The 144,179-nt window shown below is 47.9% G+C and overlaps 2 protein-coding genes and 2 long non-coding RNA genes across 7 annotated transcripts; 3 read left to right on the forward strand and 1 right to left on the reverse strand.

Moving 5' to 3' along the window:
- Positions 1 to 12,010: 12,010 nt before the first annotated feature.
- TMEM271 (transmembrane protein 271) lies at positions 12,011 to 13,129 on the forward strand (the record flags this gene model as incomplete). Its single annotated transcript, XM_081239892.1, has 1 exon — positions 12,011 to 13,129. One exon carries the CDS (start codon positions 12,011 to 12,013, stop codon positions 13,127 to 13,129), a length of 1,119 nt encoding a protein of 372 aa, XP_081096018.1.
- A 20,331-nt stretch (positions 13,130 to 33,460) lies between these two features.
- Positions 33,461 to 73,852, reverse strand: PIGG (phosphatidylinositol glycan anchor biosynthesis class G (EMM blood group)). 4 transcript variants are annotated; one of them, XM_081241039.1, is made up of 13 exons: positions 73,638 to 73,852; positions 72,422 to 72,627; positions 64,857 to 65,066; positions 63,360 to 63,548; positions 62,305 to 62,446; positions 55,173 to 55,385; positions 51,185 to 51,402; positions 50,738 to 51,019; positions 49,019 to 49,476; positions 46,514 to 46,705; positions 40,991 to 41,300; positions 37,243 to 37,406; positions 33,461 to 33,706 (listed from the first exon to the last, which is right to left on the reverse strand). In XM_081241039.1, exons 2-13 carry the CDS (start codon positions 72,569 to 72,571, stop codon positions 33,493 to 33,495), a joined length of 2,742 nt encoding a protein of 913 aa, XP_081097165.1. In that variant the 5' UTR covers positions 72,572 to 72,627; positions 73,638 to 73,852; the 3' UTR covers positions 33,461 to 33,492. The 4 variants fall into 4 exon arrangements, with proteins under 4 accessions (XP_081097165.1, XP_081097162.1, XP_081097163.1 ...); XM_081241036.1 differs by having other exon boundaries at positions 73,532 to 73,811; XM_081241037.1 differs by lacking the exons at positions 33,461 to 33,706; positions 37,243 to 37,406 and adding an exon at positions 37,416 to 39,976 and having other exon boundaries at positions 73,532 to 73,811.
- LOC308621021 lies at positions 73,851 to 106,528 on the forward strand. Its single transcript, XR_014016372.1, has 5 exons — positions 73,851 to 74,181; positions 76,190 to 76,246; positions 98,066 to 98,184; positions 104,651 to 104,785; positions 105,179 to 106,528. It is a non-coding gene; the product is annotated as an uncharacterized lncRNA (long non-coding RNA).
- Positions 76,739 to 77,981, forward strand: LOC308620391. The gene is made up of 2 exons (XR_014016315.1): positions 76,739 to 77,368; positions 77,474 to 77,981. It is a non-coding gene; the product is annotated as an uncharacterized lncRNA (long non-coding RNA).
- Positions 106,529 to 144,179: the final 37,651 nt, after the last annotated feature.

Below are 144,179 nucleotides of genomic sequence, written 5' to 3' on the forward strand. Positions count from 1 at the left end.
ACATCCCCTCCGAAGGTTGGGACATCCCTGGTCCCATCCCAGCAGGCTCTGCGGTGCCCCCAGGGAGGCTCGGGGTGACTGAGGTCCCTGTGAGCCGGTCCCCCGCGGCAGGCAGGGGCGGAGGCGTGCGGAGAGGCCCCGACCCCCAGCCAGGGGCCGGCCCTACTGCCAGACGTATGAGTGTGGCCGTCTTAGACCATCCCACCTCAGGCCAGCTGCCAGCTGACCACAGCCCCAGGGTGACCTCAGGCGAGACTGGCAGAGCTGCCCAGCTGAGCCCCGCCCAAATGAGTGACCCACAGATCATGAGACAGGAAGTTGCTTAAGCCATTAAGATTTGGGGCGTCTTGTCTTGTTGTGCATGGCTGATTCCCTGAAAACAGAGCCAGGGGCAAATACTTCACAGGAGAGGTGCGATCCCGGGGGTAGTGGGGGTGGACGGAGAGTGAACCCTGGTTCCCAAGGAGCCACAGACACAGTTGGCCGAGCAGCATGTGTGACCATTTGGTCATGTGCCCCAGGACAGCTGAGGAAGGAGGAAGGAGGGGACTTGATCTCCTCTTTTCCTCCAGTCTCCCGCTTCCCGTTGGCCAAGGCTTGCCCGTGGGGAGTGAGCTTCCACACCCTCAGGGGCACCCCAGCCCTGTGGGCAGCCATTCAGAAACCCTGGCGCCCTGCCATGGGGTGGCGGTCCACCCTCGGCCAGAAGTGGCAGGAGAAGCAGCCAAGGGGGACTGTGCCCTCCCCGAGCCCCAGGCGGTAGGTCAGAAGGGGTGAGGTGGACCAGAGGGAGGGCCTGGGGCACTGTGACAACCCCAGGGGCCACAGTGGGAGTCTCACGCAATGTTCCCCGTGGGTCACCACCCAACAGAAGGCAGTTCTCCAACCGAAATCGGACATGTTAGAAGTAACATAAGAAAACACGTGTCGTCAGAGAGCTAGCAATGCAAAGAATCGCCCTGCCAACTCCCACGAGGGGGCTGTGTCGGGCCCAGCGGGCAGATGCAGCCACGCTCACTGGTGCTGTTTCCCTGCCAGGAGCTTTGCTGGCGATGTTGGTCCCTCCTCTCTGCACACAAGTCCAAGCCAGCGATTCTGTACTGGGACCCAGGGCACCGGCCTTTTCTGGCCTGCTCATCACCATTTTTAGTGGCTGCACAGAATTCCATTTTGGGGAGGTTCCACACTTATTTAATTAGTCTCCTATTCATGGACATTTAGGATGTTCCTGTTTGAGTTTTGATGGGAATTAAATGTTGCCTTGTTCTCTACCCCAGTTCTGGAACAGCTGAGATGGTGGATGGAGGGGACCATCACCTTTGTTGCTGCCAGCCCTCCAGAGAAGGCGTGGCCTCGGGTGCTGCCAGGTGGCCTTGCTAATGCTGCCTGCCTCCCAGGTAAGGACCTCCCAGGCCATTACCTACATGGATCCAGGGGCAGAAGAGATGGAATCCCTCAAGCTTACAGAATTTTAATAGCTTCGCTTAGCTCAGCCAAAAAAGGACCTATGGCTGTGACTGCCAACCAAGTAGCATTCCGCCTCCATGGGGTGGGTTGAGAGGGGCACATGGAGAGCTCAGGGGAGCAGGGGCGTAAGAGCAGGCATCCCCTTGGTACCATGGGGCTTTGTCTTTTCTGTTTAAAACTGTAAAGAAGGCCGTGGTGAATTAACTTCTGCTTTTGGGGGGTTTTTTGTTTGTTTTTGTTTGTTTGTTTTTTGCGGTACGCGGGCCTCTCACTGTTATGGCCTCTCCCGTTGTGGAGCACAGGCTCTGGACACGCAGGCTCAGAGGCCATAGCTCACGGGCCCAGCTGCTCCGTGGCACGTGGGATCTTTCTGGACCGGGGCGCGAACCTGTGTCCCCTGCATCAGCAGGCGGACTCTCAACCACTGCGCCACCAGGGAAGCCCCTGCCTTTTGTTTTTTTAACCTGGAATATGTGAATGGGAATCTATTTGGAAATAAAGTCTTTGCTGGTGCAACTCATTTAAGACAAGCCCTACTGGACTAGGGTGGGTGGTGTCTCTATAAGAAAAGGCACAGAGGAGAAGGCCACTCGTGGATGGAGCCAGAGACTGCAGTGTTGTGTCTGCAAACCAAGGGATGCAAGGACAGGCAGCCCACACCAGAGCTGGAGAGAAGCCTGGACTTCTGGCCTCCAGAACTGAGAGATAATAAACTGTTCAAGCCCCTACTTGGTGTACTAGGTTAGGGCAGCCCCAGGAGGCTAACACAGGTGGTGGGCTCGGTTTGGCTGTGGACTGTAGTTTGCCTGGTCTAAGCCAGCCTCATCTTGGGGCCAGAGACTGGCTGGGGGCCAGCTGGGAGCTGCCTCCAATGTTTCCTGACCACTGCCACCGGTGCAGAGGGAAGCACCCAGGCCATGCTGGCCAGTCATGATTCTTTGCTCTGGGACATGCACAGTGGTTGCCCAGTTGTGGCTGTACTGGGGAAGGCAAGTCTGAGGGCAGGGCCAAGACCAGAGGAGGGAAGTGCCGAGAACTTGAGAACTTGAGGGGACTGACCTGGAACCCACCCTCCTCAGCAGGTGTTCATTCAGCCCTGTGAGCAGCTTTTCTCAACCTGTGGGGGAAATTCAGCTGTTATTGTGTGAGCCCGGGCTCCCCAGAGAAACAGACCAGTAGGCTCTGTGGCCCGAGCGTGAATCTCAGAGTGAGACTCACCATGGGAAGTGTCTGAATGCACAGAAAACAAGCTGAAAGGGATGGGCCCTCACCTCAGACGGGATGTATGCTTGACTGAGACAGAAAACTCAGGTGATGATCACAGACCCAAGGGCCAAGAGGAACGTTGAAAAGCCCTGTGACAGAATATTCTTGTTCAAAGGATCAGTCTCCTCAGAAGAAGCCGTGGCTGCACATAAGGTGACAAGTAAGGAGTTGGGATAAAATACTACTGCCCAGTGGGGATCGTAAAAGCAGTGGCTGACAGTCTGGTAAGAGGATTAAGCTCCACCCACCCCATCCCTGCAACTGACCTCAGGCAACTGACCTGTGGCTTTGGCTAATGGAATGTGGAAGGAAGCAAGAATGGCACTTCTCAGCAGCCGTGGGGGCCTCCAGGGCCCTTTATCCCTCTTCTATGAACGCGTCACATCCCCAAAGGGGCTATTTGGGGTCCTAGAATGAAGAAGACAGACCACAGCCTCCTGCAACCATGAAATATGAGTGAGGGATACTTTGATGGTTGTAAGCCACACTCACCTGAGGCTGATTACTACCCCAGCACAACACAAGAAGTTAACTTCTTCTTTAACCACAGATCGGAGTTGAGTTAATCCTGTTCCCCAGTTTATGGCACATTGTCACCACTGGTCTTAGTCCATCTTGCATTTTATTTTATCCACTTATCCTATTTATTTATTTATTTGGCTGTGTCGGGATCTTCGTTGCAGCACGTGGGCTTCTCTCTGGTTGTGGTTCGTGGGCTCGGTAGTTGCGGTGCACAGGCTTAGCTGCCTTGCGGCATGTGGGATCTTAATTCCCCAACCAGGGATCGAACCCGTGTCCCCTGCACTGGAAGGTGGATTCTTAACCGCTGGACTACCAGTGAAGTCCCCCACCTATCCTATTTATCCATCTATCCCTCCACCCACCATCCATCCGTTCTCCCAGCTCCTGTCTTTCAGTTTGTGTACTACCTTCTAGTATCTTCCATCAGGTACCACCTTAAAAAGTTATGGGGGCATGTAAAGAAAAAGTGAATTTTCTTTTATGAATTCAAGTTCAAACTAAGGGATTCAATTCACTCAGTGTTGATGTAAGTAAACCACTAAGCAATGTTTAAAGGGAAATTTATAGCATTAAAAGATTACCTAAGAAATGAAGAAAGGTCTCAAATCAGAACCAGAAAAAAAAAAAAAAGAGCAAACTAAAGCCAAAGTAAGCAGAAAAAAAAGGGGAAAATAAAAGAGCAGAATCAACGAAATATAAAACAAAAAATAAAGAAAATAATGAAACCGGAAACTAGTTTTTGCAAACGGTCAAAAACTGACAAACCTCTAGCCAAACTGATCAAGCAAAAAGCACACAGATTATCAATATCAGGAATGAAAGAGGGAATTTCACTGCAGATCCTACAGATACAACTTTTTTAAAAAAATTTTTTAAACATTTTATTCTTTCAGCTTTATTGAGATATATTTTACATATAATAAAGATTACAACTTAAAAGGGAATATTGTGGACAACTTTATGCCAACAAATCTGAAAACTTAAATGTAATAGACAAATTCTTCAAAAGACACAAACTACTAACGCTTATTCAAGAAAAACATACAACCTCAGCAGCCCTATAACTGTTTTAAAAAATTGAATGTATAGTTAAAATCATCCCAGAAAGAAAAATTTAACCCCAGATGGTTTCACAAGTGAATTCTACCAAACACTTAAGGAAGAAATAATACCAATTCTACACAGATTCTTCAGAAAAGAGAAAATAAGGGAGTGCTTCGCAACTCATTTATGACTTAGCACCACTGTGACACTAAAACAAGACAGAAACATTACAAGAAAACTAAAACTAGTAAAACCCTCATTAACCTAGACACAAAAATCCTCAACATCACTTTGTTACAAAGCAGAAACTAACACACCATTGTAAAGCAATTAGACCCCAATAAAGATGTTAAAAAAAAATCCTCAACAAAATAATAGCAAATCACATCCGCCCCAGGATAAAAAGGACAACACATTATGACTGTTGAGAAAGGCACACAGTCTTTTAATCCCCCACTTGGCCCATAACAATGGGCCTTGGGCCTGGAGCAATTCCTCACCAAGAGGTAAAGAGTCCTCAAGCCTGTACTGGGCTTGTCACCTTGTGTGGGAATATTTTCCCGTTTTAGGCTCAATATGTGTTCCTTTGTTCTGCTTAAGAGTGTGTGCCATAGGGCACCTGACCAACCCCACATCTACACCTTGTAAGGAGGAGACGGGGTCCTTCTGCTGCAGCACAAGCAGGGTGCATGCAGGCTAATGGCCACATATCAGCTGCTGGGAAGGACCCGCTGGCCACGGGAGACCAGCGCTCACTTGTGAAGCTGTTATTTTGCTCTGTCACTTCTTTGTGTGCGTAAAGCTTGTTCCATCGAGTGTTTGACTGTATTGTGTTTTCCTTGGTGACTCCTAAAGCAAGATGTGGTGGGCAGAAGTATCTGTACCTCTCTTCCTGATAATAGGCGATAGATGCTACTTGCTTGAGAACGACTGAGTGGGATTTAGGTTAGGAACGCCACAAGTGTTATTCACTGTACTAACAGACTGAGAAAGGAAAGCCATGTAATAATCTCAACAAATACAACAGCAGCAACAACAAATTGACAAAACTCATCACCTGTTCATGATTAAACAAACTCTCAGAAAACTCGAAGTAGATTTCAACCTGATGAAAATTTTCTGCAGAAAAGCATCATACTTAAGGATGAAAAATCAAATGATTTCCCACTGAAATCAGGAACAATGGAGAATTCCCTGGCGGGCCAGTGATTAGGCCTCTGCGCTTCCCCAGTCAGGGAGCTGAGACCCCGCCTGCTGCGGTGCAGCCGAAATAAACGAATAAACAAATAAATAAACAATAAAAGGCATGCAGGTAGGGAAAGAAGCATTAAAACTGTTTCTACTTACCTGTGATATGATTGTCTATATAGAAAATGTTGAGGAATCTACAAAAATAGCTGCTAGCATAAGTCAATTTAGCAAGGTTACAGAATTAAAAGGCAACTTAAAAAATCAAATGTATCTCCACATACTAGTAACAAACAATTGGACAAGAAAGTATTATTTAAAGTAGTATTTAGGGCTTCCCTGGGGGCGCAGTGGTTGAGAGTCCGCCTGCCGATGCAGGGGACACGGGTTCGTGCCCCAGTCCAGGAAGATCCCACATGCCACGGAGTGGCTAGGCCCATGACCCATGGCCGCTGGGCCTGCGCGTCCAGAGCCTGTGCTCCGCAACGGGAGAAGGCCACAACAGTGAGAGGCCCGCGTACAGCAAAAAAAATAAATAAATAAAATAAAGTAGTATTTACAGAAGGGTTAGATATACAAAATACTTAAAGGTAAATTTAACAAAATGTGTGCAAGTCCTGTATACTGAAAACTATAAAATATTGAGAGAAATTAATGAAGATCTAAATAAATGTAGAGATAAACCTTGTTCATGGATCAGAAGATTCAACATTGCTAACATAACAGTTATGCTCAAATTAATCTATAGGCTCAATATAATTCCAATCAAAATCATCTGGTCAGCATTACTAAGAAGACTGCTGATAACACCGAGGTTTGGTGAGGGGATGGAGTGCTGGGAACTTTCATTCTGCTGAGGGGAGTGCAGAATGGTACAGCCACTCTGGAAAACAATTAGTCAGTTTCTTATAAAGTTAAATGTAAACGTAAGACACAACCTAGCAATTCCACTGCTAAGTATATACCCAAGAAAAATTAAAACATACATTCACAAAAGACTTGCACGTGAATGTTAACTCATAGTAACTCCACATGGACAAACTATGTCCATCATCTTGTGAATGGATAGTCAAATTTTGGTGGAATTCTACTCAACAATAAAAACAAAGCATTGTCAAGTGAAAGAAGCCAAACATGAAAGACTACATACTTTATGATTGTAGGAGCATGAAAGTTTTTACTAAAACTACAGCAACAGAAATCAGATGAGCAGTTCTGTAGGGCCTGGGGTGGAGGAGAGCATGACTGAAAAGGGGAACTTTGGTGGAGGGTTTGGACTAGTCCTGTATTGTCTCTGTGTCTCTGGTATGTGACTCATACCAATGTGTACAGTTGTCCAAACTCATTGAATAAAACACTTAAAATCAGTGATTGTTATTGCACATAAATTGCGTCTCAATAAAAACGTGCACAAAAATCTGAACATATACATTACTCATGATCCAACAAAATGCAGGCTCAAGTGCATCAGTGCACAAGCATAAGAAAGTTCACAACAGCTGTATTCATAATATCCCTAAACTAGAAACAATCAAATGCTCATCATCAGTAAAATGGATAAATAAATTGTGGCACATTCACACAATGGCTTAGTACCAGCATTAAAAGGGATAAACTACAGACACAACAACAGGCATTCAGTTGGATGAAAGAAACCAGATGTGCAACAATCATGCTCTATGAGTCCATTTGTATAAAGTTCAAAAAACAGGCAAAGCCAAACTAAAATGTTTAGGGGTGCATGCTTAGGTGATCAAAGTACAAATAAACACAAATAAGTGGTTTCAGTGATGTCAGCAGAAACTTTGGAGGAGGGCAGGGCGAGCTGCATCTTTGGATCTTCAGTGTTCTGTTTCCTGATGTGGTGGCAAGGACGCAGATGCTCATATATAAGTCATTAAACTGTTACATGCACATTTTATGGATTTTTCTGTGGCTCTATTATATTGCACAAGACAAAAGCTTATAAAATAGTAAAGTGCACGCTGTATCTCCAATAATTCACTGGCTCTGCATTTGTGAGACTGAGTGCTTTACATTAACCATCACTTGTGCAGCTTTGGCACAGAGATGCACACACTGCACCTGTACGTGAAGATCAATATTGATTGTTCCTGGGGGAAAAAGGGGCTTAGAATTAATAATAAAAGAAAAATTTGAGCATTTAACCAGTTAAAAAGATAAAGGATAAAAATGCTGGAAAGTTAAATGAAAAACAAATTAGAAAAAATAATTAGAATCAGGCAAATTAATTGAAGTAAACACTGTAGGAGATTGGATTTTAAATGCTAATAAATATGTAAGATTAAAATGCAATTTAAAGTTAATAGGGAAAATATTCTTCACTTGACACATGATTACCTCTGTAATTAGAAAAAAACACGTGACAGTTTAAAAACATCGTCATCTCTGCTCTCTGGGCCCTGTTTTTAAAATGTGGCAGTGATGTGTCCCATGCGTTGGAGACTCAAGGGTCCCTGTGAATTTGCTTGGCATGTGGTAGGGTCTGTGATTTTAAAACTTACTCCTTCCCACCTGCCCATCACCACCTAGAGAGGCATTTCTCACAAGGGCGGTGCTTCTTTCTGGAGTGAGCTCCCTGCCTCAGAATTCACTGTGGGGGCCCCCAAGTCACTCCCTGGACCGCAGCTGTGCCAGGGTCCCCTCTGGCCGCTGCCGGGTGGCTGGGAGGGGAGCTTCACAGGTGAGCCCGTCAGGGGTTGGGGAAAAGGATTCTGTCAAAAAGCAATGGAATTAGCTTTCAAAATGTGCATGGATTGTTTTAATTTACACCCCTGGTCGTAGGTGTCAGAAACCAGCTCAGGTGCAGAGGCGCTCACTGTGAAAGTGGGCGGTTACAGGGTCCCTGTGAGCTTTGTATGGCAGGGACCCCAGACTTCTGCCCCTCCGTTCTGCGGACACAGAGGGGAGACAGACACACACTCGGCAAGATAGCTGACCATCTGCTGAGCGCCAGGCGATGGGGAGGCTGGGCGGGGGGTGGGGGGAACCCGAGATGGACACTGTGATGGGGGCAGGACTGTCCACCTGCACGAGACACCCCACATGCCGCCATTTCCCCAGCCCAGCCTCGCAGCAGTGCTTCTAAAACACAGCACAGCATCCTTGGGCCTTTCTAGGGTCTCCTCATCCTCAGGATGAAGTCCGAACTTGCACAGCTCAAGACCCTTTATGACAGTATACCCGCTGGTCGCTCTCTGCCCGCAGAGCTCCACAAGTTCTCCGCGACAGGGAGGTGGGTCCTCTCCCACCTGCTGGCCTGGCCTGTGTCACCTGGCCCTGCTCTCCTTGTGAGCAAAACTAGACTGACATTAGATGCTATCAGAGGACAGAGCAACCCCAGGTTGGCTGCCATCAACCCATTCATCCACCTGCTCACTCGTCCATTCTGCTCGGCTAGGGCAGGGCCGCGTCCTGATGGGGAGAAGGTGGGGACAAGTCGGACATGGACCCTGCCTGCACTGAGCTCCCAGTCTGGTCGGGAGGACAGACATTGAGACCACTGGGAGATCCTGCTTGTTATGGGAGACTCTTTGTTAGGAGCTGGAGGGCAGGGAGGTGGGGTGCAGGGAGGTGGGGTGAAGGGTGGCGGGGTGAAGGGAGGTGGGGTGCAGGGTGGTGGGGTGCAGGGAGGTGGGGTGCAGGGTGGTGGGGTGAAGGGAGGTGGGGTGAAGGGAGGTGGGGTGCAGGGTGTTTGGGGGCAGGGAGGTGGGGTGCAGGGTGGTGGGGTGAAGGGAGGTGGGTGCAGGGAGGTGGGGTGCAGGGTGGTGGGGGGCAGGGGGAGGGCACAGAGTCTGGTTTTGAGTTCTGTCTCCACAGGTCACCCGATTTTGGGTGGGAAGACTCTGTTAGGATCACAGTGCCAGGTGCCTCAGGGTTTGTTGCAAGGACTGAACAAGAAAGCCCTGGGGAGCACTCTTTACATTGCCGGCAGGACAGAGGGCACCCAACAAAAGTTAGGTCCAATTAAGGGAGCTGAAGCTAAGGTCTAAGAAATGAAAAGGCTGAGGATGTGGCATGGGGAACATAAAGTAGAAAAAGGCAACAGCACATGCCAAGGCCCTGCTTGTGGAAGAGTCACGGCTCATTTAAGGAACATAGAGGTGTTCATGGGGAGGGAAGTGTCTAGTGAGGGGGGGCGTGGCGGGCTCGAGAGGAGAGAGGAGGCCAGATCCCGGAGAAACACTAAACCACAGACCTGCCTAGTTCAGGTCGTTCGATTTGAGAGGCTGCTGCACGACCCCGACCCCCAGCCCGCCCAGGCCGACTCAGGTCTCCTTTCGAGGCCCGGCGCAGGACCAGGCGACGTCAGCTCCCTTCTCCCCGCAAAGCCTAATCAATCGGGCTGCTGCGGCACCGCATTGGGAATGGAGAAGCAGCTCCATCCTTCACGGAGGTGGCTGCAAACCTCGTCTCCCTGGAAACCGAAATAATCATTGGAAGTCAGCTCATGGCAACTCCGCTTACGCGCGTGGGTGCCACGATTATTATACAAGCTGATTTACACACTGTCCTTTTAAAACCTATACACCATAAATGTGAAAGAAGGCTCACTACCCCTACTTTTCTGGCAAGTCGTTATGCATGCGGAGCAGGACGGAATCAGGAGGTTCAGCCGATGTGCTAAAATCTGCGCCCCCCGCTAAAAATACAGCGAAACCCGCTCCTTCTCCGCACAGCTACTGACGTTCAAGTCGATCCCACGCAAATGTCCAGAGAGCCGCATGAAGGGCGCTCACATATATTCACTGGGCAGATGGCTTCCGTGAAACGTGGGCGAGGGACCCCTGCGCGCGGGCTTCCTGGCGAATGCGGGTGAGGCTTTCTCCAGACGCAAGGGGCCTCTGGGGGCCTGTGCCCCTGCTCACCGGGCACCATGACACTCTGTGAAGGAAGGGGCACGACGCTGTGAGTTCTGGGGGACGTCTTCACAGGCCTGAACTTGCCAAACGGGCGGCAGGAACGCGGGTGTGTTCTCAAGCACCCCTGCACCTCCCCCGTCCCCTCCTCCCCCAGCGCATTCCCTAGCCGCTGCCACTCCCGCCTCCCCCTGGATCCAGCGCAAAGTTATTTAACGCTGCAATTAGCCGGCAGGGTGAGTCATCGGCTCCCCGTGCCTCGCTGCAGCAGCGGCAGCGACAGTGTGGAAAGAGCCGAGGGCGCGGGCCCAGCCGCTCGGCCCGGTGGGACCTCAGAGGGCTTTCCAGAGACGCCCCTCCCAGGTCTGGTTCCGGGAGGAGGATGGGGGCCCAGAGAGGCCTGGGGGAAGGTCATCTCCACGCCCCACCCATCCCCAAGCCTTCCTCTCCCTCATCGAGAGTTCTTCTCGGCCCGCGTCGGTCGGAAGGAGGCGATTTTACCCTCCCCCGCGCTGCACCCCCTCCGCCGCGTTGCTCTCAGGCCATGAACCGCTTCTGATGAGTTAACTCACTCGCACCCGCATCTGGGGGAAATTCCTGCATGATCCCTGAGAAGGGCTTTTGAGACTAAAGCGCAACGAGACTCCTCCGAGGTTCTGCCTGAGGCTTCACCTCTAGTTCCGCAACACTTCCACCCCCTCCCCCGCGCGCTCGAGCCAGAACTAGCCGGGCGGCGCCGGAGGGTCGCAGCACCTGAGCTCCTCCTCCAATCCCTCCCCCCCCACCCAGCATCCAGACTCCCGCCCTCATCCCGCCAGCAGCCCGGCTCACCCTCCCCCGAGCTCCCCTCTCCCCGTCCCTTCCCGCCCCCCCGCGCTCAAACCTCCTTCCCACCCGGGCTCTTCCTTCTTCCGCTCTCCCCCAGACTCGCCTCTTCCCCTGTCCCACAGTCAGGCTCTCCCCCGTAGCCCCTCAGCGCCGGGGCTCCCCTATTCCTGCCCCCAAGCTGACCTCCCAGGCTTCCTGATTTCTAGCGGGCCGGTGGGCATGGAGTGAGACCCCAGCCCTGTGACCAGGGGAGCGCAAACGCAGGGTCTCGAGAGGTGGGAGGTGCCGGAGGTGGGGCCTGGGGGCATCAGGGGAGGGAGGCAGGGGTGGGGGGTGTTCCCAGAGAGGCCAGGGGCGCTGATAGGGGGGAGGAAGGCGGAGAGACGCGGCGCGCGGGCACCTCTCCTTGGGGAGGCAGCAGAGGGGTATCCTAGGGGCTACGAGGGTTGGGGGTTGGGGGGAAGGGGGAAGGGGGGAGGGCGGCGCCTGGGCCTGGCGCACCGGGCCGCGGCTGGGTGGGGGGGGAGCTGAACGTCCTGGGAGGGGCGCCGCGGGCTGGGGAGTGGGCGCGCGCGTCCTGCGGTCCTCCGCGTCGCATCGGTTCCCTGCGCGGGGCCGCGGCGGCGGCGGGAGGTGGAGGATGCGGGCTCCGGCGGCGGCGGCGGCGGCGGCGGCGGCGCGGGCCCGGGAGGACGCGGGAGGATGAGGAGGAGGCCGGCGGTCCGGCCGCGCGGCGCCGGGAGGAGGCGCAGGCGGCGGGGGCGGCGGCGGGCGGCGGCGGGCGCGCGGGGTGCGGGCCGGCTCGGGCGCGGAGGATGAAGTGCAGCATCCGCGGGGCCTGCGCCGCGCTCTCCTCCTGCCTCCTGCTCGCCTGCGCGCTCAGTGCCGCCGCCGTCGGCCTCAAGTGCTTCTCGCTGGGCTCGGAGCTGCGCGGGGAGCCGTTCCGGCTGGGGGCGGCCGCCGGCGCCTTCTACTCGGGGCTGCTGCTGGCCGCCGGCCTCTCGCTGCTCGGCGCCGCCCTGCTCTGCTGCGGGCCCCGGGACGCCCCCCTCGCGGGGCCGGGGCCGGGCCCGGGGCTCGGGGTCCCCGCGGCCCCAGCAGGGGCTCCGGAGGCTGCGCCGGGCGAGCCGGGGAGCGCAGCCGGGTCCTCGGGGCGGGTGAACAGCCAGAACCTGCTCCTGCTCGGCGTTCTCGTCTTCATGCTTGGGGTCCTCAGCGCCTTCGCGGGCGCCGTGATCGACGGCGACACCGTGTCCCTAGTGGAACGCAAGTACTCCCACTACTGCCTGCCCCCGCGGGCGCCGGCTGCGGCCCCCGGCCCGGCCCCGGGCACTGCGGCCGCGGCCCCCGGCGCGCCGCGCGGCCGCAGCACCCTGGACAGCGCCACGTCCGCCAAGTGCCGCCAGCTGAAGGACTACCAGCGCGGCCTGGTGCTTTCCACCGTCTTCAACTCGCTCGAGTGCCTCCTGGGCCTGCTCAGCCTCCTGCTGGTCAAGAACTACAAGTCTTCGCAGGCCCGGCGCGGCCGGCGCGGCCGGCGGAAGGGAGGCCGGGCCCTGGCGCGGCCCCGCGGCGGCCCGGGGTTCCGTGCGCAGCCGCCAGCCTCCCGGGCGCGGCGGGGCCGACGGGGCCGGCGGGGGCGGAGGCTGCAGCAGCGGCCGAGCGAGGCTTCCATCCTGTCCCCGGAGGAGTCGGACTTCGCCGCCCCGGGGGACTGCGCGGGCTTCGCGGCGCGCCATTCGGTCTCCTACATCAACGTGGGCGTCTTCCACGCGTTTGACGAGGCGGGCGTGGAGGTGTGCTGCGGGGGGCACCCGTCTGTGGAGCTGCCGGGGTACGCGCCCTCGGACCCCGACCTCAACGCCTCCTACCCCTACTGCTGCCGGCCGCCCTGCGAGGCGGCGCGCCCCTGGGAGCCGAGCCGGGCCTGCTGAGCCCCCGGGCCGATCCGGATGTACTGCGGCCGCCTTCCTTCCCGCCACCGCAGCGAGGGAGGTCGGGGGCTGGCGGGGCGCAAAGCCAGGCCTCTCCGTGGCGACGCATCTTCAGGGGCGGTCTGGCCCAGCGCCTCTTGAGGTCCCCCGCCACGAGACTGGCCCTCCAGTATGATTATTTCTGTGTCTGGGAGGTTTCTCTTCTTTTCTGTGTCTGTTCGTATCCGGACTCCATTTTAAAGTTTACAATAAATGTTTTGGGGTTGGCTCGCCCCACCGCACTTATCTTTGGCAAGTCCGTTCCCTGGGCGCCCTCCGAGACCCGAGTGAGAGCTCACCCAGAGAGGGTTATTTCGCGGCGGGAAGAACGCTCGCTGAGAGGACAGAAAGACAGAGCAGCTGGTCCTTTAGGAATGGAAGAAGTGAAGAAGCACCCAACAGCAACACTTTGTACACGGATGTGCCTGCTTTTGTTGATACTTTCTTACTGTAAAGCTCTCCATGAACAGTGAAAATGTTTGGTACATTTATTGCAATTTAAAATTGGTGAGTTCCTTTATTAAATTAATTGCCATGTTATTGGAGATATTCATCAAATTGGGGTTAGAGGATGTCGACAGAAATCCGTTTTGGGGGGAAATGATTGAATTTGGTCAGACAAATGTTGAGTTTGAACAGTTGTATTATGCTAGTTGGTTGACTAAATCCAACCTCTTTCTGAGGCTAAATTTCTGTGTGTATATCAGGTCCCATACAATTTCTTTTTCTGGAAACTGGCGATGGGGTTTTTACAGCAAAGCTGAGCTTATTTTGGTTCATACATATGAACAATCCAATCCTATTCTGGAAAATCACAGTCATAGTTTTTCTGGCAAAGGTTATTATCCTGTTGATTAATTCATTAATCTGGTGATTTTGAATATTATAGCATTTCATTTGAAATATACCCCTTAAATAGCCTTAATTGATGTGAAGGTCATACTTTCAAATCATTAGGATAGGGCCTCCCTGGTGGCGCAGTGGTTGAGAGTCCGCCTGCCGATGCAGGGGATACGGGTTCGTGCCCCGGTCTGGGAGGATCCCATATGCCGCGGAGCGGCTGGGCCCGTGAGCCATGGCCGCTGGGCCTGCGCGTCCGGAGCCTGTGCTCCGCCACGGGAGAGGCCACAACAGTGAGAGGCCCGCATACCGCAAAAAGAAAAAAAAAAAAAAAAAAATCATTAGGATATGCATGTGTGTGCATGTTTACACATGCAATATGAAATGCGTTCCAAATGATGGTGAAGTGTTTCCACCCAGTCTTGTGCGCTGACTGGGAGCCAGGCAGGCTCTGAATCTTGGGAAAAGGTGATCCCACTCCCATGTGCTGGAATTGTGGTGCCAGGCAGGTGTGCTGCTAATTCTGAACGTGCTCTAAGCAGAGCCCCACCTTGACCCAAATGGTGTATGCCTCCTACAAAAGGAGTTGAGGATACACTCTGTGCTCTGCTAGGGTGAGCACAGCACAAGACACTTGAGGTGACAAAAGCTACGGAAATAATGTGTAATCTCTCTAGAGTGTATAGGGGTCCACTTCTAACTGTGAAAAAGTAGCCAGATTTAGCGTTGGAAATGTAGTTTCCAGGTGCAGGCTCTGGGGTGAGGTCTCTCCTTAGCTCCCAGGTGCGCTGCCTGCATCTCAAGTTCCTGTGTACCCAGGTGACTGAGGCCCACATCCAGCCGGGACCTGGCCAGACTGCCCAGCTGCAAAGGAAACTGCTAGAGAGAGGAGGCCCTCTTTCTACTCAGAGAAGTGCAGACCTGTCACCATTCAGTGGAGGTGGCAAAGCCGTCGTGCTGATGCTTGGACAATTACTTTGAAACCTGGGGATTCTGATCGAAGACACCATGGGCAGTGTCTTCTCCTTGTTATGCTCATGCCACCCGAGGAAAAAGAATCATTCAGAGCCAATCTACTAGGTCCTCATCCACAGACCTCTTCAGATAATGGTCCATACTGGGCCTCTGGATTCAGCCAGGCTGAGGACCCGGCCCAAGTAGTCCCACTGCCGGTCCTTATGGCCTGGTGCCCCCTGCCCCCACAGCCCCAGCCCACTGGCCATCAACGTAAGTAGAAAAAGTGATAAGTGGCAGCAAAAGTGACTTTTAAAATACTTTTCCCCATCTCCCTAAGCGGCACTCCCCAATACGGCACTGCCAGGCGTTTCCTGCCCCCTGAGCAGGGCTGCTCCTCCCTCCTGGAGCAGAGACCTCACTGGCAGCTGCAAGGCTTACCTTCCAGAACTACACAAGGAGGCAGCCTGGCCAGTGTGTGCCCCCTGGCTGGTCACATGGTGGGCTCTTGCGGAAGGCAGATGGGCAGGGACCCCCGGCACAGAGCAAATATGTGAGCAGCACAGACATCAGATGTCAGACCCTCCCATATCCTTCCTGTTTTCTGAGGTTCTGTCTTACACGGTTTGTGCAGCTGAAAATGTTAGATGCCTTATGAATCTTTCAAATTTGCAAGCAAAATCAAGCATCAAACTTTCCTTGGGATAGAGCAGAAGGCAGAACGGGGCGGGGCAGCAGAGAGCATCTGGGGGTGCAGACAGCGGCTTCTCCCCTGTCAAATGTACGTTTGACCAAGAAGCCAGATGGGCTTTTTAAAGATGTGTTTCTAACTCCATGAATATGGTTAAGTCCACGTTATAGAGGCTGATATAATGATGTGGGGATACCAGGGTTTTAATTTTTAAAGTTTACTAGAGGAAATAAAATCTCAAATGTCCCTACACTCAAATTGTTCCAAAGACCAGTACTCAGGGAAACGAGTGGAGAATCGTGAAGCTGCCCAGCTTCCTTCTAATTGGGACGAACTTCCTGTGATGGCTCCAGAGTCCTGGAAGTTTATCCACCGCGCAAGCCCTTCTCATTCACGTTTGTTCTCCTTTTTGAAAGTTTAAGTTAGTTGTTTAGAACTGATTCTTTATGCTCCTTGGAAAATAATGCCAGTTCTTGGAGCTTTCTTAAAATATGGTTCTTATTCTATTTCTCAGAATTATAATAAACTCTTGGCCTGGTGGAGGCCAGACCAAGAGTTTATTATCATGATGAAATACCAAAATTAAACACATTTTAGTGTTTTTACATCACTTAATGCTGAGTTTGTAAGTTACTATTTTAAACATAAAGGTTGTTTACATTTAAAAGAATAATTTAATTAACACTGCACATGACACAGTCACCAAACAAGCCGTGTTTTCTTAAGACTGATGAACCAGTGATCCCAGAGTGCCTGGGTTTACATGCCTCCTCAGGCAGAAGAGGTGCTCTTGGCAACACAAATCGCAACCACAAAACTGAATTTTTGACTGATATTCAATTAAACAATCATTTAATTAAAAAAATAAGGCAGATGGTGTTTGTGGTGAAGATGAAACTGCTGGTGAGCAATGTTTTTACTCTTGGCTGGTGTCATGACACCGAGCAGGTGGGAACCTCCAACGTGTACAGAGGCACACACATACGTGTGTACGCACACATATGAATACACACACATGCACACAGTTATGTGCAATGCATGCATGCACATATGAGCGTGCACACACATCACATGAGTGCACATACACATAGGAAAGCCCACAAAGGCACACGTGTGCACATGTACACATGCATGCATGTGTTCATACTCCCACACATACACTTGTTTGCAAGCACATGCACCAGTGTATGAACACACACACACACACACACACACACAGCCTCCCCGGCGATGTCTGAGGGCCAGGCCAGTGGCCCTGCCTGGGGCACCCAGGCCGCCAGGTGCAACGTGTCAGGTGGAGTGGCCTGGCCGTGGGCTGGTGCTTTTCCCTTGACAAGGCATCATAGCAGCACCGCTTGGAGGGCACCTGTGGGTGCTGAGCGGGACCACATAGACCTGCACACTCTGTCACATCCAGGTGTGGCAAGCTGGTGGGACGGCTCCTCACCCAGAAGCCAGCACAGCACAGCCAGCCACAGCAGGGATGCGCCGGGGTCCAGGAGGCTGGGGGCAGGCCGAGTTCCCAGGCTCCCAGGCGGCAGTGTTGCTGAGACACTGCTGGGCTTGGTGGGCACTGACCTCTGGGTGACCTCTGGGCCGGGGGAGGGCTGCACGCAAGCCCTCAGTGTTGTTATTGCCCCAAAGCACTGTTTTCTCACCAAGATATGAATGAAAATTAATAAATGAGAGACGAAGAAAAATGAATTCTGGCATATAAATAAGTATAAACTCTTTATATACCTGTGTACCTATTTTTATAGGAGACAGAGGCAGCAGCCTAGTGTCCGTTGGTTTATTTTCTGGATGATCCAATATCTTTGCTTAATTTGCTACTTTTCAGCCTAGTGATTGACAGGAAAAAAACCCACCAAAATGGAAAGAAAATGTAACTTTGGAAAACAGTGCCCGTACATCATTATGTCCCCAGTTTGAATTCTAAGGACTTACTGGGGAGGTGGGAGAAAGCCTGGTGGTTCCTGTCGCTGTTTATAATGGTTTTCTTAAAATCTCCATGTTTGTTTCATCTAGAGAAGCTGCGATGTGAGTTTCATGTAGAGAAGCCACGATCTCTACTTTACCTTCTTACCTACTATTGATCCTCAACAGAATGTCAATAGAAATCCTGTTACTTTAGGATCAGTGAGATCTGTGTTAAAGCACGACACATTCCACAAAATGATCATTTCCTTCCTGTCTCTGTGTGGCGCTTGTCCTGATCGAGCAGACTGCGTGGTCACGACCACTTGGGCTATACCGAGGGCAGGAGCTCCCAGCAGACCGGGGCGGGGGGGGGGCGGGGAATGGGGACGCCCCTGACACCTGGAGGAGTGCCTTTCTCCCTGACCCCAGGCTGGCTTCGGCTGCACACCTGCGATGCCCTTCCACTATTCCTACACCGCCAGCCTGAGCCCTTTCTTCAGCTCCACTCCTGATACAACTTTCTCCTAAAACGTGTGTCAGATCGTGCTGTCCTACCCAGAAACTTTCAAGAACTGCCTTTTCTGAAGTAACCCTCATGGACCTGGCCCAGCCTGACCCTTCACCCTTCTCTGTGGGCCACAGGGAGCTCCTGTTTGGTGGGGCCGAAGTAGGTGTGGCGACCGAGGCTGGTGTGCTTCCTTGGGGAAGCTAACGGAGCGGCGTCGCTGAGTCAGGGAGGAGAGAAAGGGGCACGAGGATGTGGGCCTGGACCTTCGCAGGGGTCTGTGCTGCCTCGGGCGCCTGGACGTTTTAGGAGCTTATCTTAGTTTCCTGGGGCTGCTATCACAGGCTTCACAAACTACGTGGATTAAAACAGCAAGTATTTATTCTCTCACAGTCTGGAGGCCATAAGTCTGAGGTCAGGGGGTCGACAGGGTTGGCTCCTTCTGGAAGCTCTGAGGAAGAATCCATTCTGTGCCTCCCTCCAGGCTCCTGGGGGCCGGCAGTCCTAGGCGTGCCTGGGCCTGTGGACTCACTGCTATCTCTGCCCGCCTTTGGTGGCCTCCACCTCTGTGCATCCTTCTCTGCCTCTTAAAAGGACACCATTGGCTTTAGGTCCCTCTCTAGTCCAGAGTGATCTGCAAAGACCCTATTTCCAGATAAGGCCATGTTCTGGGTGAACAAGAATTTGGGGGGGACAGTGCTGAACTATATTGAACCCAGTACAGAACTCAGTCGAGGCTGAGCGGTTTGCTCCTTGCTTCCTGCCTGGGGCCAGCTCTGAGGACCCCTGGGGACAGGCACCCCTCCCCTGAACCGGGGCACAGGCATGAAGCTGGTGGAGACCTCGTCAGCCCTCAGATGAACATTCTAAAAGAAGCTGAAAGAGTAAAATTAATCCCCTGCGGCGAAAACTTTCTGAAAATAAGTTCCATTTGGTGTATGTGCAAACACTTTCAGATAAGAGCCCCGGAGACTGCGATATTTTGTGAATCCAGCCTGGAATGTATCACTCTCCTCTTCTTGGCAGGTTGGGGAGTGGGTGGCCCTGGTGTCAGAGGCTCTCCTCCCGCTGGGAGACTCCACTCGTGTTCAGGTGAAAGGCCACGGACTGTGTGCTCCCGGCCCCAGGCTGCTCTGAAAGGGGGCTTTTCCCATCTCCAGGCCTCTCTGCCTGGGGCAGCGTGGGACCCTGCTGCGGCCTTGGTCTTGCTCATTTTAAGGGCTTCCTCCCCACCTGCCCTTTCACCTCCCAGCCTTGGTGCACACAGTCCCCTCAGCGCCTCTGCCCATTCCTGGACCCTTGTCCCCGCCCCGTGTCGTGGCCCCGCTGGAATGTAGCCTTTGCTGGGAGCGCCCCTCAGGTGCACCTGCTGGACCACCTGCTCCGCCGGCCCTTGAGGCAGTGCCCCTGCCCCTGCCCAGTGGAGCCGCCCACAACTGTGAGCTCTGCTCCCCTCCTGCCTCCCTCACCTCTTGCCATCCCCATCCCTTCCTGGAGGCTGGGAAAAGCTCCAGGGCTGCCGGAGACCATGCCCTCACCTGCCCATGCAACTAGCCTTGACGGAGCCTGCATGCCAGCCCCCGGGGTCCCACACCTGCCGCCATCTCTGTCAGCACAGGCATCACCTGATCACGGGCTAACTTGTCTTGAGGGCTCACCATGGGCCAGGCCCCATGTGGCAAGCACTTTGCAGCCACTGCCTCCCCTAATCCTGGAAATGGCACTTTACAGGTGGGAAAACTGAAGCTTAGGGAACGTGCTGTGTGCCCGGGATGGAGCTGGTGTGAGAGCAGCAGTCTGAGCCCAGTGTTGCCCGGTGCCTGGGCCCCTTGCGTGTTGCAGCCACAAGCAGGACCAAGGTTCTGTTCCCAAGTGGCATTTGTGGGAGTTTTGTGAGCCCAGGCGTGGGGTGGGCGGTGTAACAATCTCCGGCTCCCTCCAGACCTCTGTGCCTTCAGCCACTGGCCTGCTCACTGCCCCCTTCAGGGTCTGCCGCGGACCAGCCGGACGAAGAAGACCAAACCAACCAGAACCAGAAGGCAAGGGGTAAGGAATGGAAACAGCACCGACGAATGGGTTCAGAAGGACCAAGACAACTGTTGGTTGCAAGGCAAATTTTATTGCGCTACAGTTGCAGATGATATAGACTAGAGAAGGGAAGGTTCCAGATGGTGGTTTATATGATATAATGACTGTCTCGGCTCAGGGTTAGCTTCCCTGGGAGAAAACCCATAAGCCCAGAACCATCCAAAATAACCTGCACGTGCAGGGGGGAGACAGCTTTGCTTGTCTCATTTTACATTCTTTCTGATCTCTGGGCCCTGGTGATTTATCTTCCATGGAACGGAACAAGGAGGGGAACAAGTAGGGACAGTCCCTTCGAGCAGCGGCGGCAGGCCTGGCACGTCCTGCTCTCTTGGCTGACTGCTTCCCACGAGGGTCCCTCAGGACCCTAAACTCAGCTCAGCATCTCCCTCTTCTTGGTTGAGGGACTCCCTCCCTACGCCCGTCACCAAGCCCCTCAACTCAGCCTCTGCTAATTCATCTCAGTGTTCGTTCAACAGCTACCCACTGGGCCAGATGCCCGGAATTCCAGAGGGTGCTGCACGCTCCCTCCCTGCCACTTGCCCTGATGCAAGTGCATGTGCTCACTCTTGGGAGACTGGAGGGTAAAGAGACTTTCATATTCTTTTTTTTCCATACTAAGTGCACAAATCTGGTTGTATTTTACACATAAGGCACATCTCAATTTGGACCGGCCACGTTTCAAAGACTCAATAGCTGCCATGGCGAGTGGCTGCTGACCAGCCTAACTTCGGACAGCCTCCTCCCCAAATGTTTCCTTTATTTTGATCAGTAAAAATGTTAAATATAATGTACCTCATGTGATATAATGCACGCATATCCACTGTCTAGATTCAGTTTACATTGCATCAAAAACAAAACAGAAAACTCTTAACGGTCTAAAATGTCATTCCCCGTACTTGGTCCCCATTTCTCTTCTATTTTTAAATATGTAAAGTGGTACATGGACAGCCAGGGTGTCCCCCTTATCCTCTGGGTCACCACTCATCTCTCGTTGGTTGTGGGTCATGCCTGGGGTGTTTTCGTGCTTCCACAACAAAAGTGTGTATCTGTGCACATTATATAGTGTTGCTCTGAATTTTTTTTTTAATTGAACTATAGATGATTTACAATGTTGTGTTAATTTCTGCTGTACAGCAAAGTGATTCAGTTATACATATATATATGCATTCTTTTTGATACTCTTTTCCATTATGGTTTATCACAGGATATTGAATATAGTTCCCTGTGCTATACAGTGGAACCTTGTTGTTTACCCATCCTGTATATACTAGTTTGCATCTGCTAATCCCAAACTCCCACTCCATCCCTCCCCCTTGGTCACCACAAGTCTGTTCTCTATGTCTGTGAGTATGTTTCTGTTTTGTAAATGAGTTCATTTGTGTCATATTTTAGATTCCACATATAAGTGATATCATATAGTATTTGTCTTTCTCTTTCTGGTGTACTTCACTTAGTATGAGAATCTCTAGGTCCAACCGTGTTGCTGCAAATGGCATTATTTCATTCTATTTTATGGCTGAGTAGTATTCCATTGTATATAGTACCACATCTTCTTTATCCATTCCTCTGTCGATGGACACTTAGGTTGCTTCCATGTCTTGGCTACTGTAAATAGTGCTGCAGTGAACATTGGGGTGCATGTTTTTAAACTTTATGCAATGGTGTCATACTGAGAAGAGTTCCTGGACCCAATTCCAATGACTGTGTGTGGAGGCTTCTTCACACCAAGCAGTTCTTGATGCCAGCGTGGAATCTGAGAATTCCACTCAATTCTGACACTATCAGCCCAGAGATGGAATCTGATTTTGCTCCACTTCAGACTCCGAGCACAAGTCTAGGTTGTACCTCTGACCGACTGACTATAAATCAGAGGTTCCCACGAGTCCCTCCTCTGGGTCGTTCCATTAATTTGCTTGAATGGCTCAGAGAGCTCAGGAAAACCTTATGTTTACTCAGTAGTGTAGCGATTTATTATTAAAGGATATTAAAGGATATGAATCAACAACCAGATGAAGAGACACACAGGGCCAGGTCCTGAACAAAGGCGCTTCTGTCTTTGTGGAGCTGGGGGCCCAGCACGGTGGCACCAGGAACCTTCCTGGTTCCCTGACATGGAAACTCTCCAAAAAGGGTCAAAAAGAGCTCCTTTTTTTTGTTTGTTTGTTTTTATGGAGGCTTCATTAAACATAGTCATGACTGACTAAGTCATTGGCCAATAGTGATTGACTCAACCTCAGCCCCTCCCCTCCCCTCCCCAGAAATCAGGGGGTGGGACTGAAAGTTCCAGCCCCCTAATCACCTGGCTGGTTCTCCAGGCAACCAGGCCCCACCCTGGGGTGGGATACAAAAGTCACCTCATTAACATAAACCCAATTGTGATAGAAAGGGCTTGTTACGGATAACAGGACAGCCACTTCAACTTCATGATTGTGAAACACTTTCAGAAACTGAAGACAGGAGGCCAAATATTATAACAAAGGAGACTCCCATTGCTCTCATCGATACGAAAATTCCAAGGGCTTTGGGAGCTGGGAGACAGGAACTGTGGGTGAAGAGCAAAGAGATCCGAGAAACACATTTCATCACATGCGCATTTTGTAAATGATAATATCACAGGACACGTAGTGTGTTAACCTCAGCATCATGTTGTTGAGATTTGTTGGTGGTCTTACTGGAACTCTTGTTCCCGTATTCTAACTGCTGTGCTGTGTCCAATCGTGTAGCCAACCCTCAGCTCATTTGCCATTTCCCCACTGAGTCACTCCTAGGGGATTTCCTTTCTCCCGTTACAATCCTTGCTGCACAAAACCCCTCACCTGTCTCATTCCCAGGGAAGGCTTCTCTAAGCCCCAAACTCCGTTGTGTTCCTGGGGCCTGTGCCTTTCTGCTCTCCCAGGAGCTGCACTGTGGGGGCTCTGGGTAGGCGTGTGTACGGCCTGCCCCCCCTGCAGCTCAGGGCCATCTCCTGAACCTCCCTCAGAGACCCTCGCGTTTCCTCTTGTTAGTTGCTGTGAAATGGTATCTCACAGTTCTCACCTGCATTTCCACAGTTACCAGTGAGGTATTGACCGCTCTGTAACTCCTACATTCTTATTCTCTAGCATGAAAAAAAATTGCTTGTCTTTTTACTGATTGATTTCTAGACACATACCCTGGGTACTACTCCTTATCCCAGAGTTGAGTTGCCTTTTCGTTTGTTTGGGGTGTCATTTGTCAAAAAGTAAATCACATTTATTAATCCTTTCCTATATGGCTTGTGATAAATAAAGAAAACGCAGATTAAGTCATCAGCCACTGAAGTGCTGACTGACATGCACCCTGAGAGGAATTTAGGAGGAAAACAGGATGAGCGATCTGTGCTTTGGACAAGCAGGCTCCTTAGATCATTAGATGCATATCTCAGGAAGAATTTTAATGAAGCCAGGCTCTTGCATCTTCCCCTACATAGAAAAGCACTAAAAGCTTTAACTTGAGATGTCTGTTCTTTGTGAATAGCAGTAGTCTTTTACCAAGATGTAAGCTTTACTGCACATATTCCCAGGCCAAAGATTATATATAAACTAGGCTTCTCCCCTGACCTCTTCAGAGCAGTTTCTCAGAGCTACTGAGTGGCTGTCTCCCAGGCCATTGTCCTCAGTAAGGTCCCTGAATAAAATTTAAGCTCACAACACATATGTTGTGCACTTTTCTGTAAGTCGACGCTTGTCTTCTTGTTTCTCGCTTAAGAAATTCTCCCTATCCTGGTGGTTTTTTGTTTTGTTTTTTTTTTTTGGCCCCATAGACTCTTCATTGCAGGGCTCGGGCTTCTCTCTAGTTGTAGTGCGCGGGCTAATTAGTTGCGGTGCGCGGGAGTAGTTGTGGCGCGCTGTCTCAGTTGCCCCACGGCATGTGGGATCTTAGTTCCCTGACCAGGGATCAACCCGTGTCCCCTGCATTGGAAAGCGGATTCTTAACCACTGGACCGCCAGGGAAGTCCCTATCCTGATGTTTTAAAGATATTTTTCCTTTTCTTGTAAAAGTTTTACAGTTTTGCTTTTATATTTAAGTTGTTGGGGCCCAGGGTAGGCTGCCCCAAAATGTGCCTCAATGGCATATGGATTATTTAGAATTAAAGTTACTTAAGAAATGGCCAATGCAAAAGGACACTCTGAACCTCCTCTCTGTGCCCTGAAAGCAGGAAATAATTCTCCCATGTGAAGGTGCCCTCCCTGTATCTGGACGTAGAAGGACACCCTTATCTCCAGGGACAGGGAATTAGGACTGAGAAGCCTGTCTAAAGAAACCTTGTTACTTTTAAATTTTATTCCCCAAGCCCAGACTCTGCTTAGATTCTTCACTAATTGAGCACTAAAGCCTAAGTTTCTTTGTCCTCTCAATTCCTCACAAATTTATAGTTTCTTTGTCTAAAAAGTATAAAAGCTGCCTACTTCGGCCACTTCTTAGGTACTATTTTTATGAGACCTCTGTGCACATGTATTAAATTTTGTTTCTTTTTCTCCTGTTAATCTGTCTTGAGTCAGTTTTTTTTTTTTTTTTTTTTTTTTTTTTTGTGGTACGCGGGCCTCTTACTGTTGTGGCCTCTCCCGTTGCGGAGCACAGGCTCCGGACGCGCAAGGCTCAGCGGCCATGGCTCACGGACCCAGCCACTCCGCGGCATGCGGGATCTTCCCAGACCGGGACACGAACCCGTGTCCCCTGCATCGGCAGGCGGACCCTCAACCACTGCGCCACCAGGGAAGCCCTTGAGTCAGTTTTATTACTAGTCCAACCACAAGAACTCACGAGGGATAGAGAGAGAAATTTCCTCCTTCCCAATAAGGCCTTTAATCCATCTGGGAAGTTATCTTTGTTTATAATTTAAGGTAGAGATCTCACTTTATCCTTTATTATTAGGTATAAATATACGTGTTAACCAACATTTTAGCATCTGAGATGAGACCTGATTAAAATAAAAAGGTGTTTATTTGGGGTTTGTTAGGACTGTAGCCCAGGAGACACAGATTCAGGATTACTTGAATTGTGTTCTGTGGGACCTCAAAACAGGGGACGCGTATGAAGGCAAAATCAGCAAGGTTACAGTTAGTTAAATGAGTTTTTTATCAAGAATTATAACTGGAGTTGGCAAGAAGTAAGGATGCTAGTTAAGCAAGGATTGGTTGGAGTCCGAAATGTTTCCGTAGTTAGAAGGGGAGACCTTGAGATCATAAGGTTACAGCTGGCAGTGGCTAGCAGATACTGTCTTGAGAACGGCTGGTGGTGTCCTTGAGTTTAATACGGTTCAGAAAATTCAAGTTCTCAGTGGTGCAGGTAGTGTCTGAGACCAGGTCCTCAGTGGTTGCCTGACTCCATCTTTGTATGCCTTGAGGCAGGAGATAGATGGGCCCTTGGCTGAGCAGCTGGAGTTTGTCCCCTGTGGACAGATACTGCCAGATGAAGAGGAAGAGAAGCTGAGCCCTGCCCAGATAAGAGACCACATATTTCTCATTCTTGAGGTCAAAGAGACCTTCCCAACTATACATGCACAGAAAGACTCCTTGGAGGTCAAAAAGGGAGTGATGTCAACCTACCTGTAGGCCTCTTCACTAGAATCCATCTTGGCTAAGAGATGCATGCACATACATGGGAGGATCCTGAGATAAAGCAAATATGGACTCAAAATGAGGCAAAGCAAGATGATTGGCCGAAGGAAACCTGGAAGAAATGCCCCATAAAAGTGATTCAAACTACCACGAAGGGGCTTCCCTGGTGGCGCAGTGGTTGAGAGTCCGCCTGCCGATGCAGGGGATGCAGGTTTGTGCCCTGGTCCGGGAGGATCCCACATGCTGTGGAGCGGCTGGGCCCGTGAGCCATGGCCGCTGAGCCTGCACGTCCGAAGCCTGTGCTCCACACTGGGAGAGGCCACAACAGTGAGAGGCCCACGTACCGCAAAAAAACACAAAACACACACACACACAAAACTACCATGAAGACCACTCTCTCTCTGAGCCTACCTCTGTGTGCCTATTCACACGTACTCTTTTCCCTCCTAATAAACACTTCACTTATTACACTACTTTCTGTTTCTTTCTGGAAATTCATTTTCTGCAAAGCCGTACAGGCCAGGGCCTTGTCACTGGCCACTGGTCTAGTGGCTAGGATTCAGCGTTCTCACTGCCACAGCCTGACTTCAGTCTCTGGCCAGGAATCGAAATCCTGCTTCAAGCCGCTGCAGGCCAAGGCCACCCAAGATCATGCCTGAGCTATTGTTGCCGAAAACTTGGCCTCTGTGCACTGGTGCCGAATCAAATCTCAGAGACAGAGTTTTGGGTGAAGTAGAAAAGAAGAGCTTTATTGCTTTGCCAGGCAAAGGGGGCCACAGTGAGCTCATGCCCCTCAAAAACTGTGTGTCCCCACCCGGGAGGATTTGGTGAGGAGTTTTATAGCAATGGTTCAAAGGCAGGTTGCTGGTAAGGATCAGGGTGTGTGCAGGGCCTGCGCTCCTTTAATCTGGCCTCAGGTGGTCTCCTGATGAGCTTCTCTGGTTCCTTTAATCTGGCTTCAGGTGGCCTCAGGTGGTCTTCTCTGGAATGAAAAATGCTGACATCTTCCATTTGTTGGAGGTTTTGGTTCTGTAAGAAGCTCAAAGATATTGGTTTTTTAAAAAAATTATTATTTATTTTAGGCTGCATTGGGTCTTTGTTGCTGCACGCGGGCTTTCTCAGTTTGCAACAAGCGGGGACTACTCTTCATTGCGGTGGCTTCTTGTGTTGCAGAGCATGTGCTCTAGGCGCTTGGGCTTTAGTAGTTGTGGCACGTGGGCTCAGTAGTTGTGGTGCACAGGCTTGTTGCTCTGTGGCATGTGGGATCTTCCCGGGCCAGGGCTCAAACTCATGTTCCTTGCATTGGCAGGCGGATTCTTAACCACTGTGCCACCAGGGAAGCCCAAAGATATTGTTATGTGTATCCCTTGAGGCAGAACCAGGACCCTCCCCCAAGGCTGCGCTATTGTTTCTTGGCTACTCCTCCCTTGTCTCTGCATCCCCTCCCTTCCCTGATTAGCAAATGTTTGGACCTGCCATTTAGGACTCAGGGAAGGTCATGGAGGCTGGAGTCTGTAAACAAGAAACAGGGGACACAGAAAGGCTTCTGTGTCCAGGAGCCCCACAGGGTCCTCTTCAGTTTCACTGTTTACTCTATTTATAATTCTAATTTGTCATCAGATGTGTGTGTGTATCTATCTGTCATCTATCCATGTATCTCCTTTATCATTTTATCTTTATTGTATGGGTAGCTACTTTTTCTCACACCTTTTCTTTTTTATTTCAGTGCCTCTATTAAATCTATTATTTTTAAGCTGTTTGTAACATCATCTCTCACATAAGGGAACAAAATTTGCCACCCCAAAATGTGTCTTACAGCATATTATTTTAAGCTGGTTATTTTCTAAGAAACAGCAGGACATGGGGAAAACTCTGAAAACCAAGCAGGAATTTCCTTCCCTTTTGTAAGAAACATTTACACTTGTAAGGGAAATCTCCATTTGTGAGGGCGTCTTCACCTCTATACCAGGAAGAGGAGGGTGACCAAATCTCTAGAAACTCTTAACAGTGGAGAAGGCACTGACTTAAATCTGCATCACAATCTTACCCTTGTTTACTGTGCTTTTCCTGTAACCGCCCATAATTGATTCATCCCACCCTAAACATCCTGTTTTGTCTTTAGCTGAGGATGGTATTAAAGGTGAGGGCTTTGGCCATTTTGGTCAGTTTTCCTGGGTCTCTCCCACGTATACGTATTAGTAAACTTTTGTGAAATAAAATTCATATTTTATGGCAAGACAAGAAGAATTTAAACATAAAAAGTTTTCTCGGGCTTCCCTGGTGGCGCGGTGGTTGAGAGTCCGCCTGCCGATGCAGGGGACGCGGGTTCGTGCCCCGGTCTGGGAGGATCCCACGTGCCGCGGAGCGGCTGGGCCCGTGAGCCGTGGCTGCTGGGCCTGCGCGTCCGGAGCCTGTGCTCTGCGGGGGGAGAGGCCACAACAGTGAGAGGCCCGCCTACCGCAAAAAAAAAAAAAAAAAAAAAAAAAAAAAAAAGTTTTCTCTGCCCTTTGGCCTCCTATCTCCCCTCACCGTGCACTGTGTATCTGCATTATGCATCAAGCAAACCTCTCCATTGGCAGGAACACCTGCTCAACCATAAAGAGCAACATTCTCCCAGTGTCAACAAGATAACTCCTTAAAGATAACATTCCGTCTAGATCTTCTAAGGGGTCACATGACCAATCACGATGACACTTAGATCTGGATTATGTAAACTGTCAATAATACATCTTTTGATGTATAGCCCTCTGTCTCAAGAAAAGTATATAACTATGCCTTGACTTCTAACAGGCAGAAGAGTTCTCAGAGTTTTCTGAGATGCTCTTCATGGGTTATAATCCTCAAATTTGGAGCAAATAAAATTTTCCATTTCTTCCTTAGATTGACTAATTAACTTCTCATTGACAGTTTGATTTTCTCCTGTTAATTTGTCTCATGTCAATTTAATTGTTAGACCAGCGGGAAGAACCTAGAAGGGGCAGGAAAATTTCCCCCTCCCCGATACTCACATGTATTGATATTCTATATTTACACAAATTTTCTTCCATGTTATTCATTTTTTTCTATTGAACTGCATGTCCAATGTCTTCCTTCAGAATGTTGCTCTTGGCACTTTCCATGTGCACTTCAGATAAGACTGTCATGTACCCTGCATTACCTTGCCAGGGCGCAGGCTAGAATTGCATGGGGTTTACACATTACTCTGAGTAGAATGCCATCCTGTAATTTTGAGTCCTTCCGTCTTTGAATAGGTCTCTCTCACCACTTATTTGGGTCTTCTTTTATGTTTTTCAATAAAGCTTAATACTTTTCTTTGTAACTGCCTTGCCTGACTTTTGTTAGATTTTCCCTGAGATGCATTTTAGTTTTTGTGGCTATTGTAAATGTTGCCTTTTAAAAAACTTCATTTTCTATTCGGTTATTGCCGGTGTAAAGACTGTTACTGACCTGGTGTACTAATTTTGTAACCAACCACATTGCAAAAATTTCTTTTTAGTTCTAATTATTTGTCCATTTCCAATATCATCTGTGACTAATAATGTTGTCTTCCATCTGGTTCTACAAGGGCCAGGTCATTAACCACTGCAGTTGTTAACCTACTGTTACGGAACACAAGTCCATGTGCCCGACGCACAGTGAGGCCAAACAAACCAAAACGTCGGCGTTTGGAGCAGAGAAAGGTTTATTGCAGGGCCACGTGAGGAGACGGGTGGCTCAAATTCCCTGATGGGAGTATTTCCCAGCCAAAAAATGCACATATACTGACTGCTCCCCTACCTCTTCGGAGCAGTTCCTCAGAGCTACCTGAGAGGCTGTCTCCTAGGCTATTTTGATCAGTAATGTCCCTGAATAAAACTGAAACTCACAGCTCTCATGTTGTGCATTTAAAAATTTCAGTTGACATAAATGATATCCTTGGTTTCCAAACCCTCTGCAAGTGATCCAAGGGTTCTTGCTAAGACCTCTGCTGGGGCCCAAGGTAGGTAGAAAAATGTACGTCAATGGCATTTTAGTTAGTTTGAATTAAAGTTACTTAGGAAATGGCCAACACAAGAGAGACACTCTGACCTTCTTCTCTGTGCCCTGAAAGCAGGAAATGTCTCCCATGTGAAGGTGCCCTCCCTGCATCTGTACGTAGAAGGACACCCTTATCTCCAGAGACAGAGAATTCAGGGCGAGAAACCTGTCTAAACAAACCTTTACTTCTTTACTACTCACACCCAAATTTTGCTTACATTCCTTTTTATCTATTTATTTATTTAGTTGTGTTGGGTCTTAGCTGTGGCATGTGGGATCTAGTTCCCTAACCAGGGAGCGAACCCGGGCCCCCTGCATTGGGAGCACGGAGTATTAACCACTGCGCCACCAGGGAAGTCCCATAAATTCCTTACTAGTCAAGCATCCAAACCTAAATTTCTTTGTCCTGTCACTTACTCTCAAATTTATTGTTTCTTTGTCTAAAAAGTATAAAAGCTGCCTGCTTTGGCCATTTCTTAAGTCCTTTCTAAGTGACCTCTGTGCTCATGAATTAAGTTTCTGTCTGTCTCCTGTTAATCTGCCCTGTGTCAATGTTATTAGTCCAGCCACAAGAACTCAAGGTGGGTACAAGGGGAAATTTTTTCCCTCCCCAACATCTCCAACACAAAGTTGAGTAGAGGTGGAATGACAGGCCTCCTCTTCTTTTTTCTGAGTTAAGTCATTAAGTATGAGGTTTGCCTGGAATTTTGGTAGATACTTTTTAACATTAAGGAAGTTTCTTCTATTTTTAGTTTGCTAAGAGTTTATTTGGGGGGGATGGATTTGTTTTTTTGTGTGTGTGGTTTTTTTCCAATATAAATAAGCATTGAATTCTATCTATGTATTTTTCCATTGATTATCATGATCATTTGTTTTGTCAACCAAAGAGGAAAAAAAGCCACAGAAGCTTGCAACTAAGAAAAGAGTTTATTTGGGGTCTTAAGAATTATAATTCAGGAGGTACAGATTCAGATAAAACCAAAAGCGTGTTCCAGGGAATAGAAAGAGTCAGAAGCTTATAAACCAAAAGCCATGAGGCTGTGCTCTGACACAAGAAAGGAAATATTTGTCCTTAAGCGATGGCTGTCATTAGGGTGAGGGTCAGATTAGTATCTGGAGTTTCTGGCAGATGCCTTCACTGGGACATTAACTGGTCAAAAGGTCAGATTCCATTCAGGTTGGGACCATATAAGCTCCCGCAGTGGCCCCCAGCTCCATTTCAGAGCTCTCTTAGCAATACTGACTCCATTTTTTTCCTTCCACAGTTTTTTCCTGGATTAATCTGTTACTGTGGTAAATTATACTAATCCACTGTTCAATTTTAAGTCAAGCTAATACTACATCTAATTTGAAAGTCAATTGTACTATTGTTTTATCTGTCTATTCCTATTTCCACCCCTGTAAGCAACCATTTTCTTTGATAATATGCCTCCATATGTATGGAAAAAATGATTACTGTGCTCGTTATTTCCATTTTAGACTATTACTGATTTTAAAAAAAATTTTTATTGAAGTATAGCTGATTTACAATGTTGTGTTAGTTTCAGGTGTATAACAAAGTGAATCAGTTATACATATAAATATATTCACTTTTTTTAAGGTTCTTTCCCTATATAGGTTATTACAGAGTATTGAGTAGAATTCCCTGCGCTCTACAGGTTTGTTCAGGGCTCTGCTCGAAGTCGCTTCTTCAGAATAGCTGATTGTGAACACCTTCTCTAAGAACAGTATTTTGGCCACCCTTTACACACTTCCCTTCTTTATTATTTTCTTCTCAGCAGGGAACAATGGATCTGAGTTATATCTGCCTTCTTCCATTAGAATGTCAGCTCCATGAGGGCAGGGTTTTGCCTGTTTTGTTCACTAAGGTTCCCCAGAGCCCAGGATGTGCTGGCACCCAGGAAGCAAATACTTGTTCAGGAGCTGAAATCAGGCTCTAATTCCTAGTACTTCAGCGAGAACGATCAGAGGTTCATTCTTTCGAATAAACTCTACAGGCTGCCTGTGATGGGCACCAAGCACATTAAGAGCAACAGTGGGTCAAACCGCTGTGCCCGTGGTCACGGCGCTCCTCACCGCCGTAGCTCAGCAAAGGGGCACCAGGTCCCTCAGGACATGCTGGCAGAAGCGGACCGATCCCTCAAGAGCTGGGAATGTACCTGATAACACAGGATGCGCCTGGACCGTGAGGTTGTCTCCAGGAAAAGCCCCGTCACTGAATGCCATTTGTACTTGAAAGAATGACAAACTGGTTGCCAGGGTTTGGGCATGTGGCAGCCATTTCCTTGAAAACGAACCAAGTGAGACTGCCAGTTCAAGGAAAAAAACACTCAGTATTTGCTGTCGACCATAAAATTTGAGTTTTCACATGTAAGTAAAGTTTTGGAAAACTTACAGTTGCCACTGTGAGCTTCCAATATTTAGAAACTTTTCTGATGAGACTGTTGGTGACATAACAAGTGAATTTGGGTGAATGATGGACTGGGTCAACATTCGGAAGATCTATATAGCTTAAAGAATCATTTTTTTCCAAATGATAATACAGATGTTACAGAATCACAACCGTGTAAAAGATCCATTCAGGGAGCAAGACAGATCAATGGATTTTAATGAAGCAGAGCATGAAAGTTCATTGGTATGGTTTCAGATTCCACAATGCAACTGAGCTGTTCTTTTTTTAAAATAACTTTTATTTTGAAAAGTTTAAATCTCACAAGTTATAAAAATATTACTGAGAGTCCCACGTACAATTCACCCAGCTTTCCCCAACAAGAGTACCTAACATGGCCACAGTCCTTGTCAAACCTGGCAGCGGACATGGGTGCCAGTCTGTTCACTCAGGTGAGACCTGAGTAGGTCTTCACCTGTTTTACACACGCTCATTTCTTCTTTCTCCAACTAACCCTTAAGAAACTATCACAGCTCCAATTTTAGTGCAGTATCAAGAAAGAATATCCATGATGATCAGAAAAGGGTATTAAAGTACTCTTCCCTTTTCCAATGACCTATCTGTGCGACTGCTGCAACCACACACACAGACCACAACCGACAGATGCAGAATCCAACCGCCTTCAGTTAAGTCAGACATTAGATTTACAAAAATGTAAAGCAATGCCACTCTCCTCGCTCAATGTTTTTGTTTTGGAAAATATATTTTTCTTTAAAATGTTATATTAACACACAATGGGTTTATAACCTTATTTTCAAATGAATACATATTTTTCAATGTCTTAGTTTTAATTTTAAATGCCATAAATGCTGACAGACGTAGCCCACATAAACCCAAGCAGCTGGGGGCCCTGGTAGTTCCTGAGTTCTGCGAGGGGGCCCCGGCAGCAGATGAGCCCCATCCCACAGAGCCCCCAGGCCCTCCGAGGCTCCCGTGCACCGTGACAAACCTGGAAACGTTTTATTCTTCAGTTTAAACAGATAAATTTGGGTAACTTATCCAGAGGAAATTAAAAGTTCAGAAGTTTCTGGAGTGATTGTCAACAGGGGAATACAATTCATATCCAAACTAAGTATTTTAAAATGACTTTTTAAAAACACTTACTATTTAACCTAAATTCAAGTACAGTAGTCAAAGAAATGGAAACTATTCATCAACCTTATAGAATTCACACCTTGTTTTTTTAAGAATGATCTTGCATTTAAACAGATTCCTTTCATTATGCAAATCTATGAAGTAAACACTAAAGTTTAAAAAATATATATTTTTTAATAGCTTAGTCTAAGATTTCGTGTTGGTTTGGTCCATGGCTGTGAAGAATATACAGACAGCAGCTGTGATGAGTAGATGCATTCCCTCATAGAGAAGTTTTGGAGAAAACACACTCCATATAAATAAATGATAACGCAGGGATGTCACCAAAATGATATATGCAGAAACTGGAATAGAACAAATCAGTGCGTAGCAGAAGCAAGCATGACTCAGTGCCGAACCGCTGTTAATAAAAAGGGAAACATGCATTAGTACACGCCACTTCTGGATCATGTGAGGCATGAACACACACAAATAATCGATATTTGTACTTTGACTACAGTTAATTCCTGTTCCTGGGACTTAGTCTGGTGGGCACTGTGGCGCCCGAGGAGAGGACAGCTGTAGACAGGCACCTCCAGTCACTTAGGGCCACCACAATCTGCAAAATAGTTTTGAAAGATGCACCCCCAAATTCTACAGTTATTTATTTTAAAATTATACACGTTATAACATATAAACAATGAAAAGAAAATCACGCAAGGATGAGATACGTGTGGTGTCCAGTGGGGTGTCTGGTCTGTCTGGTCTGGTCTGGGGACATTGGCTCACTCCTGAAATAAGAACAGTCCCCCTCAAGGCACATGCGTGCACTGCCTTTGTTTCCAAGCCATCCCCGCACCATTATCTAAATCTAGCCTGTTCTTCAAGGCACCTTCCGGGGATTGTGACCATTTCAGGATGACAAATTCCACCACTCAGGCACCTTTCACTCCTTGTCAACCCCACAGATCCTCAGGGGCCAGGCTTTCCAGATTCCAGTCCTGGCGCCTCTCCTCACCCCCGCACCGAGTCTCCAGGTCGCCTGTCCGAGGTCATCCACGACGTGCATCGCTGCTGCTCACCCCTCCCAGAGCAAGGGCTCCATCACGCACGCAGGCGTCCTTGCCTGGCCCTAACTGGCTCCCCACTGGGGCTTCAGTGCCCATCCTTCCTGCTGGGATCTCCAGCTGCCCGTCACCCTCAGCAGGCAACACACTCTGCTTACTTCTCCTTGATGCATCACGCAGCCTTGACTCCTACCTGCAGGCCCTCTTCTGGGATGCCCTCCTGACCCCTCACACCAGCGTTGTGACTGGCTCATTTCGCCGCTGCCCCACCAGAACACACGCTCCTGGAGTGAGTCCTCACGCCCACACCTTGGGTCCCACTTGGGATCCAGTCCACCCGGCAGGGGATTCCTGGAGAGCTGGGCCCCGAAGCATCACCTCTTCCCTCCCCAGGGCCTTTCTCCCAACACCCAGCAAAGGGCACCCTAGGGAAAGGCCTAGTGGATGACGGGCCTCAGCGCGGGCTCTGCTGCCCCCTCCTGGGGCATCAGGGCGTCTGTGCTCAGCTGGGAGCCTGCTGACCCCGCTCCCCTCTTGACCAGACAGTGAGGGAGGGGAGCTCAGGACACTCACTTCCTTGTGTTTCGATTTCACACACTTGGAAGACACTGACTGGGGTTCCTTCCAGAGCGACAGCCAGTGGGGTGACAGTTCCCGTAACCTCAACAAATGACAACTTGCGACCTAGGGGATGAACGAAGGACCTGCAGCTTGGACTGCTCGGTTGTCCCCGCTGCCGAGCTCCAGACCGGAGGCCAGCCCCCAAAGCAGAGGGGCACGGGCCACCCAGGGCCTAAATTTTAAGCCATTAGAAATATATTTTCTTTTTCTACCACTTTAATCTGGTTATAGTTTCCTTATTTTCCTAGAAAAAGTAGAAACAATGAGTGAAACTTGAGTGAAAATGAAGAAGAAAAACCTTTTCTAAAATAAAGGAGAAACATTCCTTAATTAGGGAAAACATCATACAACACCTCCAACCGATTAAAATGCTTTCAACTCACTTTAAAAACATGCTTTTCATGTCTTTTTTTCTCCCCAGTAAAAGTGTAATAGGTGAGAAGTGCCAGGAAAATCAAGTTGTGATTTTAGCACCAGGAAGCTGCTCTTCACAGAAGCCCAGGCTCTCACCGTCTGGTCCTCACCCGCCTGGGTCCCCCTGCCCAGCAGCCCTGGGGTCTGCAGACGCGGTACATGCAGAGAGCCGTGCTCCAGAGCAGGCAGCCCTCTGGGGCAGTGGTGAGCGCACCTCACCGGCTCACGGCCCCTTGGTCCCCGAAATGCAAAGACACCTGTCGGTCAGTTTGGGCCTCTCGACCGCAGCAAACCCACCCCCCAGGAATCCCCCTAGAAATCCGTTAATGAAAGAACCCCCAGCTCGGCAGCGATCTTGCAGCTGACGTGGGCTCACGTCCAGCAGGAAAGACTGGCAGGGCGTCCTGGGCCCCCCGCACAGCGACCCCACGTCCCTCCGCTCCCGCCAGAGGCGCTCGGCTCGCAGGAGACCAGATCGGCAGCGGCTGATCAGAGGGGAGTCTGTCCACAGACATCCCAGAGGCCACATGCAGGCACGTCCCTCTTCCTCAGGAAGCCTGCAGCTGGGGAAAGAGAGCCTCTCGCTGGGGAAGCCAGGGCTCAGCCATGGCAGTCTGGAGAGTAGAGAGCAGGTGGTGCCCACCGGGAGCCAGCGGCCTCAGAGCAGAAGCCCACCCTCCTCACGGGGAGCCGTCCCTTGCTTTCTTGCTCCAAAATCCGACGCTGACCTTTGCCCCATCCATCGATGTGGACGTGAGCTTGGTGCAGAGGCAGAGGGTCCCGGAGGCCTGTGTCTCAGGAGCTGGTCTGGGGGTGACACGTGGGTCTGAGAAGAACCCGTGAAGGAGGCTGAGGAAGCGGGGGCAGGTTCAGTGTGGGGTCAGACACCACCACAGTGAGGCCTGCACTGGTAACTCGGGCGGAGAAGTGGGGGCCCCGAGGGGGGCGGGGGCAGGAAGCTCGCCCTCCCCTCAGGTGCAAAGTGTCCTCCTGGGGCCTCCCTAACCCGCTTGACCCCCCAGGGTGCGGAGGGGAGCGTGTTAGGAGTTCAGAGGCGCTAAGGGAGCCTCATACCCCGCGGCACCTCACATGGCGGTGACACCATCGCCCGTTTTACAGACCGGGGAGCCAGGGCCCATGTGGGAAGCACAGAATCAGGCAGCCACACACCACCTGGGCTGCACTCTGCTAGGTGGGCCCGGGCACCGAGGTTACTGTGTGGGTAGAAGCTGGAGGTCCCTTCCTCATGAAGCCCCCTTTCTGAGGGGAGCGGTGTATAAACAAGGAAGGAAGCACTGAATGTGAGGGGGTGGGAATGCTGTGGAGTAAACAGGCAGGGGAGGGGTGGACGGATGGACGTGCTGGGCAGGACAGAGCAGTGGGCTGCCCCATCAGTTCGGTGGGAAAGGCGCCTTTGGGGCTGGTGACTGTTGGACTCCATGGGGGCAGGACAGGGCAACACAGAGTCGCACCCCCATGGACAGCCCCTCAGGACTGTCCAGGCTCCTCTCTCCAGCAGGGATCCTGGAGGTGAGAACCAGCACCTCCTGTTCTCTTGCTCCAAAGGGAACCCCCCCATCCCCCCCACCCCGTGCTTCAACCAGGTCACCAGCAAGTAGAGAAAATGAAAAGAGACTTTCCTTCTTGTCCCTCTGGAGACACACCTTGGTATGAGCTGGAAAAAGGCAGCAGGGGCGTCTGAGCCGCCCCCACACAGAGCAGCCCTGCCACGCACTGTGGACTGTTCAAAGTAAAGAAAACCGATGAAAGAGACCTTTGAGCCCTTGGGGTTCAGGCACCCTGTCTCTGGAACAGGAGTTAATCTGCCATCAGATTAAAGACGAAAGAGCCTCACCTGCTGGCTTCTGAGGTCAGGAAGTTTACCAGGTGGCTGGCCCACAGCACAGGCCCCGTATATGTCGCAAACGCCGTCAGGAGCATGGCTGGGATCTCCACGTAGGCGTCCAGGCCCACGAAGCCTGCTGAGATGTCCACGGTGGCAATGCTGTTGGAGTTTCCCTGGACACGGGGAGAAACATGCTGAGCCGGCTGGTCTCATTCCATGGCCACTAGCGACCGTGAGAGCCGGTCACGGTGACCTGGACACACAGGAGCCCCAGCTGCCCGCTCACTCCTGGTTCCGGGGCTGACCCTAGATGCTGTCCCTCCACCTGCCCGCCTCACGCCCAGGCAGGAGGAGCAAGTGGAATGTCTTTTACCTTCAAGAAACTATACAAATGTAAGTCTGATGACGAACTATGGAAAATTCCGAACTTCCGCAGATCTATTTACTTCAGACAGACACACCGACCTCCCTCCTCAGGGACCCAGTCTGAGGGCTGCACGTGGCGTGGGGGGGCTGAGGGCGGTGTTGCCACATGGCTCGCTCGAGGGTGGACGCCGCTGTGAGGTGGCGGAGGGAGGGCGGGCTGGCTGCCTGGCGCACGGCTCAGGTGTCAGATGCAAGATCCGGGCCAGTAACAGGACAGCTGATCCCACACAGGGACGGTGGGGTTTTGAATCCAAGGGAAGGGTCTCAGAAGGTTCAGTCCCTCTCCACTCTCAGTCTTCGTTGACGCTGGGGGCCTTTTCTGAGACACTCATGGTGTTTACGGGTCTGACAGTACAAATGTCTGTCCCAGCCCAGCGAAGGCCCCTCCCAGGAGCTCTTGCCCCAGTGGCCTGGGACACAAGTCCGGCTAGGTGAAGCCCACCACCTTCTCCCTTGGCCGTGTGCCACTCCAGGCAGTCACTGGGTCGTGGTGCAGACCCCAAACATCTCAGAGCCGTGCTCTTCCCTCGACTATAACCTCCTTCGTGCAGCTTCCCCCCGACCCCCCGCTCTGCCCATGTCCACCTGGGCTTTCCCCTAACTGCATGACTCCCTCCCTGGAGAAGGAGACCCTAGAGCTGCTGAGAGGAGGAGGGGAGCAAGAACAAGAGTCCCAAACGCCATGCTGAGGTGGGCCAAAGATGGAAAAGCGGGTCCGACACCAGGCAGGTCGCTGGAGGTCCCGCTGAAGCCGGTTCAGCCGTCAGAGAGGGTCGGCCTAAGGCGTGGCCCGCATGCTCTGGGGCTTTCCTTGCGTTAACTCACTAGATCCTCGACAGTCCTGACACCGTGCAGGTGGGGAATCGAGGCAGGGAGAGACCCAGGGGCCCGCGGAGAGCTGTGGATGCCAGCGGGGCACCACGCTCCTGACCCCGTACCACGAGGAGTTGGTGAGCTGAAGGCTGGAAGAAGGAGCGGAGAGCCTGTGATTCTCCTGCCAGGGAGCAAAGGGAGACGCCAGAGGGAAGGGCTGTGGGAGGGGAGATGAGGACGGCCCAGGGGCGCTCTGCTCCCAAGCCCGCACAACTGCCGCGCGTCCGACTTGCTGTGGGGCCCCCGTGCAAGGGCCGACCCGCGCTGGTCTTGCTCCTGGGGCCTCTAGCACATCTGATGGCGCCCGCTGCAGGGACGCCCGTGGCCGTTGGACTCGTGCACTCTGGCTGCCCATGGGCAGCGCCGGAGATGTGCCAGCATCGCGTGCCGTCACAGAAGCTTCGTGCTCACCCCCGTGGGACGAGGCCACATGCCCCAGAGGAGCAACCCGAACGTCCGAGTCTGCCTCCTCGCTCGGGCATTACCTGTGGTCAGTCTTCCTGACACTGAGGCCTCAGCGCTGAGCCAGGCTGCCTGGCCAGCAGCTGCCTTCTCCGTCTGGGTTCAGAGGGAGACTGTGGGCACCTGCTTGATCAGGCCAGCAGGGTCTGCTGTGCCCCCAGGACACACCTGCAGCTTGTAGACTGTGTGGGCGCTGCCGGGAGGGCTCCCAGGCAGAGCTGTGGGGCTGTGCGCCCCCGGGCAGGGGTGTCCTGCGTTCATGAGACGAGCCCGCTGTTCAGCTGGGCCCTGGGGAGCCTGGAGAAGGGAGAGGGACGAGGCGACCTTCCCATGTGGCAGCGTTCCCATCCCCACCAAGCCACTTGTGCTCAGAGACAGAGTGCCCATTGTTAACTGACCTCCAGACAGGAGGCAACCCCCAGGAACAAGCCTGCAAGTGACGTCCAGGTGAAGAGAGGAAACAGACTGACATGGGCCGTCTGGACATTTCTTGAGATGTGCAGTGAAACCTACAGTCCTTCCGAGGCCACACATGAGCTACACCAACCAGCCGGCAGGACAGCTCTGACGCAGGCGCGCTCGGAACAGGCACCCGGCCGCTCTCCTCCCTCCTCCCTTGGGGCCCGCATTCACGCTGGTCCCTTCGCTGTCTTCCCACTCCCGGCTGGTACTCTGCAATTCTGGAAATGCAAGCTCTGCATTTCTCCACATCCATGACGCCTGTGACCTTCTGAATTTCTTCTGAGAGGTACGAACAGCTCTGTCCTTGGTGGTAAAACACCATGAGGCATACAAGGAACAGAATCCGTGGTCCGGCGCTTGGCTGTCAGAGGGCACCTTCCCGCGATGGGCGGCTCAGACTCCAGGAGGTGCGGTCCACGCCCTGGGTCCGCAAGGACCCCAGCTGTGACATCGCTGCGGGGTCCTGGTGACAACGGTAGGCACTGAAGTGGGGGGTCCTTGGGGCGAGGCTACAGCTGGACTGAAAGGGAGATGGAAGTAAAGTGGGGTTGGAGGACTGGGGAGGCACAGATGGGGGGAGGGTCAGGTCACATCCCTCCAGGACTTACAGGTTTCTAGCACTTTATCCCTACCCACTTCTGGGCTTCAGGGAACAAAAGGAAAAGCCATGCGACTGTGGTGAGACTGGAAGCAGCAGGAAACCAGGAGAGGAGGAGGAGGAGACGAGGAAGAGGCCCTAGGCCAAGCTGTCGGGACACAGAGAACCAGGCAAGCGCAGGGTCTAGACAGAGGAGAAGGGAGGAAACACAGATCCTCACTGTACAGACGGGAAAACACACTTAGACGTTCAGTAGGGTTGCCAAGCTCCTCGGCTGGAGAGCGCGGAGCGAGGCGGGGACGCTGGCGACTGCGCTCCACTGCGCTCCACCCTCGGGGTGACGCATGCGGTGCAGGTCGAGGGCGGGGCCGCCTGACCAGGGCAGCGGTGTGGGAAGGCTGCGGTGGAACTTGGTCCCTCCAAGGCCAGGAGCTGGATGCTCTGTTCACCTCTCCAGGTGCTTCCTAAGTACACAGCTGCATACTGAGGTCTACCCTGGCGGCGGCTGGACTTGCCTTTATGGGCCCTTCAACACTGGAGAGAAGACATGACAACCACGGGGCCCAAGAGATTAATAACCAAGTGAGGAGCCCCAGAAATGCCTAGTGCTGACAGCCAGGGGAGCAGGTGAGAGCAGTCCTCATCCACATCCGGTAAAGCCACGGGAACACGATGCGCTTCCCTAACCGCCCGCTGAAAGCAGATCCAGCGCAGCTACTACACACTGCCCCCAAGGATGTCTGTCTTAAATAAGTAAATGTACTTTATGTTATATGTGCAGTTTAAGCATAATTCACCACGCCATACTGACAGTTCTTTCACTAAACATACATGGTAACTTCCTAGCTTATGGTAAAATGTTCTCAAAGAAAAACTAAAAGATAAACGACATAAAAAGTTAATAGTCTTCTACTCATGATAATGATGAAAACCCACCTGAAAATAGAAGAACGCTTGACCGAACCAGTAATGCATCACGGTGACCTCAGCTGCGTCGTGCCTCAGGGGCCTCCAGACAAACTGAGTCAGGATGGTCTGGATCACGAGGCTCAGCAGTAAGACGGGAAGATTGTGAGGCCTGAGGAGCAGCGCCGCCAGCAGAACTAACCCACTGTATATTTCCCAGAGGCCCACGGCCTTGACTGTGCAGTCATCAGTAGTGATTTGAGATTTAAGCAAGTCTTTGGTGCCCGTGAACAGGATGCCAAGGACAAAGACATAAACAAAACGAGCTTCGGTAATGCCCCTAAAGAAAGCAAAACAAGTCAGATTTATTAGCACCAGCTAGAAAACTTCAAACACACGTTTTCCCATGAAAACCACGTGTCTACTGAGCTGACAGTACAAGCTTCAGGACCCACCCGCCAGGGGAGCTCTGAGGAGGTGAGGGCGTCTGCCTCTGCACATCAGCCCCCCAGGACCCCCGGCCCAGAGGCCGGCAGGCCTGTCCTCTCTGTGCTCACTTCTCCGATGGAGCCGGCTTACAGGAAATCTTGCTCATGTGGCCCAAGGATCACCTGGGTGTAGGACCAGAGCCATTACTTGTAGCCAAAAGAACTGTCCACCTACTTTGCATAGTTAGTTTGACAAACCGCTGCAGTAGGATAAGGTCCAGCTCTGTCAGGAAACTCCGTAAGTTCATAAGTGCTAAGACACAACCGAGCATGTTCACAACCAGGCAGATTTAAGTACGTGCTTGCATGTGTGTATAGACACACACATACAGTGGTGCAGTCCAGACTGTGGGTCTGGAGGAAGGTGGCGCCAGGTTAGTCTGGGCACTGCCGCAGACGAGCTCTGCTGTTGGGGCAAGTTAATTACAACTTCTGATGCTCAGCTTCTTATTCACAAAGTGAAGAGAAATGGTTCCTACACCTCACAAGGCTGTCCTGACAATTAAACAAGAGAACGCACGTAAAGCATTTGGTACATGGTAAATATTAAATACTACTGTGGATTAAGTATTTTAGCACAGTCATCATCTGTAAAGGATACAACTTATGGCACTTTATATTCCTAAAGCATATTTTAGATCAATTTCATAAATCAAACATTTTATATAATACTAGAAAAGCTGATTATTTAAAGTGACGCTGAGTAAACAAAATTTTAAGTGAAATGTTCACCTTAAGAATGTATCTGGGGACATCCCTGGTGGCGCAGTGGTTAAGAATCCACCTGCTAATGCAGGAGACACGGGTTCAAGCAAGCCCTGGTCTGGGAAGATCCCACATGCCGCAGAGTCACTAAGCCCGTGCGCCGCAACTACTGAGCCTGTGCTCTAGAGACCGCGAGCCACAACTACTGAAGCGCGCGTAACTAGAGTCCATGCTCCACAACAAGAGAAGCCACCGCAATGAGAAGCCCGCACACCACAACAAAGAGTGGCCCCTGCTCGCCTCAACTAAAGAAAGCTGCACACAGCAATGAAGACACAATCCAGCCAAAATTAAATAAAGTAAATAAATTTTTAAAAAAAGAATGTATCTGTGTTGAAAACTGAATTTTCCTATATCAGATTTTCTTAGGAAAAGGCTTATGCATTTCTTTAAAATAAATTTATTTATCTTATTTATTATTTATTTTTGGCTGTGTTGGGTCTTCGTTGCTGCACGCGGGGCTTCCTCTAGTTGCAGTGATAGGGGGCTACTCTTCGTTGCGGTGCGCGGGCTTCTCACTGCAGTGGCTTCTCCTGTTGCAGAGCACGGCTCTAGGCACGCAGGCTTTAGTAGTTGTGGCACGCAGGCTCAGTAGTTGTGGCTTGCGGGCTCTAGAGCGCAGGCTCAGTAGTTGTGGCGTACGGGCTCAGTTGCTCGGCGGCATGTGGGATCTTCCCGGACCGGGGATCGAACCTGTGTCCACTGCACTGGCAGGTGGATTCTCAACCACTGCACCACCAGGGAAGCCCAGTTTCTGCGTTTTTTAAAAATGCTTTTTTTTTTTTTTTAGGATGATCCGTTTAATTTAAACAGTGGAGCACTATCTACTGGCAACATGGAGACACCAGAGACTGATATGAGGCCCGCCATGGGGCCACACCCTGGTGGAGGAGCTGGGGTCAGATGCAACCACAGCCAAGGTGTGTGCTAAGCTGAGTGCTGATGACGGACCCACAGGGTCAAAGAGGGAGCAATGAGCAAAGGCCCAAGTAGAGAAGTTTCAAAGAAGAAAGGGGCTGGGTTCTGTATCAAGGAGGACGCCAGGGCAGACTGACTGTGAACAGGAGGGAGAGCACCACCGGATGCCTTTAATGGATCCACCTCTTGCCCTAACCAGTCAGCTGTGCCTGCAAATCCAGAACCACTGAAAATTGGCTTTCTGCTCCAGCCAGGTCTGGGCTTCAGAGTGGAGAAGAAAGTCAAGAGTTAAATGTAGAGGATTCTAGAATACCGATGGACAGCAGCACCTGCGGGGGTTGAAAGGAGAGAAGCAGCTTTCAGGGAGACCTAGAATTAGGGCAGCTTTAGAATTGGGGCACATCTAGAACCAAGAGGGGTCTAGAATCAGGACAGATGGGGGTGGAGGATGGAAGCATTCTACGGGACGGATGTGAACCAAGCAGTGCAGGTTAATGAAAGGGTGCACTGGCCTATATTTTGGGCACCAACAAGGTACATGCTGTTCTATCCATGAAAGGTAAGGAAGTCATCGAAGTCTTGAAGTGAGTGATGCTGAAATCAGGTGCATCCGAGAGGAAAGAGGAATTTATTCATGTGTTGCCCTCTGAGATTTAAACAAACACCCCTGGATTGGACGCCCTCACATGTGACATCCAGCCTTGACATCTGCCCAGAGTCTCAGACTTTGAAGTGAACAGTCTTTAAGATGTCTCCCCACCAGGCCCTCCCCACCTGACCTCCCTGCCTCAGGTGAAGGCCTGCCACTCTGCCGTCACCTCAGCCAGGCCCTTGGCATCACCTTGACGTCCCACACCAGTTGACAGGTCTTGTTTCCAGGTGTGGCCCTTGTGCCCCTCAACCACCCAAACAACCGGGCCATAGCACTCAGAATTCACCTTGACACCTTTTTAGAGAGGATAACACTTGTTTTTCTTTCTCTGATTAGGAAAGCAATACCAAACATCTAGAGAAGAGTTAATACCTATCCTTCTCAAACTATTCCAAAAAATTACAGAGGAAGGAATGCTTTCAAACTCATACTATGAGGCCAGCATCACCCTGCTACCAAAACCAGACAAAGATATTGCACACAAAAAAATTATAGGCCAATATCACTGATGAACACAGGTAACAAATCCTCAACAAAATATTAGCAAACCGAATTCAACAAAACATTAAATGGATCATACACCATGATGAAGTAGGATTTATCCCAAGGATGCAAAGATGGTTCAATATCTACAAATCAATCAAAGTGATACACAACATTAACAAATTGAAGAATAAAACCCATATGATCATCTCAATAGATGTAGAAAAAGCAGTTCCAAAATTCAACATCCATTTATGATAAAAAAAAAAACTCTCTAGAAAGTGGGTATAGAGGGAACATACCTCAACATAATAAAGGCCACATACGATAAGCCCACAGCTAACATCATACTCAGTGGTGAAAAGATCTAGATCAAGAACAAGACAAGGATGCCCACTCTCGCCACTTTTATTCAATATAGTATTGGAAGTCCTAGCCACAGCAATCAGATAAGAGAAAGAAATAAAAGACATCCAAATTGGAAAGGAAGAAATAAAACTGTCACTGTTTGCAGATGCCATGATACTATACATAGAAAATCCTAAAGACAATACCAAAAAACTACTAGAACTCATCAATGAATTCAGTAAAGTTGCAGGGTATAAAATTAATAAACAGAAATCTGTTGCATTTCTATAACTAACAACGAACTATCATAAAGAGAAATTAAGAAAACAATCCCACTGACAACTGCATCAAAAGAATAAAATACCTAGAAATAAATCTAACTAAGGAGGTAAAAGACCTGTATTTGGAAAACTATAAGACACTGATGAAAGAAACTGAAGACAACACAAACTGACGGAAAGATATCCCATGTTCTTGGATTGGAAGAATTAATACTGTTAAAATGACCATACTACGCAAAGCAATCTACAGATTCAATGTAATCCCTATCAAAATACCAATGGTGTTTTTCACAGAACTAGAACAAAGAATTCTAAAATTTGTAGGGAAACACAAAAGACCCCAAATAGCCAAAATAATCTTGAGAAAGAAGAACAAAGATGGAGGTATCACATGCCCTAACTTTAAACCATAGTACACAGCTACAGTAATGAAAACAGTATGGTAATGCACAAACACACACACATAGATCAATGGAACAGAATAGAGAGCCCAGATGAACCTACACTTATATGGGCAATTAATCTACAACAAAGGAGGCAACAATATACAATGGGGGAAAGACAGCCTCTTCAATAAATGTTGTTGGGAAAACTACACAGCTACATTTAAAAGAATCAAACTGGACAACTCTCCTACATCATGCACAAAAATAAATTCAAAATGGATTAAAGACTTAAATGTAAGACCTGAAACCATAACTCCAAGGCTTATCCAACTACTGTTGGCCAACTACCTTGTTTTTTACTCTGTGCAACTGTAAAGTAATGCTTCAGAGAGCATGCCCGTATCCCAGTCTCTCGCCTCACCTCTGGTTGTATTTTTGAGATAAATTCTGTAAGAGGACACCCAAGTCAGAGGGTTGGACAAAGTCAAGGTTCTTAACACGTTTTAGGAACAGCCCTCCAGAACAGGCTCTGCCCACCCCAGCCCACATCACCATTAAAAACAAAAAAGCTCCCACTTTGACATGCAAAAAGTGGTACTGACGATTCAATCACCCTGAGCCCCCACTCCAGGAGCTCACATAAGTTATGGGAAAGTTTGGTTTTCTGGCATGCTTCGCCCCCCAACTGCTAGGAAGCATCCACTTGTTATTATCCTCATTACTAGTTACTTCTTGATGGAGCAAAACTGAATCCTTTAAATTCTTTATTTTTAAAGAATCCCTTACTAAAAACAAAAATAAATCTTAGTGACCTTACTTCCAGGTTATTTGTCTCTCTCCTATCAAAAAAAGAGGCTAACAGAATTGGCTCACTGAGGCACTGTCAGTAACTGTTGACAAAATCACAATTCACAAAGACCAAACTCCAATGTTCTCAAGATTGCATGGCTTTTTTTTTTTTTTTGCGTTACGCGGGCCTCTCGCTGTTGTGGCCTCTCCCCTTGTGGAGCACAGGCTCCGGACGCACAGGCTCAGCGGCCATGGCTCACGGGCCCAGCCGCTCCGCGGCATGTGGGATCTTCCTGGACCGGGGCATGAACCCGTGTCCCCTGCATCGGCAGGCGGACTCTCAACCACTGCGCCACCAGGGAAGCCCCATGGCATTTTTTTTTAGTACATAAAACATTAGAACAGATCTAAAAACAAATGCTCGTGTCTGCCAGTACACTTACTTTGAAATGTCTTTGTTGTTTTGTTGCCATGGGAACAGCAGATTTCCAATGGCCACCCTGTAGCAATAGATGCCCAGCAGGCCAAATGCCATGGCCACTTTTGATGCCAGGGAGCACCTCTTCTGAACCAACACAAAAATCATGATGAGGGAAACTGCGGCCAGAACAGAGAGTTCAGCCTTATGATCAGAGCTGAAATGAAATGTAAAATGCCAAAAATTACTACCAAGGATAACTAGTGATATTATGGATCTACACCAAGTGGCTTTCTAAGAACTGTACTAAAAAGAGCTCATTTTCCTGAAAAGCAAAAAAGAAAATTTTTGATCTTTTAAATTCAAACAGAGGTTCTTAAAGTGGAACAAATAAAGGGCCATTAACCCAATCTCTCATTGCTCATTCACAATTGGTACCTACCATCAGCTCTGCAGTGGCCAGGGCAGTGATATATTTAACACTGTCCACTGGCTCCCCTGGTGCCCCCTTTCCGGGGCAGCCTCATTTTCCCCAACCACAGGTGAAGAGGTTGTGTGCAAACTGCATATTTACCAGTGTGCGCCCGCTCATGGGAGACGCACACATCCTGGCACTATCCTCTTCCACTCACTCGTCAGTGCAGACAGATTCACTCAGGAGTGTCTGCCCTCTCCCAGGTGGGGAGACTTAGTGAAGAGGCTGGGCACATAGCTGTCACAGGCCCTCTCTCTGCCTGGCCCTTGCCCACCACTCCCTGATACCTCTGTGAGCTGTGCCCTGGGAAGGCAGGGCTCTTTCCTGTTCTATTCACTGCAGCTCATGCTCACAAAGCCCAAATATTCGATAGCTGTTAAGCCAAGGTATATATATGCCATACGGAAAAACTAACTTGGAAAGATGCAGAGGAAAGGAGGCCAGTGTCAGGCCGTGGGTCCCGGGAATGGCAGATAGTGATGGGGGCCACACTGGGGCCTCTGTTGTTGCTCTGTAAGCTGCATGTTCCATGCAGATCCTGGATTGTTAATTGTCACAAATGGAAAATGGAGCATAGAGACGGCAACTTTGGGCATCTCTTGAAGGCTCTGCCCTGGAGGAGGAAATCACCGAAACTGCAGCCTCTTTACAAACTGACAGGGAGAATCGTGCTGCAGGAGGGGAGCACCCTTGACGGAAAGGGGTGGGGGTCCAGCGTGCTGGAGGAGGGTCTAGACCCAGGAGTGGGCACAGCTGCACCCTGGAGAGTGGGCCAGGGGTGGTGGGGGCATCCCTGCACACCATGTTAGTGCATCTGTGGGTGGAAATCAGCAAATCTTCCTGCAGCGCTGCAAGTTCCCAGGAAAATAAGAAGTGAGGTGGCTGTGCTGCCCCAGCACACGCTCTCATCCTCACATGCTCTGGCTCCGCCTGGTGCTGCCTCAGCTCCCCTCTGCTTTCACACCCCAAGCGCAGACAGGCCAGCGCCCTCTGTTCAGGGTTGCTGTGAAAATGAAATGAGTGGGCACACAGCAGGAACCTGAAAAACCTACCTGTGATTACTATGGCCGCCGAAGGTTTGCTAGTATTGTTAACACTCGGGAGAAATTTATCATGAGGATTATTTGGCCAGGGGAATAAACAATCTTATGGCCTTTGATGCATAATTCCAGGTATCTTCCAAAAGGACTGTGCCAGCGTGTGGTCCCAGGACCGTGCGGTGCTCGCCAAGCCTGGGCTTTTGGCCCCTCCCTCATCATGTATAAAACCACACATTGTTATCTAACTGAAGTTCCCGAACCACGAGCAGGAGCGAGCACTTCCTGTTCTTTCCTTTGGCACTTCCTCCTTTAGGAACGTGTCTACAACCTTCCTGAGTCCTGCTTCCTGCTGACAATTCTCACAGAAGCTGTTACCAGCGATCCGACAGTGACCCTTGTCGCTCTCGGAAATACTTTTTCATTTCACTGTTCCCATACTTTAGTTTTCTAAGCCTTCACTGACAGAGTAAAACTTTATGATATAGCCAAATGTTGGTCTTTTCTGTCCTAGTTTCTTCTCTGTACTTCAATCCTCTGTATCTGCTATACTTTCTACTACATTTCCCAGCCACTCGTAAGAGGCCTCAGAGGAGGCTGAAGACTCACCTACAGGCTCCAATCAATGCAGCTGCCCTTCCTGGGGGCGGGGAGAGAGGAAGGAGGACAGAGAAGGGCGGAAGCACAGAAGGCAAAGCCACTCTCCCAAGGGCTCCTGGACACATGCCCTGCCAGCCTGTCACCCCAGCCTTGAACCGTCGGGGACAGGGCAGCGAGTGACAAACTACATCCTGCTGCAGTGATCATTTTAAAATTCACAGGTTCTCAAACAGGAACACTTACAGTGATTCAGCAATAAAAAACCAAACTATCAAGCTAGCCTCAAATAAATTCACCTCACAATGTCAAATCATGGGTTAGTTTTCTATTTCTTCAGACCTCAAATACCATTTCTATCCTGAATATGAAAAACAGGCCTATGGAGGGTCTGGCCCGAGGCCACGGCTTATGCTCTCACCTGGTGAGCCAGTGCCCCAGGTCAGGCCGGTGGGCCCACTGCACACCTGTCTGGTTCAGTGACCGAAGCAGCCGGCAGCAGGTCAGAATCACCCACGGGCTGGTCAGCACCATCCACCTTTCAGGGCCTCTGAGCGCTTCCAGGGGAGAGGGGTGCTTGGACGCTCTGTCGAGCTCCCACACGTCAGGGCCAGTGCTCTTGCCCTGTGGGGCCGCTGAGACCCCGTCAAACTCCTCTCCCACGTGTGGGCAACGCTGAGGCGCACAGTCGTCTCCCAGAAAGCAGTTTCTGTAGATTTCGTGGCACAGAGCTAGACACAGCGTGTTGACGAGGAAGTACCATGTCTGGTGCTCCTCTTCGATGAAGCTGCTTGCGCCCAGACTCAACATGTGGCCCACGGTCCCCAGCAAGATGAGAAGATCTAACTCCGACCACCTTGAGTTGGATTGAGGTGGATTCTGTAAAAAGGAAAATGTATTTTGTAAGGGAAGAATCTGAACAGCACATCTTCTTGCTGCCCGAGCTTATAGCTTCCGCTCACAGAACCTAACCTGCTGTGACAGACACCTGCTGCTCCTCACGCCCGGCACGCACTCCTCCCTGTCCCCCCGAGCACCGCCAGGAGGACGTGGAAACAACAGGGCAGTCCTCCCCTGGACTGCAAGTCCTAAGTTGAGTGACAAGGAGACTGAAGATGTCTGGACCCAAACCATCTCGGCAGTGCCAGAGCTTGCAGCGCTCGCCCACCAGTCCCAGGCCTGTCCCTTCTTGCACCGTCCTTGCCCTCTGAGCCACTGCCTGCTACTCGAAACCAAAGAGCCCCAAGGGTATATTCCACCAAACCAGACACCTAAGTTCTCCAAGAACTTTCCAGAAATCCAGAGAGTTTCCATTACAACGGTTGGCATCACAGTACTAGCCCTTAAATACACTAATTTAAAGCATTTAAAGTAAAATGAAGACTCAATGGCCGTCATTCAATACTACTCAATATTTGTTCTACTGACTGTGTGCAGCGAGTACATGACAAGGCTTGCTACTGTGACCCTGGTCAGGCCCTGGAGAACCAGACTGCTCTAGGGAAGCCCATGCTCCAGCGGGGAGAGGTATGTGTGCTAAACGACAACACACAGGTTGCGGCGGGGTGGGGTGGGGGGGCGTCTGTGGCCCTGTGATGAGGAGCTGCACTGGGGGCCTGGAGTCACTGCACTGGGTCCCTTGGGCTCTGCACACTGTGGACCAACTGGGACTGCCCACCTCTCTCTCGCCACCCTGCCACCACAATCAGCTGATGAATGAAGGTGTCAGAGGCCAAAGGCTTGCAAGAATTCTAAAGGAAAACATCAGTCTAGAACAGGAAAGTGTATTTTATGAGGCAGGATGAGGACGGGGTCTCTCTCCTCTTGACCCCCCGTCAGCCAGCCGCCTGTCCTTCTGTGCCAGCCGCTCTGCAGAGTCCCCTGGTTACAGTCCCAGGGACCCTTTCTTTCTAACTGAGAAGGCAGGCATGAGACCTGATAGCAAGGGTCTGAGCGTGTGACGTCGGGATGCTCCGGGAGCCAGGAGACCAGCCACCGTGAGCACGTCCTGTCGGCTCCTATGAAGGGTGGGCCCTTTCCTCAGCTCCCATCGGCACCATGCCTGGTACACACCAGGGGCTTAGCCCGCGTCTCATCAGCTGGAGTGACAAGGACAGCCTATCTGGAAAGCCAGCCTTACCTTACTCAGACGCTTTCCACTGGCAAACATCCTGGTGAGAGCAGATATGACTGCGCAGAACAGTGTGGAAATCAGCACCATCACTCCGCCTGCCGTCAGCCATGGGAGGCTGCACAGGTAGCACGAACTGCCCGAGGAGGTGCACACGACGACGTGGAGCGCTGCAAGAACCAGGAGCAGCAGGTAAAAGAGCAGAGAGAACACGGGCGACAGCAGAGGAACGTCCAGCTCGGCCTTGCCCCTCAGCGCCTGGGGGACGCTGAGCAGGAGCAGGGCGAGGACCTGCAACAGGAAACAGCAGTGGTGTCCGCGACATCAACACACAGGGGGCTCTCCTTGCTCTTTTTTAGAAACACTAGTACTCTACATCCTTTAAACTACCAAATCCCGGCCGAGCTAGCTGCTCAGTTTAACAGCGGAGCCGCAACACTGCACAGGCAGCCATACCTCCAGGACCAGGACGGTCCCCACCGCCATGGAGTAGACGTCATACTGGGCTGCTTGTCTGCTCAGGGATAGGCTCAGGGTCCTCAGCGCGTCCAAGTACTGCCTGCGAACCTTGCTTCCCAGGTTGGAAAGGACTTCTGAGTTGTTCTCCTCCAAGTACAGTCTGATCCAGTTCCCGTGCAACCTTTCTGACACTTTAAACTGCTCAAATCCAGGCTCTGACAAGAAGAAAAGGCAACACACATATATCACCGACATGCACGCACATGTGTAATTGTAATCTCAGAGTCCTCAGTTATTCATGGCACATGGTAGAGCCTGACACCTAACCAAGATGAACTCCGGGGGTGGGGGTAGCCGCCAACACCTCCGGTAAAACCCCAACAGATGAAGCCAGCCTGTCCTCTGCCGTCCTTCCTGCCAGCCAGCCCTCGGTGCACGCCACGGACAGCAGCGTCTGCCCGCCGCTCGGCCCCTCCTTCTCTGCCTCCCGCTTGCCGCCTCCTCCCCCTTCTCTCTCTCCACTCTTCTTCCTCAAGGTGCAATATAAAACACCCCAGAAATGCACTGCACGAGAAGGCCCTCAGTTCTACAAAATCCTTCCGACTCTCACGCTCTGGGTGAGGACGGGGCAGGCAGTGGCCTGACGCCTGCTCCACCGCATCCCCCTCCCCGAGGCAGGCCGGCCCCTCCTGCCTTTCACCGTCAGCGCCCCTCTTTCACCTGCTTCCCTTCTTCACCAGTCTTCTTTGGGAAGGGATGGCAGTCTCCCAGCCCTCCTACCACAATGCTGAGCTATGTCTCCCATGCACCACGCCGGCTGAACGATCCACGGCCGACATAAAGCCAGGGCTGCGTGATGGCTCGTGGATGGAGCCCAGCCCCGGCTGCAGCTGGCTCCCCACTGGGGATGACAGTGGCGTGCCGCCCAAGGCCAGGGGGCTTGCCTTCCTTCCTTTCAGGGCTGGATCAGACTCACCTGTAACTCGGCTGGTCGGCAGAGCAAGAACTTCTTTTCCGAGACTCCCTGGTACTTAACATGCTCTTTCAACTTCAAGCAGAGCTGTTCCAAGGTCGTCTGGGCCATGCCTTTCAGGGGCCTTGGCCCAGCCCACCAGCAGTGCACTCACCCCGCCTTCCCTGATCATAGCCCGGCAACCTCACAGCACAATCCCTGAGCGTGGGCCCCGACGCCTGCAGCCCCACCACTGCTGCTGGAGCCAGCTGACCCGTACCAAATGCTGGTGGCAGGCACGACCCTAAGCCCTCACTCAGGTCCTCTCCCCGTGACCTATGGGACTGGAAAGGTTAGACGCCCATTTCAGAGAGGAGGCAACTCAGACACCCGCTCATGGGCAGGCAGGTGAGAGCTGGGGTCGAAGTCTGGATCCAAGCTGGTACCCGTACTTGCTACATTCCACCACCCCAAAGTCAAAGACATGGGGGCACCTGTGCACGCGTCCAAACAAAAATGGGCTGAACACTGACTACATGCTAGATGCATCAGGATAGGTCCTGCCAATGTGGGTCTGTGATCCAGCAGGGTTGTCACACATGCGTGCAACTACAAATAGTGAAAAATACTACGGAGGGAAAATATACTATAGACGGAATAGTGAGAGACCCTTGGTAACGGAAAGGGAACTGACTTAAGAATGGGGTTGAGCGTGGGGGACAAGGGAGGTCTGACAGTGAAGCTAAAATGTAAAGGATGCCCAGGAACTAACCAGTGGAACAGGTAGAACAGCATCCAATCAGCAGGAAGAGCACACGCAAAGGTCCAAAGGTGATAATAGCCCCCACTACAACCAAAAAGTGGTCAGACGAGCGAGTTGCATCAGACTGGGGTGGATATCATGGCAGGCCTTGACATCTATTTCCCTGTCAGACATGTACCCAGCTTTGCTTCAGGAAACACTGTCACTGATGGTGCAGACGACGGGCATCCTGGATGGGGGTGTGAGGCCCTGGGGGTGCTTTCTCGTTCCGGGGACTGCCCTCTGTTCATGTCACAGGCTCATTACGGCCACAGCCACTGCAGTGCTCAATCCTCCCTACCCTGCTATCCCTGAAATAAGCAAACGACCCCACTGTTTTTTGGTTTTCGTTTTTATTAGTTGTTGGTATAGGAGAAAGGACACATGCTACCAACAACAACAGATTTGCAAAAGCTACGAAACTCTGGTCTGCACTGAAATGTGCACGGTGGTCGGGCCTCACCTTTGACAGAGTTGCTGGCGGGGCTGTCTCACGATCTAAGAGCTGATCTCCCCATGCCCTCCTGCCATTCAGGACATCTGGTTCCCAACCACTCCCCGCTGGCAGGGTGTGTCTTCCGCAACCAACTCAACGTCAGTTTACATCTCCCCACAAACTCACAGGCATTCACTCCACTGGGCAGTATCCCACCACTTCAAGTAGGAAAACCTGCCAACATCCCATCAAATGTTGCCTCAAACTGGGAGGTGACCTCCTCTGCATTTCCCAACGAGCCCCAGCACCAGCGTCAAATATTAGCCTTGACGTCCCTGGATGGGTCAGAGTAAACTGATTGAAAGTATGGTCCTGGGGAGCTGTCCTACCAAGATATAAACACCCTCTAGTTTCTCGCAGCTTAAAACTAAGGACACACCCCACTTGGGCCCCATCCACCTTAGATGCCAGACCGTTGCCCTGTCCCTGGTCCTCACCTGCACCCACGCCAGCCAGGCTGTCTCCACGTGAGCCGCTCTGTCAGCAAAGTTGCTGAGACGTCACCTGCCATATGGGCGGACAGTTCTCAGTTCCTCATTTTAGTTTTGGCCACACCGCGTGGCTTGCGGGATCTTAGCTCCCGGACCAGGGATAGAACCCACGCCCCTGCAGTGGAGGTGTGGAGTCTTAACCACTGGACCGCCAGGGAAGTCCCCTCAATTCCTCATTTTATTTTACCTTGAACCCCATTCAACACATCTGCTCACTCTCTCCTTCTCGAAATTCTTTCTTTACTTGGCTTCGTGGACACTGATCCCGCCCCGGCCCCCCAGCATACACACAAGCACCCTGCCTTGCAAGCCCTCTCTTCCCACAGCCTTCCCCACCTCAGTGATGGTCACTGCATCCTTTCACTGTTCAGCTGCAAACCCCAAGTTGTTCCTTATGTCGCTGGATTGCTTCACCTCACATCCAGTGCATCAGCCAACCTGCCTGCGCTGCCTTCAAAACAGATCCAGAACCAACCATTTGTCCCGGATCCCACTGCCTGGGCCCTTGCTCCCTCCCCTTGCGCTGAAGTAGCACACCAGCCTCCTGGCTCTGCTGCAGCACAACACGGGCACCTGAGAGAGCCTCTGAAAATGCAAGTGGAAGGTTTCAGCTCTGCACAACACCCTGCAGGAGCTCCCCACTTACTCAGAATGGAAGTGAGAACCCCTTCAACGTCCAAAAGGCCCTCACCCCTCAGACCTCATCTTCTTCTGCCTTCCGCCAGTGCCAGCCACTCGGGCCCCTGGTCACTCCTTGACTGTGCAGGCACACCCCCACCACAAGACTCTGCGTCTGCCACAAGGCTCCCTCCCAGGCCAACCTGCCCCAGTGGCCCTCGCCCACCTGCATCCCCACCCTTCCCTGGTTGAGCCTTTTCCTAAGGCGCCCATCACTATCTGACATCTGTTGTTGCTTTTCTCTCTCTCCCGCTCTGGATGATAAGCTCCACGAGGGCAGAGCTCTCCTCCTGCTGTGTCTCTAGTGCTTTCAACAGCCCCTGGCCAAATAGGAACTTAGTGAAAAAAATTCAGCACTTGCTGAATAAGTAAATTTATGAAAGATTTTGACTTACATGGTTGCATCTGTGGGTGTTGCTAATGGTGATAGTCAGGGTTCTAATAAAAAGGAACACACAGTCAAAGACTGCTGTAGTGCACACCACGGGAACATCAGGAAGACATCAGGCGCAATGGAAACACACACACACAGCATAACAGATGTTAGCAGCTACTAACTGGCTTACCTTTTTTGTATGATGGAACATTCTCCTGCAACAACTTGCTAAGCTGTACTGCATTTAAATGTAAAAATCTCAGTTGTTCCCTCATTGGTTTTCCTTCTACAACTGGGAATATAAGACTGCCGATGCTGCTCTTTGGAATCGGCAGACCAAGCCCTATTGATAGTGTTGCAGCCAAATCAGTCTGTTGAATATACTTTGGATGTCTGACGTCACCTAGAAAAAAGAAAACAGTTTAAGTGACAGGCTCTAGGACACGTGTAATGGTAGTCACTCTTGAATTTGACCTTCTACAAGTAATGTAAGTCAAACCACCCATCTCTTCAAACTGTCCTGTGTAGATTCAGACAGAAACCACATCATTGGTTTTCACGTCAGTAAAAACACTGAATACTCATTTTTTGCGGAGCCTGGTGCCTCCCTAAAAAGCAGCCCACAATACACGGGAGAGGCACTAACGCAGGAAACTCAACACCACGCGAGTTTCAGAACGTGGGGTGGATGGCGAGGGATGTTCACTTTGGTGAGGTCAACGGTCACCCTGCTGAACGAGGGTGAGGGTGGATCTCTGGCGGCCCTGCCCCGCTGCAGTCAGAGCAGTCCACGCAGCCCCACAGGGAAGCTGATGCAGACTTCTCCGCGCATCCTGAGCAGCAGCAGGTGCCTCTACTGGGGAGAGCAGAACAAGGCTGGGTCCAGCTGGGCCAAGTTCCATAACCAACTCTGACAAGCGAGACACCACCTACCAACAAGTCCAAGGCCCAGCAGTGGCTGGCCAGCCTCCGAATTCCTGCCAGGAGAACGGGTGTGACGTCAGGACACTGGGCTCAGGCTCCTGCTGTGCCACCATCCAGTGGGAGGCTTTGGACAAGAAACTCAGAATTTTGTCATCTGTAAAGAGAGCATCTGGCCCACAGACCTCAGAAGCTACAATGCAGGTCTTGGGGGCTGAGGGGTCACCAGGAGAGTCTACCCGGGAGAAGCAGTGCTGGTGCAAGTCTCTTAGATACTCTAGTGTGAGTTTATAAAGGTTTTACTTTGATTGTGGCCATTTCTGGCTGTATACAATTTTTCCTTTTAATTTGATGAGATGTATTAATCTTTTCTTGACCAACCATTTACTGATGGCTTCTGGGTTCACTCAGAAGAACATTTCCACCCAACAGTATTATTTGTTTTCTTCTAGAATTTTCTTACATTAGGTGTTTTGATCTGCAACAAAACAAAACCCAAAAGGAAAACCCCACCTTAAATTGCCTTTGCTCTGATATTAGTGATGGTGCTGGTCTTGTGCTGAGGCTACCGAGGGTCTCACGTGATACTCTGTCAGATCCGAGGGTACTGACAACCATGATTCTAAGCTCGGGAGGAAGACAGTACAGGTGAAAGATCTCAGGAGGCGATTTTACAGCAGTGAAGTGAAGTGCAAGTTATCAACATGAACTCAAGATCGATTTTATTTTAAAAAGATTTCCTCCCTTTGTACAGAAATGAGTAAGCCAGTATGCATGAGCACTGCTAGCTGTGAGACGGTGGTCCTCAAAGACCCCTTTCCGCTGAAAGGAACCAGGGCATCTTGGAGAAGCAGCTGGTTTCAGGTCCAGGGAAGGGCTTGTGCACAAGTGGCTGGGACACCTTCTCAGACTAGACAGCAACAGAGCCCTCAGAGATACTAAGGCCTCTGGGACCGTAAGGTCAGAAGGACTCAGGAGGTCATGTGAAGGTGCTCCCAGTTTCCAAAGATGGGACAAACTGAATATTAAATAATATTAAAATAAATAGTATCTATAGTGAATTGAAACAAATAAAATAAGCTTCAATCCATGAGTTCAAAATGTCCCAAAAATAAAAATAAAAACTCATTGGTCATAGTTGAAGCAGCTAGTGAACTCACAGTGAGCTAATTCACTGATCTGAAACTGGGAATTAATTGGGAAGAATAAGCCATCATTTACCTCCTCTCTCTTATATAAATGGTAATGCTGGGTAACCAAAAAGTAGATGGGGGAAGATTCTCTTTACTGAATTATTTTGGCTAATTAATGGGAAAAAAAAAAGGACTTACAGAATTAAAACATCACTATTTGTAACCTCTAGTGAATTAGTGGCCCTAGGTGGTCACCAGTGGCTACTGACATCACCACACAGCAGACAAGTCGGACACTCTGTGCTTCCTGCTAGAAAGAGTCTGGTCCAAATCAACCAAACCAACAGGATCTGAATCTGCTCATGACTCCAGGTCAGGTGGGATTTACCAGATGAGCAAAGAACATGTTAGCAGACAATGCAGAAAGAGACTCCACAGGACAACTAACCAGGTTCTTCAACAGATAATCATAATAAAAGAGGATGGGGGTCTTCCCTGGTGGCGCAGTGGTTGAGAGTCCGCCTGCCGATGCAGGGGACGCGGGTTCATGCCCCTGGTCCGGGAAGATCCCACATGCCGCGGAGCGGCTGGGCCCGTGAGCTATGGCCGCTGAGCCTGCAGGTCTGGAGCCTGTGCTCCGCAACAGTGAGAGGCCCGCGTACCGCAAAAAAAAAAAAAAAAAAAAAAAAAGAGGATGGGGGTGGAGACCTATAAATTACAAGAGACTTAGAGACGTATCAACAAGAACTGACATCACTTTAAAAAGAATGTGGGGAATTCAAGCCTAAGGATGCTCTTGAAAACTGTGAAGGTTTTGGAGGTAAGCAACTAAGAGGAAGCTGGCAGCTTCATGAGAGCAACAGGCTAAACCACAGTCCGGCTGGAAGTTTACCAGAGAGGATCACGGAGAAAAGACAGCTAAGAAGGGCTCCCCCGGCATCAGAACAGACTCAAAGACTGGCCTCGAAATGACTTCTGCAAAGTGGCCCAAATAGGATGAGACCAGACTGCAAAGCACATTGATTATAAATTGTCGAAAATGAGACAGCAATCATCCTGCAATGAGGGGAGCCAACAGCCGGGTGGGTGTGGCAGCAAGAGAGGCAACAGCTTAGAGCCACCACAGAAAGTGACCGTCACAGAGCTCCGCTGGCTCCCAGGGCACGGTGCCCTCACAGGAACGACAGCAGACTTTACACACGGGGGTCAAGGCTTCCCTGGAGCAGTCCAGCCAAGGTACTCAACAAATCAACACGCAAACAATGACAACAGGCCCTTGGAGGGGAGGGGAGCAGTAGCTAGAGTTACTGCAATATAGTACTTAATGTTCAGTTTTCATCAAAAACTCCAAGCAATTATGCCAAGAAACAGGAAAGTACAATTCAAAGAGAAAAAAAAGCAGGCAACAGAACCTTCCTGGGAAGGGCCCAGATGTCAGAGTTAATAGACAAAGTCTTCCAAGCAGTCATCGTAAATTTGTTCAAAGGACTAAAGGAAACTATGCGTAAAGAAGTAAAGGAAGGTATGATGACAGTGTGCCATCCAATAGAGATTATCAACAAAGGGACAGGAATTATAAAAAAGAACCAGATGGAAACTCTGAAGTTGAGAAATATAATAACTAAAATGAAATATTCACTGTAAAGGCTCAATAGGAGATTTTCAACTGGCAGAAGAATCAGCAAATTTAAAGACAGACTGATAAAAATTATGCAACCTGAGAAACAGACAAAAAATTTTCCAAATTTGATGGGAAACATCAAATCGACAGAACCAAGAAGCTTGATGAACTCCAAGTTGGACAAACACAAACTAACAGACATAATAAAAATGTTGAAAGACAAAGAGGGAAAGAAGGGAACCTAATTAGATTAATGGTTGATTTCTCATCAGAAATCAGAGGCCAGAAGGCAGTAGGACAGCATATGCAAAGAGCTGAAAGAAAAAGACCAGTCAACCAAGAATCCTACATCCAGCAAAACTACCTTTCAAAAAATCAAGGTGAAATGAAGACATCCACAGACTAAAAAAGCAAAAAAGACAATTCATTGCTAGCAACCTGCCTTACGAGAAATACTAAAGGAAGTTCTTCAGGCTGAAAGCTAGTGACTCCAGATGGTAATCTGGATCCAGTCTTAAAAAAAAAAAAAAAAGCAAAGAGTATCAGAAATTATAGTTATAAAAGACAACATAAATACATATTTTTTCTCTTAAATTTCAAAGCAATTATATAGAACCATATATATGTATATATAAAACCATATATGTGTGTGTGTATATATATGTATATGTTGTCAGCCTACAACATATAGAAATGGAATGTATCTGACCACAACAGCACAGGGAAAGAGAAGCGAAGCTGTACTAGAGAAAGAAAATAACACCATAAGAAAATACATGTCCACACAGAAACTTGTTCATAAATATCATCAACAGCATCATTCATAATAGCCAAAAAGTAGCAATAACCCAAATATTCATCAACTGATGGATGGATGGATAAACAAATGTGGTACATCTGTACATTGGAATATTATCCAGCAATAGAAAGGAATGAAGTCCTGACACCTGCTACAATGTGGATGAACCTTGAAAACATTACCCTAGTGAAAGAAGTTGGTCACACAGACCATTTACTACATGGTCCATTTATTAAAAGACCATTTATACACTACATTTATTATATGGAATGTCCAGAAGAGGCAAATCTGTAGAGACAGGTAGATTAGTGATTGCCAGTGGCTGGGGGTGGGTGTGTTACTGGGTTGGGGGAAGTGGGGGTGACCACTAAAGAGGTGATATGTCCCAAAACTGACAATGACGATGGCTAACCAACTCTGAATGAACTAAAAGCCTCAAAAAATAAGCGTGATGAGAAGACAATATAACTATTCTTAAAGCAAACAAACAAGTAAACAAAATAAGAAAGAGCTCAGACTCACTGTTGGCACTGAGGTCAGCCATGTGAGCATCCCATGCAGGCAGCTCCTATGCACAGCCGCCCTGGCCCTTCCTATCTGAAGATGTGTCAGGCCTCCCAGGGAGGAGATCCTTAAATACCCATCTGAGCAATGAAACATCAGCACTTTAGTTAAAAATAACCCTAACAGGGCTTCCCTGGTGGCGCAGTGGTTGAGAGTCCGCCTGCCGATGCAGGGGACATGGGTTTGTGCCCCGGTCCGGGAAGATCCCACATGCCACGGAGCGGCTGGGCCCGTGAGCCATGGCCGCTGAGCCTGCGCGTCCGGAGCCTGTGCTCCGCAACGGGAGAGGCCACAACAGTGAGAGGCCTGCGTACTGCAAAAAAAATAATAATAATAACCCTAACATTCCTATAATAAAAGCACGCCAGCTTAGTTGTCTCTTTTCCCCCCAGACTATAAGCTCCCTGTCTGTAGTGCCAGCACAGTGCCTAGCCTACCGTGGGTGCTCAGTACCCCTCTGCTGAATGGGTGGACAGATGGATGGAGAGGGTGTTTCTGGCCTGGGGTTCTCAATGAGGTAGAGGAGCCCCACGGGACCCTGCTTTGGGTGTGCAGAGCGGGAAAGCTGGGTGTATGGAGGCCAGTGCTCTGATGGGCACCGTGTGCACTCACTGGAAGGCAGGCTCCAGCTGGGCACCCAGGAAAGGCTCAGGTTACAAGAGCCAAAAACTTATACCTTAGGAGGTCAGACATGCAAGAGGAGGCAGTGCTGTAAAAAGACGAAAGGAAACAGGTGGAGCTTCTTCCTCAACCAATACCCACTCAAGTGGAAGATTCATTCACTCCATAAATTTTTTCAGCGTCCATCAAATGCCAGGCAATGTTGAGGCCCAAGGCATACAGTGATGAATAAAACAGACTCTGCTCTGCCCAAGTGTAGCTCACAGCAAGGAGAGAGATGGACGCAAACCACGCGATTCAGGCTGTGATTACAAACCACGCGAAGGATGATGGTAGAATATACGAGCACTGTGAGACGACCGGAAGGAAGGCAGTTTAGTTTTTTGGTTGAGACCACGGACGAGTGTATGAGCAGGCTGAGGTGCTGAGAAGCACGGGGTCCGGCAGGTGAGGAAGAGTTACCACTTGGAGGTCCCGCGGGAGAAGCCAGGATTCAGTGAGTAATGGGGAATGTGGCTCAAGACAAAGCCGTGAAGTAGGCGAGAAGTCTCACGTAGGATTTTTACTGTATCCAAGGTTCAGCTACTGAAAGGTGGCGTGTATGGGAGCTGGGAGCCGGGACGGTCTGGCTCATGCGAGGAGCAGGGAGAGGGCAGATCAAGGTGGAAGCCCAGGTTTCCTACTTGAGGGGCCGCGTGAATGGCGCCATCTGTTGACGGGGAAATAGGGAGGGCAGATTGCAGGTGAAGTCACATTTGCTTGTTCTGTGGAAGATCCAAGTGGAGGCATCAGTAGGCAGTGGAGTAGACAGTCTGGAGGTTGGAAAAGAGGAGATAGCTGGAGGGATAAATCTGACAGGTGTGAGCCTATTCAGGGCATCTAAAACCATGGGAGTGGATGAGATCATCTCAGGAGTGGACGCAGAATGAAACAGAGGCAGTGCAGTAAAAAGGCCGGGGCAAGGAGGCTAAGCCTGCAAAGACTGGACAGCAAAGTGAGAGGTAGAGGGAAACCAGAAACGTGGAGGTCCCAGGGCTAGGAGTCAGCACTGCCGAGTGGTGCTGAAGGGTCACCTGAGGGAAGCCAGTGTCCAGGGTGGAAACAGCTGGTAAGCTGGCTGCCTGCGCGTGATGACGTGAGGGGGCAGAGGCCGTGCACAGGTCTGTGCTGGTCGAGGGCACCGGCGTGTCGGGGCTGGAGAGCTGCGGTGTGTCTGAGCGCTGAGCGTGGGCCCTCAGACAGTCCTACTCAGTCCTACTCCTGTGGTTCTCGTTGACGTTGCTGTTCAAGATATAGTCTCAAATAACGGATACTGTTTCTTAACTTTAAATTTTTATGTTTCTCTCAATTCATACATGCACTTCAGATGTCTCTAAGCCACTGGCACTTTTTATGAACAGTTCCAGATATCGAGGCAGTGACATTCATAGCACACAATTCCCAAAAAGAACATTTGTATTTTAAGAATCGGCAAGAAACGAAAACTCCAAATCCTGACTGGCCCTTGTCCCATTATTTTTCATTCTCACTTTGTCCACGGTTTTTTTTTTAAACTTACACAGCTTCCAAAAATGGTTAAATGGTTTTTAAAATTAAAATCAAACTACAGAAAGCAAAGAAATAAAGTACAGTTTTAAAGTGTTAAACATTCCCAAATTCTCACCAGGTTTCCTTTCAAATGCAGAGCTGATTAAGATCAGAGCAGTGTTTACTTCCTCCACAGAAGAGGCTCCATGACCTCCAGCTTCAGACATGCCATGATCACCACAAAGAACCAGCAGATTGGGTAACAGAGTCTCTCTCTCCTATAAGGTAAAGGAAGTACATTTCAGCTGAACCCAGCCTGGGGAAAAGAAGATCATGTGTTCTCAGATTTCAGCTTTACTTTGTAAACAGTAGCTCTTCCTAAATTTTTTTTTTTTTAACCTATGAGCTTATAGCCAGATCAAACGGCCAACGTCGAGTAATGTCATAAATAAAACAAATGGAATCATATGGAGGTCACAGAGCACAGGAGGGTTGTGTTAGGCCTCTCAGGGCAGAGAATCAGGGTTTGGTTTCTGTCTTTGCCATTTCCAACCTATGGGAGCCTGGGCACATTGCTCTTCATGCCCTAGTCTCCTTATCTGTCAAACAGAGCTGCCCCTGGCCCCTGGGGCTCTGGCCAGTGGCTTCTGCTGCCCCTGCATGTACCTGACAGGCTCTGACTTGCCCTTGCTGCTTTTTCACCTGGAATACACCTTCACAGATGGCGCATCGACAGCCCTGCCCTTCAAGTCTTGGCTCACATCTCCCACGTCCTTAAGGACGACGGCTCTGACCATGCAGTTTAAAATTACAGCTTTTCTCTCAGATGTTGTGCCCTCCTCCTGCCCTACGTTCTGCTATGGCACCAATCACTGTCTAGAATACTTATGTACTCATTGATTATGCTTCGTGTTCTTCCCTCCTGGCTAGAGATTAAGCTCCACAAATGCCCAGACAGGAACAGTGACAGAGAAGGCCTCCAGGAAACATGAGCTGGATGAACAGGTAGAGATATTAAGAGCCGCCATTCTGCAGGGCTGCTGGGTATGGTGCCCGGCACACGGCATGTGCTCTGTAGGTGAAGGCTGCTTGAGTGATGGTAGGTATGAAGCTCGCACAAGGTCACTCCAGTTCACTTTAGAAGCTACATTTCTTCTAGGAAACATTGGCACCTTGACATTCTAGGCCCACCTCTGAGAGCAGAGAGGTGTGGATCTTCATCACGACGCTGTCCATCTCACTGAGCTTGTGCCCGATCAGCGGGCTGTTGGGCCCAGAAACGTGGCCGATGTGGTCCAGCCCAAGGTAGTGGAGGATTAACACATCCCAATCCCGCCTTTTTAATACTCTATCCAAATGTCTTGTAACATTATCATCCACCTTTAAAGGGAAAAAGAGTACATATGAATAGCCTCCCTAATTTCCCTGGTGTTCACTCTTCAAGGAAAAGTGATTATGGTCATTTTAAAATCTATGGGCTGATTTTAGGTACTAGGACTCATGGGAGTTTGAAAAGACCGAAACCAAAACCAAAACCAAAACACCAAACAAACCAGCCCCCAAAATAAAAACTGTCTTAAAAAATGTTTGCATTAGATTAAGCTTTCACTAATACTGTTTTTATGTCTCTAATTTATGGATAGAACATATTATAACTTAAACGAACAAAGGCTGTTCTCACAAAACAATTCTTCAGGATCACTACTGGAGCTTAAACTAAAGCTGACCAGATAACCAAGTTACATGGGTGCCAGGTTGTTATGAGGCAAGTGAGGGCTAAGGGCAGTTGGCTAAAACAGGACAGTGCCCAGAGTTCAAGAAACCAGCGGGGTGAAGCTGGGGACGTCTGCCTGTATCCTACGAGAAGGCTGTTTGGGGAAGAAAGAGACACACGCTCAGCGGTTCCCAGCCACACAGCCCCTGACAGAGCTACTAGCCAGGTCAGCCCTGACCCCTCCCTCCCACTGGAGAATCTACTACAAAGACAAGTGCTTCTGAGCCGTCACACACAGGGTGGGCAGTGACTGCTGTGTCTACACGGTCAGCTTTGGCAAAGGGTGTTGGTGTGCACAGGACAGCAGGCGCTCCCCTGGGCCAAGCAAACGGGTCCATCCAACGCCAGCTCAGAAGCACGGTGCCTTTGCCCTGTGGGCCTCCCTCTGCCCCGGGGCCAACACGGGTGCGGGGGGGCGTCTAATCTCCTTGTAGGAGGCTGCACACGCAGCACAGGGCCGACGCTCTCCGCACCAGGTAGGCTCGCCCAGCTCATGTCTGCCGTCATGCTGCCGCCCTCGCGGGAGAACAGCAGCAAGGCAGGATCCCGGGCAGACCGTGGGGACCTCAGGCTCTGCCTCGTAGACTCTGCCACCCCAGTCTGTCCACTTGCGAAGGCCCCACTCACCTGTCAAAACTCTGGCTGAGCGGCTCCTCCTGGGAAGCCCTTCCCAACCCCCGGTACCCGTCAACGGGTGCTCACCTGGTCTGGGCTTTGGGCTCAGAGAACTATGCTCACACCTGCGTTAGGGTTTATGGTCCTGGCTTGTAGCTGATTATGGGAAGGAACAATTTTTTCAATCTCTCCATACTATGTTCAGTATATTGATAAAAGCCACATAGAAAGCAACGTTGCCTCTAAGTTAGAGGGTACCAGGCTCTGTCTCATAGGATATATTTTTCTTAAAAACTGACCTCTGTATAGTCTGATACAAAAAAAGAGGTTGTTCCATCATATTCCACAAAATGCTTTGGGAATAACTTCACCCATGTTTCATCTCCGTAAAAGATGATTCTTTTCCCCGCTGCTTTTGCTCGTGTGATCACGTTGTCTTCCAGCAGCGTGGGAGAATTGAGGTTCCTGACGACATCGATGAAGCCGGGGAGGCTCCCTGTCATCAATGCCTGCAGACGGAAGCATTCAGGAGTCAGACCACAGAATCCAAGTACAGCATGGGAACAGGCACCGAAGGTGATTCCAACGAATGGAAGAGGCAAGCATAAAGCTAAAGCAACACCAGTGCTGAAGGCTGGGTCAGTATTAGGACAAAGGGGGAAAAGCTACACAGATTCTTGGCAAAACCAGCAAACTCAGTTAAGTGAAGAACTGACCATATTTCAGCCGATGAGAGGACAAAGGAGGCCATGGGGCAGCGAGACGGCTGTGGTCAAAAAAGCAGTCATGGATAATAAGAAATGAAACAAATGGCAAAGGGTGGTATGCAGTCTGTATACCCAAACCCACCGTCAGGTCCTCATCTAAGCTTCAGATCTGCTTCATGTGACAAGCAAACTCCACACACTGATCCTGAAACCCAGCAATTCTACTGTCCACCCCCGAGAGAAAAACAGCCTCCCACACACCCAGGGAGGAAAGCGGTCTCTAAACAGGAACTCTGAGGAATCCTCACAGTAAACTCGCCCAGGGATGCTGGTGGGGCCACCTCCCCGTCCCACTCAGCACCATAATTTCTTGGAGGAGCAGGTGGGTGTGACATGTCTTCACATCTTTCTGCTATAGAATTAAGTCAACCACCTCCCTCATTTTAGCAGAATCTAAATGGGTCGTGGGTCTCCGTGATCTGGAGTTAGCTGACAACATACAACACTGGCATCCAGGGACCTGTGCAAAGAAAATAAAGAGGAATCTGGACAATGCTAACAAGTATAATAATTTTGCCAAGACTTCTTTAACAGCAAAGTAACGCAAAAATGAGTTAATCTTGGACTTTGAGAATGAGGAGCTTGGCAAACCCTCTCCCTGAAGAGCAACAATAAAACTGGATAAAACTGTCAAAAGCAACCCCTTCAAGACTTTGAAAACTCAACAAAGATATACACAAATTGAAATGTTCTTATCCAAAACACTTCCGCATTTCGCTAAGAACTGAGTACCTATGGTGTTTTAACATGGGCTGCTCCCCTCCTGCACACCCAGTTCTGTGAAGTGGCAGCCATGAGGACCAGGAGGGGCCTGCCCAATTTGGCACTCCACGGAGAAGCCCCATGCCAGGGACAAGGTGAAATCAGGGAAGGCCAACATCACAGCTACCTGAGGCTTCAATGCTGGTTGTAGTAAGACACAGAAAAAAGTCTGGAAAGGGGGTCTGGGGAATGGGACAGCTGCGGTAGGCTTCTGTGAGCTCCCATGTGGTCCTGGAATCTGGAAGGCTGTGTGCACACATAGGGTGAGTGTACACTCAGGAGAGAACAGAGAGGGCCTAGTTGCCTGGTCCTTCCAGCTGAACACGAGGCCCTGCTCAAACAAAGTGAGAGTCAGGGAAGACTCATAAACTGCCTGAAGATGAGCTGACGGCTGGAGCCACATGCAAAGACCCCCTGTAGAGAGTGGAGGCCACACCTCAAGGTGTTTAAGCACAACCTGTGACCAGTCATTGGCTCACCACTCAGCCATCCTGACCTGGCTGCCCCTCAGGAAGAGTGGCTTAAAAAAAAACCCAGGAATTTTAAAAAAACACAACAAGCAGACAGCAGTGAGTATACATTTCAGGACTTCAGGAGACAGACTCTCTAGAAGTAGCCTCAGCAAGTCAGCAAAACAGTGACAGCCACCAGCACTCCCGGGTGGCGATCAGGACCCAGAGCCGAGGTGGGAGTTGCATGGATGTATATACTCGGTCAATCTCATCAAACTGTACTATACTGTATTGTATGAAAATTCTACCTCAATGAAGTTATTTTTTTAAATGTGGCCTTTCACCCCAAAATTCTACTTCCTAAAGGTAACCAGTTACTTTGGGTGAGTATCGTTTCATCCGTATATGTACAATCAGAAATATATAAAGTACGTATTTTTTTTTTACCAAAATGGTAACAAACTATATAGATAGTTCTGCAACTTGCTTTTTTCACTTAATAACATATCATGAACCCCTTTCCACAGAAAACACACAGGTATTTCACCTTCTTTTTTAAAAACAGCTACAAAGTACTCCAGTGTTTGGATATACAGTGTATTTATCCAAGACGAATTTAATGACAATTGCTTTTTTTAATTTTTATTTTTGAAAGCAGAAAAGAGAATTTATTTTATGGATACTGAGTACCCACGAGCAGAAAGTCCAGTCAGGTTTGAGGAGACATTTAACTTTTGGAAAGCTAACAGGAACTAAGGCTAGTGGTTCTCTCAGTCACTCAAAGGACACAGTCTCGCATGTGTCCCTTTTATTTCTCCGTATGTCTGTTTGTTCTTTTCTGTGACTCTTCCTCTTTTTTTTTTTTACGTCTTTATTGGAGTATAATTGCTTTACAATGTTGTGTTAGTGTCTGCTGTATAACAAAGTGAATCAGCTCTATGCATACGTGTATCCCCGTATCTCCTCCCTCTTGCGTCTCCCTCCCACCCTCTTTAATCCCACCCCTGTAGATGGTTGCAAAGCACCGAGCTGATCTCCCTGTGCTAATGCAGCTGCTTCCCACTAGCTATCTATTTTACATTTCGTAGTGTATATATGTCAATGCTACTGTCCATTTCATCCCAGCTTACCCTTCCCCCTCCCCGTGTCCTCAAGTCCATTCTCTACGTTTGTGTCTTTATTCCTGTCCTACCCCTAGGTTCATCAGAACCATTTTTTTTTTTTTTTAGATTTTTTAGATGTGCTACCATACAGCATTTGTTTTTCTCTTTCTTACTTCACTCTGTATGACAGACTCTAGGTCCATCCACCTCACCACCAATAACTCAATTTCGTTTCTTTTTATGGCTGAGTAATATTCCATTGTATATATGTGCCACATCTTCTTTATCCATTCCTCTGTCGATGGACACTTAGGTTGCTTCCATGTCCTGACTATTGTAAATAGAGCTACAATGAACATTGTGGTACATGACTCTTTTTGAATTATGGTTTTCTCAGGGTATATGCCCAGGAGTGGGATTGCTGGGTCACATGGTAGTTCTACTTTTAGTTTTTTAAGGAACCTCCATACTGTTCTCCATAGTGGCTGTATCAATGTACATTCCCACCAACAGCGCAGGAGGGTTCCCTTTTCTCCATACCCTCTCCAGCATTTACTGTTTGTAGATTTTTTGATGATGGCCATTCTGACCAGTGTGAGGTGATACCTCATTGTAGTTTTGACTTGCATTTCTCTAATGATCAGTGATGCTGGGCATATTTTCATGTGTTTTTTGGCAATCTGTGTGTCTTCTTTGGAGAAATGTCTATTTAGGTCTTCTGCCCATTTTTGGATTGGGTTGTTTTTTTGATATTGAGCTGCATGAGCTGCTTGTAAGTTTTGGAGATTAATCCTTAGTCAGTTGCTTCATTTGTAAATATTTTCTCCCATTCTTAGGGTTGTCTTTTCGTCTTGTTTATGGTTTCCTTTGCAGTGCAAAAGCTTTTAAGTTTCATTAGGTCCCATTTGTTTATTTTTGTTTTCATTTCCATTTCTCTAGGAGGTGGGTCAAAAAGGATCTTGCTGTGATTTATATCATAGAGTGTTCTGCCTATGTTTCCCTCTGAGAGTTTTATAGTGTCTGGCCTTACATTTAGATCTCTAATCCATTTTGAGTTTATTTTTGTATATGGTGTTAGAAAGTGTTCTACATTCTTTTACATGTAGCTGTCCATTTCCCCCAGCACCACTTATTGAAGAGGCTGTCTTTTCTCCATTGTATACTCTTGCCTCCTTTATCAAAGATAAGGTGGCCTCATGTGCATGGGTTTACCTCTGGGCTTTCTATCCTGTTCCATTAATCTACATTTCTGTTTTTGTGGCAGTACCATACTGTCTTGATTACTGTAGCTTTGTAGTATAGTCTTCAGTCTGGGAGCCTGATTCCTCCAGCTCCGTTTTTCTTTCTCAAGATTGCTGTGGCTATTTGGAGTCTTTTGTGATTCCATACAAATTGTGCAATTTTTTGTTCTAGTTCTGTGAAAAATGTAATGGCAATTGCTTTTAAAAAGCCTCCAGTGGAAGTGCCATTTGAGCTGAGGTGTGAAGGTGGAGTGTTGTCTAGGTGAGGTGAGGTGAGGCTTTCCAGGGCAAAACACAGCAAACTGCAAAAACCCCAAGGTGAAAGGGGGCAGCACACATGGGGAACGGAGCTAGGTGTGATCTGTGTGGATAAAACACACAGGAAGAGGGAAATCGGCTCAGATGAGGGTGAAGAGGTAAACGGGGGAAGACCATGCACCCTGAGGCCTGGGTTAGGAGGCAGAGTGTAAGCCACTGGAGGACTGTTGGGACTAGAGCAGAGCAACGTGATCTGTTTGGACAGGTTCTGGGTGAGAAGTGCTGGGATAGTTTTACAGTCCAGGCTCACACCATAGCAGACTGGACTACAGTGGGGGTAGTGGAGGTGCTGGCTGAGTCCAGTTAGTCACATAAACAGTATACAGAGATCTGTTCACCTCGTTTCTTGTGAGAAGTGTTATCATCAACCTTTCAATTTTTACAATATGATAGACTCTTTAGTTGCCTTTAATCTGATTACTAGTACAGTTAAGAATCTTTTCCTATGCTTACTGGCATATTTCAATTTCTTTCTATGTGGATTTCTTTATATCCTTTGTCCAGCTGCTACTGGATTGTTGCCCTTGATCGGATCCTCTTTACATATCATGGGGTTCACATCTTGTTTGTTGTGTTAACTGTAAATAATTTTTCCATTTATTGTCTGTCAGTTGACTTTGTTTATAATGTCTTCCACCACTTTGGGTTGAATCTGTCCACCCTTTCCTCTGGGTTTTTATAAGGCACTTCCCTCCTCTTCACACTAGTTTGGGTTCACACGGACATTTTTAAGAAGGGCAGGGACTACCTGGTATCCCCTTCACCCCAGGAAACATGTAGGCAGCAAAAGAGTTGCAGCTGAGAGCCCAGGAATTTTAAGTGAGTGCTTGCCTGTCATCTCCTTGGAGGTTTTCCTGGGGTTGCTGTGGTCTTGGGAACAGTAGTTTCCTGACTTCTGAGAATTAAGGAGGGCTCTGCAGAGACTATTGAAAGAGAATTTGACCTGGTCACCTTTTTCTGTATAACACAGTGTGACCAACCGAGGCTCTGGAACTAGGCAAACATAAGGTTATGCTCGGTTTCTGATGCCAGCTGTGAGATTTCACACTTCAAGTCTGTTTCCTCACCTGGGAAATGGAGAAGAGAGTGGCACCAACATCATGGAGCTTCCACGGGGCTGTGGTAAGAGTGTACAAGACAGTGCCTGCACCATGGGTGCACCACAGCCAGTGGTAACTGCCGCTATTACAACTATAAATTCCCAGGAAAAGGAAAGGCATTCAAAAATCAGTTACAACCTTTTGGAAGGAAGTTACTGCAGCATCTTAACATGTGAACATGCTACTAGAGACATTAGTCTTGAAATTTTAAAACTGGTGTCTCGTGGCAATTGTATCAGCACCTCCAGATGAACTAAGTCCCTTCCTAGGTGGAGGCAGGGCAGGGGACACACTCCTTAGCCAACACTACCTGATCCTATCAAATTCCAGAGCAATGTAACCCTAACTCCAGGATGGACTTCCTATATACTAGCTCCTCCCTGACAGAGAATGAGGTGCAAGAACCTGCAAAGGACCCAAAACAAAACACTGGTTTGGTAAAATGAAACAAACTGGAGAAGGGAGGACCACACCGGCCAATGTGCAAGACTGAACAGAACCTGGAGCCATCACGCCCACTTATATTTTTTCTTACAAATCTGCCCAGATTCCTAATAACTCTTTTCTTATCAGAACAAAGAAGGAATGAGTTCCTTCCACACTTCTGACAGGACAGATAAAGAAAGCAGTGATCCTCATGGTCAGAAGCCTGGATGCCCTTCTTCCAGCTTCCACAGGACTTGTTTCAGCAGAATGACTGCACCCCAAAAGGCTGTTCCTAAGCATCCTGACTACAGGTGGCCTCCCCCACTCCCCATCACTCTCTATCACATTCTCCTCCTCAATTTCTTCCATAGCATTTATCACCTCCTGAAACAATTTTGATTATTTATTTGTATACTTACATATTTTCTGTCCCCTCAATTAGAAAGTAAGCTTCATGAGGACAGGACAGTTGCTGTCTTGTTTTTTCACTGAATCCCTCTTATCTAGAACAGCACACAGTACATATAGATCCTCAATAAATATTGAATGAAGGACAAACCACATCCAAAAGTGGCAGAGAGAATGGGAAACTCAAGAAAAAAAATCAGTAAAAGATGCGGCATGAACCCCTTCGATCCCAGACTGCTTTACTCATCTAGTAAACATTTGTTGAGTAACTACTAATGCTGCCCCCAAGCTTTAAATCCACAAGTGACACCTTCTCACCAACTAATAAGGTGTCACACGATCATTCACAGATGTAAGGTTCAGCCAGAGACTTCTACACCGTACCGGCCTGCAGTACATTCACAAACTTTTAAGCTCCTCTGTCCTTTTCTGATCCCACTTCTTTACTCAACCTTCGGGTCTGAGCTTGAATGCAATTTCCTCAGACAGGCTTTTCTGAACCACCCCAGTCTAAATTAAGCCCCCAACCAGCACTGAACATCACGCTCTGTTCTTTTTCATTATGCATTAATCACACTTTGTAACTGCACATTTACTTGTATGTTCATTTGTTTAATGGCTATGTCTCTCATTAGAGACTGAAAGTTCCATGAAGGCAGAGATGTTATTTTCAAAAAAAACTTGTTTTTGAGCAAATCAATAAACCTTTACTCTTTTCTTTCCCCACAGTTCTTAAGTAAAGCATATGTACTTCAAAGGCACTCCCACTAGGCTGAACACCTGAAGGCGGTTTATAGAGTAAAAACAGGTATCTGTAAGGCCAGATCATGTTGGTTTGGTCACTGTGTATACTAAAATTTTGTACAAGTTATTTAACTTATCTGAATTTGCTTCCTCATCCATAAAGTCAAGTGATTGAACTAGATAACCCTAGAGGCTCCTCCCAGAATTCTAACTGACCCACTGATGATTAAAGAAGATAACAGGTTAGCAAGGAGCATGGTTTCTCTTGGATTAGATTGGCCTAGATGATCTGGCTCTAAATCTGTTATGCTTCCCATGAAGCATGAACTTTTGGCTACCTTAACAGAGGGCATAAATCATGGGTCTTAGTTCCATCCTATCTGGGAGGCTTTTTCAGCATTCTATTGCCCCAGCCAGGTTGACAGCACCGAACTAATTTCCACTTAGTTAAAATTGGGACTCCAAGTAACAGACTACAGAGAGCCCCTGTAAACCTCTGAAAGAGCCAAACCATGATCTATAATACATTGTCAAACTGTTTACCTTGATTCGAGGCATAGTAACTGTAGGTGGCTTTGCTTCAGCCACAAAACTGTGAGATGATCCTTTTTCCACAAGATACGTTGTGTAGGGCATAAATTTCACACCCTTTGACCCAAACACAAAGTCATCTCTCAAGGCGTCTATCAGCATTATAACAACTTTACTGAAGAGAGGTGGTGGGAGCTTGGTCCAGTTGGAAATGGCTCCTAAGAGTGTTTGAAAAAGAAAAAGAAAATTGAATTTAACCTTTATTTAGCATTCAAGCACCTTATAATCTAGTTTCTGGTTACTTCTCCAGCACATACTCTGTCACACCTACATATCCTGAGCCAAAGAAAAAGGCCTGTTCTTGGGAAACAACGCTGGGGTCAGGGGGTGGGTAACAAGTAAGCTCAGGGAGCCCTAATATTATGTAGTGAATTATCCTTAGCATGATGGGGAGTACTGGCACAGGGGAGTCCCTTCGTGCGTATCCTGGAATGGGACATTAGGGAGATTGACCTAAAACACAGTGTTGCAGGTAAGGGATGGGCGAGCATTTACAAACTGTCTTTCCATGGTTAGTAGCTGGTATTGTGTGGATTTGATCCAAAACGTGAGTTCCTTTACCTGAGATATACTGTTGGGTAGGTGAGGGCTAGGAAATGGCCTACGCAGGGAGGTCTTAACTACTGGAAAAAACGGGGTCTTGGAGGAATGCCATAGAAGAAAACACGAGAGGTCGGCAGCAATCTTATCTGTTGTGTCTTCCTGAGCAAAAAGGGTGCCTGGAACAGGGAGTGACCGAAACATCTGCTCAGGGAAGGGGGTTAGGGTGTCACGGGATGAGTAGAGCTGGGGAGACGCTTACTCTTTACGGGTATGGAGACCTTACTTTGCGGTGACCAGGGAGGAGGATCTTAGTAGGGCTGGTAGTGGTGCTTGCCACAAACTTGTAGGATACATAAAAGGAGGTGGAACGGTAAGAAGGGGACCCTAGGGGGTGGGGACCAGAATGGAAGAGACCACCCGGGAGCCGCGGGAAGAAGTCCAAGAGGCGAGGCTCATAAGGAGGGTCCTCCGGGAAAAGTGGGGCCCGGGGAGCAGAGACGCCCGGGGAGCGGTCCATACCAGCCGAGGGTTCGGGCGCTGGGGACTCTGTTTGCTGCTCCGTCCCGGAAAAGGAACAAACGGGAGCTGGGAAGAATCCCCGGAGGAAAAGCGCGACCCCGAGCACCTCGATCCCTACGCAGCAGACGGCGAAGGTCCCGGAGCCCAGCCGCATCGTGCCCACCCGCCGGGCCGGGATCCGGGCTCCCGGACTCCAAGTCACGTCTCGCCCAAAAGCAGCGGTTTCCGCCTCTAGGGAGCTGCCTCCGAGCAAGCGCGAACGGGAGGTCCAGACAGGTGCCCGGCGTCCCCGCGTCTGCCGTCGCGCCGGAAATACGCGCCAGGGTCCGGGCGCTTCCGGGGCGGGGTGGCCCTGAGCTCACGGGCCCCTCGTGTACTTCTGGGGCGTCTGCCCGCCAGGCACCGCCATCACCTTGTTAAGGTCTCAGCCCCTCCGGCTGTCTCGGGTTTATGGAGTCTATGCTGTGTGCCGTGCCTCCTGCCAGGAGCTGTCACACATTTTGCCGCGTTTGCTCCTCAGCAGCCTGCTGAGTCAGGTGCCATCGCCCTGAGAGCCCTCGTGTGTTTTGGGCAGGTCTGTGCAGAGGACGCCGTCTCCGACCATGACTTCGAGTTGGGCTGCCGTTACCTCGCTAAATGACCTCCAGAAGGCAAGCAGACTTCCTGGGTCTGGGTGTCCATGTGTGGGATTGGACCCCGGGACTTTCTTGGGGCCGCATCCAGACCCTTTTACTGCCTGGTGCCTCCATCTCCGGCTTCTGGGTGTGCTGGGGGCCAACAGCTCACAGCCACCCCCTTCTCTGAATAGTTGATTGTCCTTGGCTGATGGGGACTGCTGCGCCCTGGAAGTTATCACTCCCCAAACACCTGGAGCTCATGACTGACTGGGGCTGCAGTATAAAGGCCCAGCTCCTTTGCCTCCAAGAGAGTTGACTCGTGCTATTCGTGCTCCGAGCTCCTCTGGAATGAAGTTGAAGGTAGTCTTAAGCAAAGACCACATCCCTGCTGCTTTCTCCTGCTTTCTTCACATCCTCCTCCCCAGAGCCTTCCCTTGTTAAGGCTTATGCACCCGACCTCCCTTCTAAGGCTCTCCTTTAAGGAGACCAGGCCCAAGGCAGACTCCACGGTGTGTCTCCGAGCCTTAAATGTGATGAGTCTATAACGAGTCAGTTTTCCCAAGTTCTGACGACGACAGTCTAAGCTTCTACCACCTTCTCACCAGTACACACTAACCATGAATGTTAATAGTAACCATTTAATGATAGCTGAGGTTTATCTAGTTTATCACCTGCCAGGTACTAGATCAAGCCCTTTAAATGGATTATTTTATTTGGTTAACACAACAACCCTTTGAAGTAGGTAGTCTTATTATTTTTTATTGCGGACAAAGAAATGTCAGAATGTAAGTAGCTTATCCAAAGTAACACAACTAAACAGCCACAGAGCCAAGATTCAGAGCTATCGGTCTGACTCTGAGCCTGAGCTTTGGATCTCCACACTTTGCTAACACCTCAGAAAAACAAAAAACATCTTCTCCCTTCCAGTGGTTCTTGTTATGGGCTGAATTGGGTGCTCCCCAAAATTCATATATTGAAGGCCTAACCCTCAGTAGGTCATAATGTGATTTTATTTGGAGACAGTGCTTTTAAAGATATAATTAAGTTAAAATGAGGTCATTTGGGTGGGCTCTAATCCAATGTGACTGGTGTCCTTAGAAAAGAGATTGGGACACACAGGCACAGAGGGAAGACCATGTGCACACATGGTGAGAAGGTGGCCATCTAGGAGCCAAGGAGAAAGGCCTGAGGAGAAACAAGCACTGCCAACACTTTGATCTTGGACTTCTGGCCTTTGGAACTGTCAGAAAGTAAATTTCTGTTGCTTAAACCACCCAATCTGTGGTACTTTATTATGGCAGCCCTAGCAAATAAATACAGTCTGTATTAGATTTATACCTCTTCATAACAAATACCACAAACTTAGTAACTTAAAACTAAGTTTTATGATTTATGATCTCAGCGTCTGTGGGTGAGGAGCCTGGGCATAGCTTGGTGGGTCCTCTGTAGCGTTGCATTCGAGGTATTGGCTAGGGCTGTGTTCGCATCTGGAGTCTCGACTGGGAAGGATCCAGTTCCACCCTCACTCAGGTTGTTGACAGAATTCATTTCCTTGTAGCAGTAGGACTGAGGCCCTGGCTTCCTGCTAGCCACTAGCCAGAGGCCACCCTTGACTCCTAGACACATAGGCCTCCCTAAATAGACTTTGACGTTTCTGTGAATTAAAACTATGATGTTCTAGGTTTATGTATAAAATAGATAACTAGTGAGAACCTACTGTATAGCACAGGGAACTCTACTTGGTGTTCTGTGGTGACCTGGCTGGGAAGGACATCCAGGAGGGAGGGGATGTATGTGTACGTAAGGCTGATTCACTTTGCTGTACAGCAGAAACTAACACAACGTTGTAAAGCAACTATACTCCAGAAACAAACAAACAAACAAAACTCCTAGGTGACACAGAATCAGTGATCCCTGGGAATTCCTCTGAGAGTGTGTCCTTATTCAGCTGGGTGTGGCTGGGGGAGATGCAGATGCTGGGTGGGAGTCAGACCTTACAGGGGCTGCTGAACATCTCTGTTCCTTTTCCTTTCCTGTCCAGGAGTGAGAATCCAGAATAATGAGAGGACAACCAACAGGGGAAGGAAGTCCCTGGGAGGCGAGTTGGTTTGTTTGTATTTTCCTTATTTTAGCATGCATTTTGTTATTGTGTGTTTTTGCTAGGAAATCACCAATTTCCTGTGGATTTCCAGTTTAAAGCAATAGGTTTCTCTTATTTGAGTTTTAATTTTTCCTCTTTCTCTAGTTTTCAACAGAATTGTCAAAATTAACAAACAAATATGGGTACCTTATTGTTAACTAAAATCCATATTTTATTTGGGTTCCCTTCATTCTCCCATTTTCTGTCCTAGGATCCCATCCAGGGTATCCCATGGCATTGAGTCATAATGTCACTTTAGTATGTTTTGGCTTTGACATTTTCTCACACTGTCCTTCACTCTATGACCTCAGCAGTGTTGAGGTGGACTAGTCAGGTATTTCGTAGACTGTCCCGCATTGAGATTTACTTGGTGTTTTTCTTGTGATTAAAATGGGGTCATGAGTTTTGAGGAAGCAGATCACAAGGGTAAAGTGCTTTCTTATGACTTTATATCATGGGAACATACATCAAGGCAACTTATCACTGTTCATGTTAGCTTTGCCCTTCTGGCTCAGGTAGTGTTTGTCAGATTTTCTCCACTGTGAAGTTACTTTTTCCCTAAGTCTGTACTGTGTGTCTTCTTTAGGATGAAGTCACTGGTGGCACCCACACTTCAGGAGAGGGGAGTATTGTATTTACCGTTGCTGTGTACTAACATTTGAAATTGGGCAGTATGACCCTGCAACTTTGAATTTCTTTAGAAAAATTGTTTTAGCTCTTTAGGGTCTCTAGAAATTCCATCTTTTGGTGTTTCACATTTTGCTCCCCTTCACATGGATATACCCCAGTTTGCTTATGCATTCATCTACTGAAGACATCCTGATTCCATTTAGGTTTAGACATTATGAGTAGAGCTTCCGTGTACAATAGCATCCTTGTTTTTGTTTGGATAGAGTTTTACAAAGCAGTTGTGTAAATATTGAAGGTGTGATTGATGGATCTCAAGGTGTGAGACTTGTTTGGCTTTGGAAAATCCTGCCAAACTGTATCTCAAGGCCGTCTACGCGTTCCATCAGCGATGAAGGAGAGCTGCTGTTGTTCCCCACCCTCCAGTGATCAGGGTCGTCATTGTGGGAGGAGGTTAGTAGTTCTAATAGGTCCGTATCGCTGTCTTGATTTACTTTGTGATTCCCTAATGGTATATGATGTTGATCATGTTTTTGTCTGTTTATCTTCTTTGGCCAGACATCTATTCAGATCTTTACCCTCTCACTGTTGTGGCCTCTCCCGTTGCGGAGTACAGGCTCCGGACGCGCAGGCTCAGCGGCCATGACTCACTGGCCCAGCCGCTCCGCGGCATATGGGATCTTCCCGGACCGGGGCATGAACCCGTGTCCACTGCATCGGCAGGCGGACTCTCAACCACTGCGCCACCAGGGAAGCCCCTTTACCCATTTTTAATGCGGTTTTTTGTTTTATAGTTCTTTGTATAATTTGAGTACAAATTCTTTATCGGATATGTGTTTTGCAAATATTTTTCTCCCAGTTTGTTGCTTGTTTTTCAGTTTTCTGAAAAAGGCATTTCACCGAGTAGAAATTTTTAGTTTTATAAAGAACACGTTACTGGGATAAACCATAATGGAAAAGAATGTATATATGTGTATCATAACTGAGTCACTTTGCTGTACAGCAGAAATTAACACAGCATTGTAAATCAACTATACTTCAATAAAAAAAATAAATTTACAAAGAACATGTTATTAACTTTTTTCCTTTTGTGCATTGGCTTTTTGTGTTGTGTGTTAAAAGTCAAACCTCATGATCTATGTGACCAAACCCATGGTCATGTAGATTTTCTTCTGTGTTTTCTTTTATAGTTTTTATAGTTTTATATTTTAAATTTGTCTGTGGACACTTTGGAATGACTTTTGGTGTAAGTTGCAAAGTCTGTATCTACATTCATTTCATTGCATATGGTTTCTGATTGTTCTATACCTATTTTTCAAGAAGCCGTGGCATATTTGCTGCCATATGTTTGAATTTCCAAACATTAGTGGATTCAGCAGGACAGCCAGCAGGGAACTCGGTCTCCTCTGAACTGGGAGTGGGTGCAGCCTGCATTTCCCACTTTGCCAGCACAGGGTGACAAGCCCTCCCCTCTTACCAGTGCACACCTGCCTTTTCTGCACACAGGCCTGGCCCTGTGCACAGCTGACAGGAGCCTGGCCTCCTCAGGAACCTACAAGGATTTGGCTTCGGGACAATGCAGGGCTGCATCCACATTGAGACGAGCTCGGTTTCCTCAGGACTGGCTGGGAGGTGCCTCCATGGGAGAAAAAGGTGAGGAAAAAGTGGGGAGAAGCTTGCTGTGCTGACTGCCTGGCCGACTGCCTGGGGGTGGTGTCTGTTTTCAGAGGACCCAGCAGAGGAGGAGCTTGATGTGGAAAATTGTGGGTTTTAGTGAGTTTTGTGTGTGGTGCAGTGTCCGGTGTCCTCCTTTGGCTTGTGATGTTCCATTTTCCAGGCAGTTTATTGAGGGGACTGTCCTTTCCCTGGTGTATGTCCTTGGCAGCTTTGGCATAAATTAACTGAGTACATGTGTGTGGGCTTATTCTTGGGCTCTCTATTCCATTCTTACAGCCCCTTTGTCTCTTTTTGTGTCATTTCTACACTGTTTGGTTACTGTAGCTTCGTAATATGGTTTGAAGTCAGGGAGTGAGTTTCCTCCAGCTGCTGTTCTTCTTTCTCAGGATCCCCTTGGCTGTTCAGGGTCCTTTGTGGTTCCATACAAATGTCAGGACTGTTTGTTCAGTTTCTGTGAAAAATGCCTTTGGCATTTTTGTAGGAATTGCATTGAATGTGTATATTTGGGTAGAATGAACATTTTAGCACTACAAATTCTTTCTATCCATGAGCACAGGATATCTTTCCATTTATTTATGTCTTCAATTTCTTCATCAATGTCATAAGGTTTTCAGTGTGCTGGTCTTTCACATCTTTGGGTAAGTTTATTCCTAGGTATTTTGTTCTTCTGATGTTACGGTAAATGGGGTTGTTTTCTTAATTTCTCTAATAGATTTTTGGTGGGTTGATGTGGAAAACTGGAATTAGAAATCCCACTGTTTCTACCACATCCAGGTCATCCAGAACACCCAAGACGGGACTTCCCTTGTGTGTGTTTTTTTTTATTAGTTTCTGCTTTATAACAAAGTGAATCAGTCATACATATACATCTGTTCCCATATCCCTTCCCTCTTGCATCTCCCTCCCTCCCACCCTCCCTATCCCACCCCTCCAGGCGGTCACAAAGCACGGAGCTGATCTCCCTGTGCTCTGCGGCTGCTTCCCACTATCTATCTGCCTTACGTTTGGTAGTGTATATATGTCCATGCGTCTCTCTCGCTTTGTCACAGCTTACCCTTCCCCCTCCCCATATCCTCAAGTCCATTCTCAAGTAGGTCTGTGTCTTTATTCCTGTTTTACCCCTAGGTTCTTCATGATCTTTTTTTTCCCTTAAATTCCATATATATGTGTTAGCATATGGTATTTGTCTTTCTCTTTCTGACTTACTTCACTCTGTATGACAGACTCTAGGTCTATCCACCTCATTACAAATAGCTCAATTTCGTTTCTTTTTATGGCTGAGTAATATTCCATTGGGGACTTCCCTTGTGGTGCAGTGGTTAAGAATCCACCTGCCAATGCACGGGACGCGGGTTCGATCCCTGGTCCAGGAAGATCCCACATGCCGTGGGGCAACTAAGCCCGTGAGCCACAACTACTGAGCCCGCATGCTGCAACTACTGAAGCCCGTGCATCTAGAGCCCATGCTCCGCAACAAGAGAAGCCACCGCAATGAGAAGCCTGCGCACGGCAACGAAGAGTGGCCCCCGCTTTCCGCAACTAGAGAAAGCCTGCGTGCAGCAACGAAGACCCAACGCAACCATAAATAAATAGAAAAATAAGTAAATAAATAAAATAAATAACTAGACTGTCTTTTCTAATCTGCATGTTTTCAGTGTACAATTCTTGTACACCTTTTTCCTCACCTCTGTTGGAGGCTGATTCAGAACACACACAACCTCCTAAAGAAACTTGCCCCGACCCTGCCATGTACTGCCACCTAGCTGGCCTGGTACTGAGTCACCAAAAACTTTTGTTATTTACTTGATTCTTAATTCCTTTAGAATTCATTACTTTACTGTTATAAATGTTTATTGTCCTTGTAATAAATCTTTTAATAAATCATTTTTATTTTAAAAATAAAATATTGTACTTTAATTACTCCATAGATGAGTGATGAATGGATCACACTTGACATATGATTGTAGTCTTTTTATAATTATTAAAGTAATACATGTTATAAAAAATTGAAATATTACCTAAAGAAAAGAGGTTTGCCAATCCCACCCCCAGAGGTGACCATCTTGAATGGTTTGGTGCATCTCTCTCAGGGTCTATCTGTCTCTATCTCCGTCTCTGTCTCTCACACACAAGCAGATTTGTTTACATTTATGTTGATTTCACATCTATGTGGTCTTACAGATGGGATCCTGGATGCAGATGGTTGGTCCTCGTGCTTCCCACCTAAGAGGACCCTGAAGTCTCCCCTGTAATCAGGGGAGTGGGGGCATTTCCCTCAAAATATGCCTTAGTGACATATTGATTGTTTTGAATTAATGTTACTTAAGAAAAGAGCCATGCAAGAGAGACACTTTTTACCTCTTTTTAGGAAGAAATAAATCTCTCCTGTGAAAGGTACCCCACCTGGGGGCTGAGACGTGAGGGCAGAGGGCTGCAGGCGTGCTGGCCCCTGCAAATCAATTCATTTTGGGGACTTTCTGTCGAGACTACTGAGGTGCCAGTTAGCTTTGTGATGACCAAAGCCAACTCCTCTCTCTGGCTATTTCTGAGAAAAGGCCTGAGTCTGAGCCATTATAGATTCTCTGGATTTCTTGGCATATGGACTGATCTGCACCCTCTCATCCTGACAGACCCCTTGTAGAAACACCTTCACTTTAAGAGTTCTTTCACCTCGTCCAGAAGATAAACAATGCCCCCACTCCCATACCCAACAAACAAGGAGACAGATATTCATTTGCTTTCCTACCTCAGCCACTTCAGAGAAGTCACTCTCTTAGAAATACCTTAAGCTCAATGACATACCTCTGTCTCCCTTTCTCTGGCACCATGGCATCCCTGGGTGAGCCCCGTCTTACATGGGCTTGACGGCACCACTTAGATGAGCCAGAGACAGTACCCCGAAATGGCCTGATGGTACCACCATACATTGAAAATGACCTACACACCAAATCAGCCTTAAACATGGTGGTCCAGAGACCAGGGATGTGCATGTGCCTCTGATGAAATCATTGCTCAGGAAACCCCAGCATCTATCATCCATCTTCTCCACGTTCTTCTGACCTTTGCTTTTCCTCTTTTCAGCTGATATCTTTTTAATTTTATTTATTTATTTATTTTTTGCAGTGTGCGGGCCTCTCACTGTTGTGGCCTCTCCCGTTGCGGAGCACAGGCTCTGGATGCGCAGGCTCAGCAGCCATGGCTCACGGGCCTAGCCGCTCCGCGGCATGTAGGATCTTCCCAGACTGGGGCACGAACCCGTGTCCCCTGCATCAGCAGGCGGACTCTCAACCACTGCGCCACCAGGGAAGCCCTCAGCTGATATCTTGCTAGATTGTTCATGGACAGATCCCATCTGGCAAAAGCAGAATCATCTTCCCAACACATGAGATAAGAACAGGCATGGGCCCACACGCATCTTATCCTCCTCTGCCTGCCCAGTCCATCATGTTAGAAAAATGTGCCCCTCCTCCTGTCAGAAGCCAGACGCCAGGTAAAGGACTTAGATGTAGAGGAAACCAGAATATTGTCTTGAGCTACAGACACTTCAAAAAAACAAAGCAAAAACATTCCCCCCCACCAATATACCAGGTGCAGAAGGGTATGCTGAGCCTTCCCCTTCTTTTTCCTGGAAGCAGCAGATAACATGTCATGCGCCCCCCGCCCCCAACCAAGAAGACATCTTCCCTCTCCTGGAAGGAGAGTGACATTGTGATTGTCAAGGGCAGAGAGTGGAGAATGAGAGAATTCTGTACAAACAGACCTTGTTCAACCTAATTCTCATCTTCCTTAGCTTCCCCACTTAGTGTAGTTCCTTTTCCACATCACCTCTCTTTGTTCAACCTAACAGAAAAGAATTTAGGTTTTGCCACTTCTCTGGGTCTTTCTTCATTTCCTTAGGAGGGCGCCCTGGGTCAGGTAAAACTTGTGGGAAATAAATGTGTATGGTTCCCTTCTGTGAATCTGTCTCGTGTCTGTTTAATTCTCAGGACCAGCCTTCAGCTCTAAGAGGGTGGAGGTCAGGTTCTGTCTTGTCCACATCTTCCTTGCTGGCATCTTTGAATTTTACCTCCTTCCTTGGCTTGATTCCTCAGCATGCTGATATGCTCTCAGCTACCATCTTTAGAAGCTCTGTGAACATGGGCTGTGTGTTTCAAAATGAAACACATTTGTACCCTACGATACAGCTCTTGAATTCCTTGGTATTGATGGACCTAAATGAGTCGAATGCTTATATCTCTACAGAAACCTGTATGGGACATTTACGGCAGCTTTATTCATAGCTGCCAAAACTTGGAAGCAACCAAGATATCCTTCAGGAGGTGAATGGACACACAGACTGGTCTCCATCCATGCAACAGAATGTTCTTCGGCACTGAAAATATATGAGAGAGATATGGAGCCATGGGGAGACGGGAGGGGCACCTTAAGTGCATATCACTCACCAAAAGAAGTCAATCTGGAAAGGTGGCATAGCTTAGGGTACCAACCACATGTGACATTCAGGAAAAGGCAAACCAAAGAAAGGGTGGGTTGCCAAGGGTTTGTGGCAGGGTTGAGGGGTGGGGCATGATAAACAGGTTGAGCACTGAGGATTTTTAAGGCAGTGAAACTATTCAGTGTGATACATTCATGGCGAGACACATTTGTCAAAACCCATAGACTGTGCAACACAAGTGAATCCTAGTGTAAACTCTGGACTCTGGTGATCATGACGTGTCCATGTAGATTCATCGATGGTGACCAACACACAGAATGTTGATAGGATAGTTGGGGAGAGGGAAACTCTGAGCACCTGTGTGGGTGGGGAGGGGGTAGGTGGGGAGAGCAGTAACAGCAGAGTAGGGGGCATATAGCACCTCTCTGTACTCTGCCCAATTTTGCTGTGAACTCAAAACTTCTTTAAAAAAATGATAAACCTTATTTAAGCAAAGAAACAAATAACGTTCCATTAGCATCACATGGCTGTTCCTCTTCAAATCCTCAATCTGTCTGGACCACTTGAAAGTCAAACTTCAGCGGACACTTGACCTTTCAACCCTCATCCTTTCAAAGTTTCTTCTACATCTGCTCTTTATCTCACTACACTTTTGTTTTTTAATTTTTAATTAAAAAAATGTTTCTGGCTGCGCTGTGAGGCTTGCAGGATCTTAGTTCTCCAACCAGGGATCGAACCTGAACCCTCAGCACTGAAAGCATGGAGTCCTAACCACTGGACTGCGAGGGAATTCCCCTACACTCTTTTTTTTTAAGATAGTATTTTTTCTTCTTTTTAAAAATTGATATATACTTGACGGGCAATATTACATATTAGTTTTCTGGTATACAACATAGTGACTTGATATTTTTATACACTACAAAATGATCAGCAAGATAAGTCTAGTTACTATTTATCACCATACAATGTTATTACAGTATTATGGACTCTATTCCCTGTGCTGTACCTCACACCCCATGACATTTGTTTTATAACAGGAGTTTGGAACCTCTCAATCTTTCTCACCTATTGCACTCATCCCTCCACCCCCCTCCCATCTGCTAACCACCAGCATGTTCTTGGGATCTATGAATCCCTTTCTGCTTTGTTGTGTTTGTTCATTTGTTTCGTTTTGTTTTGTTTTCATTTGTTTTGTTTTGTAGATTCTATATATAAGTGACATCATAAGGTAATTCTCTTTCTCTGTCTGCCATATTTCACTTAGCATAATGCCCTCTAGATCCATTCATGTTCTCGTAAGATTTTGTTCTTTTCTTCGTTCTTTTTTCTTTTATATATATATATATATATATATATATATATATAGAGAGAGAGAGAGAGAGAGAGAGAGAGAGAGAGAGAGAGAAACTATGTATATGAAACTTTCTTTATTTTTCTATCAAAGGATACCGTGCTGGCTTCCATATCTTGACTATTGCCAATAAAGCTGCCATGAACATAAGGGTGCATATATCTTTTTGAATTCGTTTTTTGGTTTCCTTCAGAAAGATAACCCCAAGTGTAATACCTGCATCATATGCTATGTCTATTTTTAATTTCTTGAGGAACCTCCATACTGTTTTCCATAGTGGCTGTACCAATGAGCATTCCCAGCAAAAGGGAATGAGGATTCCCTTTTCTCCACATCCTCAGCAATGATAGCCATTCTTTCAGGTGTGAGGTGATAATCTCACTGTGGTTTGGATGTGCATTTCCCTGATGATGAGTGATGCTGACCATGTTTTCATGTGTCTTTTGGCCATCTTTATATATTCTTTGGAAACATGTTCAGTCTTCTGCCAATTTTTTATTTGGATTTTTGTTTTTCTGGAGGTTGAGTTGTGTGAGTGAGTTCTTGGTCTATTTTGTGTATGAACCACTTCCAGCTGTATTGCTTGCAAATATTTCTCACATTCAATAGGCTGCCTTTTTGTTTTGTGGATGGTGTTTTTTGCAGTTGAAAAGCTTTTCAGTTGGATGGAGTCCCATTGGTTTATTTTGCTTTTATTTCCCTTGCTTGAGGAGACAGATCCAACAAATATTGCTAAAACTTATGTCATTGTACTGCCTATGTTTTCTTCTAGGTGTTTTATGGCTTCAGGTCTTATATTGAAGTGTTTGATTCATTTTGAGGTTAGTTTTTTAGATGGTATAAGAAAGGATTCCAGTTTGATTCTTGTGCATGTAGCTGTCCAGTTTTCTCAACACCATTTATTGAAGAGGTTATATTTTCCCCATTGTATATTGTCACCTCCTTTGTCATAGATGAATTGACCATGTAAGCATGGGTTTATTTCTGGGCTGTCAATTCTGTCCCATGGGCATGTGTGTATTTCTTTTGTTCCAATACCATATTGTCTTGATGATTTTAGATTTGTAGTATAGTTTGAGATCAGGGAGCATGATATGTCCAGGTTTGTGCTTCTTTCTTAAGACTGTATTGACAATTCAGGTTCTTTTGTGTTTCTATACACATTTTAGAATTCTTGGTTCTAGTTCTCCGAAAAATTCCATTGGTATTTTGACAGAAATGGCATTGAATCTCTAAATTGCCTTGGGGTGTGGAATCATTTTAACAATATGAATTCTTCTAATCCAGGAGCACGGTGTATATTTCCATTTGTTTGTGTCATCTTCATTTCTTTCATCAATGTCTTCCAGTTTTCTGAGTATAGGTCTTTTACCTTCTGGGTTAGATGTATTCCTAGGTATTTTATCTTTGTTAATGTCATTGTCATTAACAAAGAGATTTCTTATGTCATTGAGATTTCTTAATTTCTCATTCTGACAGTTTGTTGTGACTGTATAGAAATGTAACCGATTTCTGTAAATTAATTTTGTATCCTGCAGCTTAACTGAACCTTCTGATGAGTTCTATTTGGTTTGGGGTGTGGTCTTCAAGATTTTCTGTATAGAGTATCATGTCATCCACAAACAGTGACAGTTTTTCCTCTGTCATGAGATTCCTTTTATTTCTTTTTAAAATCTAATTACTATGGCTAGGACTTCTTAGACCATGTGGGATGAAAGTGGTGAGAACCATCAGGGTTAGAGTTAGGTTTAAGCATAATTGTCCATAATTGTGTGAGTCTGTTCAGGGGCTGCCATAACAAATACCACAGAACAGACAGTTTAAACAACAGACATCTCCCAGTCCTGGATGCTGTCTGAGATCAAGGTGTCTGCAGACTGGTGTTTCCTGAGGCTTCTCTCCTTGGCATGTAGACAGCCATCTTTTCCCCCTGTCCTCACATAGTCTTCCCCTGTGCCTATCTGTGTCCTAATCTCTTCTTGTAGGACATCAATCCTATTGGATTAAGATCTACCCTAGTGACCTCATTTTTACCTTGATCACCTCTTTATTTTTTAAACTAAATTTATTCTGTTTATTTATTTTTGGCTGTGTTAGGTGTTCATTGCTGCATGCGGGCTTTCTGTAGTTGCCATGAGTGGGGGCTACTCTTCATTGTGGTGCATGGGCTTCTCATTGCGGTGGCTTCTCTTGTTGCAGAGCATGGGCTGTAGAGTGCAGGCTCAGTAGTTGTGGCACATGGGCTCAGTAGTTGTGGTGCACAGGCTTCAGTAGTTGTGGCTCGCGGGCTGTAGAGCGCAGGCTCAGTAGTTGTGGTGCATGGGCTTAGTTGCTCCGCGGCATGTGGGATCTTCCTGGAACAGGGCTTGAACCCGTGTCCCCTGCTGCGCCACCAGGGAAGCCCTATTTTTTCTTTTTAAATTGGAGTATAGTTGCTTTACCATGTTGTGTTATTTTCTGCTGTACAGCAAAATGAATCAACCACACATATCCATATATTCCCCTCTTCCTTGGATTTCCTTCCCATTTAGGTCACCACAGAGCATTCAGTAGAATTCCCTGTGCTATACACTTTGTTTTCATTAGTTATCTATTTTATACATAGTAGTATATATATGTCAATCCTAATCTTCCAATCCATCCCACCCTTCCCTTCCCCCCTTGGTATCCATATGTTTGTTCTCTACATCTGTGTATCTATTTCTGCTTTGTAAATAAGTTCATCTATACAATTTTTCTAAATTCCACATATATGCGTTAATATACAGTATTTGTTTTTCTTTTTCTGACTTACTTCACTCTGTATGGCAGTGTCTGGGTCTATCCATGTGTCTGCAAATGGCACAGTTTCATTCTTTTTTATGACTGTGTAGTAATCCATTGTATATATGTACCACATCATCTTTGTCCATTCCTCTGTTGATGGACATTTAGGTTGCTTCCATGTCCTGGCTATTGTAAATAGTGCTGCAGTGAACACTGGGGTGCATGTATCTTTTTGAATGATGGTTTTCTCCGAGTATATGCCCAGGAGTGGGATTGTTGGATCATATGGTAGTTCTATTTTTAGTTTTTTAAGGAACCTCCATACTGTTCTCCATAGTGGCTGTATCAATTTACATTCCCACCAACGGTGCAAGACGGCTCCCTTTTCCCCACAGCCTCTCTGGCGTTTATTTGTAGATTTTTGATCATGGCCATTCTGACTAGTGCAAGGTGATACCTCACTGTAGTTTTGATTTGCATTTCTCTAATGATTAGTGATGTTGGGCATCTTTTCATGTGTTTGTTGGCCATCTGTATGTCTTCTTTGGAGAAATGTCTATTTAGGTCTTCTGCCCATTTTTCGATTGGGTTGTTTGTTCTTTTGATATTGAGCTGCATGAGCTGTTTGTATATTTTGGAGATTAATGCCTTGCCAGTTGCTTCATTTGTAAATATTTTCTCCCATTCTGAGGGTTGTCTTTTTGTCTTGGTTATGGTTTCCTTTGCTGTGCAAAAGCTTTTAAGTTTCATTAGGTACCACTGGTTTAGTTTTGTTTTTATTTTCATTACTCTAGGAGGTGGGTCAAAAAAGATCTTGCTGCGATTTATGTCGTAGAGTGTTCTGTCTATGTTTTCCTCTAAGAGCTTTATAGCGTGCAGCCTTACATTTAGGTCTTTAATCCATTTTTGTATATGGTGTTAGGTAGTGTTCTAGTTTCATTGTTTTACTTGTAGCTGTCCAGGTTTCCTAGCGTCACTTATTGAAGAGGCTGTCTTTTCTCCATTGTATATTCTTGCCTCCTTTGTCAAAGATTAGATAACCTTAGGTGCATGGATTTATCTCTGGGCTTGCTATCCTGTTCCATTGTTCGTCTCCTCTTTAAAAACTCCATCTCCAAATATAGCCACATCCTGGGGTCCTGGGAGTTAGGGATTCAGCATGTGAATTTGAGGGGACACGACTGAGCCCACACCATCCTGCTTAGGAACTAACATGTGCCTCAGTCCTTCCTTCCCTCAAGTCCCACTGGGGTGATGTGATGGGTGAGGGAGAGGCCACTTGTGCAGTGTTTGTGTCCCAGCTGGGGAACCCTTCTCTGCTCTCTTTGATCAGACAGCAGCAGTGCCAGCCCCCTCCTGAGGTGAGCGGTTCTGGGGTTTTGTGCTATGTCTGTTTCCTGGCCTGCTGAGGTGCTCAGTGACAGGGAACCCAGGAGCCAGCAGCGTAGTGGGGATGCCGGGGGCTCTCAGGGCCTTGGCAAACACTTCTCCCACCACACACCCCAGCAAAAGTGGGGAAACCTTTGGGGGATTACAGGAGGTCTCATTTATGCTTCAGGAAGAGCACATTGGGGTGGGATGTGAGATGCACCATGGAGGCAGGGAGCTATGTCATGGCCTACAGAACCAGGCACAAGATCAAGCCTGGGCCAGGGCTGTAGCTGTAGAGGAGAATTAGTGTGGGGACTGGCTATAGGCTCTGGAGGAGGAGCTGGCAGTCACTGGGGCAGAAGGAGAGTGGGAGCCTGGGAGGCCCTGGGTGTCTGGACTGCGTCCTGGGGTGTGGGGAGCGGTAGGATCCCAGTCCTCCGAGGGGCCTGTTAGCCCCCAAGGTGAGATGGGGATGCAGTGGCTGCACAGATGCCTGTGTCCTGGGAGAGGGGTCCATGCTGGAATTATTGCAGGGAGGAGGAGGAAAGGCCGGGTGGGGGCAGGCTGGTACAGCAGGCTACCTACAGGTGACTGTGGTCCTGTTGGAAGCAACTCAGAGCCAGAAGGAGTGGCCGTCAGGAGCTCAGCTTCTTTCTCTTGTTCCTTTGTAAAACCACTGTGGTAGAGTTTGAAACACCACCAGGAGACTTCTGAGCCCAGTGCTGCCATGGGTTCATCAAAGGGGCCTGGGTGGAAAACAGAACCACTGCAGGCCCCACCCATGTCCTCACTGGGGATGAATCCCATCAGGATACTGGGGCTCACAGACTTTAGGGAATCCCTGCCCTCAGGACTGGTCTCCTTTCTTCCAGCCAGCTGCTGGTCAGAGGCCCAGGCACCCCCATCCTGGCTCCAACCCCTAGGGCCTGGATTCTGGGACAGTTTAGGGGTAATGCAAGGCCCTCATGCTCTTTTATCTGCTTGGGGGCAAAAATGTCTTAAAAGCTGCAATTGGCTGATTTTGGAGGTCTGAGTGTTTCTAGCTGATATGGGTGGAAAGGTGGGGTGTGAGGTACATACATCTGCAGAGCCTTCTCAGTGTAAAGACCTATGCATTCCACTGGCCAGTCAGTTCCCCACACCATCCTCCCAGGAAGCTCAGATCCAGGATTAGGAGGGCAGAGGCTCTCCCTTTGCTTATCTGTAACTTCCCACTCCCACCCTGAGGAGCCTGGCTCCCACCGTCTGCCATTTATCAATTCATTTCTCTTTTCCAGATTCCATGTACAGTGGTTTCAGAATTGTTAGCTACTACACCCTGGAAAGAACTTTATAAAATAAGGTCCACTGTTTTTGTATGGTCCATTTAGCCTTTAGTCTACAGATTCCAATGATTTCCAAGGTTAACTTAGGTCAGCGCCTTTTGCCCCACTGCCTACAGTGAGGTTTTTCATACATTTCTTATACAGTTACATTCTGTCGCGTAGTGTATTCCATCCTGTGACACTCCTACACTCTAAATAAATTTGAATAGATTATGATTGACCCCTTGGACTCTACAAATCTATGGGCTTAGATGTATGCATAGTGACAGGTATCTATCCTACAGTATCGTGTGGAATACTTCAACCCCCACCCCGTGATCTGCTTATCTGTACTGTTTTGCCTTTTCCAAAATGTTATAAATGGGGTCACACTCTGTACATCCTCCTCAGACTGGATTCTTCCACTTAACAATATATACATAAGATTTATTCTTGTCTTTTCATGGGTTGATGGTTCATGCCTTTTTTTTTTTGATGGCATCATACTTATTATTTCATTTAAAGTTTTACTTGCTAGAAATACAGTGTTGTTATTCTTCAGAATAGTATCTTTCAGGTCCTCTTTTTTAAAAAAAATGTTTATTGGAGTATAGTTGCTTAATGGTTCGTTCCTTTCTATTGCTGAGTGGTATTCCATTGCATGTGTATGGGAGGAAAAACCATTTTCCCTCTACCCTTCTAGGTTCTTGGTTGAGAACCACCCCCCCACTTAAAAAAACAAAAAGACAGATTACTAGGAGAAAACCAGAAGTGTAATAATATGTATACCTCCTGTATACAGGGGAGCTATCCAGAAAAACTGAGTCACTGCCTGAAATGGCCAAAACCATCATCTTAAATACCATCTTCAGATAAAAACAAAAGAAAGACCCTGGGGAAGGGGTGAAACCAGTTATGGCAGGTTATCATGCAAAGCACAGTAAACAAGGGTATGGTTGTATGCAGATTTAAGTCAGGACTTGTACGTTGATAAGAGTTAGTTGAGATTTAATCATCCTATTTCTTGTGCAAAGAGGGACACAACCTTACGAATGTAGATTTCTATTGTAAATATCCTTCACGAAAGAGCAATCTCTGCTGTTTTCTGAGACTCTTTTTTTTTTTTCCTTTTTTTGAATCAGGCTGAAATAATCCTTATGCCAGAGGGGCATATTTTGGGATGGCATATTCTACTTTGCTTGACCTGGATGTACCCCACTTTCCTTATGCATTCCTCTATTGAAGGATATCCTGATTTCTTCAAGTTCTTAACCATTATGAGTAGTGGTGCTGTGCATAATTGCATCTTTGTTTGCATTCAGCTATAGATTTTCTTTCTTTCTTTGTTTGTTTATTCATTTATTTATTTTTGGCTGCATTGGGTCTTGTTGCTGTGCATGGGCTTTCTCTAGTTGCGGTGAGAGGGGGCTACTCTGTTGCGGTGCACGGGCTTCTCATTGCAGTGGCTTCTCTTGCTACGGAGTATGGGCTCTAGGGGCGTGGGCTTCAGTAGTTGTGGCTTGAGGGCTCTAGAGCACAGGCTCAGTAGTTGTGGTGCACTGGCTTAGTTGCTCCGTGGCATGTGGGATCTTCTCAGACCAGGCATCGAACCTGTGTCCTCTGCATTGGCAGGTGGATTCTTAACCACTGCACCACCAGGGAAGTCCCTTTTCTTTGTTTTTTTAAAAAAATTTTATTTTATATTGGAGTATAGTCGATTAACAATGTTGTGATAGTTTCAGGTGCACAGCAAAATGACTCAGCCGTACATATACACATATCTAGACATAGATTTTCAAAGCAGTTGCATAAATACTGGAAGCACGATTGTTGGATCTCAAGGTGAGACTTGTTCAGCTTTGGGAAAAACTGCCAAACTGTCTTTCAAAGTGGCTGTACGTGCATCCCACCAGCAAATGGGAGAGTTCCTGTTGTTCCTCACCCTATAGCAGTTGGTATTGTCATACTTTTGGAGTTTAACAGTCCTAATAGGTGTACTGTGATACCTCATGACTTTAATTTGTAATTCCCTAAAGGTACATGATGTTGAACATATTTTTGTATGATTTTCACTACCTGTATATCTTTTTTGGTGAGGTGTGTGTTCTAATCCTTACCCACTTTTTTTTCTTTTTTTTTTTTTTTTTTTTGCGGTACGTGGGCCTCTCACTGTTGTGGCCTCTCCCGTTGTGGAGCACAGGCTCCGGACGCACAGGCTCAGTGGCCATGGCTCACGGGCCCAGCCGCTCCGCGGCATGTGGGATCTTCCCGGACTGGGGCATGAACCCGTGTCCCCTGCATCGGCAGGTGGACTCTCAACCATTGTGCCACCAGGGAAGCCCCCCATTTATTATGGGGTTGCTTTAGAGGCCTTTGCCTATTTTGAGTCCAAATCCTTTATTGGTTATATGGTTTGCAAAGATTTTTCTCCCAGTTTGTGGCTTTTCAATTTCTGAATAAGCTCTTTTAGAGTACAAATCTTTAATTTTATAAAGTCCATAATATGACTTTCTTTTGTGGATTGGCTTATTGTGTTGTGTGTTAAAACTCAAGCTCATGGTGTACAGACCAAACGCAAGGTTATGTAGATTTTCTTCTGTGTTTATCTCTGTAATTTTGATAGTTTTGCATTTTATAATAAATGTCTGTTAATAAGTTTGAGTGAATTTCGTGTTAAGTTTTAAAGTTTGTGTCTACAGTCATCATTTCATTTCATACACTTTCCAGTTAAGTATTCCTTAACTATTTTGGAGAAGTCATGGGATATTTGGCTCTATTTCAGTTTGAATTTCCACAGTGTAATGGATCAGCAGAATTGCCCTCAGCGGGCGGGGCCTTCACTGAACTGTAAGGGTGGCTTGGTCTGCTCCGTTCCCACTGGCTGGCAGGGAACGTGAGCCCGCCTCCCTGACCCTGCGCGGCAACTCATGTTTTGCCAGCGGCCTTGGCTCCGCGGTCAGCTGACAGGGGCCCCTGTCTCCTCAGGACCCCCTGAGGCTTCAGCTTTGGGACATTGTGGGGTCCTGTTCTCTCTGACAGGAGCCCGGTCTCCTCAGGACCTGTCGGGAGGGGGTGCCGCTGAAGGAAAAGGTGAGGAAACGTGAGGAAAAGTGGGGAGAAGGTTCCTGTGCGTGGATGACCAATGAGGGTGTCTGTCTTCAGAGGAACTGAGGAAAGCTCGGTTTTTAGTTAGTTTGTGTGTGTGGTGTAGACAGATCGCAGTGTTGTTCTTTGGCCTGTGGCGTCCAGTTTTCCCAGCACCGTTTATCGAGGGGACTGTCCTTTCCCTGGTGTATGTTCTTGGCTCCTTTCTTGTGGATTAACTGACCACACACCCATAGGATTTTTCTGGGCTGTCTATTCTGGTCCTCTGGTCTGTGTGCCTGTTTTTGTGTCAATTCCACACTAGTTTGGTGACTGTAGCTTTGTAATGTAGTGTCAAGTCAGGGAGCGAGATGCCTCCATCCAGTTCTGCTTTCTCAGGGTCACTTTGGCTATTTTGGGTCCTTTGTAGTTTCACAGAAATCTTAAGATCGTTCTGTTTCTGTGAGAAACGTCATTGGAATTTTGGTAGGGATTACATTGAATGTGTACATAAATTGGGTAGAATGCATATTTAAAATATTTTATTTAAAAAATTTTTTATTTATTTAATTTATTGTTGGCTGCGTTGGGTCCTCGTTGCTGTGTGCGGGTTTCTCTAGTTGTGGCGAGTGGGGGCTACTCATTGTTGCAGTGCGCAGGCTTCTCATTGCAGTGGCTTCTGTTGTTGTGAAGCACAGGCTCTAGGCGCCCAGGCTTCAGTAGTTGTGGCACGTGGGCTCAGTAGTTGTGGCTCGCGGGCTCTAGAACGCAGGCTCAGTAGTTGTGGCGCACGGGCTTAGTTGCTCCGTGGCATGTGGGATCTTCCCAGACCAGGGCTTGAACCCGTGTCCCCTGAACTGGCAGATGGATTCTTAACCACTGTACCACCAGGGAAGCCCAGAATGCATATTTTAACAATATTGTTTTCACCCATTAGCACGGGATATTATTCCATTTACTTGTGTCTGTCCAGTTTCTTTCATTGGTGTCTTACAGTTTTCAGTGTGCAGGTCTTTCAGGTCCTTGGTTAAATTTACTCGTAGTTATTTTCTTGGATGCAGTTGTAAATGGGATTTAAAAAAATTCTCTTTCTGATGGTTCATTATTAGTGTATAGAATCACAAATGATTTTTTGTATTGATTTTTTTCCTGCAGTTTTACTGAATTCATTTTTAGTTTTAGTATGTTTTTGGTGGTATGATGTGGAAAAGTAGAAATCTGAAATTTATCTATTTTTTTTCTTTCATTGCTTATGCTTTACTGTCAAATCTAAGAAACCATTGTTAAATTGAAGGTCATGAAGATTTAATTCGTTGGTTTCTTGGAGAGTTCATACAGTCATCCCTCGGTATCCACTAGGCCAGGGTTTAGGCCTGGGGTTTGAAGTCAGTGTGAGGGTTTAGGGTCAGAGTTTAGGGTTGTGGGGCAGGGTTTGAGAGTCAGGGTAGAGGGTTGTGGTTAAAGGGTCAGGGTCAGGGATTAGAGTTTGGGGGTCAGGGTTAAGGGTCTAGGGGTCTGGGATTAGAGTTGTTAGGCTGTTAAGGTTAGAGGTTAGGGCTCTTGGGGTTAGGGTTAGAGTTAGGTTTAAGCACAACTGGCCCTCATTGCCCTCCCCTGTCCTTCTCTCTGAGGCCTTCAGGATGGACAGGGTTTGCCCACGGTCACACATGAGTCAGGGAGTTGAGCTGGACCACTGTTTTTCTACCGCACCCCCACCCCCAACCCCACCCCGCGGCCTGGGCTCTGAGAGAAGAATGAAATGTCTGTTCTTGTCTCTGACTGTTTCAAATCCAACTCATCCTCAGTCAAGCTTTGGGGAAGGTGTCAGAAGTCATGCATGGTTTCCTTCTGCCGTCCCACCTGGCAAGGGTGATGCTGGCCCCACTCTGCCTCAGTAGCCCCAGGTTCCAGCATAGGGAAGTACTCAGTAGAGATGTGTAGATTTGTACAGGACTGGGTGGAGTGACCTGCCAGCCCCCAGGTGCTGCCTTCTTGAGGGCTGGTTGGGCCCTCCTGGGTCTGGATGGATCCTTTGTCCCATCTGAGTGGGCATCAATAGACAATCAAGTCTCAGACAGGACAGCCCTTGACCTCTGACCATCCAGGCAGTCATCTGTGGTCCTCTAGGTCAGTCCAGCCTGGGAACTGTCAAGCTCCCATGCACAATTAGTGAGCTGACCATGTTGCTGAGCAACTGAACAGCTACCTGGGCAGTGTAGACATTCCTTTGAGATGTTTCAGTTACCAACATCCATGTGGCTGAGAAAAAGGCCTCCCCTTGGCAGCCTCATAGCTTGCCAAGAGAGGTAATAACCCTGTAAGCATTCGAGTGTGTCCCTGAAACAACAACCCTACAGCAGACCATGGCCCTGCAATCCTTTGGCCTTCCAGTGGTAAGAAACTTTTGACATTCATACTCCTTAAGAATCAAAGATATGGAAGCAACTGGGCCTTCCAATGGGAGGTTCACACTGAGGCTGCATGGTGTTGGAGAGCCGTTTGCATCCATGTGGCCTCTGGAAAGCCTGCCAATCATGGATCCTATGGTATGGAATAATTCTTGAGCCTCCTACTACTTCATTGAGCAAGAGTTTCCTTACTACCCTAGTATTTGGTTTCTTCCCTTATTAAAGGAGAGAGAAGAAACTAGAAAATGAGCAATATTATTCTTCAGAGATGGGTAAATTAATATGGCCGGGGGGCTGGCATGACTCAAGGGCTCCCACCTCTCAGGGGCAGGAGTAAGGTATGTGTGTCTTCTCAGGGCACATGGGCTATTGCGGGCCTACCTCTGAGATGTGAGGACCTGATGCCCAAGGCAGGAGACTTGAGTTTACCACCGATACCTACTCTGGTTTTTCAGCAAGTGGAAGGAAGAATTTTTGGCTGTTATGAGAGGGCAGTAAGAGCACTGGAAGTGTGGCCTTGGTCCCCGGCCCTAAGTGAACCGCTTTCATCCTTTTATGTCATATTCTGTACTGTGCAATGAGGTGTCATTGATATGGAATATGCTGCTTTTTACAAATCAGCGTCTGTTCTCATCCCCAAGTCCAGCATCTCAGCTTTCGTTTGGGAACTACATCTCCCGTTTCCAGTCCAAACAGTTCCAGAGGGCTGATCCCATGTTCCACCTGGCTTGAAGATGGGTTTATGACCCATGTCTAGCCAATCTCATTTTCCATCTTCTGATTCCTGTGATGGGTTCAAGGATGAAAATGTAACCCAAGCAAGGGCAAAGACATTTAAATCTGTGACTTTTCTTGGGAACCAGGAAAGGAAAAACCTTTTTCCTTTCTGAAAACCATTTTCCCTTTCTAGGAAAATGGATGGTGAGTGGTTGTCAGCCTAGAGTTGCTGGAGACCCCAGATATAGAGAGAGACTGTGTCTGTGAATGGGGTCACCCAAAGTCACTTAGCAGGACAAAGGTTTGGAGAGGAGTAATGTCACACTGAGAGAGTGTGAGCCCCTGAAACTGCCAGGTCCAAACCCATTCTTAAACTTGAAAATATTAATTTAGTTCTACCATTAAAATAAATGTTAATTTATTTTACTTAAGTAATTGTGTCCAGCCCCTGGGAATAAAAAAGTCCTAGTTGACACATCTGAATCAATAATCCATGATTCTTCCTGAGGTGTCCTCACTGGTGATGTGTGGCTGGGGGAGATGAAAACACTGGGTGGGGTCAGATCTTAGAGAGATCTGAACAGCTCTGTGCCTGTTCATTCCCCCTCCTGGGAGAGGGAAAGCCCATGGCAGTGAGAAGATAACTAGCAGGAGGAGGAGGTCACTCATGGTTAATTGGTCTTTTTAATTTTCCTTAATTGAGGGTCCATTTTCGTAATGCATTTTTAGAAGGAAATAGCCCATTTTCTCTAGATTTCCGTTTGGTACAGTAGGTTTCTCTTATTTGACTTTCAATTTTTCTTCTTTCTCATTTTCTACACAATTGTCAAAAGTAAAAAACATTGATACTTTATTAACTGAAGTCTGTATTTCATGCAGGTTCCCTTTGTTACACCATTTCTTGTTCCAGGATCCTAAATGACACGTAGTCATCATGTCCGTTTAGGTTTTTCTGGGCTTTGACAGTTTCTTAGAGTCTCTTTGTTTCTATGACCTTGACAGTGTAGGAGGACTGGTCAGGTATTTTGTAGACTGCCCTGCACTGGAATTTGTTGGTGTTTTCCTTTTTTAAAATGTATTTATTTATTTTTGGCTGTATTGGGTCTTCGTTGCTCCATGTGGGCTTGTGAGCAGGGGCTACTCTTTGTTGCAGTGTGCGGGCTTCTTATTGCGGTGGCTTCTCTTGTTGCAGAGCATGGGCTCTAGGCTCGTGGGCTTCAGTAGTTGTGGCACGTGGACTCATTAGTTGTGGCTTGGGGGCTCTGGAGCACAGGCTCAGTAGTTGTAGCACACGAGCTTAGTTGCTCCGCAGCATGTGGGATGTTCCCGGACCAGGGATCCAACCCGTGTCCCCTGCATTGGCAGGCGGATTCTTAACCACTGCGCCACCAGGGAAGTCCCTGTTGGTGTTTTTCTTATGATTAGGCTGAGGTTATGGGTTTTGAAGATGCAGATTACATAGGTAAAGTGCTTCCTCATCACTGTATATCAAGGGAACATGGTCTCAGGCAACTTATCACTTTCAGTCTTAAGTTTGGTCACCTGGTTGAGGTCATGATTGTCAGGTTTTCCATAGTGAAGTTACTTTTTTCCCACGTGCATACTAATATTAGGATAATTATTTCTATGAAAAATTCCATTGGGTATTATATCCTGATTGCAGTGAATTTGTTGATGGTTTTGGTTGGAATGGACATTTTAATAAGTCATTGTTCCAATGCATGAGCATAGAATATTTTTCTGTTTGTGTTTTCTTGAATTTCTTTATCAGTGCTTTATAGTTTTCTGAGTACGGTCTTTCCTGTGCTTGCTTAAATTTGTTCTTATGTATTTTATTCTTTTTGATGCAATTGTAAATGGGATTGTTTTCTTAAGTTTTCTTTCTGATGGTTCATTATTAATGTATAGAAACACGACTGATGTTTGCATACTGATTTCATATTCTTCAACTTTAGTGAATTTATTTATTCTAACAACTTTTTGTGAAGTGATATGGAAAATTGTATTTCTAAAATCTCACTGTTTCTCCTGCACCAGGTCATCCAGAGGACCCCAGACATGGTGGCTACTAATATACTCTTCCCACAGTGCTTCTTAATACCATGTGGACTCCTACAAGGGGAATTAGCATCACAACTTCAGTTGACTTTGTCTGGGTAAGTTTTGGCCTCTGTTACAAAGTTTGTTGTCAGTCTTATCTGCTTTTGTGGCATGGTATTGATATGGTTGTTTAGAAAAGTGATTTACTTTCCAGTAATTTCAAACATACAGAAAACTTTCAGTAATGGTAAAAAGCACTCACATTTGCAACGTCACACAAAATACTCCAGTGTGTTTTATATAAAAAAGGGACACTCTCCTGAGGAACTGTTTCAGGAAGGGGGACCCCTTCCAGGGCTGAAGAGTGGGCTCTTGTCTAACATTTGGAGATGAATTGTCCACAGAGACACACGTGCTGACAGAGCAAGAGACTTTACTGGGATGGGGTGCCTGGGCGGAGAGCAGGAGGGTCAGGGAACCTAGGAGGACTGCTCTGACACATGGCTTGAAGAGTTGGGTTTTATGGTGATGGGAGTAGTTTCTGGGTTGTCTCTGGCTGATCATTCTGACTCAGGGTGCTTTCTGGTGGCGCATGCAACGCTCAGCCAAGATGGACTCCAGCGAGGAGGATTCTGGGAGGTTGTTAGGACATGTGGACTGGCGTCTCCGCTTTCCTTTTGACCTTTCCCATATTCTTCTGGTTGGTGGTGGCTTGTTAGTTCCTTGTTCCTTACCAGGATCTCCCGTAGTAAAATAACTCATGCAAACTGTTACTGTCTTTTCCTGGCCAGGGTGGGCGGTTTCAGTCAGTGTTTCCCCTAACAGAACCAGCACATAACTCCCAAATGAGGAAATCACATGGTTTCCACAGTATATAATAATTCAGAGGCACACTTCCACATTCACCAGCAATCCCAACTGTATGAAAATGTCTTTTTCCATCTTGATCCAGTTTTCTTTTTATGGAACTGTTACCGAGACTTTCCCTCATTTTGACAACCTTGATGGATTTAAAACAGAGAAGATGAGTATGGGATCTGGGTGGCCTTTTCTGAATGGATTTGTTCACTAAGGATGGTTTTTAATGTTCACTCATATTGCAACATATATCAGTACTACATTTTTTCCCCATTGTAATTACAAATACATAACACAACTTTTACCATTTAAATAATTTTAACTATATAGTTTTAAAATTTTATTTATTATTTATTTATTTTTATTTATTTTTGGCTGCGTTGGGTTTTAGTTGTGGCACGTGGGAGATTTGTTGAGGCATGCGGGATCTTTTGTTGCAGTGCGCAGGCTTCTCTCTACTTGTGGCATGTGGATTTTCTCTACTGTAGTTGTGGTGTGCAGGCTCCAGGGCACGTGGGCTCTGTAGTTTGTGGCACGTGGGCTCTAGTTGAGGTGCGTGAGCTCAGTAGTTGTGGCGTGCAGGCTTAGTTACCTCATGGCATGTGGACTCTTAGTTCCATGACCAGGGATTGAAACCGAGTCCCCTGCTTTGTAAGGCGGATTCTTTACCACTGGATCATCAGGGAAGTCACTAAGTATATAGTTTTGTGGTACGAACTACCTTCACACTGTTGTGCAAACAGTTGTATAACATGTACCTTCTGTGGGTCTGGGAGATACCCAGGAAATTGAGTAACACTGTGAAATGGCCCAAGACATCCCGTTCAATACCATCTTTATGTAAAAACAAAAGAAATGAAGGGTATGGTAGTTGTGCAGATTTAAGTCTTAGACTTCGCTATTGATTAAGAGTTTCCTGAGATTTAGTTATTCTTCTATTTCTGGTACAGAGAGAGACTCCCTTTCAAATGGAAATTTCCTCTATAAATGTAAATTTGCCTCAATGAAGGGCAATCTTTTTTTTTTTTTTTTTTTGCAGTACGCGGGCTTCTCACCGCTGTGGCCTCTCCCGCCGCGGAGCACAGGCTCCGGACACGCAGGCCCAGCGGCCATGGCTTACAGGCCCAGCCGCTCTGTGGCATGTGGGATCCTCCCGGACCAGGGCACGAACCCACGTCCCCTGCATCGGCAGGCGAACTCTCAACCACTGCGCCACCAGGGAAGCCCAATGAAGGGCAATCTTGACTTGGTTTCATAGATTCTCATAAGTCTTCTTTTTTTTTTAAAAAAAATAATCAGCTCAAAATAATCCTCATTACAGAGAGGTATATTGTGGGGTATCATTTTCTCCCTTTCACATGGATGTATCCTAAGTTGCTTATGCATTCATCTACTGAAGGACATCCTGATATTTAAAAATTTTTAGCCATTATGAGTAGAGCTGCAGTGCATGACTGCATGCTAGTTTTTGTTTGGATGCTGTTTTTCAAAGCAGGTGTCTACATACTAGAGGCATGATGTTGTATCCTTATGTGAGCCTTGTTTAGCTTTGGAAAAAATTGACAAAGTATCTTTCGAAGTAGCTGTATATGCATTTTTCCATAAGTAAAATGCCCATTTTCCTCACTCTATATCATTTTTTTTGCAGTTAGGGTTAAGGTTAGGGTTAGGGCTAGGGTTTACGGTTGGGGTTGGGGTTGGGGTTAGGGTTAGGGTTTAGGGTTTACGGTTTGGGGTTAGGGGTTAGGGTTTAGGGTTAGGGTGAGGGTGAGGGTGTCAGTGTCAGTGCCTGAGTTGGGAGTAGTGTCAGGGTCTTAGTTAGGGACAGTGTCATTGCTTTAGTTAGGAGTAGTTTCAGGGCATTAGTTAGGGACAGTGTCAGTGCCTGCGTTGGGAGTAATGTCAGGGCCTTTGTTAGGAGTCTTCCCAGGGTCTTATTTAGGGACACTGTCAGTGCCTGTGTTAGGAGTAGTGTCAGGGCTTTAGTTACAGATAGTGTCATTTACTGTGTTGGGAGTAGTGTCAGTGCCTGAGTAAGGGACAGTGTCATTGCTTTAGTTAGGAGTAGTGTCAAGGCCTTAGTTAGGGATAATTTCAGTGCCTGAGTTAGGAGTACTGTCAGGGCCTTAGTTAGGGACAGTGTCAGTGCCTGAGTTAGGGGAACAGTCAGGGCCTTAGTTAGGGACAGTGTCAGTGCCTGAGTTGGGAGTAGTGTCAGGGCCTGAGTTAGGAGTAGTTTTAGGGCCTGAGTTAGGAGTAGTCTGTGGGTCTTAGTTAGGGACAGTGTCATTACCTGAGATAGGAATACTGTCAGGGCCTTAGTTAGGGACAGTTTAAGGTCCTGAGATAGGAGTAGTGTCATGGCCTTAGTTAGGGACATTGTCAGTGCCTGAATTAGGAGTAGTGTCAGGTCCTGAGTTAGGGGTAGACTCAGGGCCTTAGTTAGGACAGTGTCAGTGCCTGAGGTGGGAGCAGTGTAAGGGCCTGAGTTAGGAGTAGTGTGAGGGCCTTAGTCAGGGACACTGTCATTGCCTGACTCAGGGGTAGACTCAGGGCCTTATTTAGGGACACTGTTTGTGCCTGAGTTAGGAGTAATGTCAGGATGTTAGTTAGGGATAGTGTCATTGCTTTAGTTAGGAGTAGTTTCAGGGCCTTCGTTACGGACAGTGTCAGTTCCTGCATTGGGAGTAATGTCAGGGCCTTAGTTAGGATCTGTGTGAGTCCTTGACTTAAGAGATGTGACAGGACCTTAGTTAGGGACAGTGTCAGGGCCTGAATTAGGAGTAGTGTCACGGCCCTTCCATGCCGTTATTATGGCGAAGCCTCCCTCTGACTGAGTGAATGAATGTACCTAGCACACCAGTGTTAAAGGTAGGTGTATGCAATAATTGACTGTCGCCTCCTTCCTCTCTTTCTATCTCTCTGAGTCATCCAGGAAGGGGAGGACTAGGCCATGGCCCCATGGACCTCAGCTCGGTGTGCTGTACATCTGTGCGTCTGCCTCTCCTTCCTGGGCCTAATTTGGCTTTAGCATCTGTGAACTTCCTTTGGCTGGCGTTGAGGGTTTTGGGGTGCCATTAGACATTTCCCTCTATTGAGACGAATACTCTGTTTGTTATGTGTTGTCAAATTTCAGTCCACCAGATGGGTGGTCTGAGGCCCTCCTTTGCCACGTGCCCAAGACCAGGCTCTGGGAGCTCACCCTGTGAAGTCAGGATACATCCCTGTCCTGCTCACAGTTGTGCTCTTCCTTGGTGTGCTCTGGCTCCTGTAGCTGACTCAGGGGCAAGCTCAGCATGATGCTCCAGGTCAGATCCACCTGTGTTGAGTTCTCTTCGTAGCCCACGATTTGGCCCCATAGACCCTTGGCCCTGCTGAAAGAGATCCCTTCCTGGCCACACTTTCCAGAGACGGTTGTGGCCCTTGTGGGTAGTGGGTGTTTGGGGCAAGGTGGCGTGACTCAGCCCAACCCTTGGGGAGAGGCATTGTGTGTCCACATCGCTGAGCTCCTCATCAAACTCCAAAGTGGGCCTCTAACATAAGAATGACCAGCAGACACGTCCGCCAAGAACGGAAGGATCAGGGCCCAACCGGGCGTTATCCATCCTTCTTCTGCCCACTTGGCCTTTGCTCCCAGCTCAGGCACAGACCTAGTTTGGTCACATAGCCACCTGACACCAAAGAGAACCACCTAGTGATTTTAGCGTATACCTCGGGTCAAAATTGCTGCCTGGACCAGCTCCATGTGGACCAGTCATCTTTGCACATGGAAGTGGATGTGGGTGGCCCGCCGGGCTACTCACCCCTGATGAGGCTGCCCTTTGTGGAGGCAGACCCACCCCAATGACAGGACCACCCACCCCCAATATCACTCCACACACCCAGGAAATGGACAGATTTCTACCAGGTTGGCATCAGATTGGTGGATGGCCCTGTGGCTCCCAGGCTTGTCTTTGTGTTCCTCCTGGACAATGGCCCAAGGCAACTCACCTGAGACCTCAGCTAATGTCAACAGCCCTGGAGGCTCATCCTGATGGTGACGATTACTGAGGACACGGCCCCTGCACATGTGGACACAGCACAGATATTAAAAATAGCTGGGGGGCTTCCCTGGTGGCGCAGTGGTTGAGAGTCCGCCTGCTGATGCAGGGGACATGGGTTCGTGCCCCCGGGAAGATCCCACATGCCGTGGAGCGGCTGGGCTCGTGAGCCATGGTCGCTGAGTCTGAGCGTCTGGAGCCTGTGTTCCGCAACGGGAGAGGCCACAACAGTGAGAGGCCCGCGTACAGCAAAACAAACAAACAAACAAAACAAACAAACAAAAATAGCTGGGGAGTGGGCTCCACTATGATGTTGAAACCTCTTTCTCAAAGTTCCATTTCCGTTGGGCTCTATTGCCAGGGCAGTTAGGTCACCTCCTGGGGTCCCTGACCAAGAAGAGTGACAGAAACACCCCATGGGAAGATCTATGTCCCCAGCTCAGTTGACACAGCTGCTTTCAGCACTGACTGCTCTCCTCTATGTCAACAAGGATGTGGCCCTGTACAAACCATGGACCTCTCCCCCCGAGTCTCCCCATCTTCCAAATGGAGCTCATTCTGGCATCAACTTTCTAGGGAAGGCTTTAGGGGGATAGGCCTAAAAGCAGCTACAATACCTGTCAAATCTGTAGGCTGGTATCACAGGGACGGCTGGTATCACGTGGTGCACAGGTGGACACTGAACCAATTTGCCTATGTGGAGATTCGGGAGGAGCGGCCTATGGTTTGTACAGGGACACGTCCCTGATGACATGGAGGAGTGCAGCCATATCTGAAACCAGCTCTGTTCACAAAATCAGGGCCATAGCTCTTCCCATGTCTGGTTTGTGTCATTGTTCTGGGCCAGGGACTGCAGGAGGTGACCTAAATTCCCTGGCAATTGATACAAACAGGAACTGGAATCTGGGTAATGAGGCATGGACATCCTAGTGGAGCCCACTCCCCAGGTCACGTGGCAGTAAACATGGATCTGTTGTGTCCCCATGTGCAGGGGTTGTAGCCTCAGGAAACGTCACAATCGTGGTGAGCCTACAGGGCTGGTGACATTAGATCAGGTCTCAGATGTGTTGTCTTGGGCCATTGTCCAGGAGGAATCCAAAGACAAGCCTTGGAGACCCAAAGCAGTCTACCACTCTGATGCCACCCTGTTAGCAATCTGTCCCTTGCCTGGGTGTGTGGACTGATATTGCAGGTGCATGTTCCTGTCCTGTGGTGTGGGTCTCCAAACAAAACGGGCCGGCTCATGTGGGGTGAGAAGCCTGGTGGGTCGGACACATTCACAGCAATGTCCCAAGCTGGCTGGTCCACATGGAACATGCCCAGGCAGCACCTTTAAAGTGAGCTTTATGCCAAAAACTCTAGGATGTTCTCTTTGGTCCCAGATGGATATGTGATCAGACATAGGTCTGTGCCTGACCTGGGAGCGGAAGGTCGAGTGGGTAGAAAAAGCTATGATAATTGCAGCATGGGTCCCTGATCCCTCTGGGCTTGGTGGGCCCTTATGCTAGTCACTGTTATGATAGAGCCCCACGTTGGAAATCGGAGAGGAGCTCAATGATGTGGACACCCAATGCCTCCTCCCGAGTGCTGGACCAAGTCACGCCACACCCCACCCCACCCCCACTGTCCACAAGGGTCAGGGCCGGATCCAGAAGGTGTGATGACATAGGATTCTCTATAACAGGTCCCAGGGTTCTACGATGCCCAAACCTGGGCTACGAAGAGAGCTCAGCACAGCCAGATCTGACCTGGAGCATCATGCTAAGTTTCCTCCCGAATCATCTACTGTACCCAGACCACACCAAGGAAGAGCACAAAGGTGAGCAGGCCGGGGATGAATCCTGACCCCATAGGATGAGTTCCCAGAGCCTGGTCTTGGGCACATACTAAAGGGTGGCCTCTGACCACCCACTTGGTGGACTGCTATTTGCAAACACATAATGAACAGAGGATTGCTATAAATGGATGGTAAGTTCTGAAGGAATCATCCCCCCAAACCCCAGCCACAGAAGGTTGACAGATGGTAGAGCAAATTTCCCCCAGGAGGGTGGGGCAGACTAACAGCAGTACAGCTCACAGAACTGGGGACCATGTACTATGCCTCCCCTTCCTGGATGACTCAGAGAGATGGAGAGGGAGGAAGGAGGAAACAGCCAGTTGTTGCATACACCTACCTCTAACACTGGTACGCTGTCTATATTCATTCATCCAGGCAGAGCAAGGCTTTGCCATTATAACATCATGGAAAGAAGAAAGAAGAATTATCCAACAGCAGAGGAAAGACTCCAATTGTCCCGAATCTCTGTACAGAAAATGTTGAAGGCAACAATCTCCCAAGAGAAATCAAAATAAAACAGAACAGAACTCAGGAAACTCAGTTTGGTATAATCGTAAAACTTCATTGATGCTAAATAAATTGCTTGCCTTTCTGTATACACACAACACTATCCGAATGAGAAATGAAGGAAACAACCCAGTGGACAATGACGGTAACAACACAAAGAAAATGCCTAGGAGACCATCTAACCCGTGACCTACAAGACTCGTAACTCAGAAAACGGGATGAGAGACATATTGATGAAAGACAATGAAGACAACACACACCCAAAATGGAATGATAGGTACTGCTCACGGACCAGAAGAGTACGTCCTGTGCAAATGATTCCACACTCTCGAGGAAATCCAAGAGTTGAAGCCATTCCTCTCAAAATACCTGTGGATTGTCTTAGACAAGTACAACCAAGAATTCCCAAATGTGTCTGGAAATACAAAAGACCCTCGAGAGTGTCCATACACTCTTCAGCAAGAAGTGCCGATTTCATATGCCTAAGCTCCCTGATTTCCAACTAGACTGCAAACCTACCATCAACAGTACAGCATGGTATTGACACACAAGTTATCCACATAGATGCAAGGAAGAGAATGGAGAGCTCCGAAGGAAAGCCAAACTTGTGCGATCAAAGGAGGTGAGAAAGTCTGATAGGGACAATATAGCCTGTTCCAATCATGGTCCTGGAAAAACTGGACCACTCCATGCATAAGCATCACACTGGATTCCTTTCTCGTGTAAACCAACAACAAGAACTTCACACTAAATCCACTACCACAATGTCAAATCTGAAGTCAGGCCAGGCCTAGAAGAAACCCATAGGCAGTACATTCTTGAACCTCAGCCTTAGAAGTATGTCTGTTAATCCATCTCCTCACGAAAGAGAAACAGAAGCACAATAAAGGCAGTTGGGGCTCCAGTCGACTGAAACGGGATTTCGATGGCAAAGGAAATGCATCTACACAAAGAAGAGACACTGGATCGAACGTGAGAAAACATTGCTTTGCAAACGATGAAACTGAAGAGGTGGCTCATCTGGAGAGCAGACCTAGAAGTTGGAAAACTCAAGCCTTTGAGAAGCAAAAAGCCTAAAGTATGCTGAACCCAACAATGTGTGTGTGTGTATGTATGTGTACCTGTAGTTATTCTATACATGATATACCTAGATTATATGTAATAAACATATTCTATATAAAGAATTTATTATATAGAATAAATTTAGGATACATAATATATATATGAAGGGCAGTATGTATTACATATTATACATATGTAATAATATACATATTACGTGTCATAAATTTTTCTACTTAATACTTATATAATAAATACATATAATGAATCATACATAGAGATACAAATTCGTGTTTGCTAATCTGAAAATACATGCATAAACCACAAGATCACAGGACAGAACTGAACAGAAGTCACAGAGTTTTCATAAGTCTGTCTGTAGGTTAGCAACAAGTCACAATGTCCATTCAGACTGGAGGGGTGGGAATATCGACAAGGATATGTGACCTGGAGGCAAGACTGCTGGGAGCCAATGCATGGGCAACCCACCCAGAGAACATGCAGGAGAACATGGAAAGTTGTATGCCAGAGGTGTCTATGTCTGTAGTTTCTTGATGTTCAGCCATCGCCTGGCACAATGGGGATGTAAGCCAGAGGACGAGTGACACTCCCGAGATACCAGAGCAGTCCCAAGCCAGTTTCACCTGGATTCTGTACTAGGCCAGCTCCTGAGACAGTCCTTCCATTGTTGTGTGCACCTGTGTTCCATGTCATACCAGCCCTCCATATGATACCAGCCTACTGGTTTCTCAGGAAATGTAGGTGCTTCTAGGCCTGTCAGCCTAATGCCATCCCTAGGATGTCGATGCCAGAATGAGTGCCAATTTACAGATGTTTAAATTCTGGAAGAGAAGCCCATGGTTTGGAGTGTGCCATATCCCTGATGACATGGAGGACAGCAGCCGGTTCTGAAAGCAGCTGTGTCCACAAGCCAGGGTCATGGCTCTTCTCATGTCGTGTTTGTGTCACTTTTCTGGGCCAGGGACCCCAGGAGTTGACCTACCTTCCCTGGCAATAGAGCCCAACAGAAACTGGAAGCAGGGGAATGAGGCATGGACATCCTAGAGGAGCCCACTTCCCAGGTCCCATGGCTGTATACATGGATCTGCTGTGTCCCAACATGCAGGGGCTGCCTCCTCAGGAATCGTCACAATCATGGTGAGCCTCCAGGGATGTTTACGTTGGGTCATGTCTTACGTGTGTTACCTTGTCCAGGAGGACCCCAAGGACAATCCTGAGAGCCCCAAACCAGTCCACCACCCTGATGCCACCAAGGTAGAAATTTGTCCCTTGCCTGGATTTGTGGAGTGATATCGGGGGTGGGTGTTCCTGTCCTGTGGAGAGGGTCTGCCTCCAGAATGGGTGGGTTTATGAGGGGAGAGAAGCCCAATGGACTGGACACATCCACAACCATGTCCCAAGCTGGCTGGTCTGCATGGAGTGAGCCCAAGCAGAGACCTTAACCTGAGGTTTATTCCAAAACTCTAGGTGGTTCTCTTTGGACACCGGTGGATATGTGATCCGAAATAGGTCTGTGCCTGACCTGGGAGCAGAAGGTCCAAAGGGCAGAAGAGCTATGATAATTGCAGGGTGTGTCCCACATCCTTCTGGTCTGGGTGGGCCCTTCTGCTGGTCATGGTCATGGTAGAGCCAAACGTTAGATATCTGTGAGGAGCTCACCAATGTGGACACACAAGGCCTCCTCCAGAATGTTGCTCCGAGTCACGCCACACCGCACCACACCCCCACAGCCCACAAGGGTGAGCGGCGGCTATGGAACTTCTGGCCATGGAGAGTTCCCTTTAACCATGGGCCCAGGGTCTATGGGGCCCAATCCTCGGCTACAAATATACCTCAACACAGCTGGATCTGACCTGGAGCATCATGTTAATCTTCCCCATGAGTCAGCTACAGGACCCAGAGCACACCAAGGAAGAGCCAAAAGGTGAGCAGGACGGGTATGAGTCCTGACCACACAGGGTGAGCTCCCAGAGCCTTGAATTGGACATGTACCAAGAGCTGCCTCAGACCACCCATCTGTTGGACTGCAATTTGCCAACACATAACGAACAGAGGATTGGTCTCAATGGAGGGAAAGGTCTGATGGAACCCTCACCCCACACCCACAACCACAGCCACACATGTTCCACAGATGGTAGAGCAAATTAAGCCCATGAGGGAGGAACAGAAGAACAGAGATACAGCTCACTGAGCTGAGGCCCATGACACCATGGCCTTGTCCTCCACTTGCTGGATAACTCAGAGAGATGGAGAAGGAGAAAGGAGGAGGCGGTCAGTAATTGCATACACCCACCTCTAACACTGGTATGCTGGCTACATTCATTCACCCAGGCAGAGGAAGCATTCTCCATAATAAACGCATGGAAAGAAGAAAGAAGAATTATCTGACAGCAGAGGAAAGACTCCAATTGTTCTGAATCTCTGCACAGAAAATGTTGAAGGTGACCATCTCCCAAGAGAAATCAAAATAAAACAGAACAGAAATCAGGAAACTCATTTCGATACCAGGGCACAAACTTCACTGACGCTACAGAAATTGCTTGAATTTCTGCACACACACAACACTATCCAAATGAGAAAGGAAGGAGACCACCCTGTGGACAATGACAGTAACAACAGAAAGAAAATACCAAGGAGACCATCTAACCCACTACCTGCAAGACATGTAACTCAGAAAACGGGAGGAGAGACACACTAATGAAAGAAAATGAAGACGATACACACAACATGGAATAATAGGTAGTGTTCGTGGACTGGAAGAGTCTGTCTTGTGCAAATGATTCCACACTCTTGAGGAAATCCAGCTAGTCAATGCCATTTCTCTCAATATACCCACGGATTGTCTCAGACAAGTACAATCCAGAATTCCCAAATGTGTCTATAAATGCTAAAGACCATAAAGAGTGTCCATATGCTCTTCAGCAAGAAGTGCAGATTGCAGACACCCAAGCTGCCTTCTCTCAAACTAGACAGCAAACCTAGCATCATCAACACAGCATGGTATTGGCACACAAGACATCCACATAGATGCAAGGAAGAAAACGGAGAGCCCCGAAGGAATGCCAAGCTTGTGCAGTCAAAAGAAGTGAGAGAGTCCGATAGGGACATAATATCCTGTGCAATGAATGGTCCTGGGAAAGTGGACTGCTCCATGCAAAACAATTACACTGGGTTCCTTTGTCATGCCACCACCAACAGGAAGCTCACAACAAATCGACTAAGGCAATGTCAAATCTGAAGTCAGTCCAGGCCTAGAAGAAACCTATAGGCAGTACATTCTTGAACCTCAGCCTTAGAAGCACTTTACCATCATCAAGACAGCATGGTATTGGCACACAAGACATGCACATAGATGCAAGGAAGAGCAAGGGGAGCCCCGAAAGAAAGCCAAGCTTGTGCGGTCAAAGGAGGTGAGAAAGTCCAATGGGGACAAGAAAGCTTTTGCAATGCATTGTTCTGGGAAACTGGACCTCTCCATGCAGAAGAAAAACACTGGATTCCTTTCTTGTGCCACCAACAATAAGGGCCTCACACCAAATCGACTAACAATGTCAAATCTGAAGTCAGACCAGGCCTAGAAGAAACGGATAGGCAGTACATTCCTGGACCTCGGCCTAAGAAGCATGTCTGTGGATCGGCCTCCTCAGGCAAGGTAAACAAAAGCATAATAAAGGCACTTGGGGCTCCAGTCGACTGAAAAGGGATTTCGACAGCAAAGGCAAAGCGTCCCCACGACAAAAAGGCAGCAGAGCGAACATGAGAAACCGTTGATTTGCAAACGATGTAACAGACGAGGGGGATCAACTGGAGAGCAGACGGAGAAGTCGCAAAATGCAAGCCTTCGAGACACAAAAACCCTAACCAAAGCTGAAACCTAACAGTGTGTGTGTGTGTGTATTTATGTGCACCTTTAGGTATTCTATACATAATATATCTAGATTACATATAATAAACATACTCTATATCAAGAATTTTTATATAAATAAGTTTAGGACAAATAATATATAAAAGGCAATATGTATAATATATATATTTCGTATCATAAGTTTTTCTACTTAATAGCTATATAATATAATGAATCATACATAGAGATACAAATACATGTGTGCTCACGCGTATACACATGCATAAACCACAAGATCACAGGAGAGAACTGAGTAGAAGTCACAGACTTTTACCAAGTCATTCTGTAGGCGAGGACCAAATCACAATGTCCATTCATTCTGGAGAGGTGTGGAATCCACAAGGATATGTGACCTAGAGGCAAGACTGCTGGGAGCCAAAGCATGGGCAACCCACCGTGGAGACCAAGAGGACAGATGTGGACATGAATCTACCTGCAACAGGAAGACTTGGAAGGTTGTATACCTGAGTGGTCGATGTCTGAAGTTTCTTGACATTCAGCCCTCGCTCGGCAGGATGGGGATGTAGGCCAGATGACGAGTGACACTCTCCAGATCCCAGAAGAGTCCCAAGCCAGTTTCAGCTATATTCTGTGCTAGGCCAGCCCCTAAGACAATCCTTCCTTGGTTCAGTGTGCACCTGTGCTCCATGTGATACCAGCCCTCCATGTGATACCAGCCTACAGTTTTGACAGGCACTGTAGGTGATTCTAGGTTTATCCGTCTAATACCTTCCTTTGAAGTCAATTCCAGAATGAGCGCCATTTATCAGATGGAGAGACTCGGGAGGAGAGGACCATGGTTTTTACAAGGCCACATCCCTGATGACATGAAGGAGAGCACCTGGTTCAGAAAGTTGCTGTGTCCACAGAGCCGGGACCATGGCTTTTCCCATGTCATGTTTGGGTCACTGTTCAGTGCCAGGGACCCCAGGAGATGACCTAACTTCCCTGGCAATAGAGCCCAACAGAAGCTGGAACCTGGGGAACGAGACATTGACATCCTTGCCGAGCCCACTCCCCAGATCACGTGGCTGTATACTTGGCTCTGCTGTGTCCCCATGTGCTGGTGCTGTGGTCTCAGGAAACAACACAATCAGGGTGAGTCTCCAGGGCTCTTGACGTTGGGTCAGGCAGGTCTCACGTGGGTGCCTTCGGCCATTGTCTGGGAGGAACAAAAAGACAAGCCTGGAAGCCCCAGGCCAGTCCACCGCCCTGATCCCACCCAGGTAGCAATTTGTCCCATGCCTGGGTGTGTGTAGTGATATAGAGCGTGGGATTTCCTGTCCTGTGGGGTGGCTCTGAATCCTGAATGGTCAGGCTCATTACGGGTGAGAAGTTCGGTGGGCCAGACACATCCAGGCCATATCCCAAGCTGGCTGGTCAGGATGGAGCAAGCTCAGGCAGCGGTTTTAACCCCAGGTTTATGACAAAAACTCTAGGTGGCTCTCTTTGGTCCCGTGTGGATATGTGATCTGACCTGGGTCTGTGCCTGATGTGGGAGAAGAAGGTCGAGTGGGCAGAAGAAGCAATGATAATGGCCGGGTGGGTCCCTGATCCCTGCAGTCTTGCTGGGCCTTTCTTCTTGTCACTGTCATCATAGAGCCCCACATTGGAGATCGGTGAGGTCACCGATGTGGACACCCAATGCATATCCCTGAGTGTTGGGCCGAGTCACCCTACTCCGAACCCCACCCCCACTCCCCACAAGGGACTGTGCCAGCTCCAGAAAGTGTGGCCATGGACGGTTCTCTGTAACCAGGGATTGGAGGTATTTGGGGCTCAATCCAGAGCTACAAAGAGACGTCAGCACAGCCGGATCCGACTGGGAGCATCATGCTAAGCTGTGCCCTGAGTTAGTAACAGGACCCAGAGCACACCAAGACAGAGAAAAGAGGTGAGCAGGCAGGGTTTGGATCCTCAAGCGCACAGGGTAAGCTCCCAGAGCCTGGTCTCGGGCTGGTACGAAAGGCTGGGCTCAAATTGACTACAATTTGCCAACATATAATGATCAGTGGATTGCTTGCACTGCAGGGAGAATCTGATATAACCCCCAACCTCCCAAACTCAGCCACAGAATGTTCACAGATGGTAGAGCAAATTATGCCCTGGAGGGAGGGGCATATGAACAGAGGTACAGCTCACTGAGCTGAGGCCCATGGGGCTGTGGCCTAGTCCTCCCCCTCCGGGATGACTCAGAGAGATGGGGAGGGAGGAAGGAGCAGACGTCCAGTGATTGCATACACCTACCACTAACACTGGTACGCTGGCTACATTCATTCACCCAGGAAGAGGAATTCTTTGCCATAATAATGGCATAGAAAGAAGAAAGAAGAATTATTCAACAGCAGAAGAAATACTCCAATTGACCTGATTCTCTGTACAGAAAATGCTGAAGGCGACCCTCCCCGAAGGAAAAAAAAAAACAAAAAGAACAGAACTCAGGAAACTCAGTTCAATAGCAGGTTAGAAACTTCACTGACACTAAAGAAATTGGTTGCCTTTCTGTACACACACACTATCTGAATGAGAAAGGAAGGAGAAACCCTGCAGTCAATGATGTTATCAACACAAAGAAAATGCCTAGGAGACCATCTAACCCATGTACTACAATTCATGTAACTCAGAAATCAGCATGACACACACATCGATGACAGAAAATGAAGAAGACACACACCCAACATGGAATGATAGGTATAGCTCATGGACTAGAAGGGTCTGTCTTGCGCAAATGATTCCATACTCTATAGGAAAACCAGAGAGTCGATGCCATTCTGCTCAAAATACCACAGATTGTGTCAGACAAGTATAAGCAAGAATGCCCAAATGTCTCTGGAAACACAAAATATCCTCAAGAGTGTCCATGCACACTTCAGCACGACGTGCAGATTTCAGACATCCCAAGTTGTCTGATTTCTAAATCGACTGAAAACCTACCATCATCAAGACAGCAAGGGATTGGCACACAAGATATCCACATAGATGCAACGAAGAGAACGGAGACCCCCGAAAGAAAGCCAAGTAGTCAAAGGAGGTGAGAATGTCCGATGGGGACAAGATAGCCTGTGCAATGAATGGTCCTGGGGAAACCTGACCGCTCCTTGCATAAGCATGACACTGGATTCAATTCTCATGCCACCAACAACAAGAACCTCACTCCAAATCGACTACCACAATGTCATATCTGAAGGCAGTCCAGGCCTAGAAGAATCCCATAGAAAGCACATTCCTGGACCTCAGCCTTGGAAGTATGTCTGTGAATTGGTCTCCTCTTGCAAGGGAAACTGAAGCACAATAAGGCAGTTGGTGCTCCAGGCAACTGAAAAGTGATTTCGACCTCAAAGGCAAAGCCTCCATAGGATGAAAAGGCAGCAGAGCGAACGTGAGAAAACATTGATTTGCAAACGATGAAACTGACGAGGGGGATCATCTGGTGAGCAGACCGAGAAGTCGCAAACACAAGCCCTCGAGACACAAAAACCCAAACTGAAGCTGAACTTTAACAATGTGTGTGTGTGTGTGTGTGTGTATGTGCCCCTGTATGAATTCTATACATAATATACCAAGATTATACATAATAAACATTCTATATCAATAACTTATTGTATACAATAAGTTTAGGGTACATAATATATATATTAAGGGCTATATATATATGTATATATATCATAAATTTTTGTACATAATACCCATATAGTACATTCATATAACGAATCATACGTAGAGATACAAGTACACATGCACTCACGCACACACACACACGCATAAACCACAAGATCACAGGAGAAATTTGAGTGGAAGTCAGAGACTTTTCCCAAGTTCGTCTGTAGGTGAGGACCAAATCACAATGTCCATTCATTCTAGAGGGATGAGGTATCCACAATGATATGTGTCCTGGAGCCAAGCCTGCTGGGAGGGAATGCGTGGGCCAACCAACCCAGAGACAAAGAGGAGACATGTGGTCATGAATCTACCTGAAACAGGAGTACTTGGAAGGTTGTATGCAAGAGGGGTCAATGTCTCTATTTTCTTGACGTTCAGCCCTCGCTTGGCAGGACTGGGATGTAGGCCGGAGGACGTGTGACACTCCCCATATCCCAGAGCATTCCCAAGCTGTTTCAGCTGGATTCTGTGCTAGGCCCACCCGTGAGACAATCCTTCCTTGGTTCAGTGTGCACCAATGCTCCATGTTATACCAGCCTTCCATGTGATACCAGCCTACAGGTTTCACAGGAACTGTAGGTGCTTCTAGGTCTATCTGCCTAATACTTTCGCTAGGAAGTCAATGCCAGCGTGAGCGCCAATTTGCAGATGGAGAGATTCTGGAGGAGAGGCTTCATGGTTTGTACAGGGCCACATCCCTGATGACATGGAAGAGAGCAGCTGGTTCTGAAAGCAGCTGTGTCCACAGAGCCATGATCATGGCTCTTCCCATATTGTGTTTTTGTCACTGTTCAGGGCCTGGGATACAAGGAAGGACCTAACTTCCCTGGCAACAGAGCCAAATAGAAACTGGAACCTGGGGAATGAGGCATCAGCATCCTAGAGGAGCGCACTCCCCAGCTCATGTGGATGTAAACATGGCTCTGCTGTGTCCCCATGTCCTGGGGCTGTGACCTCAGCAAAAGTCACAGTCAGGGTAAGCCTCCAGGACTGTTGACATTTGGTCAGTTCTCACATCAGTTGCCTTGGGCCATTTTCCGGGAGGAACACAAAGACATGCATTGGAGCATCAGACAAGTCCACCACCCTGATACCACCCTGGTGGAAATCTGTCCTTTCCTTGTTCTGTGGAATGATATTGGGGGTGTGTGTTCCTGTCCTGTGGGGTGGTCTGCCTCCAGAATGGGCAGGCTCATGAGGGGTGAGAAGACCAGTGGGCCGGACACATCCACAGCCATGTCCCAAGCTGGTTGAACAGCATGGAGCGAGCCCAGGCAGTGCCTTTTACCTGAGGTTTATGCCAAAAACTTTAGGTGGTTCTCTTTCATCCCGGGTGGATATGTGATCTGACCTAGGTCTGCACCTGAGCTCAGAGCAGAAGGTCGAGTGGGTAGGAGAAGCAATGATAATGCCCAGATGGGATCCTAATTCCTCCTGTCTTGTCAGGCCTTTAGGCTCTTCACTGTCATGGTAGAGCCCCATGTTGGAGATTGGCGAGGAGCTCACCAATGTGGACACCCAATGCCTCTCCCAGAGTGTTGGGCCGAGTCATGCCACCCGCACCCTACCCCCATGGCCCACATGGGCCAGCATAGGCTCCATAAACTGTGGCCCTGGAGGGTTCTCAGTAACCAGTGCCCAGGGTCTATGTGGCCGAATCCTGGGCTATGAAGAGAACTCAGCACAGGTAGATCTGACCTGGAGTATCATGCAAAGCTACCCCAGGAGTCATCTACAGGACCTGGATCACACCAGGAAGAGCACAAAGGTGAGCAGGCAAGGGATGAATCCGGACCCCACAGGGTGAGCTCCCAGACCCTGGACTTGAGCACATAACAAAGACTGGCCTCAGACCACCCATCTGGTGGACTGCAATTTGCCAACACATGATGACCAGAGGATTGGTCTGACAGGAGGGAAAGGTCTGATGGAACCCCCCCAACCCCAGCCACAGAAGGTTTGCAGATGGTAGAGCAAATTACGCCCAGGAGGGAGGGGCAGACAAACAGAAGTACAGATCACCCAGCTGAGGCCCAGGGGGTCATGGCCTAGCCCTCCCCTTCCTGGATGACTCAGAGAGATGGAGAGGTAGCAAGGAGGAGACAGCCAGTTATTGAATACACCTACCTCTAACACTGGTACTCTGGCTACAATCATTCACCCAGGCAGAGGAAGCCTTTGCCATAATAACAGCCTGGAAATAAGAAAGAAGAATTATCTGACAGCAAAGGAAAGACTCCAATTGACCCGATTCTCTGTACAGAAAATCATGAAGGCTACACTCTCCCAAGAGAAAACAAAACAAAACAGTACAGAATTCAGGAAACTCAGTTTGATAGCAGGGTACAAACTTCATTGATGCTACAGAAATTACTTGCCCTTCACTACACACAAAACACTATCCAAATGAGAAAGGAAAGAGACAGTCCAGTGGGCAATGATGATAACAACAAAAAGAAAATGCCTAGGAGACCATCTAACCAATGACCTACAAGACACGTAACTGAGAAACCGAGACGAGACACATTGATGAAAGAAAATGTAGAAAACCCACACCCATCATGGAATGATAGGTAGTGCTCATGGACCGGAAGAGTCCGTCTTGTGCAAATGATTCTACACTCTTGAGGAAATCCAGAGAGTCAATCCCATTCCTGTCAAAATACTATGGTTTGCCTCAGATGAGTACAACCAAGAATTGCCAAATGTGCCTGGAACACAAAGACCCTCGAGAGTGTGCATACCCTCTTCAGCAAGAAGTGAAGATTTCAGACCCACAAGCTGCCCAATCTCCAAATAGACTACAAACCAACCATCATCAAGACAACATGGTACTGGCATACACAACATCCACATAGATGCAAGGAAGAGAATGGAACGCCCCAAAAGAAAGCCAACCTTGTGTGGTCAAAGGAGGTGAGAAAGTCCAATGGAGACAACATAGCCTGTGAAATGCATTGTCCTGAGGAAACTAGACCACGCCTTGTGTAAGAATCACACTGGATTTCTTTCTCATACCACCAAAAACAAGAACCTCACACCAAATCGACTACCGCAGTGTCAAATCTGAAGTTAGGCTAGGTCTAGAAGAAACCATAGGCAGTACATTCTTGGACCTCAGCCTTAGAAACATGTCAGTGCATCGGTTTTCTCAGGCAAGGGAAACAGAAGCACAATAAAGACAGCTGGGGCTCCATTTGACTGAAAAGGGATTTCGAAGGCAATGGCAAAGCGTCCACACAATGAAAAGGCAGTGGAGCGTACATTAGAAAACATAGATTTCCAAACAATGAAACAGTCGAGGGGGAACATCTGGAGAGCAGTCAGAGAAGTCGCAAAATGCAAGCCTTCGAGACACAAAAACCCTAACTGAAACTGAACACTAACAGTGTGTGTGTGTGTATGTATGTGCACCTGTAGGTATTCTATACATAATATACCTGGATTATATAAAAAAGCATATTCTATATCCAGAATTTATTATATAGAATAAGTTTATGATATATAATGTATATATTAAGGACAATATATATAATATATATATTATGTATCATAAATTTTTCTACTTAAAACCTATACAATACATACATATAATATATCATACATACAGATACAAATATGGGTGCACTCACTTGCCCAGACACTCATAAACCACCAGATTTCAGGAGTGAATTGCATAGAAGTCACAGATATTTCCCAAGTCTGTATGTAGGGGAGGACCAAATCACAATGTCCATTCATTCTGGAGGGTTGGGGATATCTACCAGGATATGTGACCTGGAGGCAAGACTGCTGGGAGCCAATGCATAGGCACCTCACCACTAAGAGGACACATGTGGACATGAATCTACGTGCTACAGGAGGTAATGAAAGGTTGTATACTAGAGTGGTCGATGTCTGTATTTTCTTGTTGTTCAGCCCTCGATCAGCAGGACGTTGATGTATTCCAGAGGACGAATAACACTCCACAGATCCCAGAGCAGTCCCAAGCGTGTTTCACCTGGATTCTGGGCTGCACTAGGACCTGAAACAATCCTTCCTTGGTTCCGTGTGCACCTGTGCTCCATGTGATACCAGCCTACAGGTTTGACAGGCACTGTAGGTGATTCTAGGCCTATCAGCCTATCCCCTTCAGTAGGAAGTCAATGCCAGAATGGCGCTACTTTGCAGATGGGGAGATTCGGGAGGAGAGGCCCATGCTTTGCACAGGGCCACATCCCTGATGACAAGCAGGAGAGCAGCTGGTTCTGAAAGCAGCTGTGTCCACAGTGCTGGCGCCATGGCTCTTCCCATATCATGTTTGTCACTGTTTTGGGCCAGGGACCACCGGAGTTGAACTAACTTCCCTGACAATAGAGCCCAACAGAAACTGGAACTTGGGTAACGAAGCCTAAACATCCTCGAGGAGCCCACTTCCCAGCTCATGTGGCTGTAACATGGCTCTGCAATGTCCTCATGTGCAGGGGCTCTGGCCTCCAGAAACGTCATAATCAGGGTGAGCCTCCAGGGCTGTTGACGTGGGTCAGGTCTCATGTGAGTTGCCTTGAGCCACTTTCCGGGTAGAAATCGAGGACAAGCCTGGGAGCCCCAGGCCAGTCCCCCAACCTGATGTCACACTGGTAACAATCTTTCCTTGCCTTGCTGTGTGGAGTGATATTGGGGGTTGTGTTCCTGTCCTATGGGGTGGGTCTGCCTGCAGAATGGGCAGGCTCATGAGGAGTTAGAAGCCCAATGGGCCTGAAACATCCACAGCCATGTCTCAACATGGCTGATCGGATGGAGCAATGCCAGGCAGCAAGTTCAACATGAGGTTTATGCCAAAAATTCCAGGTGGTTCTCTTTGGTCCCAGGTGGATATGTGAACTGACCTAGTTCTGTACGTGACCTGGATCAGAAGGTTGAGTGGGCAGAAGAAGAGATGATAATGGCTGGGTGAGGCACTGAAGCTTCTGGTCTTGTCAGGCCCTTCTGCTGGGCACTGTCATGGGAGAGCCCCATGTTTCAGATCGGCAAGGAGCTCACGGATGGGGACACCCAATACCTCTCTCTGAGTGTTAGGCCAACTCACGACAACCTGCACCCCACCCCCACTGCCCACAAGGGACAGTGCTGGCTCCAGAAAATGTGGCCATGGAGGGTTCTATGTAACTAGGGTCCAGGGGTCTACAGGGCCAAATCCTGGGCTACAAAGAGACCTCAGCACAACTTCATATGATCTGGAGCATCATGCTAAGCTTCCCCACAAGTCAGCTACAGGAGCTGAACCACACCAAGGAAGATCAAAGGTGAGCAGGCTGGGGATGAATCCTGACCCCACAGGGTGAGATCCCAGAGCCTGGTCTTGGTCATGTACCAAAGCCTGGCCCCAAACCACCCATCTGGTGCACTGTATTTGCCAGCACATAACGAATAGATGTACAGCTCACCAACCTGAGGCCATGAGACCATGGCTTAGTCTTCCCCTTCCTGGATGACTCAGAGAGAAGGAGTTGAGGAAGGAGGAGACAGCCAGTTATTGCATACACCTACCTCTAACACTGGTACGCTGGCTACATTCATTCACCCATGCACAGGAAGGCTTTGCCATAATACCGGCATGGAAGGAAGAAACAAGAATTATCCAACAGCAGAGGAAAGACTCCAGTTGACCCGAATCTCTGCACAGAAAATGCTGAAGGCGACTGTTCCCCAAGAGAAAAAAACAAACAGAACAGAACTCAGGAAACTCAGTTCAAGAGCAGGGTACAAACATCACTGACGGACAAAAATTGCTTGCCTTTCTGTACACACAGAACATTATCCGAATGAGAAAGAAAGGAGACCACGTCGTAGAAAATGACAGTAACAGCACAAAGAAAATGCCTAGGAGACCATTTAACCCACCACCTACAAGAGCTGTAATTCAAAGAACAGGACGAGAGACATATTGATTTTAAAAAATGAAGATGACAAACAACCAACATGGAATTATAGGTCGTCCGCATGGACCGGAAGATTTTGTCTTGTGCAAATGATTACACACTCTCTAGGAAATCCACAGAGTCGATGCCATTCCTCTCAATGTACCCACGGATTGTCTCATACATTACAAGTAGGAATTCCCCAAAGTGTCTGGAAACACAAAATACACTTGAGAGTGTTCATACACTCTTGAGCAAGAAGAGCAGATTTCAGACCCCCAAGCTGCCTGATCTCCCACTAGACGGCAAACCTACAGTCTTCAAAACAGCATGGTATTGGGACACAAGACATCCTGATAGATACAAGGAAGAGAAAGGAGAGCCCCAAAAGAAAGCCAAGCTTGTGTGGTCAAAGGAGGTGTGAAAGTCCAATGGGGACATGATAGCCTGTGCAATGCATGGTCCTGGGGGAACTGGACTGCTCCATGCATAAGAATCACACTGGATTCCTTTCTTGTGCCACCAAAAACTAGAACCTCACACCAAATCAGCAAAGGCAATGTCAAGTCTGAAATCAGTCCAGGCCTAGAAGTAACCCATATGAAGTACATACATGTACCTCAGCCTTAGAAGCCTGTCTGTGGTTTGGTCTCCTCAGGCAAGGGAAAGAGAAGCACCATAAAGGCAGTTGGGGCTCCAGTCGACTGAAAAGAGATTTCCATGGCCAAGACAAAGTGTACGCATGACGAAAAGGCAACGGAGTGAATGTAAAACAATACTGATTTGCAAACGATGAAACTGACGAGGGGATTCATCTGGAGAGCAGACCCAGAAGTCACAAACCGCAAGCCTTCAAGACACAAAAACCCTAACTGAAGGTCAACCCTAACAGTGTGTTAGTGTTTATGTATGTGCACCTGTAGGTATTCAATACATAATATGCCTAGATTATATATAATAAATGTATTCTATATCAAGAATTTATTATATAGAATAAGTTTACAATACAAATATATATATATATTAAGGGCAATATGTTTAACATATGTATATGTATCATAAATTTTTCTACTTAATATCTATATAATGCATACATATAATGAATCATACATAGAGATACAAATACACGTGCACTGTCTCACACACACACACACATAAACCACAACATCACAAGGGAGAATTGAGTAGAAGTCACAGAATTTTCTCCACTCCATCTGTAAGCAAGGATCATATCACAATGTCCATTCATACTGCAGGGGTGGGGTTATCCACAAGGACATGTGACCTGGAGGCAAGACTGCTGGGAGCCAATGCATGGGCAACCCACCCCGAACACCAAGAGGAAACCGGTGGACTTGAATGTAACTGCAACAGGAGGACCTGGAAGGTTGTATGCCAGAGGGGTCAATGTCCGTAGTTTCTTGACGTTCAGCCCTCAGCTGGCTGGACCGGGATGAATGGTAGAGGACGAGTGACACTCCCCAGATACCAGAGCAGTCCCAAGCCAGTTTCAGCTGGATTCTGTACTAGGCCAGTCCCTGAGACTATCCTTCCTTGGTTCAGTGTGCATCTGTGCTCCATGTGATACCAGCCATCCATGAGATACAAGCCTACAGGTTTGACAGGCACTGTAGGTGCTTCTAGGTCTATCTGACTAATGCCTTCCTTTGGAAGTCAATGCCAGAATGAACACCACTTTGCAGATGGGGAGATTCGGAAGGAGAAGCCCACGGTTTGTACAGGGACACATCCCTGATTAAATGGGGTCGAGCAGCCCGTTCTGAAAGCATCTGTGTCCACAGAGCCGGGGTCATGGCCCTTCCCATGTCATGGTTGTGTCACTCTTCTGGGCCAGGGACCCATGGATGTAATATAACTTCCCTGGCAATAGAGCCCAACACAAACTGCAACCTGGGGAATGAGGCATCAACAACTTAGAGGTGCCCATTCCCAGCTGACATGGCTGTAAACATGGCTCTGCTTTGTCCCCTGTGTTGTGGCTGTGGCCTCAGGAAACATCTCAATCAGGGTGAGCGTCCAGAGCTGTTGACTTAGGTCAGGTGTCACATGAGTTGCCTTGGACCATTGTCCGGGAGGAACCCAAAGACAAGCCTGGGAGCCCCAGCCCAGTTCACAAACCTGATGCCACGCAGATAGCAATCTGTTCGTTGCCTGGGTGTGTGGAGTGATATAAGGGGTGGGTGTTCCTGTCCTGTGGGGTGGTTCTGCCTCCAGAGTGGGCAGGGTCATGACAGGAGAGAAGCATGGTGGGCAGGACACATCCACAGTCATGTCCAAGTCTGAATGGTCTGCATGCAGTGAGCCAAGGCAGCACCTTTAACCAGAAGTTTATTCCAAAAATTTTAGGTGGTTCTCTTGAATCCCGGGTGGATATGTAATCTGACCTAGGTCTGTGCCTGACCTGGGAAAAGAAGTTCGAGTGGGCTGAAGAAGCAATGATAATGTCTGGGTGGGGCCTTGATCCCTCCGGTCTTGGCGAGCCCTTCTGCTGGTCACTGTCAAGGTAGAGCCCCATGTTTGATATCGGCAAGGAGCTCACCAATGGTGACACCCAATGCCTCTCCCTGAGTCTTAGTGCTGAGTCACGCCACCCAGCACCCCACACCCACTGCTCACAGTGGCCAGCGCCAGCTCCTAAGTTTGTGGCCATGGAGGGTTCTCAGGAACCAGGGCCCAGGTGTCTATGGGGCCCAATCCTGGACTACGAAGAGACCTCAACACAGGCAGATCGGACCTGGAACATCATACTAAGCTTCCCACCGAGTGAGTTACAGGACCCAGAGCACACCAAGGAAGAGCACAAATGTGAACAGGCCGTAGATGAATCCTTACTCCATAGGGTGAGTTCCTAGAGCCTGGTCTTGGGCACGTACCAAAGGCTGTCCGCAGACCACCCAACTGGTGGACAGCAATTTGCCAATACATAAATAACAGAGGATTGGTCTCAATGCAGGAAAGGTGTGATGGAACCCAACCTCACCAATGCCAACCACAGAAGCTTCCCAGATGGTAGAGCAAATTAACCCTGGGAGAGAGGGCAGATAAACAGAGGTATAGCTCACCGAGCTGAGACCCATGGGGCCATGGCCTAGTTCTCCTCTTCCTGGATGACTCAGAGATTTGGAGAGGGAAGAAGGAGGAGACGGCCAGTGTTTGCATAATCCTACCTCTAAAACTGGTACATTGGCCACATAATTCACCCAGGCAGAGGAAGTCTTCGCCATTATAACAGCATGGAAAGAAGAAAGAAGAATTATCCGACAGCAGAGGAAATACCCCAATTGACCTGGTTCTCTGCACAGAAAATGCTGAAGGTGGCCTTTCCCCAAGAGAAAACAAAACAAAACAGAACAGAACTCAGAAAAGTCAGTTCGATAGCAGGGTACAAATTTCACTGATGATACAAAAATTGCTTACCTTTCTGTACACACACAACACTATCTGAATGAGAAAGGAAGGAGAAAACCCCGTGGACAATGAGGGTAACAATACAAAGAAAATGCCTAGGAGACCATCTAACCCAAGACCTACAAGACATGTAACTCAGAAAATGGGACGAGAAACACATTGATGAAAGAAAATGTATATGACACACACCCAACATGGAAGGAAAGGTAGTGCTCATGGAAGAGAAGATTCCATCTTGTGCAGATGATTCCACACTCCTGAGTAAATCCATAGAGTCGATGCCATTCCTCTCAAAATAGCCACAGATTTTCTCAGACAAGTACAACCAAGAATTCCCAAATGTGTCTGGAAAGGCAAAAGACCCTCGAGAGGGTCCATACAGTTTTCAGCAAGAAATGCAGATTTCAGACCCCCAAGCTAACTTATCTCCAACTAGACTGCAAACCTACCAACATCAAGACAGCATGGTATTGGCACACAAGACACCATTCAGATACAAGGAAGAGAATGGAGAGCCGTGAAAGAAAGCCAAGCATGTACAGTCAAAGGAGGTTAGAAAGTCTGATGGGGACAAGATGGCCTGTGCAATGAATGGTCCTGTGGAAACTGGACTGCTTCAAGCATAAACATCACACTGGATTCCTTTCTCATGGCACCTACAATAAGAATCTCACACTAAATAGATTATCACAATGTCAAATCTGAAGTCAGGCCAGGCCTGGAATAAAACAATAGGAAGTTCATTCTTGGACCTCAGCCTTAGAACCATGTCTGTGGATTGGTCTCTTAAGGCAAGGGAAGCTTAAGCACAATAAAGGCAGTTGGGGATCCCGGCTACTGAAAAGGAATTTTGATGGAAAAGGCAAAGTGCCCATAGGACGAAGAAGCAGCGGAGCATATGTGAGGAAACATTGATTTGCAAATGATGAAAGTGATGAGGGGGATCATCTAGAGAGCAGACCAAGAAGTCAGAAAACACAAGCATTAGAGACACAAAAGCCCTAAATGAAGCTGAACCCTTACCGTGTGTGTGTGTGTATGTATGTGCACCTGTAGGTATTCTATATATAATATACCTAGATTGTATATAATAAATATATTCTATATTAAGAATTTATTATATAGAATAAGTTTAGGATACATTATATATATATATAAATATATAAAGGGCAATATGTGTAATATATATATGATATATTATAAATTTTCTCCTTAATACCTGTATACTACATACATATAATCAATCATACATAGAGATACAAATACACGTGCACTCACATGCAAACACATGCATAAACCACAAGATCACAGGAGAGAATTGAATAGAAGTCACAGACTTTTCCCATGTCCGTGTGTAGGCGAGGACCAAATCACAATGTCCATTCATTCTGTAGGGTTGGGGTTATCTACCAGCATATGTGACCTGGAAGCAAGCCTGCTGAGAGCCAATGAATGGGCTACCCCTCCCGGAGACCAAGAGGACATACGTGGACGTGAATCTACCTGCAAAAGGCAGACCTGGAAAGTTGTATGCCAGAGGGGTCTATGTCTGTAGCTTCTGACTTTCAGCCCTCACTCAGCAGGACAGGGATGTAGGCAAGAGGACGAATGACACTCCCAGAACCCAGAGAAATCCCAAGCCAGTTTCAGCTGGATTCTGTGCTAGGCCAGACCCTGAGACAATCCTTCCTTGGTTCAGGGTGCACCTGTGCTCCCTGTGATACCAGCCCTCCATGTGATACCAAACTACAGGTTTCACAGCCAGTGTAGGTGCTTCTAGGTCGAACCGCCTAATGCCTTCCATAGGAAGTCGATGCCAGAATGAGTGGCACTTTGCACATGGGGAGATTCGCGAGAAGAGGCCCATGGTTTGTCCAGGGCCACATATATGATGACCTGGAGGAGAGCAGCTTTTTCTGAATGCAGCTGTGTCCACAGACCCGGGGCCAAGGCTCTTCCCATGTAGTGTTTGTGTCACTGCTCTGGGCCAGGGACCACAGGAAGTGACCTAATTTCCTGGCAATAGAGCCCAAGAGAAACTGCAACCTGGGGAATGAGGCATCGACATCCTAGAGGAGCCCACCACCCAGGTCATATGGCTGTAAACATGGCTCTGCTGTGTCCCCATGTGCAGGGGTAGTGGCCTCAGGAAACATGACAATTAGGGTGAGCCTCCAGGGCTGTGGATGTGACCTCAGCACAGCTGGATCTGACCTGGAGCATCATGCTGAGCTTCCCCCTGAGTCAGCTACATGACCCGGAGCACACCAAGGAAGAGCACAATTGTGAGCAGGACACGGATGAATCCTGACTCCACAGGGTGAGCTCCCAGAGCCTGGTCTTTGTCACGTAGAAAAGGCTGCCCTTAGACCACCCATCTGGATTGCTGTAATTTGCCAACACATAACTAACAGAGGAGTGGTCTCAATGGAGGGAATGGTCTGATGGAAACCCCCCCCACCCCCCAAGCCAGAGAAGCTTTACAGATGGTAGAGCAAATTATGCCTAGGAGGGAGGGGCAGACAAACAGAGGTACATCTCACAGAGCTGAGGTCCATGGGGCCATGGCCAAGTTCTCCCCTTCCTGGATGACTCAGAGAGATGGAGAGGGAGTAAGGAGGAGACAGCCAGTTATTGCATACACCTATATCTAACACTGGTATCCTGGCTACGTTCATTCACCAAGGCAGAGGAAGTCTTCGCCATAATAACAGAATGGTAAGAAGAAAGAAGAATTATCCGACAGCAGAGGAAAGACTCCAATTTACCCGATTCTCTGAAGAGAAAAACGCTTACAGCGACCCTCCTACAAGAGAAAACAAAACAAAGAAAACAGAACTCAGAAAACTCAGTTCGATAGCAGGGTACAAATTTCACTGATGCTACAGAAATTGGTTGCCTTTTCGTAGACACATAACACAATTCGAATGAGAAAGGAAGGAGAAAACCCCGTGGACAATGACGGTAGCAACACAAAGAAAATGCCTAGGATACCATCTAACTCACGACCTATAAGACACGTAATTCAGAAAGCGGGATGAGAGACACATTGATGAAAGAAAATGAAGGCGACACCCCCCCCACATGGAATGATAGGTAGTGCTCTGGATGAGTCCATCTTGTGCAAATGATTCCACACTCTCGAGGAAATCCAGAGAATCGATGCCATTCCTCTCAAAATACCCACGGATTGTCAAAGACAAGTACATTCAAGAAATCCCAAATGTGTCTGGAAACACAAAAGACCCTCAAGAGTGTCCATAAACTCTTCAGAAAGAAGTGCATATTTCAGATGTCCCAACCTGCCTGATTTCCAACTAGACGGAAAACCTAACATCATCAAGACAGCATGGTTTGGGCACACAGTATATCCACATAGATGCAAGGAAGACAACAGAGAGTCATGAAAGACAACCAACCTTGTGTGGTCGAAGGAGGTGAGGAAGTCTGATGCGGACATGATAGCCTGTGCAATGAATGGTCCTGGGAAAACTGGACCACTCCATGCATAAGCATCACACTGGATTCCTTTCTCATGCCAGCAACAACAAGAACCTCACCTTAAATCAACTACTGCAATGTCAAATCTGAAGTCAGGCCAGACCTTGAAGAAAGCCATATGCAGTACATACTTGGACCTCAGCCTTGAAGCATGTCTTTGAATTGGTCTCCTTAGCCAAGGGAAACAGAAGCACATTAAAAGTAGTTGGGGCTCCAGGTGAATGAAAAGGGATTTCAACAGCAAAGGCAAAGCTACATAGGACAAAAAGGCAGTGGAGCGAACGTGAGAAAACATTGATTTGCAAATGATGAAACTGATGAGGGGGATCATCTGGAGAGGAGACCAAGAAGTCACAAAATGCAAGCTTTCAAGACACATAAACCCTAACAAAAGCTGAACCCCAATAATGTGTGTGTGTCTATTTATGAGCACCTGTAGGTATTCTATACATAATATACCTAGATTGTATATAATAAACATATCCTTTATCAAGAATTTATTATATAGAATAAGTTTAGGATACATAATATATATACATTAAGGGCAATATCTATAATATATATATATTATGTATCATAAAGTTTTCTACTTAATACCTATATAATACATACATATAATGAATCATATGTAGAGATACAAATATATGACACAAAAACCTCAAGATCACAGGAGAGATTGAGTAGAAGTCACAGACTTTTCCCAAGTCTGTCTGTAGACAAGGACCAAATCACAATGTCCATTCATTCTGGAGAGGTGTGGAATCCACAAGGATATGTGACCTGGAGGCAAGATTGACAGGAGCCAAACCATATGCAGCCCACCCCGGAGACCAAGGGGAGACGTATGGACGTGAATCTACATGCAACAGGAGAACATGGAATGCTGTATGCCAGAGGGATTGATGTCTGTATTTACTTGACGTCCAGCCTTTGCTTGGCAGGACTGGGATGTAGGCTGGAGAACGAGTGACACTCCCCAGATCCCAGAGCAGTCCAAAGCCGGTTTCAGCTGGATTCTGTGCTAGGCTGGCCCCTGAGGCATTCCGTCCTTGGTTCATTGTGCTACTGTGCTCCATGTGATACCGGCCTTCCATGTGATATCAGCCTACATGTTTGACAGGCTCTGCAGGTATATCAAGGTCTATCCATGTATTGCTTTCCCTAGGAAGTCGATGCCAGAATGAGCGTCACTTTGCAGATGGGGTAATTCGGGATGAGGGGTCCATGGTTTTTTTTTTTTTTTTTTTTTTTTTTTTGCGGTATGTGGGCCTCTCACTGTTGTGGCCTCCCCCGCTGCAGAGCACAGGCTCTGGACACGCAGGCTCAACGGCCATGGCTCACGGGCCCAGCCGCTCCGCAGCATGTGGGATCCTCCCGGACCAGGGCACGAACCCGTGTCCCCTGCATCGGCAGGCGGACTCTCAACCACTGCGCCACCAGGGAAGCCCCTGGGTCCATGGTTTTTACAGGGCATGCAGTGAGCCAAGGCAGCACCTGTGATGACATGGAGGAGAGTAGCCGGTTCTGAAAGCAGCTGTGTCCACAGAGCCAGGGCCATGGCGCATGCCATGTTGTGTTTGTGTTACTATTCTGGGCCATGGACCTCAGAAGGTCACCTAACTCCCTGGCAATTGAGCCCTACAGAAACTGGAACCTGGGGAACAAGGCATTGACATCCTAGTGGAGCCGTCTCCTCAGCTCACCTGGCTGTAAACATGGCTCTGCTGTGTGCCCATGTGCTGGGGCTGTGGCCTCTGGAAACGTCACAATCAAGGTGATTCTCCAGGGCTGTTGACGTTGAGTCAGGTCTCATGTGAATTGCCTTGGACCATTGTCTGGGAGGAATCCAAAGAAAAGCCTGGGAGCCTCAAGCCAGTACACCAACCTGATGCCACGTTTATAACAATCTGTCCCTTGCCTGGTTGTGTGAACTGATATTGGGGGTGAGTGTTCCTGTCCGGTGTGGTATGTCTGACTCCAGAATGAGCAGGCACATGAGGGGTGAGAAACCCGGTGGGCTGGACACATCCACAGCCATGTCTCAAGCTGGCTGGTCGGGATGGAGCAAGCCAAGGCAGCACCTTATACACGAGGTTTATGCCAAAACCTCTAGGTAGTTCTCATTGGTCCCAGCTGGATATGTGATCGACTTAGGTCTCTGCCTGACCTGGGAAAAGAAGGTCGAGTGGGCAGAAGGAGTAATGATAATGGCTGGAAGGTGCCCTGACACCAACGGTCTTGGCGGGCTCTTCTGATGCTCACTGTCAAGGTAGAGCCACAGGTTGAAGATCGGTGAGGACCTCACTGATGTGGACACACAGTGCCTCCCCACGAATGTTGGTCCAAGTCATTCCACCCTGCACCCCACCCCCAGAGACCACAAGGGCTAGCGCCGACTCTGGAGATTGTGGCCATGGAGGGTTCTCTGTAAGCAGGGGCAGGGGTCTACGGAGCTCAACCTGGGCTACTAAGAACCACAGCACAGCCGGATCTGACCAGAAGCATCATCCTAAGCTTCCCCCCGAGTCAGCTACAGGACCTGGAGCACACCAAGGAAGAGCACAAAAGTGAGCCGGCCACGGATGAATCCTGACCCCACAGGGTGAGTTCCCAGAGCCTGGTCTTCTGCACGTGACAAAGGGTGACCTAAGACCACCCATCTGGTGGACTGCTATTTGCCAACACATAACGAACATAGTAGTGGTATCAATGGAGGGAAAGTTCTGATGGAACCCCATGCCCCAAACCCCAGCCACAGAAGGTTTACAGATTGTAGAGCAATTTACGCCTGGAAGGAGGGACAGATGAACAGAAGTACAGCTCACCAAGCTGAGGCCTATGGGGCCATGGCCTTGTCCTCCCCTTTCTGGATGACTCAGAGAGATGGAGAGGGAGGAAGTAGGAGACGGCCAGTTACTGCATACACATACCTCTAACACTGGTATGCTGGCTACATTCATTCACCCAGACAGAGGTAGTCTTCACCACAATAACGGCATGGAAAGAAGAAAGAAGAACTATCCAACAGCAGCGGAAAGACTCCGATAGCACTGACTCTCTACACAGAAAATGGTGAAGGCGACCCTCCCCCAAGAGAAAACAAAATAAAACAGAACTCAGGAAACTCAGTTCGATAGCAGGGTACAAATTTCACTGATGCTACAAAAATTGGTTGCCTTTCTGTACACACACAACTCTCCAAAGGAGAAAAGAGGGAGACAAACCTGTGGACAATGACGGTATCAACACAAAGAAAATGTTTAGGAGACCATCTAACCCATGACCTACAAGACATATAACTCAGAAAATGGGACAAGAGACACAGTGAGGAAAGAAAATTAAGACAACAAACACCCAACTTCGAATGATAGGTAGTGCTCATGGACCAGAAGAGGCCATCTTGTGCGAATGATTCCACACTCTCAAGAAAATTCAGAGAGTAGATGCCATTCCTCTCAAAATACCCACGGATTTTAACAGACAAGTACAACCAAAAATTCCCAAATGTGTCTAGAAACGTAAAAGATCCTCAGGAGTGTCCATACACTCTTCAGCAAGAAGGGCAGATTTCAGAACCCCAAGCTGCCTGATTTCCAACTAGACTGCAAACCCACCATCTTCAAGAAAGCAAGGTATTGGCACAGAAGACATCCACATAGATGCAAGGTAGAGAACAGAGAGCCCTGAAAGAAAGCCAAGTTTTTGTGGACAAAGGAGGTGAGAAAGTCTCATGGGGACAAGATAGCCTGTGCAATGAATGGTTCTGGGGAAACTGGACCGCTCCATGCATAAGCATCACACTGGACTCCTCTCTTGTGCCACCAACGAGAAACTCACAGAAAATTGACTACCGCAGTGTCAAATCTGCAGTCAGAACTGGCCTAGCAGAAACCCATAGGCAGTACATACTTGGACCTCAGCCTTAGAAGCATGTCTGTGGATGGGTTTCCTCACACAAGGGAAACAGGAGCACAGTAAAGTCAGTTGGGGCTTCAGACAATTAAAAAGGGATTTCGATGGCAAAAAGGCAGCAGAGCAAATGTGAGAAAACAATGATTTGCAAACAATGAAACTGACGAGGGAGATCATCTGGAGAACAGACCGAGAAGTCACAAAATCAAGCCTTCGAGAAACAAAAACCCTAACCAAAGCTGAACGCTAACAGTGTGTGTGTGTGTGTATATATGTGCACCTGTAGGTATTCTATACATCATACACGTAGATTATACATAATAAACATATTTTACATCAAGAATTTTATATACAATAAGTTTGGGATACATATATATATTAAGGGCAATATGTATAATATATATATAATGTATCATAAATTTTTCTACTTAATACATATGTAATACATACATATTATGAATCAAACGTAGAGATACAAATACACATGCGCTCATGGGCACACACACACATAAAGCACAAAATCACAGGAGAGAATTGGTAGAAGTCACAGACTTTTCCAAAGTCCGTCTGTAGACGAGGACCAAATCACAATGGCCATTCATTCTGGATGGTTGAGGATATCCAAAAGGATATGTGAACCTGAGCAAAGATTGCTGGGAGCCATTGCATGGGCAACCCACCCTTAGACCAAGAGGAGACATGTGGACATGAATCTACCTATCTACCTGCAAAAAGAGGACCTGGAAGTTTGTATCCTAGAGGGGTTGATGTTTGTAGTTTCTTGATGTTAAGCCCTTGCTCGGCAGTACTGGGATGTACACCAGAGGATGAGTGACAATCCACAGATCACAGAGTAGTCCAAGCCCCTTTCAGCTGGATTCTGTGCTAAGCCAGCCCCTGCGGGAATCCTTCCTTGGTTCAGTGTGCACCTGTGCTCCATGTGAAACCAGTCCTCCATGTGATACCAGCCTACAGGTTTGACAGGCACTGTAGGTGCTTCTAGGTCTATCTGGCTAATGCCTTCCCTGGAAGTCGATGCGAGAATGAGTGCCACTTTGCAGATAGGGAGATTTGGTAGGAGAGGGCCCTGGTTTGTAAGAGTCACATCCCTGATGACATGGAGGAGTGGAGCCTTTTATGAAAGCAGCTGTGTCCACAGAGCCAGGGCCATGGATCTTCTGATGTCGTGTTTGTGTACTGTTCTGTGCCAGGGACCCCAGGAGGTGACCTAACTTCCCTGGCAATAGAGCCCAACAGAAACTGGAACCTGGAAAATGAGGCATCGACATCTTAGAGGAGCCCACTCTCCAGCTCATGTGACTGTAATCATAGCCCTGCTGTGTCCCCAAGTGCTGGGGCTGTGGCCTCAGGAAACATCAAAATCAGGGTGAGCCTCCAGGGCTGTTTACATTGGCTCAGATCTCACGTGAGTTGCCTTGGACCACTGTCCGTGGTGAATCCAAAGACAAGCCTTACAACCCCAAGCCATTCCACCACCCTAATGCCACCCAGGTAGCAATATGTCCCTTGTCTCTTTTTGTGGGGTGATATTTGGGATCAGTGTTCTTGTCCTATGGGGTGGGTCTGCCTCCAGAATGGGCAGGTTCATGAGGATTTAGAAGCCCAGTAGGCCAGACACATCTAAAGTCATGACCCAAGCTGGCTGGTCAGGTGGAGCAAGCTAAGGCAGAGCCTTTATCCCGAAGTTTATGCCAAAAATTCTAGGTTGTTCTCTTCGGTCCCAGGTGGACATGTGCTCCGACCTAGGTCTGTGTCCGAACTGGGAGCAGAAGGTCGGGTGGGCAGAAGAAACAATGATAATGGCCGGGTTGGGACCTGATCTCTCCGGTCTTGATGGGCCCTTCTGCTGGTCATTGTCATGGTAGAGCGCCACGTTGGAAATCACTGAGGAGCTCACCAATATGGACACCCAATGCCTGTCACCGAGTTTGGCCCAAGTCACGCAAACCCACTCCCCACCCCCACTGCCCACGTGGGACAGCACCAGCTTCAGAAAGTGGGGCCACAGAGGGTTCTATGTACCTATGGCCCAGGGGTAGACGGGGCCCAATTCTGTGCTACGATGAGACATCAGCAGAGGCGGGTCTGACCTGGAGCATCATGCTAAGCTCCCCCCTGAGTCAGCTAGAGGACCCAGAGCACACCAAGGAACAGCCCAAAGTGAGCAGGCTGGGGATGAACCCTGGGCCAAACAGTGTGAGTTCCAAGAGCCTGGTATAGGACACATAACAAAGGCTGGCCTCAAATTGACTGCAATTTGCCAACACATAACAAATAGAGGAGTGGTCTCAATGGAAGGAAAGGTCTGATGGAACCCCCACCACCCGAACCCCAGCCACAGAAGGTTCACAAATGGTAGAGCAAATTATGCCCAGGAGGGAGGGGCAGAAGAAACAGAGGTACAGGGGCTTCCCTGGTGCTGCAGTGTTTAGGAATCTGCCTGCCAGTGCAGGGGACACGGGTTCGAGCCCTGGTCTGGGAAGATCCCACATGCTGTGGAGCAACTAAGCCCGTGTGCCACAACTACTGAGCCTGTGATCTAGAGCCTGAGCTCCGCAACAAGAGAAGCCACCACAATGAGAAGCTGGCACAATGAAGAGTAGCCCCCACTCACCGTAAGTAGAGAAAACCCATGTGCAGCAACAAAGACCCAGCACAGCCAAAAATAAATAAAATAAAATAAAATAAGTTAAAAAAAATTAAAAAGAAACAGAGGCACAGCTCACTGAGCTGAGGCCCATGGGGCCATAGCCTTGTCCTCCCCTTCCTGAATGACTCAGAGAGATGGAAAGGGAGGAAGGAGGAAACGGCCAGTTATTGCATAGACGTACCTCTAACACTGTTACGCTGGCTACATTCACTCACCCAGGCAGAGGAAGTCTTCACCATAATAACGGCATGGAAAGAAGAAAGAATTATTATCCCACAGCAGATGAAAGTCTCCAATTGACCCGATTCTCTGCACAGAGAAGGCTGAAGGCGACCCTCCCCCAAGAGAAAAAAAAAAAACAGAACTCATGAAACTCAGTTCGATAGCAGGATATAAACATCATTGACAGTGCAGAAATTAGCTGCCTTTCTGTACACACACAACACTATCCGAATGAGAAAGGAAGGGGACAACCTTGTGGACAAAGACAGGAACAACACAAAGAAAATGCCTAGGAGGGGCTTCCCTGGTTGTGCAGTGGTTAAGAATCTGCCTGCCAATTCAGGGGACATGGGTTTGAGCCCTGGTCCAGTAAGATCCCACATGCCACGGAGCAACTAAGCTCGTGTGCCACAACTAATGAGCCTGTGCTGTAGAGCCTGCGAGCCACAACTACTGAAGCCTGTGCACCTAGAGCCCATGCTCTGCAACAAGAGAAGCCACCACAATGAGAAGTCCTTGCACTGCAATGAAGAGTAGCCTCCCCTCACGGCAACTAGAGAAAGCCTGCACACAGCAATGAAGACCCAGCGTAGTCAAAAATAAATAAGTAAAATAAATAAATAAATAAAATAAAATTATAATTTAAAAAAAAGAAGAAAATGCCTAGGAGAGCATCTAACCCATGACATACAAGACACGTAATGCAGGAAACAGGACGAGAGACACATTGATGAAAGATAATGAAGAAGACACACACCCAACATGGAATGATAGGTAGTGCTCATGGACTGGAAGAGTCCGTCTTTTGGAAATGATACCACACTCTCGGGGACAGTGAGAGTCGAATCCATTCCTCTCAAAATACCCACAGATTGTCTCAGAGAAGTACAACCAATAATTCCCAAATGTGTCTGGAAATGCAAAAGATCCTCGAGATTGTCCATAACTCTTCAGCAAGAAGTGCAGATATCAGACGTCCCAAGCTGCCTGATTTCCAACTAGACTGAAAAAATACCATCATCAAGACATCAAGGTAATGGCACACAAGACATCCACATAGAAGCCAGGAAGAGAATGGAGAGCCCTGAAAGAAAGCCAAGCTTGTGCACTCAAAGGAGACAAGAAAGTCTGATGGTGACAAGATAGCCTGTGCAATGAATGGTCCTGGGGAAACTGGACCGTTCCATGCATAAGCATCACAGTGGATTCCTTTCTCGTGCCAGCAACAACAAGAACCTCACACCAAATCGACTACATCAGTGTCGAATCTGCAGTCAGGCCAGACCTAGAGGTAAACGATAAGCAGTACTTTATTGGACCTCAGCCTTAGAAGCATGTCTGTGGATCGGTATCCTCAGGCAAGGGAAACAGAAGCACAATAAATGCATTTGGGGCTCCAGGCGACTGAAAAGGGCTTTCCAAGGCAAAGGCAAAGTGGCCGTAGGATGAAAAGGAAGCGCAATGAACGTGAGAAAACATTGATATCCCAATGATGAAACTGACGAGGGGGATCATCTGGAGAGCAGACCGAGAAGTCGCAAAACACAAGCCTTTGAGACACAAAAATCCTAACCAAAATAAAACCCTAACAATGTGTGTGTGTGTATGTATGTTCACCTGTACGTATTCTATACATAATATATCAGGATTATATATAATAAACATATTCTATATGAACAATTTATTATATAGAATAACTTTAGGCTACATAATATATGTATAAAGGGCAATAGGTGTAATATATATATATAATGTATTATAAATTTTTCTATTTGATACCTATATAATACATACAAATAATGAATCATATATAGAGATACAAATACACGGGCACTCACTCACACACACACGCATAAACCAAAGATCACAGGAGAGAATTGATTAGTAGTCACAGACTTTTCCCAAGTAAGTCTGTAGGTGATGACCAAATCACAATGTCCATTCATTCTGGAGGGGTGGGGATATCCACAAGGATATGTGACCAGGAGGCAAGACTGCTGGGAGCCAGTGTATGAGCCACCCAGCCCTGAGGCCAAGAGGAGACATGTGGACGTGAATCTACCTGCAGTGTAGGACTTGGAAGGTTGTATGCCAGAGGGGTTGATATCTGTAGTTTCTTGAAGTTCAGCTCTCACTCGGCAGGACTGGGATATAGGCCGTAGGACGTGTGACACTCCACATATCCCAGAGCAGTCACAAGCATATTTCAGCTGGATTCTCTGCTAGGCCAGCCCCTGAGACAAGCCTTCCATGGTTCAGTGTGCACCTCTGCTCCCTGTGATACCAGCCCTCCATATGAAACAGGCCTACAATTTTGACAGGCACTGTAACTGCTTCTAGGTCTATCTGCCTAATGCCTTCCCTAGGATGTCGATGCCAGAATGAGCACCACTTTGCAGATATGGAGATTCGGGGGGAGGGGCGCATGGTTCCTACATGGCCACATCCCTGATGATATGGATTAGAGCAACCGGATCTGAAAATAGCTGTGTCCACAGATCCAGGGCAATGGTTCTTACCATGTCATGTTTGTGTCACGGTCTTGGGTCAGGGACCCCAGGAAGTGACCTAACTTCACTGGCAATAGAGCCTGACAGAAACTGGAACCCAGGGAACAAGGCATCAACATCCTGGAGGAGCCCACTCCATGGAGGAGCCCACTCCATATCTCACATGGCTGTAAACATGGCCCTGCTGTGTCCCCATGTGCTGGGGCTTGGCCTAGGGAATGTCACAATCAGGGTGAATCTCCAGGGCTGTTGACATTGGGTCTGGTCTCAGGTGAGTTGCCTTGAGCCATTGTCCAGGAGGAACCAAAAGAGAAACCTTGGAGCCCCAGGCCAGTCCACCATCCTGGTACAAATCTGTCCCTTCTCTGGGTGTGTGGAGTGATATTCTGTCTGGGTGTTCCTGTCCTGTGGGGTGGGTCTGCCTCCAGAATGGGCAGGTTCATGCGGGTGAGAAGCCCTGTGGGCCAGACACATCCACAGCCATGTCCCAACTTGGCTGGTCGGCATGGAGCGAGCCCAGGCACCACCTTTAAACTCAGGTTTATGCCAAAACTTCTAGGTGGTTCTCAGTGGTCCCGGGTGATATGGGATACAACGTATGACTGTTCTTGACCAGGGAGCAGACAGTGAAGTGGGCAGAAGAAGCAATTATATTGACCATGTGGTGCCTGATCGCTCCAGTGTTGGCTGAACCTTCTCCTTGTCACTGTCATGGTAGTGCCCCACGAGGGAGATCCGTGAAGAGCTCACTGATGTGGAAACCCAATGCTTCTCCCCAAGTGTGGGGATCAGTCATGCCATCCCACACCCCAGCCCCACTTCCCACAAGAGCTAGTGTAGGCTCTGGAAAGTGTGGCCATGGAGGGTTCTCTGTAACCAGGGCCCAGGGGTCTATGGGGCCCAAGTCTGGGATATGATGAGACCTCAGCCGAGCCGGGTCTGACCTGGAGCATCATGCTAAGCTTCCCCACGAATCATCTACAGGACCCAGAGTACACCAAGGTAGAGCACAAAGGTGAGCAGGCAGGGGATGAATCTTGGGCCCCACAGGGTGAGCTCCTAGAGGCTGGTCTTGAGCACGTACCAAAGGCAGGCCTCAGACCACGCATCTGGTGGATTGCAATTTGCCAACACAAAACGAGCAGAGGATTGGTCTAAAAGGAGGTTAACTTCTGATGGAACCCCAATCCACCAACCCCAACCATAGAAGCTTCACAAATGATGTGGCAAATTATGCCCAGGAAGGAAGGGCAGATGAACAAAGGTACAGCTCACCGAGCTGAGGCACATGGGACCATGGCATACTACAACCCTTCCTGTATGACGCAGAGAGATGGAGAGGGAGGAAAGAGGAGATGGCCAGTTATTGAATACACCTACCCCTAACACTGGTACGCTGGCTACATTCACCAAGGCAGAGGAAGTCTTCCCATAATAACGGCATGGAAAGAAGACAGAAGAATTATCCAACAGCAGGGGAAAGACTCCAATTAATCCGATTCTCTGCACAGAAAATGCTGAAGGCGACACTCCCCCATGAGAAAACAAAAGAAAACAGAATGAAACTCAAGAAACTCAGTTTGATAACGGTACAAACTTAACTGATGCTGGAGAAATTGCTAGCCTTTCTCTACACACACAACACTATCCGAATGAGAAAGGAGGGACACAACCCCGGGGACAATGACGGTAACAACACAAAGAAAATGCCTAGGAAACCATCTAACCCATGATCTGCAAGACACGTAACTCAGAAAATGGGACGAGAGACACATTGATGACAGAAAATGAACACGACCCTTACCCAACATGGAATGTTAGGTAGTGCTCATGGACCGTAAGAGTCCGTGTTGTGCAACTGATTCCACACTCTCGAGGAAATCCAGACAGTTGATTCCATTCCTCTCAAAATACCCATGGATTATCTCAGACAAGTACAACAAAGAATCCCCAAATGTGTCTGGAAACGCAAAAGATCCAAAAGAGTGTACATACACTCTTCAGCAAGAAGTGCAGATTTCAGACGTCCCAAGCTGCCTGATTTCCAACTAGACCGCAAACGTACCATCAAGGCAGCATGGTATTTTCACACAAGGCATCCACATAGATGCAGGGAAGAGAACGGAGAGTCCTGAAAGAAAGCCAAGGTTGTTTGGTCAAAGGAGATTAGAAAGTCCAATGGGGACAAGATAGACTGTGCAATGAATGGTCCTGGGGAAACTGGACCTCTCCCTGCATAAGCATCACACTGGATTCCTTTCTTGGGCCACCAACAACAAGAACCTCACCCCAAATCGACCACAGCAATGTCAAATCTGAAGTCAGGCCCAGCTTAGAAGAAACCCATAGGCAGTACATACTTGGACCTCATCCTTAGAAGCATGTCTGTGGATCGATCTCCTCAGGCAAGGGAAACAAGCACAATAAAAGCAGTTGGGGCTACAGGCGACTGAAAAGGGATTTCAAAGGCAAAGGCAAGGCGTCCATAGGATGAAAAGGCAGTGGAGTGAACATGAGAAAACATTGATTTGCAAACTATGAAACTGGCAAAGGGAATCATCTGGAAAAAAGACAGAGAAGTCACAAAATGCAAGCCTTCAAGACACAAAAACTGTAAATGAAGCTGAACCCTCACACTGTGTGTGTGTATGTATGTGTGTAGTATCCCTAGATTATATATAATAAACATTCTATAGCAAGAATTTTTTTATATAGAATAAGTTTAGGATACATAATATGTATATTAGGAACAAGATGTAAAAAAATATATATATATACTATGTATCATAAATTTCTTTACTTAATACCTACATAATACATACATATAATGAATCATACATAGAGATACAAATATGCATGTGCTCATGTGCAGAAATAACGCATAAACCACAAGCTCAGAGGAGAGAAGTGAGTAGAAGACACAGACTTTTCCCAAGTCCATTTGTAGGTGAGTACCAAATCACAATGTCCATTCATTCTGGAGAGTTGGGGATATACACAAGGATATGTGACCTGGGTGCCAGATTGCTGGGAGCCATAAACTAGTCACCCACCACGGAGACCAAGGGGAGACATGTGGACCTGAATCTATCTGCATCAGCAGGACCTGGAAAATTGTATGCCAGAGGGGTCTATATTTGTAGTTTCTTCACTTTCAGCCCTCACTCGGCAGGACTGGGATATAGGCTGGAGGACGAGTGACACCCCTCAAGTTGCAGATCTGTCCTAAGCCAGTTTCAGCTGGATTCTGTGCTAGGCCAGCACCTGAGGCAATCCTTCCTTCGTTCAGTGTGCACCTGTGCTCCATGTGATACCAGCCCTCCATGTGATACCAGCCTACAGGTTTGACAGGCACTGTAGGTGCTTGTAGGTCTATCCGCTTAATGTCTTCCCTAGGAAGTCAATGCCAGAGTGAACGCCACTTTGCAGATGGGGTGATTAGGGGGGAGGGGTCCATGGTTTTCATAGGGCCACATCCGTGATGACATGGAGGAGAGTAGCCGGTTCCGAAAGCAGCTGTGTCCACAGAGCTGGTGCCATGGCTCTTCCCATGTCATGTTTGTGTCATTGTTCTGGGCCAAGGACCCCAGGAGGTGACCTGACTTCCCTGCAATAGAGCCCAACAGAAACCTGAACCTGGGGAATGAGGCATCAGCATCCTAGGGGAGCCCACTCCCCAGCTCATGTCGCTGGAAACATGGCTCTGCAAGGTCCCCTTTTGCTGGGGCTGTGCCCTCAGGAAGTATCACAATCAGGGTGAGCCTCCAGGGCTGTGGACGTGGGGTCAGGTTTCATGTGAGTTGCCTTCGGCCATTGTCCGGGAGGACACCATAAACAAACCTGGGAGTCCCAGGCCAGTGCATCAATCTGATACCACCTCGGTAGCAATTGGTCCCTTGCCTTGGTGTGTGGAGTGATATTGGGGCTGGGTGTTCCTGTCCTGTGGGGTGGGCCTGCCTCCAGAATGGGTAGGCTCATGAGGGGTGAGAAGTCCGGTGGGCGGACACATCAACAGCGATATCCCAAGTAGCTGTTTGGGATGGAGAGAACCCAACCACACTTCTAACTCAAGGTTTATGCCCAAAACTCTAGGTAGTTCTCTTTGGTCTCGGGTGGATATGTGATCCTGCCTAGGTCTGTGCCTCAACTGGGAGCAGAAGGTCGAGTGGGCAGAAGAAGCAATGATAATGGCCGGGTGGGGCCCTGATCCCTCCAGTCTTGGTGGGCCCTTCTGCTGGTCACTCTATGGTAGAGCCCCACGTTGGAGATCATCGAGAAGCTCAACAATGTGGACACCCAATGCCTCTCCTGGAGTGTGGGGCTGAGTCACGCTACCCTGCACCCCACCCCACTGCCAACAAGGGCGAGTGCTGGTTCCAGAGATTGTGGCAATGGAGGGTTTTCTGTAACCAGGAACCAGGGGTCTATGGGACCCAATCCTGCACTTAGAAGAGACCTCAGCACAGCTGGATATGCCCTGCAGCATCATGATAAGCTTAGCCCCAATTCAGCTACAGGACCAGAGCACACAAAGGCAGAGCACAAAGGTGAGCAGGCCGGGGATGAATCCTGGGCCCCACAGGGTGAGTTTCCAGAGCCTGGTCTTCGACACATATGAAATGCTGACCTCAGACCAACCATCAGGTTTACAGCAATTCGCCAACACATAACGAACTGACGATAGGTCTCAATGGAGGGAAAGTTCTGATGGAACCCACACTCTCACAACCCCAGCCCCAGAATGTACACCGATGGTGAATAAATTATGCCTGGGAGGGAGGGGCAGACGAACAGAGGTACAGCTCATAGAGCTGAGACCAATGGGGCCATGACCTAGTCTTCCCATTCCTGGATGACTCAGAGAGATGGAGAGGGAGGAAGGAGGAGATGGCCAGTTATTGCATACACCTACCTCTAACACTGGTATGCTGGCTACATTCATTCACCCAGGCAGAGGAAGTCTTTGCCATAATAACGCCATGGAAGGAAGAAAGAAGAGTTATCTGACAGCAGATGAAATACTCCAATTGACCAAACTCTCTGCACAGAAAATGCTGAAGGCAACCTTCCCACAACAACAACAACAACAAAAACAGGACAGAATGCAGGAAACTCAGTTCGATAGCGGGGTACAAACTTCACTGACGCTACAAAAATTGCTTGCCTTTCTGTGCACACACAACACTATCCGAATGAGAAAGGAAGAAGACAACCCTGTGGACAATGATGGTATCAACACAAAGAAAATGCCTAGGGGACCATCTAACCCATGACATAAAAGACACGTATCTAAGAAAATGGGACGAGAGACACATTGATGAAAGAAAATGAAGATGACACACACCCAACATGTAATGATAGGTAGTGATCATGGACTGGAAGAGTCCGTCTTGCACAAATGATTCCACACTCTCGAGGAAATCCACAGATTCGATGTCATTCCTCTCAAAATACACACGGATTGTCTCAGGCGAGTACAACCAAGAATTCCCAAATGTGTCTGGAAACACAAAATATCCTCGAGAGTGTCCATACACTCTTCAGCAAGAAGTGCAGATTTCATACGTCACAAGCTGCCTAATTTCCAAATAGAATGCCAACCTACCATCATCAAGACAGCATGGTATTGGCACACAAGACATGCACATATTTGCAACAATGAGAACGGAGAGCCTCGAAACAAAGTCAAGCTTGTGCGGTAAAAGGAGATGAGAAAGTCTGATGGGGACAAGGTAGCCTGTGCAGTGTATGGTCCTGGGGAAACTGGACCTCTCCGTGCATATGCATCACACTGGATTCCTTTATCGTGCCACCAACAAGAAACTCACAGAAAATTGACAACCGCAATGTCAAATATGAAGGCAGACCAGGCCTAGAAGAAAGCCACAGGCAGTACATACTTGGATCTCAGACTTAGAAGCATGTCTGTGGATCGGTCTTCTCAGGCAAGGGAAACAGAAGCACAATAATGGTAGTTGGGGCTCCAGGCGATTGAAAAGGCATATCGACGGAAAAGGCAACACATCCACACGACGAAAAGGCAGTGGAGTGAACATGAGAAAACATTGATTTGCAAACGATGGAACTGTCAAGGGGGATCATCGGGAGTGCAGACCGAGAAGTCACAAAACGCAAGGTTTGGAGACAACAAAAACCCTAACCGAGCTGAAGCCTAACAATGTGTGTGTGTGTATGTATGTGCATCTGTAGGTATTCTATACATAATATAGGTAGATTATATTTAATAAACATATTGTATGTCAAGAATTTATTATACAGAATAAGTTTAGGATACATAATATATATATTAAGGGCAATATGTATAATATATATGTATTATGTATCATAAATTTTTCTACTTAATACCTACATAATACATACATATAATGAATCATACATAGATGGACTAGATGGACTCCTAGTTATTTTCTATGTGTGTTCCCTTCATTGTCCACGAGTTTGTCACTTTCTTTCTCATTAGGATAATTTGTTTTGTGTGTACAGAAAGGCAACCAATTTCTGTAGCGTCAGTGAAGTTTGTACCCTGCTATGGAAATGAGTTTCCTGAGGTCTGTTCTGATTTTTTTGGTTTTCTCCTGGGGGAGGCTCACCTTCAGCATTTTCAGTGCAGAGAATCGGGTCAATTGGAGTCTTTCCTCCTCTGTCAGATAATTCTTCTTTCTTCTTTCCATGTCGTTATTATGGCGAGGATTTCCTCCACCTTGGTGAATGAATGTAGCCAGCATATAAGTGTTATTGTTAGGTGACAGCAATAATTGGCTGTCTTCTCCTTCCTCCCTCTCCATCTCTCTGAGTCCTCCAGGAAGGGCAGTACTAGGTCAGGGCCCCATAGGTCTCAGCTCGGTGAGCTGGAATGCTGTTCACTTGGCACTCCCTCCCAGGCATAATTTGACTTACCATCTGTGAACTTTCTGTGGTTGGGAGTGCAGGGTTTGGGTGGCAACAGGTTCCATCAAATTTTTCCCTCCATTGAGACCAATCCTCTGTTTGTTATGTGTTGGCAAATTGCAGTCCACCAGATAGGTGGTCTTAGGCTAGCCTTTGGTATGTGCCCAATACCAGGCTCTCACGGCTCATTCTTTGAGGCCCGGGATTCATCCCAGGCCTGCTCACATTTGTGTTCTGCCTTGGTGTGCTTCGGATCCTGTAGCTGGCTCGGGGGGAAGCATAGCACAATTCTCCAGGTCAGATCTGGCTGGCTGACCTCTCTTGGTAGAACAGGATTGGGACCCGTAGAAACCTGGGCCCTGGTTCCAGAGAACCCTCCATGGCCACACTCTCTGGACCTGGTGCTGGCACACGTGGGCAGTGGGGGTGGGTGCTGGGTGGTATGACTCGGCCCAACACTAGAGGAGATGCTTTGGGTGCCCACATAGTTGAGCTCCTCGCCGATCTTCACTGTGGGGCTCTGCAATGACCATGACCAGCAGAAGGGCCGGCCCAGCCCCGAAGGATCAGGGTCCCACCTGGCCATTATCATTGCTTCTTCTGCACCCTCTATCTTCTGATCCCAGATCAGGCACAGACCTAGGTCTGATCACATATCCAACTGGGACCAAAGAGAACCATTTAGAGTTTTTGTCATAAACCTTGGGATAAAAGGCTCTGCCTGGGCTCACTCCATCCCAACCAGCCATATTGGGACACAGCTGTGGATGTATCTGGGCAAGTGGGCTTCTCACCCATCATGAGCCTGACCATTCTGGAGGCAGACCAATCACACAGGACAGGAACACCCACCACCAACAGCACTCCACAATCCAAGCAGGAGACTGATTACTACCACCCTGGCATGAGTGTGGTGTCCTGGCCTGGGGCTCCCAGGCTTGCATTTGGGGTCCTCCCAGACAGTGGCCCAAGGCAATTCATGTGAGACCCGACCCAGTGTCAATAGCCCTGGAGGATCACCCTGACTGTGAAGTTTCCTGATGCCCCAGCCCCAGCACATGAGGACACAGCAGAACCATGTTTTCAGCCATGTGAGCTGGGAAGGGGGGATATGGATGCCTTGTTCCCCAGGTTCCAGGTTCTGTTGGACTCTATTGCCAGGGACGTGAGG

Source organism: Mesoplodon bidens (assembly GCF_964165515.1).
Source record: "Mesoplodon bidens genome assembly, chromosome: 1".
In the NCBI taxonomy this organism is placed as follows: Eukaryota; Metazoa; Chordata; class Mammalia; order Artiodactyla; family Ziphiidae; genus Mesoplodon; species Mesoplodon bidens.

Coding starts and splice junctions, on each gene's coding strand:
- PIGG (XM_081241036.1), bottom strand. CDS start 73,685: ATGCGGCTGGGCTCCGGGACCTTCGCCGTCTGCTGCGTAGGGATCGAG. Junction 49,477..50,737: donor GTGGAAAGCGTCTGAGTAAG/GTAAGGCTGGCT, acceptor TCCTTTTTACAG/AATCCACCTCAATCCAACTC. Junction 37,407..40,990: donor AAGCGTTCTTCTATTTTCAG/GTGGGTTTTCAT, acceptor CCCCGTGTCCAG/GGAAACTCCAACAGCATTGC.